Source organism: Callionymus lyra, chromosome 18 (assembly GCF_982586985.1).
Source record: "Callionymus lyra chromosome 18, fCalLyr1.hap1.1, whole genome shotgun sequence".
NCBI classification, from domain to species: domain Eukaryota; kingdom Metazoa; phylum Chordata; class Actinopteri; order Syngnathiformes; family Callionymidae; genus Callionymus; species Callionymus lyra.
In genome coordinates, this window is record NC_141835.1 from 17,179,734 (window position 1) to 17,323,912 (window position 144,179).

Below are 144,179 nucleotides of genomic sequence, written 5' to 3' on the forward strand. Positions count from 1 at the left end.
CACACTCAAACATGGCGACCTGTTTCGCCCGAAAACAGCTTTTTAAGAGGCAGCGTTTATTTGCTGTCGTTTTGTAACTGAGTCGGCTCAGACTCCGCAGGGAATCGTGAGCGGATCTCGGGAGCTGTGAGTCGTACGAGCGGCGGAAGGTAAACATTGTCACATCGTAGACGGATAATGAGTCGCGACTCGACGTGTGCGGATCAAAAAGAGCCTTGAGTCACAAGAGCATGAATGCAAACATGTTGAAAACATTATGTTACCTGGTGAGTTTGAGCCATGAGCCAGAACACCCGTGAGTCAAAAATACGCCTTTAATAAAAAAGAGTCGCAAAAGACTTGAATGATAGTGTACATTAATTGCAAGAGTCATGAGTCTTTTGACCTGTGAGTCAAAAGTACTTTTTTCAAAAGAATCGTGAGTTACAGAATCAGAAAATCTAGCAGCAGGAATAGTGAATCATAAGTGTCATGAATCACCATATCTGTCAATCAAAATCGCTGTGATCTGTGACTCACGGGGGTAAATATTGTCGTCCCTGATCCCCATCCATCTGATTCTGTTGTGTGTGTTGGAATTCGATGTGAAGCGACCTCACAAATATCAGTTGTGTAAATCGTTGTGGGTTTCTGTTAGTGTCGTTTCATTAAAAAATGTCAACTAATTGATTGACAGGTGAAGAGATCAACCTCCTAATTTGACTGGAGTACCTGGAGTAAACTTCAGGTGTTCTTGTGTGTCACTCGTGATCTGTCGAGCATATTTTCAGTCACACAGAGGATCAAGATTTACTATTCCTTTATTTAATAAAATCGAAAATGTCCTATTCAGTTTAAATCAATTTGGGAAATTTAACAATTTAAACAACTTCAATTTTGACCCTTCAAGGTGCCTGTTTTTGATGAACACAATGGAAAGTAAGATCTAAAGAATCTAATGGATCGGAAATTAACTTGACCATTGATGTTTCTTTGTTTAAAACGTCAATTTTATTTATTTATTTCAGGGACATTTTACTTTGACTGATCACAACCATCAAGTATTCAACCATTTTCTGATAGTTAACCCCTTAAATGCCAGTTTGGTGCAAACAATAGCAATTTAAGTGCTTGTGATTTAAAATAACTACATTTAAAGTGCTGCATTTCTTTGAGTCCTGTATAATCATGAAGCTTTAATTAGTAATAAAACTTCTTTAACACACTTTCATGGCTGACACACACTATAAAATGTGTTTATTTGACTGACGCCGGTCAATAAAAAACACAGAGCACACGTGCAGGCGAAGTCGGTTTATTCTCTCCAGTCATCGAAGTCGAACCTGCAGACGAGTCTCTCCACGAGGATCCAGACGTGGTGATGTTGGTTGAGAAGCGGCGTCGAGTGACCGGAATATCAAGCGCCCATCACGACGTGCGGCTGCAGCTGCGGCGACGGCCTCCCCGACTCACTTCTGCGACTCAAACATACACTTTTGGAGAGTATCCCAACTTTTTTTTCGAATCGACTCGGGAGGGACTTGACGCTGTGCAGCCACTTTTCTGTCTCATGTGACTTGAATGAGGTCAAAGCTGGTGATGACATCACTGGTCTCTGTGTCGTTTAAACACAACATGGTGAGTTGTGTCTCTGAAATACTTCATGCTGGTCTATATCTTTCGTGAACACGTCCAGAAGAAAGACACACTTTACAAGGAAGGACAAGTAGAGCTATGTTTATTTAGAAAAAACAACATTTATTCCCTTTTTAACACTTTTTTTCTGTGTGTGTCTCTCCATCATTCTTCCTCTCGACAACTGTGAACCTGTCACTGCAAACATTTTGCTTCACATTGTGTCTTCTGTTTAGAAATAAATCAAAATAAACCTGAGAATATTTGTGTGTATAAAAAGTCAAAACATTATAACATGTATGTACAAAACTGAATTAAACAAGAAAGTGATTTTTTAAAGTTTATATTTGTGTATTTTTCCCCAACATATTACCACAGGCAACAGCTCAAAGAAAAAACTAAAACTAAAAGGAAAATACAAGATTTAAAATGAACAACTTTCACATGTTTATTTAAGATAGAAACAGAGATCGTAATGTAATACATCATTTATAGAAACGTGATCAGTTTGTATAGTTTCTCTCTGATCTCATGCGGGGCCGCACCATCACAGCTAAAGGGTTACATGTGGCCCCCGGGCCACACTTTACCAGGTGTATGTTACAGCTCTTTGATATCTTGTGTTACACTGTAAATCAAACGTGGCCTACATGAAGTTGGAAGGAAATCAGATGTTCGGTAAAAGGCAGCAGAAAGTTTCTCACTGAAGGATCTTTTATGCCGAAAATAACCTTTCACAAAAATAATCTTCTTTTTAAGTGCTGTTTTTTTCTTCTTTTTTCTGTCATGTTTAATCTGAAATAAATGAATAAATGGAAGGGGATTCAAAACAGATGTTTGATTTAATTTATTGAATAATAAAAAAAATACATGTTGTCTTTTTTAAGTAAATACAAAGTAAACTTGGTCAAACACAAGCTTCATATTAATTTGTTGGACACAAAGTTACACAAAAAGAATTCCTCAGCGAACATTTGGAACTCAATGAATCATTTATCGTTGTTGTTGTTCAAATAAAATAAAATAAAATCATCTACTAATGCCAATTTCATTTAAGAAACTATTTAAAATCTCAATTTGGAGTCGATCAAGTCAAAATCAGTTTGAATTCACTGTCAGCACAAATAAAACAACCTTATTCAATGTTTTAACAGTTCAGTCGTCGTTGTGTTTTGGTTTGTTTTAGCAGATTTTAATCGCTATGACGTCATAGTGAATAAATTGAACCACATACGATCGAAGATTTAAACACAAAGTTAAACTTCTCAATGGTTTACGTGGCGATTAAACAATATTTAATATTAGTAAAGCTGATCGAAACATCTGAATTGAACGCACGGGAGCGTTTTAGCTCCTGTTATAAAACAATTAAACGTGTAATAATTTTATAGGCGTCGCTGGAGTGATGGACGCGCGGGCGTGCGTGTGTGTTGGTTCAGACCGTGTGAGGAGGTGGTCCTCGCTGCCTGTTTAAGCCCCTTAAGTCTGATAAATGATGAGCGACAGCGGGTCAGCGCCATTAACTCCTGCGCTTCCACTCCAACTTCTCCCAATTACACGTCAGCGGGATTCAAACCCTCGAAACAATTCAGACGGACCACGACAGAGGGATTTAAAAAAAAAAAAACACTCTCCGGGTACTCCGTGACGAACCAGACGTGGACCGAGAATCTCCCCGACACACACTGACTGTCAAAAACTCGCTTTTATCAACCGTAAAATTATTATTATTATTTTTTAAAGCAACTTTGGTTAAAGATTTATTTAAAAATAACCTTACGTGGTTTTTAATTTTATTTTAAGGTTCCACACGAATTTCGGCGTAAAAATAACTGCGTCAGAGAGTCTAATAAAAATCAAAAGGTGATAAAACACGACCTTTAAAAAACAAGTTGCATTGATTTAACATAAAAACGAACATAACATAAACACAGAAATAAAAAGGTGAATTTGAAACACACAAATATGCACTTAAATATACATTAAGCAAACAATATAGTATCATGTAAATATCATTATAACTGTTAAAATTACGCATTAATTAAAGGATTTTATGGTTTATGTATTGGACAGCTTTAAGTAATATTTGGAATTAACCAAATACTGTTTGTGTATTGTGTTTGTTTAACGCGCGTGTGTAAATACAAACATCTAAAATTTGAGATTAATTTATTTTCGTATTATTACGATTTAAGGGATTTATTCCACCGAGTTGTTTCTGGTTTGTTAACGTGATTTTTAAGATTTAAAAAAAAAAAGATAGAACCGGGCCTTTTCCTCGGCCGCGCCGTCTCCCGAGAGATATGCGTCCGCCAGGTGTCGCTCGAGGGCCGCACATTTCACTCTCACTCGCCGTGGAAAAGCAAAAGTGGAGGAAAAAAAAGAAAAAAGAGACGAGAGCCTCTGCAAACGTCTGACAGAGACGGAGGAGAAAAAAAAACGAGGCTGAAGAATTTACAGTGAGTCGCGAAACTTTTACAAGAATTTGTGTTCCGTGTGAAACCGGGTCCGGGGCCACATTTCAGGCCCGGGGTCAGCGAGAGTTCAGGGCCGGAGGTTAACACCGCATCGCCAGAGGTAGAAGAGTCGCGCACAAGTGCCACTGACACCAACAAAAATAATCCGAGAATTTAAAAAGCAAAAAACAAGTTGCGCTCGAGTCATATGTTTGTTTTCTGGAGCGCGTCTCTGATCCGGTCTGATCTGGATCACCGGCTCATTTGCATAATCTCAGCCAGTGAAGAGGCCAAGGAAAAAGAACAAAGTTACAAACCAGATTACGCAGAATTTATTTGTTCCGAGTGTTTAAGCGGATTTCCAGCTCGTTTCATATCGATGATCTTTTTTTTATTTTTATTGTGGAGCAAATGTAACCAACAATTGTGTTTAGGTAGAAGCTGCGGGTGAGGAAGGGGGGAGGAGGGGGGAGGAGGGGTGAGGAAATTCGGGGATTGTAAACAGCGGTTGTGCTCGACGGCACTGCGGCAGCACTGGAGCACCTTCAGGATGGATCTTTAGCCGCTGATTGTCCCACTAGTGTTTTCCTTGAAATGGATCCCCCCCTCTCACCCCTAACCCCCCCACCACCAGCACCACCTCTTGACAGAACCTAAACGCAGCTGGACCGCGTCCCACCCGGACACCGAGAGCTTTAACCCCGAACTGACCCGCATTTGACACCAGCAGATGAAATTTTAGTGACTCTTTTTTTTTTTTTTTTGAAGCATAAATTAACCTGAAATCAGGTGTTTATTATTCTTGTTGGAATAACAAAGTCAAGTTGTTACTTCTTTTAAAAAACATGGATTTTAATGAGGCGGTTATTAAATACATATTAGACCCTTAAAGCGGTGACTTAAACATGTATTTAAAGTGAGTAAATTATATATTTTTTCTATTTAAAATAAATACAAATATTTATAATTTTTAAAACAATTTTTCGCAGCAAATAATAAGCAAAATCAAAAGTCCAAAAGCAAAGCAGCGCTACTCACCCGGCTCGTCCACACCGTAAAAGAGAAAAAAACAAGTGTTTACGGAGCGAGTCGGTGGTCGTCTTGGCTCCGCGGCTCCTTCCCCGGGTCTGAAGTGTCCACGCAGCCGTTTGTCAAAAGACCCCTCAGCCCTCCCGCCCCCACTTTAACGCCAACAAACATCAGTGTTGACCCGCTTTATTAAATATTCCCTTCTTTTTTTTAAAACAACCTTCAGCTCCTGCTGGATATTTTTCTTTCTAGGAGTTTTTTAATGCGACCCTCTCCTGTGGACGACCCCTCCCCTCCTCTCATCAGCTCACATTAAAAATCTATCGATACGCGCACGCGGGGCGCCAGATAAGCACTTATGGAGCTAAATATTGGAGGAAAGGTGAATCTGTTTGGTGCGTAAAAAGAGCTAAAAACAGCGGGGAGGGTGGGGGTGCTGTGGCGAGAGGGTGGGGTGTGGGGGTGTGGGGTGTGGGGGGTCATTCACTGAGTGCAAATCGATGTCCGGAGAGTCGCTCCTCCTCTAAACTTCAATCTCCCTCATGATTGATGATCTCGTGGAGCTCTGGTAATTGACTCACCAAAAGCGCGCGTTTCTTTACCCCCCCCCTCGCGACCCCCCTCTTAAAAAATTCTGATCAAAAGTGTTTAATAAAACGTAAGAAAATCTGGTTAAATCTTATCAATTAGAAGCTGCAGGATGCAACAACAAAAAAGTTATTTTATTTTATAATAATAATAATTTGTATTTATTCGGTAAAAGACAGGAGTTTTGCTGGGGAAAATAAATAGTCGTGACTGAATAAAAAGCGTGAATAAGGAGCAGGAATCTGTGTGAGTTGCAGTTAAAAAAAAAAGGCTCAGAAAATGGCTGCTTGGCTTTATTCTGTCGTGCGTAAAAGCAATCTGCACTTTTTAAAGTTTGCAAGAAAAAGAAAAAAAAAACATCCTCTTTCTGTTTTTCGAGGTGGAACTCGGGGTGGGGAGGTTTTTTTGGGGGGGTTCTTGTGTGTGGAGCTGCATATCTCAGAGGTTTTTTTTTTTTTTTTTTTTTTTTGGTCTCTCCTCTCTGTTTGGTGGAGCTGCTGCAGGACTGGCTCTGGCCACCGCCACTTCCGGGATCCGTCATCTCATTCGCCCACCGCTCAGCGCCGCGATCTGCCTCTGTTTCTATAAGCAAGCTAGCAGCCAACCTGCCAACACTCGCTGACACTCACTCATCTCTGTCTCGCCCAGATAGACCAAATACCTACAGGGGGGGAAATCTCGGAACGGGAACCGGAGCGCCGAGATCCGAATCTTTTTCTCCACTTTTCCGACTTTTTTTTTTCCCCGGCTGCGCCGCGCGGCGACCATAATAAAAACAAAAGATAGCGATCTGGAAGCCTTGGCGGATCCGCGGCGGACTTTTGTTGCGGGGATGAAAACGGACTAAAACAGATTGAAGATCATCAGCGACCGTCATTCATTCATTACCTTGACAACCTCTGGCTATGATTGACAGCTGGAGTGGCAAAAAGCCATGAGAGACGACAGTTTAGTTACACGCAGGTTGTTGATGGGCCGATTGTAAACCTTCACTTTTTTTGGCGCAGTTTTTTTTTCTTTTTTGGTTTGTTTGTTTGTTTTTTTTTCCCCTCGACAACTCCGGGGGAACGACGGCTTCTTCTCGGAGAATTCTCAAAGTTGGGAAAAAAAAAGCGCGGAGGAATCTTAAAAAAAATCAGTAAAGCTGGGATTTTAAAAAACCCTTCGGCAGATCCAGGAGGTTATTGGAGCGCAGCCTCATGGCGCAAAGGGTAGGTTCTGTTTCCTCACTAACATCTTCATATGCAGCTTTTTTTTTTTCTTTTGGGGAGGTATCGATAATTTACAAACTATTGCGCTCAGTCTGCGTGTGTGTGCGACAGCAGCTGCGCCTCCACGACTTATCCTTCCAAAACTCCTCAAACTAAAAAATGTTTTTGGTAAATTTCCTCTCACACTTTATCTCTTTTTAACCACTTTCATTAAAAAAAAAAAGCAGAAACTCTTCAATCTTTTCTTCTTTTTTTGTGTTCCCCCCAGTACGATGAGCTGGCCCACTACGGTGGGATGGACGGTGTCTCGGCGTCCATGTACGGGGACCCGCACGCGCCCCGGCCGCTACCCCAGGTCCACCACCTCAACCACGGACCCCCGCTCCACGCCAGCCAGCACTACGGAGCCCACGCTCCGCACCCGAACGTCATGCCCACCAGCATGGGCTCCGCTGTCAACGACGTTTTAAAGAGGGATAAAGATCAAATTTATGGGTAAGTTCGGAACCGAGCCTCGTCCTCCGAACTCAAGTTTCCCTGGGTTTTTTTTTTTGTGAATGGAACTGCGAGGGGACAAAACTTTAACACAATTCAACGCAAACTATTAGGGAAATAAAAATAAATGATTACATTTAATTCAGTTGACGCACAGGTTAAGATAGAATAATTAAATAACCAAACACTTTTTAATTTATCACACAGTTGTCACTAAATTCTGTTTATTATTTAAGTCTTTTCCTTTTTTTTTAAACGCAACTACTTTACTGTATTTGTATTTTTGAAAATAATTTAAATATTAAAAACCGATTTATTAGGACATTAAATATAAATTAAGCGTTTTTAATTATTCTTAAACCGGAGGGGAATGTTTCAATATAAACGAATTACTTTTAATTTTTTTTAACAATTTTTTGGAGAACTTAACGCAGCGTTTATTGAGTTATTCAACACAATTGAAGGTAACTAACATTGCGCACAATTCGACTGCGCCTGGATCCCAAAGTTATACAAGAGAATAAACGCGATTTGACGCTACATTTTCTCTCCCACAGTCACCCACTCTTCCCACTGCTCGCCCTGGTTTTTGAGAAGTGCGAGTTGGCGACGTGCACGCCGAGGGAGCCCGGCGTGGCGGGCGGGGATGTCTGCTCCTCCGACTCCTTCAACGAGGACATCGCGGTGTTTGCCAAACAGGTCCAATTCACACACACTTCCACACACCGTTTGGATTCACGAGGCGCAAACACACACGCACGCCAACCAAAGTGTGTGTTCTGGTAAATGTCACTAAACTGATTTTTTTATGGATTCCAGGTTCGAGCGGAGAAACCTTTATTTTCATCAAACCCAGAGTTGGATAATTTGGTAGGTGTCACTTTTAAAATATATATTACAATAGTTTTCACCTACAAATCTAATTTAAAAAATACACTCACAATTTAAAACGTGTATTTTATCATTTAAAAAATGAGATGGCTGCTTGTTAATTAAATGAAAATGATTCTACACGCACGGGTTTAATTCGTACACGATAATCTCCATTAATCTAATTTGTAATAATCATGGTGCGCAAATGAATATGAAGACGTAAAAATAGCGCCGCTCTACAGAGTGCATTTGAATTGAAAAACAGAAATAAGTTTAAATATATTTAGTTGCATCGCGACAATAACACAAATATGAACCTGAGTTTAAATGAAAAAAAAACAAATATTTAACTATTTTATAATTGTTTTTTCGCAGATGATTCAAGCCATACAAGTATTACGGTTTCACCTCCTGGAATTAGAAAAGGTAACTATGATTTATTTCAGATGATTCCTCAGACTTGTTGCTCCTCCGAGAGCAGCTGGACACCCCATATCCTGGATTAACTAAAGTTTTTTTATTTTTTATTATTTTTTCGTCAAGGTCCACGAGCTGTGCGACAATTTTTGCCACCGGTACATCAGCTGTTTAAAAGGAAAAATGCCAATAGATCTAGTTATTGACGAGCGGGACGGCAGCTCCAAGTCGGATCACGAAGAACTTTCGGGATCATCGACGAACCTCGCAGACCACGTGAGTGCCCCCCAAAAAAACATTCATCTCTACATGTCTTTCCGCGCATGCGCCAGCTGGTTGATAAATGTGTTTTAATCGAGATCGCCTGAGGTTTAAAAAAACAAGCGCCGTTGACGTGGTGTTGTTGTGACGTCATAGTTGGGGCATAGTTGACCTCGGCCCACTGAGCATGCTCTGTTTTCGATCGATGTTAGAAGGTCAAAAGCTAAATGTGACACAAAAGACTCGGTTATTGTTTTAGTCTTTCAGATCAGGGTCAGTCATGTGTGTGTAACGCGTGTGTTAGTGTGTGTGTGTGACAGGGTGTGTGTGTGTGCGGCTGCGTTGTCTCTGAAAATGTTTTGGATACTTTCAAACATTTGTGGAGTAAATCAAAAAAAAAAAGTGGATTATCTACACACGCGATGACGACAAAATAAATGAGCCGTGACGTCACTGCTCCAAACTAACATTGTGGAATTCAACTTTAAAAATGTCTGCTGTCAATCACACTTATGACGTCCAAGTCGCTTTATGTCTTCGACAAAAAAACCACGAGACGTCTAGCGGTAACCAATAATGTGACCTAAATCATCCCGGGGGGATTATTGTAATCCATAATTGACATTAGCATTAGCTAAAGTGTTAGCACGGTTGTTATCCTCAAAGCTAACGCCTCTCACTAAATTATGTCAACACACTGGTGGTTAACTGTTTTTTTTTCCGGTAAATTAATAATATACATTGAAAATGATCACATTATAGTGTCCCAAAAAGTTTTTGCTAAAATAAAGAAACTAAAAATCAGATTGAATACCGTGTGTATTTCAACATATTAAAAATAAACAAGCAACATTTTTTTCTAAATGTTCTCTGATATTCACACTGGAATTGTAAACAGTTAATTTTATTTGTACTTGTTAAAAATAGTCCTTAATTTTGAATGAAGTATATTTTACTATTCTCCAGTGCTAGTAAATATCCACTCCATAAAGAAGAGAAACGTGTTGCAGCTGTGTGTGTTTCCTCTCATCCTTGCATTGTTGTGTGTTTCCCTGGAGAGATGTAACCAAGTTGTGTGTAAATGTGAGCAGCTGAAACATTAACGCACCAAGATCAACATGATTTTCAAAGTGGCTTTGGATGGATTTTTTAGCGGCGTCATGTTTGTTTTTATCGTCTATAGATTTTCCACTTTTTTTTTTTTCTCTCCATCTTCGCCGGGGATTATTTAATCCCGTGTTTTCCTCCGGGTAACGGCGAGATGTGGGTTAATTGATAACTTGTAATCGCCCACATTACCGTGGAGAAGATAAAGATGTTTAGTTATGTAGACTCAGATTATAGTCGTATCAGCAGTAATCTGTAGCTCTGGGCTAATATTTAAGAGTCTTTACATCTGCACACTTGTGTGTCGCCGAGGAGGAGGAGGAGGAGGAGGAGGAGATCCTGGAGTAGATCTGAACTTCAGCGTCTGTTGATGTTAATGTGTTTAATTGTTTGCCATTGATTGAAGCTGCAGTCGCTTTATGGCTCCAGGCTCCATAACGCTGAATTCAATTATATGCACCTGAAGTACAGTCGCTTTAAATCCCAGCATCGATCCTCTGCTCCAAACCCTGCCCCCCCCCCCCCCCATCCTAATAAACTCTTTGCAGTGTATCATTGATGTGAGTTATCGCCTGGTGACTCCATTTAATGCCAGAAATCAGCAGCAAAAGTTAGCGTCCGCGAGGCTGCCGGTGTCGCTGCTGCAGGCCCGGCCGACCGCTCCGGGGCTGAGGCAGCAGAAATGGGGCATGCTGTTGTTTACGCTGTGGAGATTAGATAAACTGGCTGTTTAGCTTCACGGCAGATGTTTGATACTCGAGACAGTAGTTACCAAAGTCCACACGTGACCCGGACATTTAAATAATTAGGAGAACTGGACGTTGCCAGCAGTGAACCAGGAGGGCACGTCGTTCATCATGCAGTCATTTGGACTGACCACCTCATTAGGTATTTCACTTTTTGAGGGATTTATTTCTGCTTTTATTGCACCTGATAGCAGGCGGAAGTTATTTTCCTTCTGTGTGTGCAGCTTGTGTGACTGAAGCAGCTGATCTTATCAACCTGAAGGCTAATGCTTTTAGCATTGTTAGTGTAACTCTGGCACAACTCAGAGGTCAACGACCCCTGAGACACCATGAGCTAAAACACTTATTTTAAAATAATGATTAAGATAATTTAACAAGAGTAACATAGACAATAACAAGCTTGTTTGATTGAATGACCTCGAACATAGAACTAGTTTTGTGCGTCTTCCAGGAAGTAGATTCAAAATATTTAAACTGTGCGACTACTTCCTGGATTGCCAGCTAAATATTGCATAGATTTCTGATTTTAATTTTGTTCAGTTTAGACTCTTCATCGCTCTTGGAATATTGTTTAAACATTCATTTCAATGTAAATATGGTTCATCCAATCCGACCCGACGCAAATACAAACATGGACTTCAAGTTTATGAGAAGGATCAGCTTCTGTTTGAAGATGTCTTTGTTTAAAAAGCTGTGTTTGAAAGTCTAGTCCTGCAGGCGAATAAATATTTAATTAAAGGTTGTGTTAGAAAAAGTTGTGATAAGTCATTACAGCATATTTCCTCATTAGTGACTCACTGAGTTAAAGCTATTAATTAACTTTTCTTTTTACCCTTTTTTAAAAAGTTGGGTGAAAAATAAAGAACCAGGCAAAACAACAACTTTAAACAAACGCAGAAATATTTTTGGGGCAAAAACAAGTTTTAAACTTAATATAAAAATAAAATAACTTCTCATTAACATAACATTAAAATAACATTTAAAAACTGGAATAAACAGGATAGAAAAGTGTAGCTGGTTCTGTGAGTTGTACTTTTAGGGTCAGGTTGTTGTGTTAGTGCAGTAAATGCTTGGAATATTTTCACCAAAATATATATATATTTTTTAAGTGAGTTTCCATAAAGATGTGAATCAAACTCTACAGGCAAAGAAAAAAAAAACTCATCAGGAGTTTGTCTCTGCTGTGTCGCGTGTAAACAGCATTAAGAGGAATATTCCAGCAGCGAATGCAAACAGTCATTACAGAGCTGGTATATGCAGCCTGTGTACATGTTCTCACACCGTCGTTCATTCACTCATTCCTCTGTTTCATTACTTCCTCCGTCCTGTAGTTAGAAATGCTAATCCAGGGCCGGTCAGAGTCTCTTACGTCCATTTTTTCTCAGCTTTGATATGCATTTTTTATGAAGGGCCCGAGGCTACATCTATTCTGGTGAAAGTTGGATTTTCTGGAGATGATGAGGCTCTTGGCGGTGGAAGGGGGGGGGAGGTTTTTTTCCTCCCTCACCCCTCTCCCCCCGCCTACCTGACAGTGCAGCATAATAAGCCCGGTTTTATTTACACTTGAATGCAGCATTGTCTTAGAGATGATTGGATTATGGTGGAGTGAGAATAGGGATGAGGCCTCGCTGACACTGTTGATATCCCTTATTGCTGCCGGTGACTGTCTCAACCAGGCAGGCCACCCAGAGCTCGTCCCCTCGCCCCCCCCCCCGACCCCCACCACGGCTAAAAGAAGAAGCAAATATGAATACGATGGCATGTCGGGAGCGTCGAGGAGGAGAAACAAATACAGGCGCTGATAGCTGATTTTCAAACCATTGGAATAGAACTTAATGAGTCAAAATACTTTTGTACATTGACTCTCTGTGTAATTATCTTAATAAAGTTAAAAACATTTTTCACTTTGAATTATTTCCAGAATAATAAAATATAATGTTTAAATATAATTTGTTTGAGTTTAACTTTTAGTCTTTTTTTTAATTTTAATTTTACATTTTATTGTAATTGTTTGTTATATGGGTCACAGAGAGTAGTAGAAAAATATGAAATGAAAAAATAAAATAAAATCAATAAAAAAAAAATATATATATATATATTTGAGCTTGAATTTTCACAAAAACTTTTCACCTAAACTATAACGTTTTTATTTCTTAAAAGTTGATTAAAAATGAACATATTTAATACTTTAAGAGAAATTATTAATATTTGTCTATAAATAAATGTATTACACACCCGTATTAATTATTTATTATTAACAATTATACTCAAAACTCAAACTCAAAGTCGTAATTAAAACTATATAGTAAAATTATAAAGCTTTAATTTGAGATATTTTTGACAATGTGGAGTAATTCATTAACTTAATTGGCTGTTGATTTAAAATACATGATTCAGGCTGTAAACACGTAGTTGTGTGAGGGGAGGTTGTGTGTGTGTGTGTGTGTGTGTGTGTGTCCTTGTCTTTTAATTAAAGAATAAAATGTCTCTGCTCAGTCCAATTAGAAGCCAAATAGAATTAGCCGAGTCTGAATATTATCTGTTGTAATGAATTAGCTTTTGTGTCTCGTCCTGCTTTTGTTGGCAGCTGATGAAGACTTTTCATGAATCTCGCAGCTCTAGATTAGTCGTTCGCTCGTCCTCGCCTTTGTTTTCCTCGGGGAGCGATAGCGGCGGCAACGTAGACGAGCTTATCTGGAGCTCGGAGGGAAGTGACCACAACCATCACGCGTGTTTGACCAGCTGACCCATGGTTTTATGGTTGTTTACACGCAGGTGGATGGAATGAATCACATCACAGAAGTACACAATCGTCCACTGATTAACGACCACTATAGAATCACAACAACACAACTATAAGTCAAGCACACAAATAATTGAACAGTGAAAATCACCTCACACAATCATCAATCAACTAGACATCTAATGTAAAACACAATAACAAACACAAAAACGTAGGTCTTGACACAATGTATTACTACACAACAACACACTAAATAGCTTGGAAACACAATTACAGATTGTCATAACGCAAATAAAGATTTAAAAAATGACACCAAAAATAATAAACTCAATACAAAATGTCTAAACACAAAACCAAATTACTAAACACAACACTGATGGACTAAACACAACACCAAAATAATTAAGTCACTACAAAATGTCTAAACACAAAACCTAATGACTGAACTCAACACTGAATGACTAAACACAACACGAAAAATAAATAAACGCAATACAAAATATCTAAACACAAAGCCAAATTACTAAACACAACACAGGGTGAATAAACACAACAACCAAAATAGTAAACTCAAGACAAAATGTCCAAATACAGCACCAAATGACGAAAAACAACACTAAAAGACCATACACAACAATGGATGACTAAGCATAGCAAGAAATAACTGGACACAAAAACAAACACTAGAGATAAATCAAATACACAACTAGTCATAAAACTGCATTTTTATCAACACAAGTGCACAAACATGAATGACACAAGTGAGATTTGTAGTTTAAAACTACAAATCTCACTATCACAATAAAACTAAAAACATTTTTGTGTTTTCAACCAAGTTAAGACTTTATATCTGGTTATTGTGTTTTGCTGCTAAGATGTTAGTTTAGACAGTAAAAGTCCTGGAAGTCTCGACATTTGCTGGTTCTGTTGAATATGTGTTCACGCACACGCTCACACACACACACACACACACACCCACACACACACACACAGAACCTGTGTCTGTCGGCCCTCCAGCCCTCGGGCCGACAGACCTGCTGAACCGTGGAATCTCTCCATTTCGGAGGTTTTTCCCACGTGACCCTGTGCGAGTCTCTCCTGCGAGTCGGCGTCAGCTCCACTTGGACAACTGTCGTGTGATGTTGGGATGTCTCGCCTTACGTTCCCTCCTCGACCAGAGCCCGGTCGGCAGCATATCTAATCGTAGCTACTGTGGCTCACTTGTTGCTCCTTCCCATGAAGAGCTCCTGTAAACGACGGCCATAAAAAACAGTTGCTACATGTAAATATCTGATTACACACGTGGAAGCAGGACATGTGTGTAATGACAGTGCAGCCGGTGTGTTTAAGCCCGTATTTGTCTGAGAGTGAAATTACCTCTAATGACTCGTCGCTTTTATTTGTAGCCGCGACGTGAGCGGATGTGAGACTGAACCCTCAAATCTTCTTTTACTGCCTCGACCTTGTGTTTGTGTGGAAAAAATGTCCACAAACACACAAATGCAGTCGTGCGTTCCTTCTGCTGTTCTTACGAAGTCAGGTCGCATGTGCGGTTTGAAGACAAATACGATACAACATACACCAATAAACACAATATAAACACCAATTATATTATGTGTTACTCAAAATAAAACACATTTTACGACAACAAAACTGTTAATACGACTTAAAATAAGGAATAATTATAAACACAACAAAGACGGCTTATCGCTAAACACCACAGGTCAACGAACTAAACAATAACACACACATAAACCTGTTTAAGAGATAACAAATCAGTCAACACAAGTGCAGCTTACGAGACAAAACTTGCTTCACACGTTAGATCACTGAGCACGACAACCAAGAACACAGCATATTAAATACACAACAACACTAAACTATAAGTAATAGAGTAAACACAACACCAAAAAGAATAAAATCAAACTATGTAACTAAACACAACACTGACTGACACAACAGCAAAAATAATACACTCGATACTAAATGTCTCGACACAAAATAATCAGTAACACACAAAAAAACATTTTAATAGGGACAACAAATCATTAAACACAAACTTGCTTCACACATTAGATCATGGAACACAACAACCAAAGACCACACAACATGTAAAATACACAACACAACACCAAACTCAAAGAGTAAACACAACAAAAATGATCAACTCAATGCAAAATGTCTCAATACGAAACCTATTGATTAAACACTGACTGACTTAACACAACACTGTCCGACTAAACACAACCCTAAAAGTAATAAAATCAATACAAACACACAAAAACGGTCCAAAAGAGACACTAATCAGTAAACACAAGCGCGACTTACCAAACAAAACTTACTACACACAATACATCACTGAACACACCAACAAGGACTTAACACAGCACATTAAATACACAACAACACCAAACTGTTTCTAAACAGTAAACAAGCAATGAAAATGACACAAAACACAAATTGTGTATCAGTGAATACAACAGTTCTTAGTCTTAACAGAAAAAAAGTTCAACTAATTGTAAATTTCTTAAAGTCACAAACACACACTGTCGTATAACTGAACATGACAACTTTATGTCGAACGGACACACGTGGCGACAAAAGAGCTACACAAACGTGGGTGAGTTATTAGCAGCCGAAGGAGTGTTTATGTTGTGGTGTAGTAAACACTCACCTACACTCTTCCACTGTGTGTAATTATTCCGTTGATTCCTCGACGTGCCTCCCGACGTCACTTGTGGTTTTGATTTACGGCCCTGAGTGTGTGTTTGTGGCGCGTCAGCGGTTCTGACTGTGTTTCACCAACATCGACCCGGGCGTGGGGGGGTGTTGGGGGGGGGGGGTCAATGATGCAGCTGAATCCATTTTTAGGATTCCAGGGTACGCCGGCAGACAGGTGTGATGAAGCTCCTCCTCGTCTTCCTCGCTCATCTTCTTCATTTTTAATTACCACTTGTACCATCCGTCGCAGGTTGCTCGCCCTCCAAACAGAAAAGCCCCCCGGAGACCTCACTTCCTTTGTGTCTTATTGTCTATGTGTGCGCGTCATTATTGTGGGTCTGCTCTTTTCTCCTTAACACAATTAAGGGAAGAGCACGGCGTGAACCAGGCCTGACTCCTAATTATATCCATCTTTGGGGAATAGTCACATGACCCCGTGGGCCTTTTCCCTCCGTTTCATCCTCAATTTTTCTTATTCCGCGGCGGATTGAAGACGACGGTTTTGACTTCTCGGCGTTTGTTTGAACTTTATCAGACCCACAGGGCTGGTGACAAAGTGTTTGTGTTGTTCAGCCATATCTGGCAGAGGCGGGCGATAAATAATTCATGGCGAGGAAGGAGGCTTTTGTCGCGGAAAGTTAACTCTTGTTGTGTTTGTCGTCTTTGTTTGCGGATCTCGGCAGACGCCGGGATGTTAAACACACACATGCATTCGCGCTGACTTTATGTGATCAGGCAGAGGGAAGAGAAACATCCACTTCCCAGAAGGCAAAAAAGTCATTCACTTAAGTCCTCTTTACTTTACTGCTCTGTCAGGACCAGTGTAGGCGCAAGATGTTCCGATGACTGATGACAGAGACAATAAAAAATACAAATAAAACATTTAAACATTTACACATAGTGTCTTCCTTTACGTTGATGTCTGCTAGAATATTAAACTATATTTAAAAAAAAAAAAAAAAATTATATATGTGTGTGTGTGTGTGTTTATATATATAAAAAAGCATCTAAATAAATCTAAATTCACAAGTTTAATATCTAAATAATTTAATTGTACATTATTTATTTTACAGGGCAAAAAAAGACGTCAGTATGATTTAAAGCCAGTTCATTTATGAATAACTTTTCAATGTGTTATTTTGAGAGACAATGAATAATCAGATAAAAAAAAAGTTAATAGCTAATAAAAGAGAAGAGAACTTAGAATTTAAATAGTTTTTTAGTTTAGTTTTAGTTTTTAGTTTTTGTCCCTACGAGCCAAACTTTTGCCCAGCTGACACACATAAGATCTTGTTATTTTTTAACTTGACATTTTTGTTTATCAGTCAAATGTTTCCAATGTAGAACAACAATACAGGACTTTTATTAATATTAAAAAACTAAAAACACATAGAATTCAAATGTGTGTTGATGGATAATTGAAAACAAAATAAAAAGATTACTTTATGTAATTAGTAGAGTCAAATGTCTACATTTATTTGTATTTTTATTGTCTGTTTGCGTCAACACTAGGATTCAGCTGAAGTTAAAGTTAAGATTTGTCATATTTTACAGTGATTTGTAAAGAAAAAATCCCAGTGTTGCGTCATCACCCTTGGAAACATCTACACCAGCCGCATTCTTCTACACATCATTCCTTTACGGGGAAAGTGCACCGTCATGAAAACCAAGCCCGAGCAGCATATTTAGGTCAACCTCTTTTTTCCTCCTCGTCCACTTGTGCGTTTTGATTGAGGCGCGTTACTCTATCGCTCAGGAACGGGCCAAGACTCGACCCCTGTGGCGCCCCGTCGACACGAAGAGGAAGCGATTCCTCACTCAGACATCGTTTATCTCTGATAGAATATTGTGTTTCATATTGTTTTTGCCCTCTAGGAAGCAAACTCTCCGCACACGAGCCCATTAAAGCCCGTCGGTTTAAATCACAGCCAAATATCATTCCCTTTAACGCCATTAACGGAGGTGTGTTTGAATTTAATTCAGTGCCAGAACCATTAAAAATGACACATTACTCTGCAATGATAGCTAAATTAAGTCCTATCGATTGAGCCGTTGCATTAAAACGGAGCTGTGGCTGCTGCCGGGGGGGAGAGAAAAGGGGGGAGGGAGGGAGAGCGAGGGAGTGAAGCAGCTCTTCAACGTCGTGCTGGTTCCTCCTTGTGAAAGGAAGTAGAAGCCGGTCATTTTCTGGGAACAATAACAGCCGTTTCGGAGTGAACTTAAGTACATTCTGAGTTTTTATTCCCCTCCTTGTTCATGTGGCCAAGATAGAATTTAAGTGTTTGGAGGAGGCTGGCCCACATCAGTCGTTTAGAGCAGCAGGCCGCGAGTGGAGAGGAACAGCACGTCGCTGTAACAACAGATCAGAGAAGAGTGGAGGACGACACCACGAGGGTCCATCCAGAACCTGATCCTTGAAGACAAACTAAAGAGTCAAAGATTCAAACTAAAGCATCAGTGACACAACAGCAGTGAAAATAACAACGTACACAATCTAAACACAATGATTAAACCCAACAAAAGGAACTAAACTCTACTAATAAAATAAACACACAACTAATTGTTAATTAAAACACACTATTAGCTCCAATAACAAATCTGACAAAAACAACAAATTGTTTAACTTGAATCCCAATGCTTCAACAGTCCATTGTCAAAAAAGTTTGATTGAATTCTTTGGGAAGGAAAAAAAAAAAGAAAGAAAAAGCGAGGTCTGCCAGACTTCTCTCCGGTGGTGAAAAGTTCAACGACACGCTGAGTTAAAAACACACTCGGTCTTTCTTGGAGTCGTCCACGACTTGTATGTTTTCCTGAAGTTTTCATATCTTCATATAATTTAGTGAAAGAGAGAAACCCAAAAGTAGGAACTGAGAAGTGGGTTGAGGTTTTTGCGGGTGAAGTCTGGGTGAAGGCCTGGCACGGGGTTCCGGGTGAGGAGGTTCTTCTCTCCGGGGACAGGAACAGTGCTGGACTTGATTTGTTTGTTTTACAAGCGAAAAAGAATCGACTGTGTTTAATGGACTTGGACACATTGTTGTGACGATCATGTCAGGGATTCACTGTCATTACCTGAGCCAGAGTGAAAATAATGTTGCACTTTACAAGTTTCCTTTGAGCTGGACGACCTTTATTTGAAATTGCTGTTTGTGATGCATGAAGAACCTCATTGAAAATGATAGCTTAGCGCCCAATATTTATCTTTTAAAATGGACGTTTTTAAGCAATATACACAAAAAAATTAGCAAATAACAAAGCGATTTTTGATGTAAAACACCAAATGCTTCCTTGTTTTTTCAGGTTAGACAACTCAACTTCTTGATTCTCACCAAAAAATAATTTCCACTCCACGTTCTTTTGGAGACGGCTGCACTAGAAACATATTTATTTCCTCTGGCAAAATATCACACCCCTTCTGACAGTGAAGTCCTGGACAATTCCATTCAAAGACGCTAAACCATTGGGGTTTGATGGAAATGAAATTCCGACCTTATATTCCGTGGTTATTTTGAGGCACCATCGAGCCAAAAGACTAATGATAATGAGGAAAATAAGATTAAAACCTTAAAAAAAAGACAATGTTAAAAAATGAAAAGGTTGTAAAATGAATCAAGTGTCAAAAGCCATGAAACAACAAACAAGCTGAAATGTTGAAAGTATATTTCTTACAGATATAAATAATATCCAGTGGACAACTATGGACAGAGCAAGTAATAAATACTAACAAACATTGTAAACTGTTAATAGTAGTTATAAGGCGAGCGTATAAATATATAATAATAAGTACAAAATAAAATTCTGTACTAGTCATCTCTAGGTGAATACTTCTATTGTTCCAGCTAAGCACTTTGGTTAACCAAAGTATTGTCTAAGTATTTGTTATTTAAAATATTGTGGTACTATTATCACAAAGTTCTCATCTGTCGTCGCCTCAGCCTTCTGTTTATATTCCAGCCTTATTCAAGCTTCCAGGCCTCGTCTGAAGGCACAGATTGTAGATCAAACAATCGACTGCATGTTCGGTTGTGTGATTGGTGCCGTGTGAGCCCAGTGTGTTGACTGAGTGTGTGTTTGTAGTAAGTGACGTGATCGCTCCATGAATGGCGAGGAAATGCCACCTCTCTCCTGCGTTCGTGTGCCACCGATAATGCCCTTCCTGTACCCTCCGAAAATCCCTGTTTCCCAGCAGAAAGAATGAGGAGGACGTCTGTGGACGACTTGAGTCCGTGTGTACATGAAAGTCTGTGTTTATGCTTGGTAGCTATTATGTCATTAGCATGTGTGTCTCTGTGGGCGTCGACACGTCTCTGGCAGATTAGCGGGAGAATCACTGTCATGTCTTGTTCTGCTCTCTGACAGTAGAGATGATTAATGGCGTCTGTGGTGTGTTTGGACTTCCACCTCCGCGCGTTCGACACCGGAAGTCTCAGCCGGGATGGTATAAACAAACTCGGGCGCCGCCATATGTGTTTGGACGATTACTCACACGAGCGGGAGGATCCGATGCAACATTAACGGCGCTTGCGATTTGCTCTCATGCATTAATAAAAACCTGTGATTGCTCTTGTTTTGACTTCTGGCCAGCTGCTGCCGTGCCTGTCCATCACCACTGTTGTCTCGTCCTCACGCTCTCCCTTTTCTCTCCTCTCTTTATCCTGCATATTGGATCTTGTCCACCTCAGAACCCGGCGTCCTGGAGAGACCACGACGACGCCGTCTCCACACACTCAGCAGGCACACCGGGGCCTTCCAGCGGCGGCCATGCCTCGCAGAGCGGGGACAACAGCAGCGAGCAAGGTGAGTCAGCGCAAGACATGGACTTGTCAATGGAAGTGTGAACACGTGCCTGGACTTGACGATACACAATGATCACGAAAATAACTGCAAACATCATCAAGAGAACCTCCTTATTCTGGTCATATTTAGCTTAAACTTAACTGGCGCTTTACCCTTGCTAGCTGGCATGAGGTTGGTATGATGCTACAGGAAGCCAAACCCTCTTCCCCCCCCCTCCAGAAAAATCATAAAACCAGGGTTATGACGCCAAAACACAGAGATTATTCATCAAGAGTTACACATGCTTTTGATAAAAATCACTGCAATGAACCATGAGTATGTTAAAAAACAACAAAAACGGTTTCCGAAAGCCGGTTTATGCAGGGTTAAAATCCACTATCCACACAGAGCTGCATGGATGCGTTCGCTGAGAGGGAGTGAGACAAAGAAAGTGTTCTAAATCGAGTGTTAATTGAGTAAGAAAGTGATTTAATTCGAGTTATAAGACTAGTTGTTCACTGTCGTTTGAGTCAAAACCATCACTAAGAAAGTTTTGATTTGTTTCAGTTCAGAAATGTTTCAGGTCTAGTTTGATCTCTAAACAGATATGAGTTGTTTTAGAGATCTTAATGTTATAAAGCTTAATAATGCATTTATATTTTTTAATGTTTTCTTCCATGATAATAACTAAATAATTTTGAAAATATTTTGGAAAAATGCACAAAAATTGAATGAAGCTAGTACACTCGTGTACATGTTAGCTGTGTTTGAAAGTTCTGGATGTTCTCTGGCGTGTTCTCGCCATCATTAGCATGCAGCTAAAACTTAAAGCAGCCTAACCGGAGATCTCAGTAAATGGAGCAGGTTCTATTTACGCCACCGTCCTCCTGGATTATCCTCTTTTTTGACATGCGTCCATGTAAACACACAGTCACGCCTAAAAATGAACACCCGTCTGGCTGCAGCTCACCACTGTTTCTATTTGAAGAGCGAGAACAAAAGCCGGTGATTAATACACACTCCTGCCAGTCCTCGGTGCAAAACCATATTAACTTTGCCGGCTTCTAATTATGCCGCGCCGTTATCTGGAGCTCAACCTGCCAAACCGCCATAAAGCATTTCAAAACAAACGCATTTGAATGTGTTACAGATAGTGTGCGCAAGTCACCGTCATCTGCCTCTTATTTTTGTCACGGTCGGCATCAATCCTGACACGTAAATTCATCATGTGCTGTCGGTGGAATCCGGTGACGAGGCCGGAGCGCCGACGCACCGCGAGGTTCAAATTGTTGATTAGAGACAGACTATTTCACTCTTGCCTCGGCTTGTTTTTCGAACGCACCGAGATCTGCTTTCACCCGCTCTGTTTGTGTGTGTGTGTGTGTGTGTGTGTGTGTGTGTGTGTGTGTGTGCCCTCTGGCAGTGTCCAGGGTTTTGCATGAAATTTCATCACACCGGCTTCCGACACGAGCGCTCGAACACTCACGGCAGCTGGATGGAGCTGCGTGTTGTGTCCGTCGATCGCTTTGCCAATAAGCGATCAGATGTATCGATGGACTGGCTGTGGTGGGAGTCGGTCAGACGACCACTGAGGTCTGTGGTGGAGCAGCTAGTGGTGACTGGGGTGGATCAGAGGTCATGTAGTTCAAGGAAGCTGTGGACACACACAAGTCATCTCCTGCTCTCACTGTATTTTCTTATTTTCAAATGATTGATTCATTTTGATGATAGTTTCAAAGTCATAAGTCAGTCCTAACTGAAGTGAAATCATGTTAATTAAAAATAGTTTTTATAGTAACATTTCATTTAATATGTATTGAATGGATTCTTGATTGAACGTTTTAGTAAACAATTGAACAGTATTTTCAATGATTCTTACTAAATACCTACAATAATGGTCTATGTATCTTTATATTTTAGTCAAGTTTTAAATAGTTTTTATATTTTTAAAGGTTAAATTCAATTAAATCATTTCTTTAATGTTTAGTTAAATTATTTTCTTGCTTTTTATTTTAATAAATATTTAAACCTTCAAAAATAACTGTAGATTCAACTGCAATTGTCTTCCTGTATGTGCTTTATGCAGTTGTTTTGGTTCCTTCCTGTCATATTCAGTTCTCTTTGAGGTTCAGTGTGTAGTTGGTGAAGGTGTTTGTTGTTTCTTTGCTGTTTGGAAAAAGAAACACTTGAGGGACTTTTCATTGCATTAATCTCTGCGATTGCTGCTGAACTGGAGATAAAGTCTCCAGGAACCTGAGATGGAAGGGCAGGGGGGGGAGGCGGAGGTAAGGGGGGAGGGAGGGTGAGAGAAAGAGAGAAAGAAATGCACTGCCTATTGATTATCTTACACACATAAGTACAAGTGACCTGTAATCCACAGAGCACTTATCGACTCCCCCACCGTATCCAGTAACAGCCGATCGATGCGGACCAAAGACAGTTACGGTACGGCCCTCTGCACTGGGCCAAGATGGACCTGGACTAGATCAGACTAGGGGGACCTGGTGTTGAAAGCACGAGAAGATGTGACAGTAAAGAGGAGGAAGAAAATGGTTTTGGAGAAGGAAAGGTGGAAGAGCACGGAGAGGGGAAAAGCAAACGAGAAGAGCGAGGGCAGCTGATTTAATGGTCTAATGAGGCCGTCCTCCAGCCAGTTGTTTTGTGTGAGGCATGCTTTGACCTTTCGCTTCGCTCGGGAGCCCCGCCGCCTCATTTTTCACATTCTTGCAATTACGTTAACGCTTGAAGCGCTCGCTGACTCCCGACTCTGGCCCTTCCACTCCGACAGAGCCTTCCCCAACCTTCTCTGCCTTCCCCTTCCACGCATGAACTCGCCTCCCATCTCAATACATTTCCACATAAAATTTGTACTCTACACTCCGGAGTCCGCTGAGAAAACGTGAAAGTGTGTTTCACTCCAGTAATGGGGTCTTTAACAACTTGGCCCCTGTTAAAAGGGGTGACGATGTGGATCAGTCGTGGGATAGATGAGAGAGGGAGACCTGGAGCACTCGCGCCGCTGCCAAGAAAAACATCAACTTTCCTCTGCCAGTTTCAATTTCTGACGCTGCGTCATGAGCGGATCGAGGCGACGCCGATGTCCTGGACGTCATAATCAAGTTCATCTTTAAGCCGGTGGAACCTCACATGCCTTTTCTGCTCGTACCTCGGCGTGAGCGTTTCTTTGAACGCGGGCCAACAACCTATTTAACAAGTGCACAAATATGTATTGCCCGTCTGTGGAATAATTTATTGTCGAGCAGTAAAGCAAGGTGAAGCTTGTAGCTGTCAGCACAGAGTGCAAGTGAAGGCTCTGGCAGTTAAGATAAGCAGTTCAAAACTCTTAAACCCATCTCAAAACTGAGCCGCCCCTCCCCCTTCTTTTCCCCCCAAAAAATATTTATCGTGACTCACGTCTGGCGAGTTTTTTTTTTTTTTCTCAGGTAAGACGGTTCACATGACGAACAATCCTGTCGGGCTGAGACATGGTTATGATTAACGTCCCTTTCTGGAACTTTCCCAAGCTTATGTAGCAACATCAGAGACATCAGAGGAGCCGCACGAACGAGCCTGTCTTCCAGTTGTCGCTCTTCTCCGAGCGACATGTTTGACATAGCATGGGTGGCAGATTGACAAGGATTGAAAAACCAAAGTTAGTATTACACAAGTGGCCGTAATGACTTTTTCTTGGCTCGATCATTCAGGATAGACTCAAAGTAGAACCTCCTTTTTATGGTGAGAAACCATTTGAGGTAGGTCAGGAGGACCTAGCATCTTGACCTCTTTTCCTGGGCTTTTGCCCCCACAAATTTATCAGGATGATACAAGAAAAAGTATTGGGTAAAACAGATAACCCTCATCCCATCAGTTTTTGGAATAGTATTGATACCATCATTTAGAGGATCGGTCGCCTGATGTAAAGGAACTATTCCCGAGGCTCACCGAGTAAAAACTCTGAACATCGACTGGATATTGGCGGCTGGAAAGCATTTAGTACATTCTCTGAGTGACTGAACATCCTGTCGCTCTGCGGATAGACCGGCTCCCCAGAGGGACGAGGTGGAGGGAAATGGGAGCAGCAGAGGAGGCTTCATTGATGGTGTTGTGGTACGTTTGTGTGAGCGAAAAAGAAGGGCGTGCGGTGAGCCCGCCCGGCCCTGACCGGGGGCCTCCGCTCGGCTCAGCCTTTTGTGGTCGAGCTCACGAGAGAACGGTCATTCTTGGTGGGGACACGACTTCTGCGTCTAACCAGAGTCATGAACATGTTATATCTGGCGCCTTCTGGACTTGTCTTTTTATAAAACGCTCCGACGGGAAGCGAAGAAAACAACTGGAGTATCCGCTCAAAAACACAAGATCTTGTTTCGTAGCCGGCTCTCAAGAACTCATCAGCACGTGCTAGCTAGCTACCCTCTAAGTGCCTGTTAGAGTTTAATTTAGTGTCGTAATTAAAGCCGAACACTGGCCCATAAACAACAGATAAACAATAAAGCAGACCCAAGCCCTGCTGTTTCATGGCTCTCCCTCCCAGCTGTTGCAGAACTGATCATTTCTTACACAGTTGCCGCCTCACTTGAGCAACGAGGCGCCTCCTAAGTTCCAGAGTGCTTTCCCGGGTTCTTCATCGAGCCTTGAAATCACTCTTAAAACCCTCGTTTGAAGAGCGCATCTGTTTCAGAGCGAAACGTCCCTCGTGTCGACCTCAAGCCCAGGGGCCTACGCTGACCGACAACTCATTTTTAGGAGGTCCGCCCAAGTTGATGATAGAATATATGAGTCTAAGAAGAAATGAGAGTCATTGTGAGTAATTAGTTGAAGAAAGGTTTTATGTTCGACACATGCTTTAGAAGTGTTAGTCCACCAACAGGTGACTCAGCAAGCAAGAAGACCAGTGACTGTTTACAGTCGTGGTAGGTGTGTCAAGAGCCGATGGTCCAAACAGGTGTTAATGCGTTGATGATTGAGAAGCGAACTCATGAAGCGGAGTAGGAAAAAGTCGCTGTCCACGATTAGGTTCGTCTCCTGCACCGGCTTTCGAAAAATCATCTCGGCAGCGATCGATTGGGCAACAAATCGAATCCCATCCAGTCAAGAGTGAACTTGTAGCTTTCAATATTCGCAGGGCAAAAAAACAACGAGGCCTTCTCCATAACACTGAAGCGGATTCCCAACGTGTCAGCCGCTTTTCAGCCGTGTCGCTACACGCCAGCCGAGGTCGGTTTGTTGGGAAGAGGCAGGGTTATTGTTAAAAGCTGGGAAGAGTTGCTCAGAGGGGCAGGAGGGGGGGGTGGAGGGGAGAGAAAACACCGTACAGAGGGGATACTTTCATGATCCCATTAGCATAAGAGAGGCTAAATTATTCATGTGGAGTGCTTAATCTATGGGGAAAAGTATAGTTAATGCACATAGTTTTAAAGCGGATCTCTGCTCCGACACCGGATTCTTGCTGGATTCAGCATTCGCAGGCAGTTACGGGAAGAGATGTCGCTCGGCACGCACACACACACACACACAAGGCACGTGTGGGCATTTCTGAACGCCGCTTAATCGCCACTGCACTTCGTTTGAACATTCTATTTCTCTCTGTAAATCCCTTTCTCATTCTCTCCCTCCCTCCTTCCATCTATTCCTCTCCAATCACTCACACACTCCTCTTCTCACTCGCCCCCTCTTCGTCTCGCTCGCGGTACCGCAGACTACCTGGCCCTCGTCCAAAATGTGATTAAAGAGAATGATCAGCTCATCCCCCCCACCACCACCCCTCCACCTCACTTTCCCGTCTTCTCCCTTCTTTTTTCACCCTCTTTATCTTGAAGCACGTTTGAAAGTCTGTCGTTCATGATAAACGCCAAGAGAAAGAAAGGTCGTCTCCGCTCGAGTCCATATGTCCGCTCTTGGTTTCTCTCTCCCGGCTTCAAGGCTGGTCCCTCTGGTCCGTAATCGCGAACAGACCTCTTGGTTGACCCGGCCCCAGCCCCAGCCCGGCCCGGGCCTGTGCTTGGCCGGGAGCTTGGTTTCTGTGCAGCAGGAAGGGCATATTAACTGGGTCAGTCTAATGTGCAAACTAGTGTTTGGAGAACACAGGAAAGAAATTACCCAGATTATTCTGACAGCAGCTGAGGAGAATTCTTGTTTTGGGCCATTAACGTGAGGCTTGAGGGAGATGTTATGAATTCAGGCCTTCTCAGATGAGACCCAGTTTATCTTGGAGCGAAGAGAGAAAGCTCTCGCTACACACAAACTCTTTTTTTCCCCCTTTTCTCCAGCGTACATTTCGACTGGTTGAGTGAAGATAAATGCTCTCCTGGTTTGTTGGTGTGGACAAACATTTGACATATGTCTGAGTCAAATGTCCCTTTACACCGGGACTATCTGACTTTTATTTTGTAAACAGGAAACTAAATCGGACTTATTAACTATCAACACAACAAAAAACATGTTAATTCTAAGATGAGACGAACATTTTGGAACACTTCAACACACACCCATCTTCAAATACGTCAAGCTAACTTCAGCATATTTCACAGTTAGCTGTTTAAAATGTGGTTAAATTGAACTGGATTCATTTCATTTGTCAATTTTTCCCGAAACACCAAAACAAAAAACATGTTATTTCTAAATCAATGTTCGTGGTCAACAGGTTGATTCAGTTTCCTGTTTTCAAAAAAAAAAGTAGCTGCCTTCTGCAGGGACTTAGTGGAAAAGATAGATAGCAAAGTGTTTCAATCGAAATGGTGTGTAATTCCAGAACACCTTTGTGCTTCCCACTCCAACCTTGTGTGTAATTTCACAATTAAACAAAAGAGAAGAAGAGTCTGAAACCGGGGATGGAGATGCTTGTTCATTGTGCTGTGGGTTTCCACACCCATGTTCCGCTGCTTACTCAAGTGCACGCTCTGATGATGTGGAGTGCACAGGGGTCTGATGTAATATGGCTAAAAGGGATTGGAGCGCATTCCCCGAGGGCATCATCTCACCCATTAATGCCGCCACCTCTTTACATTCAAGGGGATGACAGTGCGCCGCTTCTTCTCTGCGCAGGAAATTTTCTGTTTTGTTTCAGTGCCTTAAGGGGTCAGCCAAGAAGTCACCCTTTAAGAGGTGATAATCCAATTCCTCCAGTCCTCACCAGATTTGTTTCCCCCCTTGTCTGGCTGTGTGTGTGTGTGTGTGTGTTTACAGAGAGTGTAAGCATGCGTGTGTGAATGTAATGGACGGCGAATGGGAGGCAGAGGCAGTAAGATGCCACTGGTCTCTGCTGTGTCCAACCCTGGGCCCCATTCTAGATCACAGAGAGGTTACGGAGGCCAAGTCAGTCAAAGGCACACCTGCAGGGAAACTCCCCAAAAGCCTGACTTGCCAGCTTACACAGACCCGTTTAAGGTGTGCTTATTTGGAGTTTAACCCCGACTTCAAATGCCCTCTTCTCTCTCAGCCTTTGTGTTTGACCAATGGGCCTTGTGCTTTTTTACTTTCTTTCCTTTCTTGTGCCTCCCTTGGTTCTCTAATCTCTTCCACCTCCCCTACACCCTCCTCACGCTCCACCCACCGGAGTCTAAAACCTCACATCCTAGCAAAGGCCGGTCCCGAAAGGGAGGACTCTGTCAAGCAAAATGGCTCCAGCGTGGCTAGCTTACTCGCGTTCTGTGTGGTTTTGCTCTTGTGTGCGTCTACACACTGATTTGGAATGGAGCAGAGCTGCTATACCCTACAGGTAGTACTTGAACCGCGCCGCCACCATCCAAGCGAGTGGGAGGACGCTGAAGGAAGTGTGTTACGATCCCAGTTTTTTCCTCTCTTCTGCTAATTTTCACGCATACATCTTTCACATTTATGCAAAGCTTTAGGAGGGCATTATGCACGATAAGCTCATTTTCTCGTCTGATTCCCACTTCGGTACACGCTTTAATGACTCCTAAAGCCAATGCTGCTATTTTAGGAATAATAACCACTCGGCTGTCTCCACGTTTCCGTGTGGAAAGTTTTCTTTTTCCACACCTGAATAGTTTTGTTCACCCGTCTCACGGCTGTTGAGTCGCGGGCATAGGTGAGGTGCGGTGAGCACCCCAAGCAGCATAATGGAGGCGAGCATCTAATAATCTCCGATCACCCCAGAGGAGCGGTTCGCTGTGTAGTCAGCTAGGATAATTTCTTATTTACATGCCCCGAGCAGTGAGCACAGTGTAGCAAGACCGGGACTAAATGTGCAACAAAACAAATCAAACATGCCAAACGCGATGCTCCTTCCTGGTTAGCTTGGGGGGGCTGTAGCCAAGGAAACCTTCATTATGCATTTACCATAATTCACTTAGAGGGTTATCAATTTCCAGAAAGATGTTTGGAGGCCTCGTTTAAAATGAGGGGTGCAAAAAAAAAAAGAGGAGATATTCAAGGATTTCTGCACGCCGGGATTTCTGAAGACATTGTAGTAATTACACACTTCCTGTGCTCCTGGGCAGAACCTGCGCGTCAGAAGTCTTGATCTGCACCAGAGCCATTGCTGCTGTTGTTACCTTAATGCGTGTTGATCACAGCGCCGCACCATCACGGCCCATTGTGTCAAGATTAGATAATCATACAAATGGATGTTTTACTTATACCTTAACAAACACTACAACTTGGAACTGGACCGTTGCTGATGTACGGCAGACGCTTTACGGATTATTTCAAAAGAACTTTAAGTAAACATTGAGACGGAGTCGGTCGTGTCCACGCAAGTTCTGTGTCAGTCGGGTCTTTTGTCCACATGAATACTTTCTGTCCTTTTGAAACAATTTTTTAAAAACCCTGTTGATAGATTTGAACACTTGTATCATGTCCTTGTTTGACAAAAATGTCACTTTTACAGATTAATTCTAATGGGTTGAACTTGTAGTTGACTGAATGATATTAATAGTGTATTTTCTATAGACAACAATTGAAAGGAAAGCAATTGTATGGGAAAATATGCTTTTCCGTGTTCTGCACAACACGCAACAATCCCAACATTCAGGTCATCCCCTGAAACATCAGATGTCAAGCGTAATGTTACAACACAATGCAGCTCCTAGCACTGCTGTTAGCACACAGCGCTAAAACGGGTCCAATAGATTCAAAGTGAAACTCGAGTATCTGCGGCACATGGTCCACTAGTAACAGAAACAATTGAACGAGACATTGAGAATGTAGCCGTTAGCTACAGAGAAGGTCTTAGAGCTCAAATATTGTCTGTCTCTTCATTCAGGGTGGCTCTTTGTTTAGCTTCTGCCCTGCTTACTCAAGGGTTTCTAGTATCTTCCTGTGTACAGTCCTGGACTACATGTTTCCATTCGTTCCTCTCCTGGCAACACACACTGAGAGAAAAGACCTTTAAAAGCATCTTTTCCATCATTTGCCATCGGGCATAGATGACTAAGGCCCCATTAGAACAATTGAAGGAAACGCAGGGAGACGGGGAGTGTTTAACAGAAAGAAAGCAGCCAGAAAGCACAACTATCTTGTGATAACCAGGGCTTTATGTCATTATCTAAACAGGGAGCAACCCCACCTCGGAAAAAAAAAAGCTGCACTCTCTTTATAGCTTAATTTAAAAGGAGACAATGAAGCAGAAGAGAGGTGGAAAAGGCAAAAACAATAAAGAGAAAGAAAAAAAACACATTTAACATTTTCCAGAGTGAGGGGGGGAAACTGCATTGTTTAGTATGAATGCTTACTCCCAGGGATGCAGTGTTTAGACAACCAAGTGTCTGCAGGAGACATCTGTGAAGCCTGACCCTGTGACCCCGGAAAGAATGCTCTTAAGGTTGGGGAGGGGGGGCCACAATCCAGCCTAGCACCATGGCCTACAGGACGGCCCAGGAGCGGCGGCAGCACAACAAACACAACATGAGATATGAAAGAAAGAAGAAGAGAGAGATTATTCTAAAGTGAAGGAGTTTGATTGAAAAATATAGATGGCAAAAAGGCAGAATAGTACATGTGCCTTAAAGGCCTCGCTCTCGACTGAACCCCCCCCCCCCCCCCCCATGAGATCATTTTCATCCTTTATGAGTCAAAAGAAACTGCGGTTCAAAACCTGCGATTGCACAAACCAGAGCTCAAGACCCCTGAGTGGGAGAGCAGAGGATCCCCGCTGCAAGGGTCCCAGAGCCATTCAGAGCACCTGCCATTGTCTAGGTGCCCGTCCAGTCCTATTGTTGGCCCCGGCTGCAAAGGCATGCGGGCGGACCCCCTTGTTGTTTTGAGTTCAGATATGTTTCTGTGCGAGGCCGTGGTCAGCTTCACATCTGGCTGAAGCTCTTTGAGAAGATCCTCCTACATCTTCTTTTGTAGCATCCTTCCTCGTTTGGTGTTTATGCTTATTGTTCTTCGGAGCACCCTCATTACACTAATGGTTATATCTTAAAGGGGCTTTGATTTCGCTCTCGTGGGAAGTTGGGTGTAGTGCTGGTGGGTGCTTTAGGGCCTGCCCAGCAATCAGTGCTCCCCAGCCAGCGTCTCACAGAGTGGGCTCGGGGGTGTTGTTGGGCAGGGCCCTGGTACACATGCACCGCCACGATACAGCATAGGCTGGATGCAAGGGGAAGACTGCGAAGTCAATAATGGATGTAAAAAAAAAAGAAGAGAGAAGATAGGGCACAACAAAAGAAGACAGAGTGCTTCAAAAAGAGAGAAGTGCTAATTAGAGAATCAGAGGGTTTGTCTCGCTTCTGGAAGGGTAAGAAAGAAGATTAGTACTGGGCCGGTCTAGAGCTAACTTGAGGCCATTAACAAACAATCAAAGGCTGATGCTTCTTTGGTAGATTTTACCTCAGACACACATTTCTTTTTCCCACTGTTGACAGTAGCAGATACAGTAGAACCCCCCTTTGATCATTGTCATTACAAGTCTGTTACTAGAGGAAACACATAAGCTCTTCTTTGGGAATGTTTCCCAGAAAGAAGGATTTTGCAACATCTCATCAAAACAAACATTTCAGTTAATGGGGCACTTCAACTACATCATTATCTATATTTTGGGGACTCAAGTAGGGGTAGGTGTTAATATCTTTTAGACAACAATACAGCACATACTTCCTCCAAGAAGCTAATTTTATTTATTTAAAAAAACAACCAAAGAAACCTTCATAATTTATGAGGTTTAAATTATTGACCAAGAACGTGACCTCAAACCTTTCACCAAGTCTTACATTGAAACAGAAACAATCACTAGACAGTTCATTTAATTGTAGAATTGTATCTTCTTGCTCGTTCTCCATGAGGTTAGGCATGTGAGAAGATGAATAAGTCAATGATAATACCTTTCAAAACCCCTCTCAATCCAGGGCAAACTGCATAACACTATCAGAATCTCGTCACGTCCACAGTGGCTTATTTGGTTATCCTGTTTACAGACAATCACACTGTTGGAAAAAAAAAACTCTGCTAGTAACTAGGAAACAAATATTTTTCTCGTATATACGACCAATATTATAAATAATATTGAGCTTCTGCAACGAGAAATGATTGACACTCTGTTTCAGGCTAGGGCTAAAGCTCCAGCACAGCTTCAAAAATCTAACGCATGATTCTGGAGATTTGGAGAAATACACTTCTTTAGAAAATGTGTGCCAGGACCCAGCGGAGGACACCGGGGGCTGGTTATTGACTCGTAAAAGAGAGCGGGGTAGGTGAGGGGTCTCGACAAGACATGAGCGTCTGACTCTGTAGTAAAGCTGTATCTGATTTCTGTGCTAGTTGCCTCCCCAGAGAGCGCCACTCTGCACTCGGTTGATCAGAGTCTCGCTCACAGTCGTATGGAAAAACGCGGCGATAAAAAGAATGAAAGAGCAGTTTTGTGAAAGAGGATGCTCTTGTTCCGCATGCCGCCAATCCCCCCCCCCCCCCGTTCTGGTGAGAATGAGAGCAGGAGAAGAGGGAGAGGAGACGTCTGTAGCATGCTAGCTGGAAACAATTTAGAGCATTTGGACGAAAGACGTTCAGGTTGGATGTGCAAATACACATATGAAAGTGCAGCGAGCCTTCCAGAGTTGACTAATTTATGAGGTAAATGCACTGATGGAGGAGGAATGCAGGTGGAAAGAGGAAGTTTTCATTGACTCTCCAGAGCAGGCCTAGTGGGAACCCCCCGGGGGGGCTCCCTCTCAGTTTGAACTTTATCAGGGGCTACACTTAATCAATACGCTATCGGAAAAAGAATTAATTACTAAAGCAGAATAAAACAGCTGCATTTTAAACCAAGGATTCATCAATTCCGTAATCTCTTGGTTACAGCTCAGGTGTCGGGAGGATCATTTCAAGTCTATGTAATGAGGAACTGTGGGAGTTTACACCGACCGCTCCCCCCTCTTTCCTGCTTACACCTCCTCCAGAGCGCTTCCATTTATCTTCCCAATGCTGTTTGGGCTGCTTATTATTCACAATTCTTCCTTCCATTCCAACATTCCTTCACTGTTTAACGACTAAAATGAACCACATGGATGTTGAGGACACAAGCACGGGACAAGCCGAGGCAAAGTCGGTACCGTTCCACCGAAGAACACTATTTTGATGTGGTCATATTTTTGAAGTTCAATCTTGAGGTTTTCTACCAGATCTCGCCGTCTTTTCTTTTGTTTGCTTGTTTCAGATTATTTGACACAGAGTCACTATTTCAGGCTGTAATTTTTTTTTTTTAACTACAAGAGTCAAGTTGTTTGCCTAGCTGGACCTTTTGGATCGTGGATCCCCTGTCGATCCTTTGGCCACTGCCATCTACCCCTTGACCCCCGGCCCAAAAGCGCGTAAACGGACCGTCCTTGACGAGCCATAATGGGGGATTTCAAGGCAGGTTGAAAGGGGGTTATGTGTGATGAATTGGGTTTTTAGTGAGCTCATTAGGAAGCCAAACAGAGTTTAGACTGGCGGAGCGGGGCAACGGCGGAGTAATCAGTTCTGCTCGCTTTGTTCCCTGCCTCCAGGACATTCGTGTGAAAAAAAAAAAGAGCGAGGAGAAAAAACTTTGTGGCATTTGGTTGATGAGAGGGCTGCTGAGCAGAGGCTACAATCTGATGGTTGACTTGTTGATTTATAAACCTTTTAATCCATTTGCTCCTCGGCCCCCCCCAGCATCGCGCTCGCCCGGTGATAACTCCACTTTGATCCCCTTTGTCCATCAGGTGTTGGAAAAGATTTATGTAATTGATTCAAGTTGTCCTCTGCCCTCAGAACAACAACACTGTTCTTGTTTGTTTGGTTTGAAACTGTAATTGAGGGTAGAGGCTCTAATGCTGTTATCTTACTTCGCCTGAAAGAACGTTCTGAATCACAAAACCGCACAAACTGGCAAGCAGCGTTTCTCTCTGGTTTGATTAGGTAGAAGACTTTGATATACAATAGTTCCTAGCGGGGATTATAAATCCATTTCTTCTCTAGGAGATGAATGATCTGCATTCTCGCCTTCCTTCCCTCAACGTTTCATCTTTAAGCTCTGTTTTACCATATAATTCCAAAACCGTATTCCTTTTTTTGGGAATAAAGGTGTGGAAGCAGCTTGTTTTACTAATGATCCGGCTTGTTTCGTAACAACACGGCTCCATTTGCTATCGGGAAATACCTTTTCTTAAATATTTAATGCTGCTCCAAACCTTTGGGTTCGATTTTTCTTCCTTTATGGCAGCCGTTCCCTCTTTTATTGTTGTAGCCATTATGATTTATGGAGTGAGTGCAGCCAACAGCTTGTATTTACGCTTACAGTTAGCACTTGATGGTTTACTAGATGGACCACGATACAGAGAAGACTTTCTTTAATAATGTGCTCAGTCTTAAGCACTCACAGTTTGCTAATTTGGAAAATAGTTATATCCTCAGTTTAACCAAGATTGGAATTTTAAAACGTGTGTTAACACGTGTGCCTGACTAAAATAGGTCTTATATTTCTCTATCTATGTAATGGAGTCAACAGCTGGATATACCAAAAAGTACTAAACAACCGAACCAAAGATGAGCTTATAAATTATAGAAATGATAAGTCATATGTGCAGACACACACATACAGTATATACATTTATTTTAATTAATTTCCTTGTCTTTTTAGTTACATCAACATTACAAGACTATTGGATGGAGTTAGCTGTGTTGCTAATTAGCTTTACATCAATGTCAATAGCAAGCATTTGAGAGGAACTTATTGTTATTGAAGAGAGAGAAAAAAAGGATGCCAACAGTGAAGACAAGACAGGTTAACTATTAACTCTAGTTTTACCTGAGTTAGTCTTCCCTATCACAACGAAGAAACCAACATTTACCCAAAAAAATACAAGTTTAAAGTGGATTTCTCTTCTACTGTCCCCTGGATAGGGAGGTGGGGGGGGGGTGTTGTCATGGAAGCGAAGGGTGTGAAATGTGTGGTGGGCACCCAAAGCCCTTCATTAACCACTGATCCCTGTGAGGGGGCAGTCATGGGCATCACAACTCTCTTTCATTTGACAGAGGGTGGAGGGTAGCTCCCCATCCCCTCCAATGTAGCCCCTTTGGCATTCATGCAAATGAGGGTTTTGACACCTCCAACAGCTTTTGAACATCTTTATTTCCTCCAATGCTGAAACCAAACATCCCGAACCGAGTTGTATGAAACCAAGGGGGTAACCCCGTCCCCTCATTATTTCCAAAGAAAAGTGTTTTTATTATTTTCAAATTGCACCCATCTGGTCAAACCGCTCCTCCGCCGGCTCCGGTGGAGTGACTGGAGGGGCAAGCCACTTAAGTCAAGCCTGTACTTAAGGTTAAAAGGTAAAACAGCCCAGCTGACTCTTTCAAAACAAGTTTTACCTTCAACCCCTCTCCCCCCCGACCCTTTCTCTCTCTTCCGCTGGCTTTTAAATGATGCCTTTTTGGTAGGGATGTGCACTGTGGGGTCAACCCCAGGCCTAAGAGAGGCAAGAGGCCTTGTATCAGTGGAGAGGCGATACTTATCTCTAGCATTCCAGGGATGACAGAGAGATATCTGCCTGATGGCAGGGTTAGGGGCTTAGAGAAGGGGTGGAGAAGGGAGGGAGCAAGAGGAGGTGCAGGAGTTGTTGAGCAACTACCCCCGCCACCCTCCGTCCTCCCCTCCCCAGCCTTTTCTTACTGCCTGACTGCCTTCGTTCTCCACACGTAAACCCATCTAATTAGAAGCTCTTATTCCACTTCATTTAAGAGAACACTTAATGATGTGTTTTTTCGGGGAAGACAACTACACATTACTTCTCATGCAAAAAGAACCATTTGCTCGTAGCAGCTGTGTTTGAAAATGAAGGTTTGTCCCCTCACCTCGGGGGTGTCACGACCACCGAACACCGGGGTAAAGAAGTGGCGGTCGGTCTTCACCTGTGACCGATGTACTCCTGGGTTAGTGGGGGGGTGGTAATGAGAAGGCGGGTGGTGACATCTGAGTTTGGCAGCGGGACTTTCTGAAGGAGAGAGTTTGTTGTAATTGCCTTGACAGGTTTTAGGGCTGTTAATGACTTTGGCCTGAGTACTACCAATTTGTCAGCATGCTCGCTGTTTACTAAGCTGTTGTTTTATGGTCCAGTGCAAGAGGCTGCTGCTTGTTTAAGCACAGATCAGGAAATAATCAGTGTAAGGAAACACAGGCTGCAGTTGTGCCGCAACACCCCGACCCTCATCTACTGTATGGATCAGAACGAGCGCCATAAACCATCTGGTGTTTGGTCACACAAACAGAGTGATGAGTTTCACACTTATAGAAACTGGATGCCCCAGTGTGTGTTTGCTCATTAAGGGGATTAAATTCCACTCGTCTGAACTGTATATGGCATCGGTGTGAAGCATATTGGTAGCATGAGGTTATAGCGAAAGGTCCCTTTATCCCCCTGCAGAACAGAGGCGGTGTGAATAAATGTGTGTGCATCAAGACCATGTGGCCTCAGAGCCCGCTAAAAAAAAAAAAACCTTCGTCAATCCAGAGTAAATAAAAGGGGTATCCAGAAGGACAAAAGATGAGCCCCCACTGCTTTTCTCATTCGATGCCATTTGGAGCGGGGGCTGAACGGTGCTAAATGCTGCTTATCGTGACTGAAAAGTTTGAGAGCGAAGGACAAGGGAGACTCTAAATCCCCCTCTTCTTTTCTCTCCACTCTCTATGGCCAAGCTTGCCGGGCCAGAGGTGGTGTAATAGGGTGTAACTGGATGGCGGGCTGGAGGGCCCAGCCTAAACCCTGTTTACAAAGGCACTTAGCTTCTATCCTTCATCTACTCCCCGGACACTTGCTCATTGCTTTTGACTGAGGGATGGCATGGTCCTGGGACTTCCACCCGTCCACAGCAGGCTAGAAGTCACAGTGAAGTGCAGTGGCTTGTTAGCTGTGTTGTTTTCAGGCTGGAAAGGATGCAGTTTTTGAATTTATACTGGTTATATGTTAGTAACATTAGCCACATTAGCTTCTACTGACTCTACTGAAACACATCTGACACCAAATCTTGATTCTTAATTATTTTGACCAGGCTTTGCACTGGCTTACCGTGACCTGTGTTCCACATGATATGAAGCACACACTCTAGACGGGGTTAAGCTCCCTCGGATCTAGTTCACGCCCAGAAAAAGGCAGACCGACTTTGTGCAAAACTAATTCTCCGTGCAAGAAAAACCGCAAGCGACCAAACGCAGACGTTAGATAAGCAGAGTTGCCGTGTGTTTACAGTCCTCTGCAAACCCGTTAATGAGCTCAGCCGCGAGACCAATTTACTCACAGGGAGATATATCTGAATGCATTTTTAATAACCACCCACTGGTGATGGGAGAGCGAACGTATGTGAGCGTAATGTGCTCTTGGACTTGTTTGTTTGCGGCGCTCGCTCCACTTCTCTCCCTCATTGTTTGCGGTCATCGTTTCGAGGGGAGGAATGCTGCGAAGTTTCCTCAAAGTCGAGATATTGATAAGAGAGAACAAGGAAAGGAAGGAGTGCGGGAATAAGATGGTGGGAGAGGGGGGGGGGCTGCCTTTTTTTTTATGTCTCCAAGGGTGCTGCTGTTTCAACAGTGCCCGAGGCTAGACTCCAGCACCTCGGCTCCCCAAGGCCTTTTGGCTGCCTCCTAATAGCCATCCCCCATCTGTGTCACATGGCCAGATGATGGGATGTTTCCCCCTACACTGCCCTGCACTATTCTCCCATACCCCATTTTTTCCCCTCGCAGACCACATCTACACAGGTTAGAATGGCAGAGTTGCCAGGGAACAGTCAGAAGCCATTAGCGTTTGGGACAATTTGCCCTGCAGCGCTCCTTCTCTCACTCATAAGAAAGGAGTGGGGGTGGATGCAAAGCACCAGCTCTCCCTTAGATGTAATGAGGCTGTGTAACTTAGCTCTTCTTTATTCTAGTCCACTTTCTATTTCTCCTAGTCTTGCTTCATCATATTCCCTCTTTTCTCTTTGTCTCTCTACCCTCTTCACCCGTGGTATGATTTCCTGGCTCATCGGCATTGCTGTGTTAACTTCACGCTAAGACCTGAAGCCGCTTTAACGCCAAGAGATTGTGTGCAAAGTTGGCGCCTGTACCTCACTTGAGTAAATTATCTTTTGGACATTAGCCTCACTGTATGTCATGGTAACTGGAATTGTGTGGGGGAAAATATTAGAGCACCTTTTCCCTTAATTCCCCGTTCAATTAAATGTCAAACTCATGACCAAAAACCAAAAAATAATTTAAGATTAAGAATAAGAGCCAGACTCTTATTCTTAATCTTAAGTTATTTTTTTGGTGGCCAACCAGACGGTTTGCTCAAAATAATTGTACATTATTGCAGAAATAGAACAATAAAGATCCCACTGATTATATTATATTATATAACCTAAGGAACAGCGACAATGGATAAACAATTATTCGGCGACAATAATAAACAGACATATTAAGGGACACTTAATTTGACACATTATTTTTGTATTTAAGGACAGCTTGGAAAAAATCCCCCTTGCACTAAAGGTACATTTGATTCAACAAATATAAAGACAAGAAAAGCAACATGATGTGTTCAAATTATTTGTCCCATTTCTAAGAATTCCTTAAACTTGTTTAATAAATACATCCGCTTAAAAAATTGTTAATGTATAATAAAGACAAAAAAATTACGTGAATTAACAGTTGACTCTGATATACAGTGGCCATTTTATCTGATCTTCTAAAGTCTTCCAGGATCTTTTTGTTAGCTTTCAAATGTAAAATGTAATTAATTCATGCAGAAATATCAGGTGTTATACAATCTCAAAATTACATTTCTCCAATTTTTTCACCTCAAACTCAAGTCAAATTGTGACAAACTCAGATCGCTTGGTCAGTGTCTAGTCAAAGTAATTACTAAGTGTTCTTGTTCATCTACATCTGGACACCAAAGCGATGACGTACATCAAAGAAGCATTTAAAACACATGACATCGTCCCTTTAAATCAATGACTACTATTAATAGTGACCACAAAAATTCCTGCCACACGTCTGCTGTGCACACGGGAGCGTCCACGTGCATGCAAGAGAAAGACAGAGGAGCTGAAAGAGCCGGGGTCCGGTTTCACCCTTGCAGGCTGCTGCAGGAGGCAGCAAGCATGCTGGGTAATGAAGTGACAGGTCACTCTGTAAATACGCGCGGGTCGCTCCGGCTGGTGGGGGCGAGCGAGCTGGGATTCGGGGGTGGTGGGGGGGCGCTATCGTATTGCAGTGAAAATGGAAACGTCAATAAAATTAATCTGCCGGCCTTTTGGCCACGACGTGGTTCCACTGGATGAGCCGGCGCTCGCGCAGCAGGAGAGGGATTTGTAGCCTTGTTGGAAAATCAACAGAACCGGTCGCACAAAAACAAACAAACAGCATTATTGAGGAAAGCTGGAAGAGGGAAGAAAGAGGGAGGGTGACTAGAATTCACAGCTCACCAGTCGTGTTGTTGTTGGAGTTGGAGAGCAAACTGAGGGAGTTCGACTCCACTTCCGTCTGGGTCGCATTTCTCAGGAAACCCCTCGCAGTCGGAGTAGCAGCCAAAGTTTATTGTTTTAGGCTTTCCTGAACAAGGATTTGGACTTAGCATGGGATTTACGGCATTTGCCGCTAATGAATGCCCATTCTACAATTACAACAGTCCACGTCGCTGGTCCCAGACGTCCTTTAGAGGAGCTCTTCTTAACTTCACACAGTCCTAACACGGCTGTTTTCTCTCCCCGAGAACACTAATGATGAGGGAAAAAAACTGAGAAAAGACAGAAAGATGGACAAAGATAAAAACGAGGCAAGGAAATGAGCAACATAAAAGTTTGTTCCCCGCTGTCCTTGTAGTTTTCATGAATGTTGCATGTGATTATCCGGCAGTCCTCCCTCGTCTTAAGTTATTAGTTCAAATATTTATACCAGATTAGAGCTACTGAGGTGCCGGTGATTGACGCCTCCCCCAAAACAGGAGGACAAGTGAGTCTGAGTTTTGAGAATGTCGGGGTCCTTCTCTGAGTTTTTTCAGATACATAATTTAGATGCCCTCAAGGAAGGCTTTCAAGGCATTCGTGCCCGGGGGCGAGTAAAAATAACCATGACTGTTAAAAGTAAATCATTTTTGCTAATACACAATTAATGGTGTGGAAGGAGTGAACTCGGAGAAAAAGGGGGCCAGAGATGGTAACCTGGATATGGAACTTTAGCCGATGTGTGTGCGTTTCCCTCTTGGAATCAAACCGACGTTAATGCAGGCGAAGCCGCCATCGGGCCTGTCATGCTAATCTTGTGGACAAATGAGGCGGGGTTGCTGCGTGGGAAGAGGCGGGGAGGCGAGCTAAGAAAGTTGGGGTTAAGATGGAGGAAGGGAGGGGGTGGATGAGTCTATTATGTGCATCCAAGTGTAACACCCCAAATCACATCCATACTTGAGCGTGATTTTCACCTGGACGCCACTAGTCCTGGGAGTTGTGTTTGTGTGTATGCTAGCAACATCTGTGTCGCTCTGTAACCCCACACCCCCCCTTTCCTTCATCCCCGGAGCTCTTCAGTAGATGTGGAAATGCCTCACATGATGTCAAGCATGCTAATTTAATTGAATTAATGACCCTACTGTACTGGAAGACCTTTTTTTTTCATCAGCTCTACTCTTCTTCAATGGAATGTTACTCCGCGTTGAGGGGTACAGCCTTACACCCTTGCTTTGTAAATCCCCCCGGCTTCCATATCTTCAAATCATAACCCCGGCTTTAGTGTTCACTTCCGTCTTAGAGATGAAGTGAGGTATTTGTCCGCGCATCATCCCTCATAAGGCCCCGGACTTGACTTGTCTCAGCTCCTGATCTGGAGGTTGTACTGTGAGCCCCCCTTGCGCTGTGGTGTTATTTAACTCCGGGGTTTGTTTCCGTCCAGGAGATGGCCTAGACAACAGCGTGGCATCGCCCGGCACGGGGGACGACGACGACCCCGACAAGGACAAGAAGAGGCAGAAAAAACGAGGCATTTTCCCCAAAGTGGCCACCAACATCATGAGGGCGTGGCTCTTCCAGCATCTCACGGTAGGACACTCTCCTTCTCTCCGGCGAAACACGTCGCTCACCCACACAATGAACGGGTCACTCTAATCAGTTTAGACTGCTGAGGCTCAGCAGAGATGTCATTTCGGGGATTTGGACGAGTTGATCTGCAGATTCTTAGAAGAGCAGCCTGACGTACTCGAGTGCGACCTCAAATAACATCTTCTGTCACAATTCATCAGGGAGAGTTCTGTCTTTCGTTTACTTTGTGATTCCAAACTTTGTCGGGTCCAAAAACAACAAGCAATTCAAAACTGAATCGTGATATTGATCTGATTCAAGCCCAAAAAAAAAAAAGGCATCGACTGCTTTAATAGTTCTCCAAACGTTCTCCATGCTCAATGAAAGGTGACACAACAACGGTTTAACAGACTTGTGGCGGAACACGTGTCGTCTTCCTCTCGCTGATGTCAGAACATAATCAGAACATCAGCTCGTATTGATCACAGGTCAGGTTTCAGACCCCAGCGCACTGGGACACCAGAAGGCAGAGAAAGCAGTCTGGATGGACATTTAAGAGGGTCAGATGCCCCCCCTTCCCCTCAACCAACCCCCCCACCCCGCTACTCCCAGTACCCACTCCCTGCCCAAAGCCCCTCAGACCCTGATTACCTAACCAAAAGCTCCGTAATGAGTGGCCAGCAAATGCGGACTAATTGAAAGGGCTGTAAATCCATTACATATTGGTCAGGGATAATCAGGAGTGCTTTAATCACTTTTATCTATTCAGGGGCAGTCAAGCTGCAACAGCAAAGCCTCGCAGGCCTGAGCCGCTGCACCACGCCACTCTTATTATTCTCATCATTATCAAAATGACTTCACAGCTGTTCGGGCTCCGACTCGGCACCGACCGTGGAGACGCGTCTGAGCCTGGACCTCCACTCTTGCTCTTCCGCAAACTTCTCTACATAATTCCCGGAGTCGAGCAAGCCGGGCAGCTGCTGTCCGTCCCTTAACCAACACACACAAAAAAAGTACTTTCTTCTCCAGGCCCGGTTTTAATTGAAGGGTTTTCGGACGAGTTTTCATTCAGACGCTTCTTTCTCTCGCCGATGGTGGATGTTCTCTCCAATCTGTATTTGTTTCTTTTGTGTACAGAGCCATCCAGCCCTGTGCCAATAATAATCCCTTCCTTTTAACGTGGCTTCATTTCTTCACGGAGGAAGAGGACTAATTGAATTATCCCCCTTTTCTGTTCTCACCATCCAAGCTCTCCCACCCATAAACTCTCTCCATCTCTCTCTCTCACACGCTCCCATTAGCTGTTCTCTTTTCTTTTAATTTGTTAAGCAAATGTATTTGTCATTGCCGGGCTGCATTTGTGCGCCGCTGCATTCTGGGGGTCTCTGGACCTTGAATGGCCCATAGTGGCGTTCTGTCATTCACTCATTCATGATGAACTGAGGGGTGAGGAGTGAAAGGGAGCGGACTTGTATTTTCTCAAACGGCGGGGCCAGCGTGGCGCTGCTCTTCCATGAGCCACGGGGGTCTCTACATATGTTCTCAACATCCAGCCATTGTCACCTCCCATGAAAGGCTCAAAAGGACAGGACCCCCTCACCCCACCACCCCCCCTCCCCCTCTTGCCTCCTCCCTCCCATACGGGCAAACATTGGCCAATGGTAACAACTGTTGGCTTTTGGACTCTCTGTTACAATATGACCCGATGTCACTTTGGGGCGAGAGTCACGAGAAAACACCCTAAAACAAATTAACACACTTATAAACACACCTACATACATTTTTATTAAAATGATGCATTTTGTAATATGTCTAAAAATAGTTGATGATCTTTGTCAAAGTCTGTTGCATCCTCGTCTCGATCGGACCTGAGCTCGATCCTTCTTCCGACCGGTTTAGAAAAAATACACACAACGTCTGGAGCGTAATGCTGACGGTGGCTAGCAGATGCTGCCAAGTCAGCATTCATGAGCATCGGACTATCGGGTTCGATCTTCACCTGGCAGCACTTCGCCCGTGCTCATGATGGTCCTGAAGTGTTGATGAGGCTATTGATTGTTTGCCGTGTCTGAGCATGTGAGGTTTGGCAACCTTAGATGCCCTTATATATAATTGGCACCGCTGGACCGATCAGCTGGTGTTAGCAGGCGAAGGAGGGTCAGTGGTCTTTTTTTTCTTCCCTTCTCTCCCCCTACTCTAATACCCCCATCCCTCCCTTCCTGGTTTCCTCCCTCCCTGCCCGTTTTCTGGACTTCTTCCAGCCACATTAGGGGAAGGGAAATCCCAGACTGTTGGTATAAGCTTTTCAATACTGCAGGGAGATTATGTTATCAGAAAGGTAAACTTCAGTGTTCGGCGAAAATGTTCAAACGGTTTCGTATCCAGAGAGCGCCAGAGACAAGCAACGAGGAGTTAGTTCTGTATGTTGTTGTTATGGCGACGTCCTTATGCATCTTGACTGTGCACCGGGACCTTCCTTCACTCCTGACTCAACCCCCTGTAAAGACGAGGGTCGCCCCCGCACTGAAAACAGGAAGCACCAGGGTACATGGAAGCCACCTCAGACACGATGCTTGTAGGTGAAGTCGGGCCGGGGCGAGCGGTCAGTGGAGGCTACTGCCAGGCATCAAGCTTCTCAGGTTTTGTGCTCGGACACCCTTTGGCCCGGCTGTTTGGGGAAATGCTGTTAAGCTGCTAAGCCAGGTGTATTGGTCCCCTGGGCTCCCTGAAAGGGAAATGATACATCCCCCAGCCAAGTCCTCAAACTGTGAAGCGTGGACGGCGGAGCCCAGACCGACTCCTCAGCATCTTCTGCAGAACTTTTTTAGTGACCCCCGGTTTGTTCTAAAAACACAGGAAGTGGCTTGTTGTGTGACAAGAGGAGGACAATGTTATCAGGCCTCCTGTCCTTTTAGGGATTTTCCACACTCTTTCTCCAGGATTGCTTTTCTGAAGAAAACAAACAAGCGCATGTCGTCAACAACTTTTAGAGATTTTTTTAAACCTTTAACTTGTTCTCAACATCTGCAGTTACTCAGCGTGTCTCTACCAATACACAGATAACATGACAAACAAATCCACTCCACAACTTTGACAAACTCTAAACACAGACGTGACTGATCCATCCCAGCATTGAAATCCAAACCGAAGACAAACTTCTTGTCCTTGGGTGTTGACGAAGCGTCAGGAATCCCACATTGTGCTACAAACATCATTAGATACACCAGTGACAGTGCCCCCCCACCCCTTCCTAAACCCTTACTCCCACCAACATAGAATTAGTCTCCATGACGACAGGGTGTCATCGTCAGGTCGGGCCCTCCTGCAGGAGCTGCTCTCTCAACCGCCATTTATAGACGCACATAAGGGAGCCGGGCTCGGGTCATCCAGGAGACGAGGGTGAGGCGAGGCCTGGCAACGGATGTTTGTCCGGCCCGGTAAACAAGTGTACAAGTCGGGTGTTTGAAAAGAGAGGACGTGTTGTGGAAGCAGACTAAACAGTCCGCCTGGTGCCCGTTTGAGCCGCTCTGGTTTTCTAATCCTCACCGCGTTTGTCTCGCAGAGACGAACATCTGCAAACAGTTTCATCTTCCTTTTATATGAAACTTCTGAGCTCCATATTTGCTTTTGATGCTCGCTTCGGGGCCGCAAGAAACCATCGTGAATGGAGGCGGAGACAAAGGGATGGTTAAGAGCTGGGCAGGGAGTAAATGGGGGCTCCAGAGGGTCACAGAGGTGCAGGCCTGGAGGAGGCCCACACACTAATCTGTCATGTGATTGTTTGCCTCGCAGCCCAAAAGTCAGCTCTCCAGTCACCCGTAGCAACCCGGCGACGGTGCGGTGTGATGCCGCACCACGAGTGTGTAACCATCCGCCGCGAAAGAGAGTCGTCCAAGCTTTGTGTGTTTGTTTGCACAACAACACATTAGTGACAACCCGAATGAGGGGAGTTCAGCGCCGGAGTCATGAAGAATGTTGTGTAGTCGTGATCGTGTTTGTGTGTGCTACGGGGGCTGCTATTGTGTAGCCGCTGTGTTCTGATGTCGGCTGCTGGGCGACCCTGGACAACAGACATGAGCCACCTCAGTCTGCCATCTGTTCGTCCGCCGCTCTCGACAACACTTCGTATCACCTTCATGTTCACCGGCTTGAGCTCCTGTCACATGACTTCATAAACAATCGGAAAGTTTTACAAATAAATAGTTTTAAAATCAAACTTTTATCCTCTGCTAGGGTTTCACTGCAAGTTATTATTTTAGTGACTACAAGTTTAAAAAAAACATGGTTTAATTCTACTTTACAGGTGTTAATTAAAATTATATTAACTTAACCAAAAAGCAAAAATCCAAACAGTACATTTGAACAAAAGAAAAAGTAATAACACATAAAAGAATTCCAGCCACAGCAAGAGTTCAATCCTACACAGCGCCTGGCAAGTTGAAATAATAGCTGTGCTTCTGATTCAATAACATCCTGGAACAGAACGCGCCAGAGGAGCGTGTCTCTGCTGGGACTGAGCTTCGGCAGCTTCTCTCAGAGGTGACTACACACGCCGTGACCGAAGCCAGAAAGCCAAACAAAGTCTGTGCTTTGTAAACTCTCCGAACAGCACGAGATCCTTCCAGACGCACGCATCCGAGACACCGCCAGCTCCTCCGAGAGCAGCCGCTGACCTCGGTCTCAAAGCATGACCTGAACCCTCCAGACCCACGTTTAGTGGCGTCGTGGTGGAACTGGATCAGTGGTCAGAATAGACAAGATAGTTCGGTCATAAACACAGTTAAAAATAAGGTGTAGTCACGTGTCAATAAACACGTAAACATATAAAATATATAAATCAAATTACATTTATTTTGGCCACAGGCAGTAAAGCAGAATCACACACACGTATATATTTCAGTGTAGGTCATGATACTTGACTTTAGTGATCGTGCTCCTAAATATTCTTTATTTAAGTCTAGAAATAAACAACCCATAATTGTGCTTCTCAAATCAGCACATTTTAATAACCATTAAACTCTTTGGTAAAAATGATCTGCGACACCAGTCCTGCATCGATTTGCTAAAGACTATTAATCAGCGATAACGGTCCTAAAAAACCTGACGACAACTTTTTTTAAGTAGGTAGAAACGATCAATGATGTATGTGACAACCGTGACCCCAACACTCAGTTTAGCACCAGCTGCTATCACCTTTCACCACGTCAGGTTTCAGCAGTCGCGCACCAGTTTACCCGCTCGTGACCCGACCGGCGTGTCGTAGCCGCATAATTAAAAAAAGACGTTAAAACTATGTTTATGAAACAGAGGAAGATTTCGGTCCAAAAAATGGCCGCGGACTTGTGGTGTGAGCAGTAGGATCGTGTCTGATATACTCCCTGCTCCGGGCTTCCATCACGCTCCATTATTGCTTTGATATGCGTCTCGCAGCGAGAGGATTACATGCAGAGGTGGGAAGTTGCTGCGCTAGCGAGCGCGAAAATGGAAGCCAGAGCTCGAAATGTAAAACAGACGGCGGTGTTTGGTTTGTCATGGGACCTGCCGGCTCTTCCACGCTTTTTGTTTTAGTAAACACCGTGTCCAGAGGGTCCGGCACAGTGGGGTCCTGATAACTGGGAGACATTTTTTCTTGTTCTCACCTTTTCATATTTCCCTCTCTAATATCCGCGGTTCCTAACGGTGAACATATGGACCATTTTTTAAAAATCCTAGTCACATCAAAGGCTCGCTCATAGTGGGTCAATTTGTCTCTCCTTTTTTCACCTCCTTCTCTCGCTACCACATCACTGCTTCTAACTTATACACCCACACATTGTGTCCCACGACTCCCTCCTATACATATGCCCAGGAATCCCAGAATCTATCTTATTTGCTGTTATCACGTGGAAAGGTTATGTATGTCTGAGAAAAGGAAAAGCAAATCTGGTTGGCACAACACACAGCCCCTCCCCTCTTCGCAACATCGGACCGTGTCGAAACAGATGCTGCTGCTGCTCTGAGTCAGCAAAACGGCTCAGAAACTCGACACTAACCCTCGTCACGGATCCCGACTATATTTTTATGTTTCTGTGAAACTTGTGAACACTTGAGATACATACATAGCATCACCACCAACACGATCCATGTTTAAAAACACAGTTTGAGGGAAGGAGGAAAAAATGGATTCTCAGAAAATGTAAAGAAAAAGGTGACAAAACAAGGATTTATACATGTGTCCTTGAGTCCAAATGACAAAGCATCTTTTTCTACCGTGTCTGAAAAAGTATTCTGTAAAGATGAAGCCCTACCAGGCGTCCATACAAAACCACTACAATTAGAGTAGTTCACATCACAGTCCTGAGCTCGTACAATGTTCACACTCAACATGGTGAGAATAAAAGAAAATTATAGCGAGATGTTGAAGAAACAAATGACATGAGAGAGTGTTTATGAATGTCGTGGGTCTCATTCTGCTTTGACTAAGAAACCTCTGAGTGAAAGTCTGAAGAGACTTGTTGTGGTTCGGTCGTACAAACGAAGACGTCGAATTGTTCGTTTTTCACACCCAACCCTCTGGACCAGGTGTATATAAAATTCAACATTCAAAGACTGAAAAGGGTTTTTTTTTCTGACATGAAACTGCTGTTTTGTTGATCGGCTAGGATCAGTGTCATCGAGAATAGAACCACCACATGCTGGTTGAGGCTGCGAGAGCGCCGAAGGAATGAAATAATCAAACAAATAGAGGAAATAAATATATAATTCCAAATCTGCACCACGCAGGCCTTGGCTCCAGATGCGAATCTCTGTGAATATTGATCGCAGGGAAAGCTCGTCCTTATATCCTCGAGGCTGAAGGCGAGTGACACACAAAGCTCCTCTGTAAAGCCTGCAAAGCAGCTTGTACTATTATTTAGATAAAGACAGGCGACAACAGCGGTGCATGCCTGCTAACCCAGAACCTCCTCTCTGGCTTACATCCTCCTACTACACAAGTCCTGCTCCTCCCTGTCGCTCTTTCACTTTGAGTATGAAGAACCAAGAAATGAAAAGGGGGTGCAAATGTGTAATTAGCCACACGTTTTTGAATCCCCCTTAATGTTCATTACTGGATCCAGGGGCAATTACAAGTTCAAAGGGGGTTTAGGGCACCCACAGCCCGCATAATCAGTCACAAATTAAGCACTGCTCATTTGTCACAGCACAGTGTGCACACGCGTGTTCGCGGAAACACACATGCATGAATGCTGTCAGGGTTGAGTCATAGACGGGCTGACAGGCATCAATTTCCATACGCGCTCAAATCTGTGCTCGCCCCAAGGCGCTGGGTTCGGTCGCACAATCCTCTTATGGTGTCCATGTTTTCACTAGACAAACAGCACAGACACTCCTGACACCTTCACCTCGGTTTGCATGTCATTACACAACGCCCGGGCTTGTTGTCATCCTCTTATAGTTGTCCCGTTTTACGCTGTCCCAATCCCGGCCACCTGTCCACCGTTGTTTCCATTTTTTCAATCTTCCTTCTGTGTCTTCCCACCTGGCGCTGTCGGCGCAACACGTGACAGTGTGTGTTTCATGTTTGTCCCCGGTGGTGTAGCTCAGTTACCTTTGGGGCCGGGTCACAATGGCTAATCCTGTCTTCAGGTGGCTGTTTAGCACACTGAGAAGAGAGCTAGCAGAACCGGAGGTGAGCTCTTGTTACAGAACTCCCTGACCAGGGGTCACAGCCCGACACAAACATACACTCTTGCCACCGCTGCGAATACACACGTTTTTTTTTAAAGCAAGTCTGGAGAAGTTTTGACCCACACAAACACTTAATCTGTCCCAGGTGGCTCGGAGCTTGTATCTCTTACCCTCTTTGTAGCTCTTTATCTGTCTACTGTACGACTCCTCTTCTAGTCTTACTCTATCTTCTCTCGTTCCCAGATCACTCAGACTCTTGTTCACATTAGGATCCCCTGATAGGAATCTTCAACAGGACTTGCTCTAGTGGCCATGCGTTGCCAGTCCTGCCCCGCACCCTCATTGTCTAAGAGTCAGGTCTCTGGCGAATTGAATGGCTCTCCGTCACGTGCGAGGCTCTGCCTCAGCGAAGAGGCAGCGAGAAGCCATTTTTCACTCGGGGAACGACATCTATCTCTGCAGCCCAACGCTGCCTGTTTCATTAAGTAGCCCATCCATGCAGACAGATGTGTTCACCAGACAGCCATGTTTGCCTACGCGAGAGCGTGTATTAACCCACAATCCTTTGGGGGAGATTAATAGGCTAGCAGGCTCTTTCCATTGATTATCTTCATGCCGTTTTCCCCTCCTTCTCTTGGCTAGATATTAAAAACTAATGAAGCCTATTGAGAAGGGGAAACAGCGAGGCTCTTCACGGATCATTTTAAGTTATTTGGACTCAAACGGAGAAGGATCTCTTTAAGGCACAGTTTGAGGCGAATTAAGAAAATAAATGTATGCCGAGAAAAAGACAGAGAGGAGAGTGTGACTGTAAGGGAAGACAACTCTTCTCTGACACATGGAGCAGGGATGCGGCAGATGTTAGCAATTCCCGAGCATAGCAAAGCATTCCCAGTGTTGGAACCGCATCCTAATTGCCATAATGGAGGTGGTAAGCGCTGACAGTAATAGAGTCGTGGGGATCCATCCCCAACAACCTGAATTAGGGGCCACATGCTAGATTCACTTCAAGATGGCCCTCGTGTTTTTGTCGAAATGCCATTGTTTAGTAAGGGGCTCCGGGGGTGACGGTTTGATGTAGTGGGGATGAAGGGGGGCGGAGGAGGAGGGGGGGGGTGATGTGACGTCTGCAGAGATGGATGGGTTGGAAGGATCTTGGCGGCAAGTGAGCAAAGAGTTAAAAGGATCCATGTGATGGCCTCACCTCTGCACCAGGCCTGGTGAAAGGCGGCAGGGTGCTGTCGGGGAAAATGACTTCCTGAGACATTACCATCAATCACCAGACAGGTCAGGCCCCCAATCCCTCCGTCAGGACAGGGGAGAGAAGGGGGGATGGGGGATTAGAGGAGTGGTGAGGAAAAACGAAGTTGCTCGTTGCAGGAAAAAAAAGACAATCAAATGTGTTTTTCCTCCGTCGCTTTATGTCCCTCTGTGTTTTCACAGATAGCAACCACATACAGCTACACAAGCATTCAGGCTCGGCCCCCGCTGCTCGCGGTCCTCTCTCTGCTCAATTGCATCATTAATTATTCCACAGGCATTGGGCTCGAAGCAAATCTAAAGAGAGGAAGATAAATGGAAGAGGGGGCAACAGTTACACGGGGAGATGGGGGACAGCTGTCTAACACCCCCAGTTGGTTTTGCTCTAACTCTGTTTTCCTCGCTGTCTCTTTCTCTTTCTGTAAATGAAGGATATGTGAGGGGAGGCGCTTGGGTTACCTCAGTGAGTGGTTGTGTTACATTCCTTAGAAGGGAAGGGGTGAGGGGGGGGGGAGAGGGTGGTGGTTCAACGAGTTGTTGAAAAGAACACAGACGCTTGTCAACAGCCTCCGAGTCGGGAAGCCATCATGCCTTGCATTAGGCTCGGAGGTCAATGACCCTCTGTTGCACCCGGACGGAGCGAGGTGGAAGGAAGAGAACGTGCAACGACACTAAAACCAATAAGAAAAATCTCCTGCAGCTGAACGTGTCATTGCTTGTCTGTGGCAGAGGTCAGTGGAAAGCCTGAAAGATCTCTAAATCCCGCTGCGTTGTTGCCCTGACCTACCAAACACTGTATCCGAGTGCTGGTGGATTAACTAAGGTAGGGCAGACGGAGGGAGCTGCAGGCGCAGGCAGGCATGGCCGTTCTGGGCAAAATGGTCCATTAGATTTAAGGAGTAAAAGTTCATCAGCTTTATTAATGGGAAGGTGTATAAATGAAGCATGGATTACTTGACTTTTATGGAGTTGCGAGGGTGAACCGGGGTGTCGTTGTGCTATAATGTTGGAGTTGATGAGCGCTGCAGAGAGGAAGAGCGGGTAAAGATAGAGAGGGAAGTGTGCAGGGGTCCCCGGGGTCCAGCCGCTGGAAGCTCGCCTGATTGTTGCTAACATGCGTAGCTGATCGGGTTAGCTGAGAGACGGGGACGTTCGTAGCTCGCAGGCTTCTTCTTTTGCGGGTCATTAGAAGTTAAAGAAAAAAAGTCGAGAATCGTCGGACTAAAAAAAAAAGGTGCAGCCGTCTATGAATAAATGCATCTGCACAGAATGTAAACAGAGATGGAAGCACAAGGACACACACTCGCGCTCCCCACCATCCTGTAATAAGCGGTAAGCTGAGCTAGCTGATGGTCATCCTCCCATGGGGCTGCTGGGTGGCTGCCAACTTCCTGCTTGCTTTGTCAGTGGATAAAGCCCTTAACAAACGAGAGGGCTGTAGCCAGGCAGGCCAGCCGGGTCACAGGTCATCTCAGCCTCGAGGCAGGATTGAGCCCAAGAGCACAGCGAGAAAAAGAGAGCAAAACGCACTAAAAACATATCAACAAGCCTAAAAGCTACATTTATGGCTTTAACGTCTGCTGGTCTCTCCGCGAATTTCACATCCGTCACATGTCTGCACTTCTTTGGAAAATGTGAGAGACCCTGAGGGCATTTGTCAGTCCACACAGCCTCATGAAGCCAGCAGCCCGGGGTGTTGAGCAACGACAGGAGATATCTCCTTGACTCATACACCCCTTGATGAAAGGAGGGCTTGGAAGACACGCAAGGTAGAAAAAAACCCAAGGCAGTCGGAGCGAAGAGACACAACAGGTAGGGACAGCGTCCTGACTGATCAGGGCCCCGGCTGGCTTTGTTCCACGTAAGCGCTTGTGATCTCAGATGAATGCACCTATGCTAGCCGTCAACGGTGCTCCTCTGCTTCACTGACAGGGACGGGATCTGAGGAGTCCGTCTGTCATTGAGTCCGAGCCTGACAGGACAGAGGGAAAAAAAACAAAAACTGCAGCAAAGAAAGTCCTTTCCTTCCACCGCAGATGTCCATCCAGCAAGAGAGAAAATCTGACATGGTTGACTTGAGCACACTTAAAATCATTAGCAAACAGGAAGCGTCCCCTGCAGCTGTTTCAGTGGGGAGGCAAGGAGGAGGGGGGCGTCTTTTGCACTGTAACCAACAAATGTTAACCTCAGTGTTCTATGATTTTTGACCTGAAAACAGAAATTGACATCGCAAATGTTCCCTGATATCTTTAAATTGGCTTGACATTCCACAGACGGCCCCGGGGAGTTTCTTGTTTGTCCTCCATAAGTGGTTGCGCTCTTGTCGCCGTGTCCCGAGGCTCGCTATTAGAACGCGGCGGCCTTTCACTGGAGAATGCAGACTCTGAAAGCGACATGAGAGCGAGCTGAGAGAGGTTCGGCTTGTGTATTTGAATACTTATGCTCATTAAGTTAATGCACAATGAAAGGCAGACCCGTCAAGTGGAAACTCTCAGAAGCTTCTATTTGAGAAGGACCCCCCCCACCCCCTCTTCACCCCACAAATTAATCTGCTACAATTTCACTTGAAGATCAGCAGCACTTTACTTTGACTTAAGAACTTAAACAAAGACTCCAGAGCACAATGGAGGACAAACTTAAGGAGACCCTGTATGTTAATAATAAGTCCTTCTCCCAACAGACTTTATCAGCAAGTGTTTACTGTCTTTTCAGGGTCCCCGTGTGTGCTCTCACACTCCCTCTAGTGTCCGTGACACGCCGCACTCTCGTTTAAGCTCAGTTATGAAGAGAACCAGCACACCGGTGGAGCTGCCGAAGGTCTTCTCAGGCAGACACGGGCCGTCACCCTTTTGGCCCTGTTTAGAAAATCATTGCTCTTTTACAACGTGTGCTTACATCATTAAACGGCGACAATGTTTATTCAGAAGCTTAGTGTGTTCACTGCACTGTCGTTACAGCCTGAGGATTACTTTATGACAGGCAACAGCGACAAGCCGTGAGCACGTGAGACTTTCCTGGGTGGGTCCTCTTGAGACCCGCTTATAGTCCTGGACCTGATTCATACTGAGGGCCTAGTCCAAGAAAAGTGAAAAAGACAAAATATTTGTTTCTGAGGTTATTTTTCAACCACAATCTCAACGGGAATGTATTTTTTATACACATTTATTCAACTAATATCGTTGTGTCTGTGTGTGTGTGTGTGTGTCAACCCATTTACTTTGGTCACATCTTCACACAGATTGGAAACTTGTGTTGTTCAATTCTGTGTGGTTTTCATTATTTTACTAAAGTTTTAAATAGTAGATAGTGTTGTAGTCAACAAAAGATGTGACGAAATATTGTCTTAAATGAACCTTCATCATGTGAGATGTAAGGTTCATGCTGCTCATGTGACAATAATTTATTATTTTTTTAAGTCGTTCATTCATTTTCTGTGCTGCTTGTTCCTTCTTTTTTTTACATATATTATGGAACATCGTTGACGACGGAAAAACAAGGCTGAATGTGTCAAATCATTTAGGAATGGCTAACGTACAAAACAAAGATTTAATGAATGAAACACAAAAAGAAAATGAATGACAACAATAAAGGGAAACAATTTTAATGCTTCGAGATACAAACAGAGCTTTACTTTCTAGGCTACATTTTGAAAAATTAGGAATGGATGTAATTTGGAATAAAACTAAACAGAAATAACATTTCTGGAATTTTTACTTCCGTCTTTAATACCACAACTAATGATACGTTTTTTAAAATTTGAACATAATGGGAAACAAATATAATTTTAAATACAAATGTTCAGACTTTTATTCGACTGAATCCAAAACTAAAATAACAGCGTATTCAAACAGTAGCTGCAGGGAAGCTAGCATTAGCTAGCAACATGTGTCACTGCATAAGCTCTCGCTATAATGCAACATATCTCCTGTGTGCACGCACGTTCTCCACAACAAAAGAGAAATGTATTTATTTATCTCATGGTTTTCGTACAAATGAAACGCCCCCTCACATCAGTCTAGCGCAGCCCCCAATGAAAACCAGTGCCCACACGAATCTGAATAAACCTGCACGAGAAAAACCTACAACCTACAGTTCAGAGAGAAACAAAAACATACCAGTGGCTCACAGAAGCTTATTTTAGTTATTGTTTAATGTTTCCCTCTGAGCGCCAACTGGACGTTCTTCCTCTTCAGGTCACAAAGTTTGACTTGATCTGAAGAACACACACAAATATACACTATAAAATCAGTACATCGTCGACGTAAACACAAGCCCCGTCTCTACCTGACCACCCACGTTGAGCTTGAGAGCGAAAAAAAGTTTGGATTTTCACCACAATCTGCATTTTCGTTGAGTTACTGGTGGGGCGGCAGGAAGACTTCTTGAGAGTAAGTGAGCATGGCTGCGTGTTGACATCAGAGCCAAACAGAACCCAGAGCCTGGTGCCCCTGAGCAGCCAGTTACCACAACAAAGCTAACAGACTGGTCTGCAAAAAACCGGGCCAAATTCCTGCCCTCTAGTACCCGGCTTAAAGCTGCGACGGAAAAAACTTTGAAAGCAAAAGAAAAAGGGGGCGAAATACATAGATGAGGTTAGCGTTTAGCAAGAAAGCGATGGCTGCTGGGCCTGCAGACTGGTGGGAGAAGAGAGAGCGAGGCTGCCGAGAAGACCGAGCCCCCGCCGTAATGATACAAGGATCATGTTCCCCAGGTTCAAAGTGTGGTGGAAAGAGAAGCCATGAACTTGATCTTTTGATTAACGAGACACATCTTTATCGCCGCCAACCGCAGACGAGTGCGTGCAGACTAAGTGTTGATGTGAACACAAATAACATCATTTATCGGATGAAAGGAATGAATTATAATTTCGTAATAGCATTAAAAAAAAAAAAAACGCTCTCCTGAAAACTCCATGTGCTTAAGTCTCGAGGTGCTCCGGGAGTGTGTGGGAGTGATTGCTATTTAGCCTCACCGAGCTTCGGTGCAATCCGATGCCTCACATGTCCTCCAGGGCTCCGTCTCTGCCTCCCGTTCATCCCGACTCATCTCTGAAACCCCTAACCCACTTCACCGCTACTGTAGCTTGGCAGCGGAATGAAGCCTCCCCACAACCTCGCACCATCTCCAGTGAACATGAATTAATGGTGTAGAGCAAACAGGCTGCTGGCGCCGGTCCAGGAGCGGCTTCAGGACCCCAGCCAGCGATTGTTGTGGGGGTCCGTGGCAGCAGCGGCGGATCTGATGCCAGCCGAACAGTCAGCCAGTTCGTCGGAGAGTCAGACAGACAGACTCGGGGCTCTTTCGCTCTCTCTAATAGATGCCGCGGGCCTCGCTAGCGCCGCTTGCTGCTACAGCCGTAACGGTGGAACAGTCAGAGGGCGGCCGGCTCACGGCCCCGCTGGAAGTTCTGTTGGTACGTTCCGATCGGGCTGTGGATACGAGCGTTTTGCAAGGGGTCGGCACGCATGCATCCGTGTTCAGAAGCCGCGTCAGTGCCAAGCGCGAGGGTGGGTTTTTCGACTCCACTGCTCATGTGCCAATCTTTTCAGAAGGCAGAGAAGTTCCCATTAGAAGTCATGAAAGTCTGCGGCTCACGCCCACGTCGGAAGGAAAAGACGCTTCATAAGGCGAAGTTATTGAGATGCTTGGAAGAGGATGGAGTGTTACTTTCATCTTAAGGGAATCCGTAAACTGCATGAATAAGTTGGAGAAAGACAAAATAAGAAGAAACAAATAGCGTAAGTGGCTTAAGTAACCTTTCAAAAATAAACAGAAGATCTGAAGAGATAAAGTATCAGATAAAGTACTTTCAAATATGATAAACTAATCTAATGTAATTAAAACAAATACAATAGTAATTGGTTCCTAAAAACCCTCCCTGACGGGCGTCACTGATCGTCACCTGTCAGCGGCGATAATTAGCTGCGTCTCTTAGCTTTAAAAAAAAGGAAAAAAAAGGAAACTGGCGCATTACACATCATAAACAATTGTGACAGAACTTATTAGTCATATCTTTTTTTTTGATCTGCGGGTAACGCCGATATGGCCTCCGCCGATTGTAACGTTATTAACGGGCCTGGATATTTAGAATGTGCCAATCTCTGGCGTGTGGCATGCAGATTTCTATATTAAAATGTCATTTCTGATATTTGATTGCCTTCGTTTCTGACAGTTATCATCCAGCGTCTCTCGCTTTGATTCAGAAACAAACAATCAGCGAGTCTGAGCCAAGACACCGTCGCCATGGAAGACACCAACCACTAGGTCAAATATTAGAACTCCTACCCTTGTTTGTTATGACCAGTATCCTATTGTGTATTTTCTTGCACAGTTTTACTCATTATTCTGTCCGAAACTGAACGTTTCCTTCGTCACGTTATCTTTAGGTTTGGGCAAAACCCTGCTTTGCTGATCTTTAATCTAATCTACGACTGTTATCTGCTCTTCAACTTCCTCTTCATTCCCATGATGCTCCTGTTCAACTGGAAACCGAGCAGATTTTGTGTGTTACTCTTGCAATCAGACAATGAAAACATGCTACACATGTTGACCCCCTACCAACTCCCCAACCCCTGGCTCCGAAGCAATAACCAGCGAGGACACACCAATCATCATCAACAGCCCCCTCGCTGTTGCCATAGCAGCAGGATAAACAGCCAATGGCCTGTGATTTCCTGGGAGTCATTAGCATGGAATAGATTCGCGGAGCTCCTGCAACCTCGTGGCCCCAGCTCGATCGCTCATGTCACACACTGATGATGTCATTCATCAACGCGGGTCCACTGGCGGGCTGGAGCGAGTGGAGAGGAAGGGGCTGAGCAAAGGCAGGAAAGGTTGAATGGAGCGGCGGGATAATGATCCGTCTGTTGGTTCGGGAGGACGGTGGCGGCAAATGGCTGTTAGCGGAAATTGATATATCGCGCGGTGGATGTCGGAGGGAGTGAGCGGAAGAAGCGGTGGTTGAGCCGCGCATGTGGTTATTGTATACGTGGAAATGCCAGGCCGGGATGAGGGTGCGGGGGGGCGGGAAGGGATGGATGATGGAGCTAGCTCCGATTGTAATGCTCAGCAACCGCAGGGGCCATTACATCCAGCACCAGCCGAGAGCAGAGAGCACGGCTCACCCTGTAATTTAGCCGGCAGTCGATCCCCAACACACACCCGCTCTTAGAGTGTGATTCCACCTGCACCCGTGTTAATGTGTGTGTATGTCGAAACCAGACAACATGTGCGTGTGTGAGTGTGTGTGTGTGTGTACGCCCCGGCTATTAACAGGCTTTAGCATAATTACCAAAGCTGTTTCGATCAGAGCGCCGCTGCCGCGGCAACAAATTGAAGCCCTCGTTCCTGCCGCTAATTATTTATAGACAGACTCGGAGTCGATTCGCTTTTAAGGATATTGGTCTCGCTGCTGGTGCGTCGTCAGATCCAGAGACCTTTTAGTCCATCAATGCCGTAAGCGATCGTCTCAGAGGTTGGGCTGAAAACTTGAGGATGAAGGCGAACGTTCTGTAGAGGACGCCGCTCAGTTTTGGATCATGTCCGAAAAGTTTCACGGGTCTCTTATCTGTGTTTGTTCATGCTGTGTGATTTACGGACACACATGTTCTTACCGAGGCAATTAACAAGACGAGGTCCAAATACTCCTTCTCCGGTTTCACAGCGGCGGCGGCGGCGTCTTGCTAGCGCCTGGCCGCCCACCATGACGGCTCCACTCTAGCGCCAACCTTTGCGAGAACGATGTGTGTGTGTGTGTGTGCGCTTTTCACAGCTGATATGTCAGATATTTTTTTTTAGGAAAGCTGCTACAGCGTAAAGTGTGGGTGGCCCACAGTCCAAGTCATAAAAAGTGTCTGTGTGTGGAGGGTCAGCCACAGGCCAGCGAGAGAGTTGAGGGCAAAAGGAGGAGAAACTACAGACAGACTTAAATACAGAACTTTTGGTCTTTGGACATTTGCTCAAAGGTTGCGAGGGAGTCAGGGGGTGTGACTAGTGTGTTGTTGGTATTCCTGAGAACAGTCCGGCTGTTCCTGACTCATCGTTGCACCTTTTGCAGCCAGACGGGCCTCAAGGTTCTGGCCGGTATACTTGGATCTATAGTTTTAGGATGAGATGTGTAGTGACAGAAGGGAAAACAAAAGAGATTTTGTTTTAACACTGGCTTTTCTTTTTCCCGTCGCTCCGTGTCTCCGCGGTCAGACTAAATCTCCTTACTCAGGGATTTGCCGGGCACGGGGGGCTTTAACGTCCCCACTCTCCTTGATGAGACATCTTTCTTGCTTGTTGGAACCATTCATTACACGCTGGCGGCTGGACCGGCTCCGCCTCTGGCCGGTGTATCCATCACCGCGGCTCTCACAGCTCTCCCCGGCTGACAGTGTACGATTGATGACCGGGGCCGGACCCAAGAGGCCGAGGAGGCCTTAATGCAATGTAGATGACTGACTCGTACTAAACGAGGCTCTCGCAGCATACCCCCCCCCCCCCAGTCGAGCCGTGTGTTGGTCCCACACCTGAACTCTGAGCGTCAGCTTATGTGTGGTTAATTAACCTGGTGAAATCCAACGGTTACTGGTCCAGATGTTCGCGACCCATTGACTAAGTGACCAGTGGTTGCCCCATCATACCCTGAGATCCACAACAAATGAATGCTTGTTGCTGACACCCAAAGGTGGTGCTCTTTTTAAAGCTCCACTCTGAGTCTCAAATGCCTAAGCTCCAACCTCCTTCCATGGATGTGTTTAAATGCAAAATGTTCTTTAACCACTTTGCTATTTCAAAGTAGTGGCTCTGTTGCTTAACGGTATCATTCCAGATTCAGTCACCTAGGATTTGACTGTTTTACTCGCGAATATCTAGTTGCATTTGCACTTTATTTGAAACACGGCTCACCATTTTGTTACCCTGCATCAGGATGGTGACTTGTCTTTCGCCCCGTGTAGCTGGGACAGGCCTTCAACTCAAGACTCCATGAAAGAGACGGAAGTTATGACGAAATAACGTGTTTTACTCGTTTTATTTTGCTCGTTTCCTCATTCAAAACACACACAAAAATCCCGTCGTAACCCCCGGAGAGGATTCACTGCAGAGGAAGTTTGTCTCAATTAGTCGAATAAAAAACTCATTAATTAAAATTATTTCCTGGAATGTTATAATGGTTGCAATAGGCCGGTTGATAAGATTCCCCCAGAGACGACACAAACAAGTTGCTTCCTCGTTACGTCGTCTCGCAAACACTTTTTCCTCTGGAAAGCGTTCATCTGCCTGTGTACTCGCTCGCCAGCGACATGTCAACACTTGGAAATCAAATGTTTCATTTCCACGCCGCCGTCTTATCCCCGCTAATCATTTGAACATATCAGTTTGTCATCAGCGGAGCGCATTCCTCAACGTATTCTCCGAAATTAGCAAAACTTCAGCGTCGAAGCGATGGAAGGGAGAAAATCCGGGCGGACCTGTATTTGCTCTCCTGGTGTGTAGAGGAGGAGAGAAGCTGAAAAAAAAAGTGCGCTCGAAGCTTAAGTCGTGAGGCTGAAGGTGTTTTCTTTGAAGGGGAAGAATGTTAATGGAGCTTGAAAAGCACCTGAAAATAGAGGAGGATTTAAGTGTCATCTTTAAGAGGAATTTTCATCCGCTGTGATTTGCAGGTGTCATGTGTGTGAATATTTGCACGAGCCTTTGTGTTGCTCCTCTGTCGGCAGCATTTGTTTGCCCCCGACTCCTAATCTGGCCCTTAAAGACATCTGTCACCGGCGATCACAGTTGTTTTGTCATGCTTCGTGGTCGGCCCAGAGGGAGCGCGGCGGCCCGAGGTCTGCCATTTATACGTCACGCCGTGTTCTCCAGATCCGAGCCGACACAAATGTTGTCATTACGACCCCGGCACAGTCACAAATTTTACCCGCGGAGGCAAAGTCGGAAAAAAAAACAAAAAACGCAGCCGACTCCATCTTGCTGCTTTTACACCCAAACGGAATCTGCCTGTTCTCTCGGGGCGGGGCAGGAAGAGGTTATCGGGGTTGACGGTTCTGACAAACTCGTTCGTCCAGCTCCGACAAGTTTGGAACTTAGGTGTGAGTCGGTGGCTGCGCACGAGTGTGTTACTCTGCACTAGGGCGTGGCGAGGTTGCGCGCAGGTCACCGAAAGGTGCAGTTTTGTGTTGCACAACAAAACTTTTTGCGATTGTTCTCATTGTGTTTTTTTCCGCTTCCTTCCCACGCAGCACCCGTACCCCTCCGAGGAGCAGAAGAAGCAGCTAGCCCAGGACACCGGCCTCACCATCTTACAAGTAAACAACTGGTGAGTCCCCGTCTGGTGTCGCCGCGACAACGTCTCCGAGCAGGAGCGCTTCTAAGTACCAGGATGTTCCGGTTATCACCGATTTCGAGGATCATAAGCTGCACCTTCCCTCCCCCCACCCAGACACCCGAAAACACCTAGCTGTGCCACCGGTGCCCCCACAAAAAAAAGGCATCTTCCACCCCCTCCCTGTCTTAAAGCAGCAATACGGTGGATTAAGGTTTCGGTGGCCTGGCCAGCCGGGTCTTTGTAGATGGCTTAGCACATAACTGGGGGTGGTGGATTAAATAAAATGATCACAGGAGCAAAGAAATGATACAGGAATTACTTATCAAAATACGAGGCCTGGTTTTATCTGCGGCTTAATTTCCTCCAGTACATTCTCAGGGTGATGTTCAGATTAATTGAACTGACAGGTTCTTTTCACCATCCCGGGAAGGTATTTGCACGGATTTCAGGTCTTACACAAACTTAATTATATGGAACCCCATTTTATCATTCTAATTCCATGTAGCGGGGGGTTCTATTTACAAATGACAAGTCTGCTCCTTTTATTCACAGCTTTCCTTAATATATTTATCAAAGCGGGTTCATTTACAAAGTGCTCTATCAGTCGGGTACAGGCGGGCCGACATTAACGAAGCTTTTAGGTTTATCAGACGCGCAGCCTGACAAGCCACCCGAGGGTCAATTGATTTTTTTTTGCTCCTGTGATTCATTTTTTCCCTCATTTTTCTGGATCACAATGAGAAACATGCCTGGAGAATTAGCCTGGTTTGTCAGCCTTATCTATCAACCCTCCCCTCCTCGCCTCCCCCACCACCCTCTCTCTCTCTCTCTCTCTCTCTCCTGGTCTCCCTCGCCCTTCTGCCGCTCTATCCCTCCAAGCCAAAGGAAGTCAAGCTCCTTAAATTGGCCGCAGGAACCGCCGTTATCAGACTTTAATGCACCCTACAGTGTGGATAGCATTTCAATTACACCAGTAACCAAAGATTAGCCCCTGCTCGCCTGTTTTCATGCCCGCTGCCACCGTTTCGGGACACCTTACCTACAGGAGCAGAAAATTGAGTTGCCTTGCCTGTGTCATGGTGATTAATGTCGGAATAGTCGGCAGAACCCGGGAGGAGCGACTCGGGGTGGGGGGGGGAAGAGAGGTGTCTTTTCTGCGAGGCTATGAAATCCAAAACCTGGCACCTAAAATACCCAGAATTCACCAGGGGTTGTAAATCCAAGGGAATGTCTCAATGTTGACTGTGTTAACGTCGGAATCACATTTTCACACATAAAGTCATTAGAAGGCTGCGACTCTCGCAGCATGACCTGGAATGACACGGAGAGGTGGAGGGTAGGAAGGGGTACCAAAGCTGATGTAAAACGGTAGAAATAAGAGAGGATAAAAACAGATTTGGGCATTTTATTTTGGTCGGGACGATAAAAAAAAATTAAAAAGATGCTACTTTTTACTCTTATGTTTCTATCTTGTAACATATTCTGGAGCTGCTCAACTGTGACTTTCTCTGTGAGATGAATAAAAATAAATCTATCTATCTATCTATCTATCTATCTATCTATATACTTTAGCACCGGTTACTGAGAAAACTAATGAGAAATATAAGTGGTTGTTAGCTATAGGTGGACAAATACATAATGTTTTGTGACTGTAACAGGAAGGCAAAATATATGAGAGAAGAAATAAGTAAAGCAGCCTTGATATGACGTGATAACAAATACTTGATGAAAGTATGAATCATCTGCAGCATTATGAATATAAACTAAAAATATACATTTTTTACTTCATTGACATCTTTAAACGAATATTTATATTATATTCAGGAAAAATAACTTAATTAAACATCATATTGTTAATAGGATGGAATAAATGGAAAAGAGAAAAGAAGGAAAAATGTAAAAAAGAATGTAAATAAGACATTTAAAAGCAGCATAAACGTGATCAGTTTTATCATTTCACTCAGGCATCATAAGGGCCACATCCTTACAAGAATGTGAGTCTGACTAAAGAGTCCAAGAGTCTAAAGTGACTGAGGGTCCTGAGGAAGTCCTGATGCACACAAGAGTTAACTCCAGGTCGTACCTCCAAAAAACTTTCACATCAAGATTTTGTCGAAGGAAAAAGTCTCGACTGCGACATATTTCTCAGGCTGGACACTCGTTTTAAGTCACTCGTCCACTCCTTCATTTCTGCTGCACCTCCCGTCGGTCAGGACTGGAGTGGGTTTGTTGCATCGGTTGTTTGACTGTTGACTCTGCAGAAGCAGAAGAGATGGAGATGAAGAGACGGACAGAGGATGATTGCTGTGTGTGTGTGTGTGTGTGTGTGAGGGGGGAGTATATGAGGGGGAGGGGGGGGTCGTCTTTGGTTTCCATTGCTTTCCCTCGGGGAGAGGATGTGCTGAATCAGAGCTTTGTCCGCTGGCACAATTACAGCCCAGCAAGGGCACAAGGGCGCTCTGTACGTCCGTCAATAGAGATTCTCTCTTCTTCCTCCTGCTGCGCCATCATCCTCCTGCCGGCGACGCCCCGTTTTACCTGCCGCTCACCTGAGACTCTCAAGACCTCTTGTCCTTCAGACCAGCAGGAGTCCTGGTCACGTACGGTAGACAACATCCTCTAGAGGGCAGCGTGGAGATGAGCGGAAACACAGGGTCGGGGTGGGGGGTGACTTTAGAGGCCATTTACATTCTATTTTGAATCTGAAAAAAAAAGAAATATTGGATTTTTACTGATAGGAGTTTGGTCTGTGGAGTCGCTAGCGTCTGTTCAACACTTGTCTTATCAAAGAATGAAGATGTAATTTGTAATATTCCATGGGAAGTTTATTTCAATGTTTAACTTAAAAAGTTTAATACTTACGGTTCGCAGTTATGTGCATCCATCTGTTGTTAGTTAAAAAAAGAGTTAAGCCAAAAGGCAAAGCAACGACGACATCACAGTTCTATTCTTATTGCTAATGTTAGCTAGTATAGCATCTTACAACATGCGAAAGGCTACCTGATGAAACCGGGTCACGATTAGACAGAATAGAAAATAGTAATGGAATTTCATTTATTTGGGTTTTAAGTTAAAATTCAATTTGATTAAAATTGAGTAGGACTTTGTAACATTTCGTTTTTCGTTTTAAAGCAACATGGCCGACAGACTCAACCATGCTAGTCCAGTTTACACATATATTTGCTCCAAACCTTCTTAAAGGGACTTACATTTCCAACTGTAGTCATCCATCAGTACCGCTCTCTGTCACTTTGACGCAAGAAAAGTCTCAAACTAGCGTCGTCGGCCGTTCCTCCTAATGGACGGCGTGTGCACAGGGTTCCTGGCCGCCGCCGCTTCTCCCAGTGTGTACCGAGCGTACAGTGAACCATTAGTTGACCATTAGCCGCCGTGTTTGTTCTGCTGTGCGTCTGAGACAGCCGGCGTTCGCCCACAATAAATCCGCCCGTTATTAATTTGTTTGCGAGGAGATTGCAGGGAAAAGGTGAGGGTCGTGTCACGCGCCCAGGATAGTGGAGTGGGTGAAACGGCGAGCGCGTGGCGGCGAGCGGGCGTTTACAGTATCAGCCGTTAAGATATTTCCTGCCTCAGCAGCTCCTGGTGTCCCGCTATCAGTCGGAGCTAAATGGAGCCTGACCGAATCCTTTCATGTCTCAGCGTCATTCTCAGCACGATGTGGCCTTATTGACTGTCGTAAACACACACATCTATGCCTCCGTTATTTACTGCTGCACACACACACACACACACCCACACACACACCCACACACACACACACTGGTTGTTACACGGCCTGAGCGACGACACCGATGACAGATGAAAGAGAGAAACTGGAGCTAAAAAAAGGAAGGAAATCGTCCTTCATTATTCCCTCATCTCAACCAGTTGGTCATTTCCATAGAGTGTGTGTGTGTGTGTGTGTGTGTGTGTGTGTGTGTGTGTGTGTGTGTGTGTGTGTGTGTGTGTGTGTGTGTGTGTGTGTGTGTGTGTGTGTGAGGGAGAGAGAGGGATGGGGAACCAGAGAGGGAATATGTCAAGTCTTGGCATGGATGATGACTGACTGCTGTGCCAGAGGAGCACTAATAACAATAAAGAGGGCACTAAGCCACACTCTATTTTTACTTCTCTGCCTTCTCCTCACAACACACACACACACACACACACACACACACACACGGGCTGTAATTAGCGGCAGAAAGGAATACAATGAGTGAGTTATTAAGACACATGGGCGGATCTCGACCAACCTTTGCCCTGCGTTGGAGCACAGGTCACATGATAAGCGGAGGATATCCGCCAGACGACGGCGCCAGGCAGCCTGTGCCCACTGAACAGATGAACTAGGTCTCAATCTCTCTGCTCATACGGTCCAGGGTACACTGATTGTGCGTTTTATCTGGGAGGATTCCCCTCCGAGCCAGACGACCGGGCGCTCGCCCTATCGCCCGCTCGGATCACAATCAAAGGGGGTGCTGTGATAACTGCTAATAAAGTCTTTTGTTGTGCTACCGTGTCGATGGCTCTATCGACGATACGGTTCTTTCTATTTCAATAATGGTGAAGATAAGGATTGCCGAGGAACAGATTTTGATCAAGTCGTCATTTTAGCATCGAGATAAACGTGTTACACTCCAGCAGTAAGTACCTGAACCTGGGGAGGGATTTAAAAATATCGCTACTTCCTTTAACTTTAAAACCTCCCTCAATACAAATGAGACAATAGTCGCTCCCATTATTGACATTAACTAAAAATGTCAATTCTATACGTTCACTTTTGTGGAAGATATCTCCTGACAGAGGTTAATCTGTAACTGTAATAACGTTCATACTATGATCTGACACTTGAGGCTCTGTTTCTTAAATCAACATTGAGAGTTTTCGATAGCCTCGGTCCAGCCATGTTCTCCTCCCTAGCAAGCTGTGGTCAGGGTCACACTTGGACCTCCATTTTTGAGGGGTTGTTGACCTGGATGATGAAGTCCACCGAGATTTTCCAATCCTCCCGAACTGTCACTCTGGCAAAGTTGTGTTGACAGTTATCCATCTAACTTTGACCCAGATGAACATGTCAGGCCTGTTTTTCTCAGCATCCGACCGGGGACCTCCAGCGGTGGCTGGCTTCGGCCCCTGGCTTTCTAAATATACAGCTGGATCATTGCAGGCGAGGGTCTCTGAAGGGTATATGTGGAGATGGGGTGGGGGGGGGTGACCACTGGGAAGCTGCCAACACAGGCATCATGATCCCTCTCATTTAGGGGACCCTAATTGGCAGTTAATTAGCAGAATTGTCTCTGTTGTCAGATCCCGGGTGCCGGCCCCCCGTCACGTCACCGGGGTCCGAAGTCAATAATGGAGGGAGAGAATAATTCCACAGTAAATGAGAACAGAATCCCAGTTGTCGTCATTTAGTTTTTCAATTTTGTAGTTTCATCCAAATGCGTTTGTCGGGGTCCAGGAAACAGCTGATGTGCACAATATCACTTGAGTTCTATCATGCATCAGGGGGGCATCGTGGGTCACAGCGCCCGTGCTGGCAGTGCCCACTTTAGCGTGCCACCATTGATGGGGAACATGTGCCGTCAGTGATCGAACCTTGCACAAGACTCTCCGAGGTTGTGAAACTCTCTGAGCGCGCAAACCAGACGGAGGCGAAGAGCTGAAAGAGAGCGACGGGAGGAGGGAGGTCTTTGTACTTCTCTGCTCCTTTTGGCTCTTTTATTCCTCAACAGCTTGGTTTTATTGGTGGGTCGTTTAATAACAAGGGCTTGAAATGAAGCTGCGCTTGCGTGGGTGAGCCGCTTTTTATTTTAAGATGGTACTCTCTGTTACTGAGAGCCGGGGAGAGACTGAGAGCAAGAGGTTGCCGCAGACTTGAAGAGGGAAAGTAGGTTAATTTATTTCATTTGCCTGAGAAAGTCGCGATGGCGAGAGGTTTCCTGCTGTTTTCATGTACGAGGACCTCGACGCGAGCGGGCGGCGAGCCTCGCCAGGATCTCCCCGAGCCCGAGGCCATCTGTGAGCAGAATAGCAATTTTATTACTTTGTCATTAAACCAATTTCACAGCCGTATTGTTTGTTAATGAGCAGCCGCAAACGAGAGGAGATGTCAGTCACTAGAATAGCAGCCAGATTTGTGACCCCGCATCTCCGTCTTTCTTCCGTCCTCATTCTTATTCTCCTGCTCCTCTTTGTTAACGTCCCCAGCTCTCGTCCTCGCTCTCTCCCGGTCATGCCCGTCCCTGCCTCCCCCTCGTTACGGGGGTCCCAGCCTCGTAAAAAAAAAAAAAGGGAAAACTGCTGAGAGATAAAATGCAAAGTCTATACAGTCAAGTCTCTGTTTATGAGCTTCCATTTGCCTCCTCGCGCCTGAGATATCCTCTTTATTCAGTGGTAAAGCCAATCATTGGTGCCAGCAGAAGGTCTTGTTCCATAAACAAATTTAATTTCTTTTTTCAGTTTTTCCACGAGAAAAAAACCCAAACCTAAAACATTTAGCTGAACTATCTGCACCTAGGATCCCAGCAGTCCAGCTCTGCTGGCACAGTGTTGGTGTGTCAGGGACTTATGACACGCTGAGAACCACCAAGACGTCCAGAGATTTAAACCGAGGGAGGCCCCGGAGGATCAGACAACCTGACAGACTAGATTTGCAATAATTACTTTTATCTGCTGTGGGAGATAGCCACGGGAGCTACGTGTTAGCCACCGGCTTTGTGTGTGTTTTGTGGAGAAGGTGTGTGTGTTTGGATGCGGGGAGAGACTAAGGGGGATAAAGGTGACCAGGTGTAACAGAATGGCCTTAAGGGTGTGTGTCTGTGTGTGTCTCTGTGTGTGTGTGTGGACATGAGCTACATCTTAGCCTGAGCTCTTTCAACTCTCTGAACCTCCACAAGGTATTTTCTCTTTGTCCAGACTTGCTCTCTCCTTCTTCCTCTGTTTTCACACTCTGAATTCCTTCCATCAGTCTTTTTCAATTTCGATAATGTGCAATCAGGGACCAGGTTCTCACTCCTGCTCAGCCCCAATAACATACCTTCACCTGGCGCTAGATACTTTTTCTAATGCACCTCGTAACCAGAAGACCCGTTTGTTGGGTTTGTGTTTTTTCATCAGCAATTCAAGTGTGGAAAAGAGAAACAAAGAATATGCAGATGCATGGTTACGAATTAATAACCATTTCCAAGATTGGGGTCATCAGTATTTTCGGGGTCATCTGGAGGAGCCTTTGTGGACGAATCAATGCTGACAGATCAGAGACCGAGTTCAGCATCCGTGGCTGATTGAACGTGGCTTTTTGTGAGACGCGCCTTCAGTATTGTTTTAGCATTTAAAGGAGGCCAGTCGAGGCTGCGCACAGTCGGTGGTAAAGATGATCTGAGAGGCGGAGGGTTTGCTCCAGGCCACCGGGCACATCCGAATCCCCACGGTCTGCTCAGCCGTATCAGTGCTCCCTCTGCCAGCAGTCGCCTCCACAAGCCGGTTATTTTTACCACAGTGGGCTGCTGCTGGGCTTCCGGGGGCCACCAAACTCAGTTTGAGACCACAAAAGTTGATCTCTTATTCATGTCATGTTTGTTCGTGTGTTGGTTTTGTCGAAGCAGTTACGTGCAATTGAGACTGCGATCAATTATTCAGCGGGGGACAAGCTTGTGGTTGTTGAGACGTGTGAGATGCAAACTGACACAAAATATGAAAAACGGTCGTCGGCTGACCCTCAGACACCCTCCAGCTTCGGCACTTTAGCAATTAATTCCTCCGTTTAAAAAGTCAGTCGGAGCCTTCGCGTCTCCTCAGAGGTTTGATTGTAACCCTACAGGTGAACGGAGACGATATAATCCGTGTTAGCGTACAGCCTTCTCCTCCGAGTTGAACCCATTATCACGATGAGGGGAGTGAGAGTTGTTTGATACAGAGCAAGGAAATTGGCCTTATTTCCTGCCTGGCTGCGGCGCACTCGTGTTGCTACAGATGATTCCGGCGATTAACGCTCAACGTTGTTTGAAACATCACGCCTCTATCATGTCATTATCAGCCTCCCCTGGTAATCCACAAAGCCTCCCTTTTTGATATCCGACAATAAAAGGGGAGTCACAGAGAAGCGGAATCTCTCACTCAATTACCGTGGAGAAGACAGGGGAGAAGTGTAGGCTCGTGGAAGACGAATCAAAGAGTTTGAAGAATAAAAGAGGCTGGAAAAGTGAAGCGAAGAGGAGAGAGCATGATTACATACCTGGCCTCGCTGGAATGGGCAGCGTGGTTAGAGGCTCGTAGCAGGGGCACACCCTCGTCCAAGTAGGCCAGGCCTGGGATAATGATAGAGCAGGATCACTCTCTTTTTCTCCTCCTCTTGTGGACTTCGTCGATTTTGACGTGAGGGTACAACCTGCGAAACATCCGTTTAGTTTCCGACCTGAAGATGGTCTGGATGTTGGTGAAGAGAAAGAAAGGAAGGAGAAAGGAAATGAGTCATAGTGGAAGACGGTGGGGATCTGAAGGACCATGATTACAGCCTAGGACTGGTTGAACAAAGCAGGTCTTGTAAAGGGGGGAGGCTGATTTTGAGGAAGTTGGCAATGGAAACATGGTTTATACAACATGAAGTCTAACCCAGAGAGCTTCTGGAGTAGCCCATGGAGTCGAAAACCTGATGACAGAGTCAAGTCCTGCCTTAGGTGATCATTAAATTGGCCATTTTGGTTCAAAACAAATCACTATCCAGAATACAGGATGAATCGCCTTAATTGATATCTATCTTATCCAACAGAAAAGCAAAGATACTAAGTAAGTAAGTAAGTAAGTAAGTAATTTGTATTTATATAGCGCTTTTCCAGACCAGGGTCACAAAGTGCTTAAACAATCAAAACAATACTCAATAAAATATTTACTTTCAAGGTCAAGATAATACTGCAAACAACACAGGAGTTCCAGAAATTCAAGGAAAGATGGGCTTTACAGGCTGACAGCGGGTGTTCTTTAAAGGACAGGGCAGCTATTGTGTATGTGGTTATGTTCATGAGAGGCACAGGGTTGAACGTGCTAACAAGCTGGATCCGTGTCTGTCAGATATTCAAAACAACACTAAAAGCACTCGGGGTCAGAGGTGACAGCCTGTGAGGAGAGCAAGGTTAATTAAGGGAAATATTAGGGGAGAACCTGCCCCCCCCTTTTCTTCGCCAACATCAGACAGACGTGAGGCAGGTTAGCCGTGCTGTGTTGCTACAATAGAGCCTCTTTCATTCAGGTGTGTTGACGCCCCGGGCGCGCTTGGCCTCAGTCCATTCCATTCACCTTAGCTGATGTGAACAATAACTGTGATATCTCTTAAAAGAGAGGGAGGGAGATGCTCAGAAAAAGGATGCCTGAGAGCTGTGTCAGGGCCAAGAAAAACTCCGCCACTGTTGTCAGAGCTTGTTGATGTTGTAGGGAGGAGAGGGAGAAAAAAAAAACACTCCCTTCATGAGCCCACATATTTCCCTCCACTTTTGTCTCTCCCTCCATTTTTTGCAGGCGATTCTGTTTTTGCGCCGTAGGACAGAGTGTTGAGGAGGCAGAGGAACAAAGTGCTGCTGTGTGGAGCAGCAGCTGCTGCTCGCCGGATCAAAGGGGGCAACAAGCGTGGTCTTCCTGGCCCGACGCTGCTCTGGAGGTGTTTGACGGACAGTCAGCAGCTGGGTCTGCAACGGCTCGCCATGCAGGGGTCAGGCCGCTGGACTGCCGGGCCCAGGGGTGACATGCCCGGGCTAGAAAGGCAAGGGGAAGAGGGGAAGAAAGCGTTTGAAGGGAGGGCAAATAGTGAGAGATGTCTATGTTTGTCTGCTCTCTTGGTTTACTGCAGGTCCGTGTGTAAAGACTCTTTTTTTTTTCATCCGGGATTCCTCGTCCTGCATGCAAAGACGGGCGGGCTTTTAAGGCGAAAGACCGTCCGTCCACGCCGCAGTGTTCCACGACAGTAAATCAGACGGAGAAGCGAGCGCGAGCTCTGCCGCAGTGCTATTGATTTATTTTAATTAGCTGCTCGTTAAATCCCGTCAGTTCGCAACACAAATATATAATTCTTTGTCTGATTTTTTTCCACTCGGGTCTTAATGACTCGTGCACCCTGGGGTCCGGAGGGGAGCGACTCCTGTGACTGACGGAGTCATGCAAATGTTACTCATGTGGGGTGTACTGGGGAGGGGGGGGTGGCACAGAAAGGGCAATGAGTGGAGTAATAAAAAGGGGAAGAAAAACAGGTCAGTGAAAGTCCATGGACGAGAGGTGAAACAGTCCCCCTTTGAGAGGCAGACAAAAGAGTGGAGGGGGGTTCTGGAGGCAGCATAGATGAGAGAGGGAGAGAAGGAGGTAGAACTATGTAAACACAGTGGCTGCCCTCACCGGCGTTCCCAAAAAAAAAAAAGAAAATGCTCCCGCCTCGCTCTGCTTCACATCTGCAGCGAATCAAACGGCAGAGGTGACGTAATGCTGCTCCGTCTGTGGACTCCTAGCTGGAGCCGGTACCGGTCTCAGGACTACCTTCTGTGCTCCACACCTGCACCTCCACGGTCCAGCGAGGAGCGGGTCAGCTGACTCATCAGCGCTGTTTGCGCTACAGTAGATCAGCGTTGCAGGTCCAGCAGCTCCAGACGGAACCGACCGGCCCGTAATTAGAGTCTGCTTACACAAAACACAGGCTGATCTCCGGGGTTAATGTGGATGCACTTCCTGGTCGAAGGACATGCTGTGTTTTCCCGGTCAAACTTTTTGATTCGACCTAGTTGTGACTCGATCGCTGGAGGAGTTGCATCTCTATTTCTGTCCGCCGAGGAAGCATGGAAGCAATGAGTCCTAATGGGAACCAGAGCACCGTCATGTTCGCGGAACATTCTTGATCCGATCGTAGTCCAGTTGCTGAGACCCTTAGAACCCTGACATGTTGGTCAGCCTCAAAGACAACAACGAATGTTTCTCGGTGTTGTCTTTTCTGCCATGCAAACCAGTGTCGTCTCCTCTGATTGGCTACCTTCCACATCGATAGAGTCCCTCTCCTGGCACAGATGGAGTCCCAGCATCATCTAGATGAAGCTTCCTCGAGCCCATAAAGCAGACTCACTGTAAGCTAGCCCCCCCCCGCCGCCCTCCTACCCCTGCCTGCAAGAGCTGGCTTAAGTAGCCAGTGATGTTGTGTTGATTCAGAGACCTGCTGAAGTGGATTCCTGCTGCCCCGGCTCCATCACTCATATCTGTCGGTTATTTTCCGCGCACGAACAAGCCAAACATTCAGGAATCCCAGTCCAAGCCGTGTTGCACACACGCATCCCGCTGAGAGGAGCTCGACAGTCCGAGGTGGACCACTGTCTAAAGATAGTGTCGAGGAACATCTCCAGTGACAGCTAGCTCGATGACAGTATCCTTATGTCACCTAAAATCGACGCCATTTTTGACTATTTTTTACTTTAGACTGAGTGACCTCATCTGTGATGTCAATTAAAAAAACACTACATGAGTGTTGGTGGTAAATAAAGGTTTCTGACGCATTTAAAAACAATGTTTTCACAGTATTAAGAGCATCATTTTACTAAAGAAATGCTTCATTTTGAATGCACTCCAACGCCATTTTAGCTAGCGGTTTTCGTAGAAATGTCTCGGTGATTCTACCATAGGTTCGGTCCAGTTACACGAGAGCTTGAAGAATCCTTACATACCGCTGGTGTTCGTGAGGAAGTGAGAAGCACAGTTCGCACCAACGCTACAGTTGAAAAACTCAATAGAAAGACGACAAAAATTTGCCAGGCGTAGCCCCGCCCCCGTCCCCCCCCCGCCTTCTTGCTCTCTCCTTCGCTAATGTACACGCATTCTGCGGTGTATCCCAAGGAATGACCCCCACACGACCCTCTAACCTTGCCTTTAATTATTTGTTTGAAGACAGCATGGCGTTCCCATGCTGGGAGATGCTGTGTGTAGCAGTGTGTGTGTGTGTGTGTGTGTGTGTGTACGCAGAAAAACCGAGCAGAGGCAGTAATAAGCTCGACCACCAGATGTTGATAATAAAACTTTGGGTTGGAGGTTTTTCAGTCCCCACTGGAGGCTCCCGTGTTCTGGCTGTGCCTAAGGACACGCCAGCGGGGGCACGTGGTCAGGGCCGCGGCGATGATGTCTGGATTTACGGCATCGGTGTATATTTTAGCAAGTGTTGGGGATTTCTCACTCCCTGCGGTCGACCTCTGTCCCTCTTGCCGCCGCCGCCGCCCGTCCCGGCCGAGCGCGTCATCGCTGGAAGATTCCAGACTTGTTCTCCTGAGCACACACCATTAGCAGCTCACGCTTGGAGGGAAAACAGTGTTATCAGGGCCGAGCCTCGATAATCTCAATTGGCTTTACTCAGTCAGATAAAAGGTGCTCCGGGCCCGCGGTGGTGACCTGGTCACTCTTTCCACTGCACGCCATGTGTGAAGTGGAGGTGACGAACTTAAAAAAACTAAAAGTCAGCCAGGCCCCGAGTAGCTGGGACACTTGAGAGGAAGTTTTTCCTGCTCAGCTGGTTTTCATCATGAATTCTCTGGAACGCAGTTCTGATGACTTGTCCTCCATCGTCTCACTTTCTTTGACTCCCCTCGTTCAGTCGGGCTCCCCTGGGCCCGTGGGCACCCCTGCACTCTGGATGCCCCGCTGGCAAATGAGCGCCTCCCTTTTTCCCCCAACAGTGCATTTCAGGCGTGTCACTTTGAGCCGGCAGATTACAAACGTTTAAGTTCATTGGAGACGGTAAGGGCAGGTATCGGGGCTTCATGGGGGATTAGGACCCTAAATTGGTTCCAGCTCTCCCTCCTGTCTAATGACCAGTTGCCTGCCCGAGCTGATGGAGCTTGTGTTTTAGAGGGTGAGGCCTCCCTCTCTTCTCCAACATTGGACTTCAGACTGGACTCTCAGATCCCAAACTTTTTTTTGTCTAATGTCCACCACATGGTCAGGCCTGGAGTGGAGGTTCAGACCCCAGTACAGCGGCCTCAGGCTTGCCAAGTTGAAACGGTTGCCCCCCCTGGGCTGGCAGTCAACTCCAGATGACCCCCCTGGCTCAACGCAGGAGAAGCTGCCCGGGTGTAAAGCCGGCTGTGGTCTGTGGTGCTTGTTCTTATTTGCTGCTGTGATGGTGATAAAACTTCAGACGCCTAATTGATTGGCTCAGTGAAGAAACAACATCTTCTGAAACTGCCTGGTTCTGATTTCATGACAGCTGGACTGGCAGCAGAACCAGTCGAGGGTCCTGCCAGGGAGAAAAGTTTGCTCGAGCAGGACATTCTTTGCATGTTTTAACTGTTTCCACGGTGACTAAATCGCTATATTCTGACTCTTTTATATCAAATATAAATGTCACTATTACAGCAGAGAGTAGAAACCTTTCACTGAAAATGGTGGACATGAAAACACACTCCTAGCAGTGTGTTTGATATCGGAAAATTGCTGCAGTAGTGGATGTTGTCTAAAAAAAAAAAGACTATTTAAAAGTGAAAATTGTGCATAACAACAACCTGCTGCAGTGGTGGACAAATCAAGCCCCCCTCCACAGATATCTGCGCTGAACTATTGAGTGGGAAAAAGTGTAAAGTAAAATTGATAAATTGAAAGGATTTCTTTTTTCCATCTTCCTGGTGTTTCATCTTGAAATGAAGTCGTAGGGGTCAGAGGTCAGCAGCATGTAAGGCAGCGAGGCTAGCGTCTGTAGTTTCATCTTAAAAGCAATGCTTCGAGATTACGATCCGTCGAGGGAGCGCTCCGCTCCGAGTTACTTTCCAATATTGTCCTTTTCTCACTGCAGCGTCATAATAATGAGTCCGAAACCCCAACGAGTGCTAGAACCAACATGATTTTGCTAAAAGAGGCAAAGACTGCGAGGCTGCGGGAGCAAATAAGAGAAGCGAGGGGAGGCAGGGACGCCCGTGATGAAGGTTCTTCTGTGCCGGGGCTGCACTTAATACTTGAGGAATGTCTCCCCGGTGCCCATAGCAACCGAACGTAATCAAAAGCTTTATTAAAAGAGGGGGACTAGATCATAAGGAACATTAAAAGTATCCCTCGCTGGGTTCCCAAGTCGACACACAATTGCCCTTTTGTTTGTTGCTGTTTAGTTGCGAGCGCCTCTCCGGAGGGCCCGGCAGCTAATGTTTCCATAAAGTCCAGAAAAACTGTTTGTCTTTGTGGCGGCGGGTGATGGAGTGTGCGGAGGGATTTTAACCGACGTCTTCTTCTGCTTCTGTCTCTCCAGGTTCATTAACGCCAGGAGAAGAATAGTCCAGCCCATGATCGACCAGTCGAATCGAGCAGGTAATGAAAACGGCGGAAGCTTCCTCTCTCCGGCTTCTTCTGCTCAGAAATATTAAAAATAGTTATGGGGGGCTCAGAGTCCCCCCTCTATCCTCCCCTCTCTAATCCTCTCCCCCCGTCCTGTCCGTGCGTGAGTAGAGGTGCTGGCTGATGGACTCTAATTGAAGATTTCCCTCCATAAGTGAGCGGAGAGGAACATTAGTGCTCTCCGGGTCTCTAATTGGACACCAGAGTGCCAAAAATGCTGCCAGCTAAATCTGAGTTTTATTCTTCGTGGTTTCTCGTCTGATCGAGGGGTGCTACTCTTTCATGCCAATTTAGTTTTACTCCACGAAAACCCAGAGACAGTTTGGTCTTTTTCTTGGTCGACCTGGTTACATGACTGACAGTGGATTATATAATCCGTGTCAAAAATCAGCAGCAAATGTCGAAAAAGTCAAAACAAACTAAATATCTTGATGAAGTTTTGAACAATGGCAGTATTTTCCTCATTATTAATATATCAAAATCTTAATAACAAATCTATACTATGATTATATCTTAAAATAAAAATAATAAAACAATATTTAGACATTACTAATGCAGCTAAATGTAAGTTTTAAATCATATACAAATCTGAGTAAAACAATTTTATCCTAATAAAAGGTCACAACAACACACGCTCAGAAGCACCTTTACATCCAAACATCTTAATCTATAATCTCAAACAAACACGAGGATCCCTCCCTAATCTGTGGCACTTCCAGATTATCCCACCTAATTCTTTTGGGAATTTTTTTCCGTGGGGGGCTAAAAGCAATTAGCTAATGAAGGCTTTAGCATAGCGTAGGCTTTGCTGCATGTTCTCTTGCCAGAGCGATCTTTTGTGTTTTTTCCGGTTGTGTGCATGAGGACGTGAGGGTGCGCGTGCTAGCATGCCGCGCGTCACTCGACGACCGTCCGCAAAACACAATGTCTTACAGTCTTTTTGGGCTTCAGCTGGGACAATTGCTGATTGTCTGGTGTGTTCTCTCTTCCTCCCCCTTCCCTTCTTCCGTCTCCACGTTTTTGACTACAATCAGGTTTTCTTCTTGATCCTTCAGTGAGCCAAGGAGCAGCGTACAGTCCAGAGGGCCAGCCCATGGGCAGCTTTGTGCTGGACGGCCAGCAGCACATGGGGATCCGACCGGCTGGTGAGTTCCTCCTCCCGGGCATGAGGCTTCATAATCCTGCACGACTCACACCGGGAACCTTGAACTTGCTTGTTCACACCGTTGAGGCTCAACATGACTATAAAACCAGAGACACTTTTCTTTCCCAAAAGCTAAAAAGACATCACAACTTGTATTCTTAAAGGGCACCTAATGTGAAAACTCATTTATCACTACGTAGCTCAGTTTTTAAGTTATTAGTTAATAAAGTTTTCCCCATCTGAAATATCGCCAAACGAGATTACGGTTTAAATCAAACATTCTGGCATCACTCTGGTGGAGGTGTCCTCCCCTAGAAGCCCTAAATGAGTTAAGTACCTACATGTTAATTGTGAAACAAAATAAATATTTATACATATTTTAAACATGGTGAGAGTTACTTCTGCCTTTAGGTGTTTTTGTAATGTGTACATTAAGCAGCAAACCTTATTTTTATTATTCGTTTTTGATGTACAAAACGGGAGTTTCAGGGGTGGGTGTGAAATTTACGTGAGTCCTTGAATGCAACTTGTGTTTTTGTGACCAATCAGAGCAGAGTGGGCGTGGTTGCTTGGACGACACTTCTTCTCAGCCAAAACAGCGCATTTTAAGTGGGCGGGGCTTAAGCGTATTTTCTAATGTAAACATCTTTATAAAATGAGAGTTTTGTGCAAAAAGAAACATACTGATGAGTATAATAAAGGTGCTAGAATAATTTAAGAGACACTTAAATCAACACATTAGGTGCCCTTTAAAGATATTAGCATCTAGAGTTCAGAAAATGACGACCTTCCAGAACTTTCCAGTTGTAAAAATAATCAATAATAATCCAGATTAACATGGTTTAAGTAACTGTTCTGGAAGCTAACAGCTAACTTCTGCATTGTAGTTGGTTGAATCGCGGTAGAAAAACACCCGATTTGTCGTGTCGTCCGAAAATATAAATGTTTCCGAGAATTTTGCGCTCCTGCATCACATGACCAATCACGCTAAGCTTGATGACTACACACAAAATCCAGTCCACGACACTAACCTTTAACAACAATTTAAAAAAAATTGTATCAGCATGTTTGTTATTTCTTCTTTCCTCACTTCCTGTCTCTGGTCACTGCCGACCCATCTGAGTCTCTCACTGACGCTCCTGCTGGTGTTTCTCTCCTCTTCCAGGGCCTATGAGTGGAATGGGGATGAATATGGGCATGGATGGGCAGTGGCACTACATGTAACCTCCACTTTAACGCAGAGGGGGAAGTAAGTACTGGGCTCTCTTTACCTTCACACCTGTGGGCTCCGATTTGTTCTCGGTCTCTCCTCTTTCATCCGTCTGGGATTTTTGCTTCTACAAATCTGTTTGTAGAACGCCAGCGCTTGTGTCTACAGTAAAAAATGTATATTTGAGTGGCTTTAGTTTTGAGGCAAAACTGGAGGGCAATTAAACAAAACAAATAGGTCAAACGTTACATTTTAGTCTCGATGCTCCAGGTTCCAATTCAGTGTAGATTTATAGCAGCGTCGACGCCTACATGTCCCGGGAAACGTCCTCGCCGAGACCCTCCACGACCGGACTTGTGGCGCCAGACGACAACAACAAGCCGGCGCGTATTATTCAGGACAGCGGCGGGATGCAAATGTCGGACATTTAGGGGAAAAAATAACATCTCCTGGGGAATGGGCTGACGGGGAGGAATTAAGCAGGCTCCAGTGAAGCGATAAAGAAGGAGAAGTGAAACTGTCCTCCGAGTGGCATAAATCTGTCCCGGGCTCACGATTGATGCCCAAATTATCTTATATGCAAAGATGGAACACTGCAGTACATTACCGCGCCCCAGCCAGATATACGGGTCCCACTGACACGGACGATCCCTCACTGGGTTTTGGTCCATGCTGGTGTGTGTTGATGATGTTTTACTGGAGGGGGACGATTTACAGGGGGTCCCGGGGAAGAGCTGAATCCAGGCTGAGACTAGAGCAATCAAGTTTATAAGGCTGCGGTGTCTGAACCCAAGGAATCTGCACATTCTCTCCCGCCGCTAACGACGGTGACATTTGAGAGATTTTATTTAACACCCAAACCCCAATGAGCCGTGACGCGACAGCGCTTGATTAAACTGGCGGCTCTGTGTGGAGATTCCTGCGCCGGGGTCGGAGGTCGGTTAACCCTGAGGTTCCATCTTTTCTGTGGTTCTTCATTCTAATGGCGTTAGGCAATGTTCCCTAAAACAGCCGCGGAGACGACGCTCGCTCGCTCGGCTAATTCTTATGAATCGTTTTGAGATGTTTAATTACGTAACACAGTTTCCGCTTCATGACCAATTACGTTGATGGTTCCGACTCCGGCAATATTATTCTGCTGATTTGATTACAGCCGCTCACAATATGCTAGATTTGGTACTTAATTATGACCGGCCATTGAGCAGGACTGCTGTGCCAGAACTAAGAGATGGGGGGGTTGAGTGGTGGTGGTTGGGGGGGTGTCTCGGTCCAACCCGTGTTATTGTCTCCGGTTGATTTTACCACCCCTAGTAACCGCGAGGAGGGGACTCCTCTACTTACGGAGAGGACAGGATCTTACGGGACGGGGAGATTAGCCGCTTACAGTGTCGCAAACATCTGCCGGGCCTTTTAAGTGTCTGCAGGTTATGAGGAGGTGAAGGCTCTGGTCCAACCATGCCCCCCCCCCACACACCCCCCCTTCCCCGCTGGAGGAGCCACTTTATGACCTTGCTAGTGAGGTTTTAAGAGACCGCAGCTCACAAACATTTCACGAGGAGATGGCAGAGCGCTCCTTCTTCCAGGGCCGCTGTTGACCTCGTGCCTCCTCCTCCGGCGGCTCCTCGCACTCCCTGTCCCCTCGCCAGGGCCTTCCAGTGTAATTTCTTAATTGCAGTGTACCAAGGTGCAGGAATGCAGCGAGCATGCTCAGTGACCTGGCAGCGACCTCTCCCCTCCTGTTACTGCGTCTAATCCCCCCGGGGTTCACATTTCAGAGCAAGGCCCGGTCCAGAACCAGTCCCAGACTGAGGCGCCCCTTGACTCTGATGTAGAGACCCCCTGCTCTTGTGGTCGAAAGATCCAGAGCCTGTAGTACCGAACAATCTGGTCACCAATTCCTCTAAAATTCAGGGAACTCCAGTGGTGTTTTAACAAATTTAACAACAACAAAGACCCATAGAGGAATCTTAACCCTTGCGTTATCTCAGGGTCAAGGTGACCCGAAAGGCCCACAAAAAAAACAAAGTGTTTGAGGTATCCCTTGTGTTGTCTCTGGGTCAAGGTTGAACAGACCTCCACTTCTGCATATGTATTCATGGAAGCCAGGGAGGTCGTTCACCTTGACCCAGAGACAACACAAGGGTTAAATTACTAGTCACAGATAGCATTGCTAGCATCGCAACAGAACAACGACAACGTTAACACAAAGAGACAAATGAAAAATGTGTGAGAAGTAAAAAAAAAAAGCAAAAGAAAATAAAACGACAAAGACATAATAATAATCAAGAGAAGCTAACAGCTAACGGTTATCATCAGTAGCATGGTAATGCACTAGCAAGAAATTGAAGCTAATAACTAACAGCTAGTGGCACTATCATTGTAGGAGCTCACAAAAGTGATTTGTGTTTGTCTTCACGTCCAATTTGCTGACATCCACCATTTCCCTCGCAGGTCTGCCGGGCGACTACGTACCTCAGAGCGGTCCTATGGGCATGAGCATGGCCCCCAACCCCTACCCTCCCCACCAGATGACCTCTCACCCCTCCCAGCTGAGACACAGACCCCCGCTCCACGCCTACCTCCACAACCACGCCCACCACCCTCACCACGCCATGCTGATGCACAGCGGACCCTCGTCGCACCCGGGAATGACCGCTCAGAGACCCCCCTTACTGTCACCCCTGGACCCCGCCGCTGCAGGACCGGGCCTGGACATCCACGCCTGAAGGGAAAACGTCGGCTACCGCGGCCACCGCAGCTAACAACGACTATTTTTAAGAAGAAACTCTTTTGACCAGAATTTGACACGAAAATATTCCAAACTTTTCTTTTGTAAACTTTCTTACTTCGATCCGAAACGGAGGACCAAGAGGAAACTTTGTAGTCTTTTGGTGACGGATGTTTTTGTCGACAAAGGGACAGATGCACTCACACTTTCTCTCTGCAGACATCCGAACAATCACGTGTGAAGACTCCAAGAGTTGAACGACTACTGTAGTATAATCTAAGTTAAGAAGCGGTGCTGGCGTCGGCGGCGTGCTCAGATCGCAGCACGAAAAAACAATTTTTAAAGAAGAAGACGGATTCTCAAACAGCAGACGGCGCCCACGAGCAAGGCAGGACAGAACCGGTCACGCGTCTTCTCTTCTTTTTTGTGGCTCATGAATGATCTTTGTTTGCCCAAGCACTGGATTGTTGCTTTTCTACCTTTTTATTTGTGGTTTTCTACGCGGGACTCTGCGGAGCCGGCCGACGGAGGCGAAAAAAAAAAAAATCGGAATCTTTACGTGTTTTCTCTTCGATGACCCCGCGGCTCGGAAAAAAACCCTGGAGATGGAAAAAAAAAAGTTGAAAAAAAAAAGACACTTAAATTATGAACTGGAGAGAGTATTGTAAGAAAGTCGTACAGAGTCGAGTCTATTACTTGTTTCATGTTAGATATTCTGTGTTACCTCAATGAAGACGAATGTTTTGCTAGTTTCAGATCTGCTGTGGATTGATATTGTATGTCCATGATTCCTTCCTTTCTCAGCACGTGTTCCTCACTAGACGCCGTCTCCCTCGAGCTTTTGTCGAAACATTCAAATACTTGTATGAGGACGTGACGTGATGTTTCAAAGGTGTTCAGTCACAAATGCTGTAATAAATATTTCATTTTTGACTTTTTGGTAGATTTCTGTCTGATTGACTGTCTCTCTCACCTGCCGGGGGGCGCTAGAGTTCCCAGCCGTCAGCGACAGTTTGACGACCGTCGCGGAGGTCAACGACACCAGCTGTACTAGCAGAGAGAAACTTTGGCAGAACAAGTACGACACTAAGCATTTTTTGGGGCAGCAGCCGTTGTAGTACTCACTGTAGTTAATCACAACTACAGTACTTAAAGGCAGTGAGTAAAGTATCATGACGGATTGTTTTTGTGGTACAAATAGATTAGTCATGTACTTGTGACAACACTACTATCAATAGTGATAAAAGAAGCAGTTGTACTTCTAAAGAAATAAGAAGTAAAAAATACTATCAACAGTGTGATCAACCGTTGACTTATAAGTAGAGATACTTTAAGTATCATAAGTAGCAACAGAAGTAGTAGCAAGTATTGATGACGTATCACCATGTACACAACTAAAAGTTGGCAGAAGTAAAACAAATAAAATGGTTTCTCTGTAGTGGTAGTAGAAGCAATACTTGTGGCAGGAGAAGTTGTAGTTTAACTACAGTAACTGCAACAGTTGTGCAGAAGCAAAGTACTTGTATACAACAAAATATTGTTGGTCTGTATTTGGATAAAGGATAATACTAGTGAAGTACTAGAGAAGCATTACAAATAGGTTGGCCAATAGCTGTGGTACTACTAGAAGAAGTTTTTATTTCAGCATTGTTGTAATAGTATCATATGCAGTAGAGTCACAGGTGAAAGTGGTACTTCTCAGTAGTCTGCTGTAGTAGTATTACAACTCATAGTAACTGTACTCTCTGCAGCGGGGAGAGTACGGCGGAAGTATTCAGAAACAGCGTGGAGTTCAAGTACTTCGGCCCAAATGACGTCACTGATCAGCGGCTCACTAAATAACATTTGTTGTTTCTCTATTTGAAGCAGACCTCGAGCGTGCATGTGTGATGACGTCGCGGCCTCGCTTCAGCTCTTCTGACGTTCCACAGCGCCGCTCGTCGGCCTTGCGCGTCACTGCAGCGGAACATTTTCTTTTTTCCCCCCTTTTGGTTTGTTCATCGGATAAAATCGGAAAACAAATAGAACGTTTTTGTTTTCGTCACGCACTCGTAGTTTTTATTTATTTTAATTATGTCAGAAGTATTTTAATGGTTTCATTGTGTTTTAATCGAGTGTTTCGAAACAGAAATGATTTACTATTACTATATATTTCAATGAATGATAATGATTTGTGTTGAGAAGTGTTTGTAGAGTTTATAACATTTTAATATGTTTAGTTGTTATTACTACGGTACAAAAATAATATACATTTATTGACATCAAAACAAATTATTTGTTTTTCATTTCTTATTTTCAGGCCTCACGCTTCTTTAATATTTTGACGTCAAAAGCCTGGACCATCAATCGTCTCTACGTCATCAATTAATCTCTTAAATATTAACATTATCTCGTCGGGATGTTTGTTTTAATTCGAGGCAGGTTTTTACGCGTCACTTGTTTTAATCCGAGTGTTTAAATCCGGCTTGTTTGTTCAGGCTCCAGATTGTTTAGCCATTGTTGTCGCGCGGAAGTGAGAACTCGGTTTTGTTCCCAGATTATGTGAAGAGAAAAGACGCAGGATTAAACACAGAGAGGATTTTAATATTAATACCACCTCCTCCTTCTCCTCCTTCTCCTCCCCCCTTCCCTCGCGCTCCTCTGGCCGATGCCAGTGACAGCGATGATGGATGAAGCATCGAGCTAAACACCCTCCTCACCCTCCTCACCCCCCATCCACACTCGCTGCTTTAGAAAAAGAAAAAAATCACTTTCACACACAACAACAAACGTCTCTATGCGGTTGAACATTTTATTTTATTTTTATAAAACGAGTTATATCTATTTAAAATAAAACAAACTATCAAAAACGTTGTGCGGCCTGTGGATCTTTAACTGAGCCTTACATTTTATTAAAGTAAGAAGTAAGTTACATTTTATTAATACGGTTTGATCAATATTTTAAAATCCATGTTTTGATTTAACAGCCTCGACGTCAACAAATGACCTTTTATTGAAGGTAAAAATACATCTTTATTGATTCAAACACCATCACTCCCACGGATTAAATAATAATAATAATATATATGTACACAAACAATATAAATGATTATTAAAAAAACAACTCTAAATTATATGTTGTATCATTAATATTGTTATTGCATCGACTTGAATCGTAATTTGTATTTCAGAAATTGATTCCACCTTGTGTCATACATTTAGAAAATATATTATAAGTATAATAAAATCACTTAATCATTTTTCAAATGTCTAAATTATTATTTTTCTTTCTAAAATAGTGTCATGAAATTTTTTTTTTCCCTGTGTATTGATTTTTAACTGTTAAATGTGGCCTATTTTTAAGGGGGAGAAATAAAAGGATTTTTTTATTAGCAGATGTAGCGAGACCGTGGAAAATTAAAGTTGATGTTAAATCTATTTTACGTTTTCTTACTTTGAAGATAAAATCTAAAAGAATCAGAATCAAATAAGTCTTTCTTCCAAACGACTGTCGGTAAAGATTGTGAACTCACGCGGGGTTTATTTCCTTTACAAACAGGTTTGTTTATTTTTTTATTGACGACGTATAACACGAACGTGAATTTAAAAAATGTATTTATTGAATTTTACAAATAATAGTAACGTAATAATAATAATTTACGTTAGATTTCAAAGGTTTTCTTTAATTACTTTCGTATATTCCAAGTAACGTGACACACGACTTGAACAAAAATCCACACATTAAATATGAGATAGTTTTTTACTATATTTTAACGGAATTTATTTATTTGTTTAAATTCACAAATCCAAAGACTTGATCTTGATTAAATGTTGGAGCAAACTTCTTGAGATTATGAAGAACAGAAACAAGGTTCACTAGATTGTTTAAAACCCCTGATGTCACAGAAACACAGACGAATTGTATTATAATTTTCTACCAAATCACGGCAGTGAGTTTTTACTACACGTGTTTATATTTAACATTTGTCACGAAAACTAATGGACTTACATATAAATACTCTTTCGGTTTTCCTGGCGGCATTTTTATTTCAAACTTCTTACTCTTCAGGGAAATCATATTCTCTTCAAATGTCGTGACGTTGGCCCTAAACGTGTTTTTGTGATTCACTAAAAAACTGTTATTACATTTTCAGAAAGAGCGAGTCGTAACTTTTTGATTTAAAATAACTTTATTTAGTTTAAAAATAACATTTATTCTACAAATGGTGTTTCTATGACGACCTGTGTGTGTGTGATGTTGTGTTTATGTGTTTGTGTGTGTGTAGGGGGGGGGTTCTGTGAGAAAAAGGGGGTCTGCGGCGGGACGATCATTTATCAACGTCACACACACAATGATTCTCCTGCAGCTCCTCTATTGATGAGGATAATTAGATGACGTCAGAGCCGCTGATCAATAGAGAGCGAGAGACAGTTGGAGAGAAAGACAGGGAATGGAGGGGGGTGAAGCGAGAGAGAGAGAGAGACAGGAAGAGTGAGGCAGACAAGATGATGGATGAGAGGAGAAGAAAACGAGAGACAGGCAAAGTAAGAGAGACAGAACGAGGTAGGTGAGACAGACAGGATAGAGGGGTGAGGGAAAAAGAAGGGAGGGGGGGAGACGGACGGAGCTACATGGAGGACGTGAATGAAGACAGCGAGACAGAAATTGTTTGAGACAGGCGGGTGCGACAAAGAGTTAGAAAAAGAATCAAGTATTTCAATTTTAACTTAAAAATAAAACATGTATATATTTATATAAAGTTTTTTTTTTTATTGTACTTGGTTTACTTGGTCAAACGACACACTCGGGTGTGATGTGCAGACCAGGAGAAAATAAAACTATAGTTCGATCAAATAAAAATATACAATTCTTTTTACTCTAAATTTAGAATTATTTTATAAAAAAAAGAAGTATAAATCAATAGTATTAAAATAATGAACATCAATAAAGCAATTTTAGGGAATGAAATAAACAAATACAGTATATTTACAATCTATGTTATTTTGTTTCCGAGGATCTGTACAGAACAGCCTTTATAAAGTGCTACATTAATATCGTGTATAATTTACATTTTTTATTTGTAATAGAACAGTAGGAGATAAAATGTTACAACATTTAAAATGAGCTGTACCAGTTTAAACACTGACAATATTCATCATTGTTTACTATTAATAATACGTTTTCTTTAAAGTAAAAATATATAAATACATTTAGGTTGAAAATATTTGCGAAAAAGAGGAAGGGCGAGAATAAATCACGTGACCATGTGTCACTTGAAATACCGTCAGTGACACACACTGTACAATCGCGGGGATTCAAACTTTATTTCGTTCGTTCATTTCTCGCAGTTTAGATTTAATGAGACGAGCCCCCTCGTCAGGTGTGATAACGCCCCCCTCGGGGATTCGAACCAGCAACGCTGTGGTCACGTGACAGAGAGGCGCGAACTCACCGCGGGATTATCCCCTGCAACCCGAGAGATGCCCGCGAAGATATTAGTTTTAGATTATTTATTAATAACATAGATGTTGATTTATACGCTGTAATTCAGTCATAGCGACCTCTACTGGCGGCTCCGGTCAACGTTCACCGAGGAAATATTTCTTTGTAACACATTCAGAGTCTGGACTGATGGACGAGTGACGAGTGTGCGCGCGCATATTTACTCACAGGTATCGGTCTCTTATGCATGTTATTATTCTGCAGCGTTGATGGTTAAATCGATGATGATGGATCGTCGATCAATATTCTCTTGCAGACCTGTGTGTGTGTGTGTGTGTGCGCAAGAGAGGGAGTGTGTCGAATACATGTTCAAAATATTGGACCGTTGGTGTGTGTGTGTGTGTGTGTGTGTGTCATTAATCAGGAGCCACCTGAACATCAGGCCCCTGGACCATTATCGTCTCGGGTGGCGGCGAAACCGTCTCCGAAACGTGGAGACGTGGCAGCAGTCTGGAGGAAAGAGAAGCCGTGGAAATATAAAATGAAAAGATCACATGACTGCGTTGTCCTCACAAGGTCGACAACACACACGCGCACACACACCTTCAGAGAACCGTTGAGGTTCTACGACGAGAGCGTTGGAATTGAGTTGATCGGTCGAGCTAACGTTGTCACTCAGGAAAGCTAGCCGCCGTCGCTAGCTAGCCGCCGTCGCTAGCTAGCCGCCGTCGCTAGCTAGCCGCCGTCGCTAGCTAGCTTCACCTGCAAGTCTACTAGGTTTACGTCGACAGCAGGTTGACCGCAAAAGAAAGTGACACCCCTCAACCTTTGCTAGTTGGGCGCCCCAACGTTTCTGGGTCGAACCTGTCATCGTCCAAATGCCGCGGTGAGTGGGGGGGGGGGTTGACCTTTCCTCAGAGCAAAACCCCTCCCTCCGTCTTCTCCACCGCCAGAGCTGCAGCATCTTCTCACGTGAGGCAGGAACATCTCAGGAAGTGACCACAAGATTCCTACAAGCTTCATAGTAGAAGATGAGTTTCTTCACAGCTCACCTGGGAGGGAATCAAAGTCACCAGAGATAATCCGCACAGGTGAAGGTCAGATCCTACGTGAACAACCGTATGTCTCTGAGGAGGTTTGAGTGACAAGTGAAGTCACTTAAAAATATGTTTTCTCTTTTGTGCCCTTATTTTGAAAACCTCTGCTTCCCGTCTCTAAACATGGATTCACCTCGTTGTCCCGACTGTCAAAGTTCAACACGTAGTTTTCTACTGGTGAAGGTCCAGCCGATGAACCTCTGGAGGTCTGAGCGACGGTTGCTTTTCTAAGTCTGCTCCGGGGCAACCCCGGACCAGCGGCGCGTCGTTTGATCATTTTCATTGTTTGTGTCTTAATTTATGGACCTCCGGCAGCAAGAGTCGCCGTGGCAACAATGGCAGGAAGCTCAGAACTCCAGAGGAACTCATTTTGCTGTTTTTCATTCTCCTTTTCTTCTCGTTCGCCCACGTTCTTCCCCCTGACAGGATCCGCGAAGGTTCTGGACCTGGTTCTAAAGCGGGCGCGCGGTGACGGGTGACGGACAAGGAAGCCGCCGCCGCCAGGTGACCCCGCCGTGACCCGCCGGGGCCCAGAGGTCTAGTTGAGGGTAACAAATCAAGCGACACTTTGGAGGAATTCAACCAGCACACACGAGAAGAAACAAATATAGAAGAGGTTATTTTTAACCTGTGGCGTGCACAGAGACGTGGAGCTGCTGATGCTGGACTCTGACGTCTGAAGAACACATTTGTACACCGGTTTAAGCAACTTTTATTTACAAACGACTGTTGGACTCCGAAGACGAGGGTCACGAAGAAGGTGGCGGAGAGTTGGGGGGCTATCAGACGGTGAGAGCGAGGCCCTGAGGTGACGCAGGTGGGAGACAGACATCCAAACGGCTCCTGTGACCGCCCTCTTATCAGCTGTGGAGCGGAACAGGAAGGGGTGAGAAAGACCAGGACTCCCGGGCGATAAGAAGGCCCCGGTGTCCGGGGATGGGTTCTCGCAGGTACAGACTTCGTCGCAGCGACGGGAAGCCCCCCGAGAGTTCACAGCGGAGCAAGACAGCGGGTCAGACGCGGGTCAGCTCGAGAGTCCAGGAAGGACAAATTGCTTCCGGATCCATGTCCCTGCCCCGGTGTGGCCGTTCTTACCCTTCCTGACCGCTCTCCTCTTTCCTTCCCTGTGTTGTTGAGCCTTGAGGCGCCCGCGGGTCCCGCTCGCCGGAGCGACCCAGGGCGACGATGTCCTCCGGGAAGCCGTCCCGGAGCATGATGCCTCGGTCCCTCTGGCAGTCCAGCTCCCCGATGAAGCCGTGCCAGTAGATCACCAGACCCGGTCCGAACCTGCCGGACAGAATCAGAAGGCGTTTGTGAAAAAAAAGGCCGGGATGAGGATCAGCAACTCTCTATTCCCATCTTTGTCATGAGAAGTTCACTTTTATTTAAGTAACCTCAATTTTTTTTTGTTCTTTAAACAATACTTTTTTTAAGTAAGTAAGTCATTTTTATTTGTATAGCGCTTTTCCAGACCAGGGTCACAAAGCGCTTAAACAATCAAAACAATATTCAATAAAGTATATACTTTAAAGGGCAAGATAAGACTGATAACACAACAGGAGTTCCAGAAAATCAAGGAAAAGCCTGAACAAATGAAAACGTCTAAAGATGTTTCTTAAAGGAGTCAGTAGATCCATCAAGCGCAAAGAGAGAGGAAGATCGTTCCAAAGCTTAGGAGCAACAGCCTGGAAGGATTTCTCTCCTCTGGTCCTGAACCGTGTGCGAGGAACCATCAGTAGATTCTGATCCACAGACCTCAGAGCCCGAGCTGGGGTGTAAGGCTGGATCAGATCACTGATGTAAGGAGGAGCCTGACCATGAATAGATCTGAAAGTAAGAACCAGAATTTTAAAGTTGATCCTGAAAGAAACTGGAAGCCAGTGAAGAGTTAAAGTGATATATTTGCTATACAAGTTAGGAAAGTATGTTATTTTATTTTTTTAAATGTTTATATTGAGTGAAGCGTTCGCGTGTGAGTAGAAAAGAAGGAGTCGTCGTTAAAGACAGAAGGAATACGACAACAATAAACAATCGTTTCTAACTGGGTCAGGTGAGAAATGATGGGCTACGTCGTCGACGCTGACGCAACATTAGCCTCCCGCGCCGTGGAATTTGGCTGCAAAACAAAAGAGCGACGACGACGACGACGGGCTGAGAGACGGCAGAAGTTGAAGAGCGCGTGAGATCAGGTCTGCCTTCTTCTTTCATCAGCATCCAGGAGCGAGCGCCGAGCCGCAGGGGGAAGCGCTCTGACAGGATGTTCTGCACTTGATCACGTTACCGTTGGACGCGAAAACGACAATTAACAGGCGAAATAACAGAGCGTAGGCGCCGATCCGTCATCGCGAGGCCGCGCCGGCGTTCAGGAGCAGTCAAGAGTTCAAGACGCTTCGCCGACCGCTCACCTTATTAGGTTTTTTTTAAATTCAGATTTCCCTCGTACATCTGCCTCCTCTGATCACGTTTGATCTGCAGCTACCCGTCGCCGGTTCAAATGCACCTGAAGAAGGTGAAAAGGTGGAGGGAGAATCAAAGCGGAAGAAAGCTCCACGTTATTCACTCCCTCCAGTGCAGAATGCAGTAAATAATCTCCCCGGCCGTTTATTATGCCCCAAAGAGCCGCCGCCAGCCGCTCCTGGACCGGCCCTGCTCTTTGAACGCTCACCGTCATGCATAAAGACATGTCACAGTTGAACTCTGAACGCGGGGAGACCCCCTCTCTCTCCTGTGTGTGTGTGTGTGTGTGTGTGTGGGGGGGGGGTTCCAGACATCCAATCCTCAGACAGTCAACGCTGCTGTCAGGCCTCTGGGGAGGCAGACAGGAAGCCTGTGAGAGGAGAAGTTTCTGGCTCCGAGGTGGAGAGCGTAAAACGTTAACCTGTGACCGACGCGTTCTTCCCAGTTAACGGCGATCATGGGAATCCTGCTCGTCGTCGACATCCTTCATTCTCTTTTACACCCACGATAAAAACGGTTAAGGCTCCTCCTGTGCGAGGCTTGGATTGTGATTTCAAACATCTGCTTTAATGGCTCGTTGATGATATTCAGGAAGTAGCACTACGCTACAGGCCCACCTGGAGAATACCGAGACGTTCCCCTGCCGGCACGAGCAAGCGTTTCCACCTCCGTCAGCTCCTTTCATGAAACTACCGCTATGAGCTACATCTGTTCACCCCGGCTCGGATGATGAACATATTTCATCCGAAACATCTACCGAAATTCAAATGTGTCGATCAAGCGTTCTTACTGTAAGTTTAATATTCATTTTACTCTTCTTTAATTTTTTGATTAACTGAAAATATTGAAAGATTATCAAGAAAAAATGTCAAATCTAACATTTTTTTTATCGTCCATAATTCAAGCTTTAAATAAGTGAAAAAACATTTAGAAGTGAATTCAATTATGTGATGTCCTGAGAGACTTTTATGATTTTGTCAAGACATACATTTTTCTATCCATCGATGTCTTGGATACAGACCCTTTAAGCATGATCAGAATCAGAATTATTTTTAACCCCATTATTAGTGGGGCGGGGGAGATTTGTTTTGGTAGCGTTGTGCAACATTAAACATGAAATAAAATCTTAAAAATAAATAAAAATGGATTCAACATGAGAAGAGTTCTGAAGCAAGAGTTCCAGAAGTTTATTAAACCCAGGTTATTTCTGCAAAAATAACCTGACAGTAACCATGACAACACCTGATAAAGCACAATCAAAGTTCATCTACAGATTCAAGACCCTCGGTCGACAATTTGACTGCTGGACATCTACCCCCGTCCCACCAAACCTGTAGCTGGAGCAAACGATTCAAACGTTCCGCCGATAACAAAAGTGTGTGTCATACACACCAACCGATGTGCGACGTTGTGTCCACTTCTTTAACTGCATGAGTCCAACCCTCCCCCCCCCGCCCCCATGAAACGGGCAGGGATCAAGGACGAAGCTCTTAAGGGGTCTTGGACTGGACCGGGATCTCTCTTAGTAACACGACTATAGAAGCCTCCGTCCGGCTACACTTAACTGTGTGTGATTTACGGGGGTGCGTCTACGAAAAAACAGGCCAAAGCTAACAGCCCTGCAGAGAAAGCACACAGATGCTTACTTCAAGTTCACCGCAATGTCACACACACACACACACACAGACACACACACACACACACCTCTGCTTGTCTGCTGCTCAAAAGACTGGAACTCTCACCGTGTCCAGAGCTTAACGTGTCTGCGACTCTTAATATGGAAATGTTATGGAACCCGAACCTAAACATTTACATTAGATGACTTTGGGAAAAGGGGGCTATGGTCTTTTCCAGCGTCGCCCTCCGTCAGCGCGCCGCGGTGCATTTCCTGCTCCGGGCCGAGGGAGGCTGGAGGGAGGGAGCCGGGGAGGGGGAGGCCCTGGGCTCCACCGGAGAGGAGAGGCAACCTTCTGAAAAGGTTAAAACTGTACATCAACAGATAAGGCAGCGGCGCGCGATACATCATGTCCCGGCCTGTCAGGGGAGGCTGAGCACAAATTGAAACAAGCAAAATTATAAACACAGGGGAGCCGTGTCACCAAGGCCTCTCCGTACCGTAAAGAAAATAGATGGACTTAGAACGCTGCTCGGAATTAATACAGCCGACGCCGCCAGGACCTTGAGCAGCAGCAGAAAAACTGGGAATAGAAACAATAACATTGAGGGGGAGGAGCGGGTGAGGGGGTCAAGACCGGGCTGGTCGCTGGGATTTAGAAAAGTAAAACTAAAATAATATAGATTATAAAAAAAAAAAAGAGTCTCCAAGAACAAAACGTCACATTTACAAAAGTGATGATAGAGTCTGAGCTACAGGCGATAAAATGCGTGTTTCAGCACATGCTCCTGATAACACATTGATGTACGGGTGTGCGTCATATCTCTAGAACACAAGGTCGTTTCGGTCGGTTTTTGCAACAGACAGGGTTTTACCGGTCAGAGTAGTAGCTTCTGCAGGAGCTCAAACATAGACCAGAATCCACTGTACATGCGTCAAGTCTTACGCAGAAGTCTCACTATAAGTACTCCTAAAAAAAACGATTCTCAAGCATAAATGAGTTACTTCCAACAATGTGTCAAAAGCATTGGTGAGTTCACAGAGTTCAGTTTTGTATTTACATGTTTGAGTCAAAACCATCACAAAGAAATATTACTTCAACTTCAGACTCGTCAACAAGTAGATAATAAAAGTTCAAGAGTGAAAGTTGGTTGTAAATATCTTGGATCATTTGAAACCGTCACTTTGATTTTGTCGTTTTTTTTTGTTGTTTTTTTTACCATTTTGAGATATCAAAAAAAAAAAAAAGCCAAAGGTGATCTACAGGCATGAAATCAAAATAAACTCAGATCTTCATAAAACATGGATGACGGTTTGATTTTGATTACAGGAAGCATGATGAGAGCGAGCCGAGCTGTGCTCACATGAAAACTTGATTTCAATCTTTGGAGGTCTTCCAGGCGGCGTTCATCAAGTCTTTAAAGGAAGCCTCAGCAAAACGTTCAAACGTCATCCCTCCATGCAGTCGGGTTCACTCACGACACTTGGACTTTCATTTCTACAACCTCTGCGGATTAATGTGAAGCTTTAATTTCTGCCACATCGCCTCAGGTGCAACGGCTCAACCCACTTCAATTTGAGGTTCGGTGTAAGTCTCTTCTCGCCACTCCCATGTTTGTTATATTAAGTGTCAATCAACGAGTGTAAATCATGCGTATTAAAAGGCAGAAAAATGTGGAAAGAAATCAGTGAAGAACGTCACGTCATTACGAGCCTCTCCTGGACTCAAGAGGACAGAATCTGTTCAGAACAGTAATCGTGTGAACAAATTAACACCGGCTTAAGAAACCGGCGCACGGTTAGCCAGGGATCCTCTTGGACGCTCCGGCGAAGTTGTTTGTTGCCAAACGTCTGGCAAAGTGGGCCACTTGATGAGCCCGGGCTCCGTTAATGAGTCCAGGCGTTCGCTGCTAAGTAGCTTACCGTGGCAATTTAACCAGCGCGCCACTCCAGGACACAAAAGGAGAAGAGGCAGCGATATAATAATAAGTGTTCATGTAAGGGCCCGTCTGCCCACCGAGTGCACGAGCTAACATAGATGCAGCGCCAGCAGTTTTCCTGGTTTCCTCGTTAGTGGTCTTTAGTGGAGGTGCCGTTTAGAAAATAGATGCACTTAAACATCGATTTTTTTTTTTCCCACAAAAATGTACTATTATTTTATGAGTTATATTACACAAAAGTGATGATGAAATAAAAGGAACTCAATTCTTTACAATAATAATAAAATTATAATATTCATAGTGATATCCAATTGAACTTCTGCCCGCTACATGTCAGCATTCCTGCCTGCAGAAAAAGGGACAGTGAAATCCCGTCGATGACTGAGAACGAGAGGATACAGTCGACTCAAGTAGCTTTCAAAGCTGATGTTTGGAGATATTTTGGTTTCAAAACAAATGAAAGCAGTTACGACTGAGGACGAGAGGATACAGTCGACTCAAGTAGCTTTTAAAGCTGATGTTTGGACATATTCTTCGTAAAGATTCATGAGGTCTGTAATTCTGCAACACCAGAGTCAAGTACTCGACAATACTACAAGTATATCCTTGTTAATACAGTATCACAATATATTGTCTCGTTGCCCCTGTATCGTGATAAATATCGTATTGCCAGATTTGTTCCAACACACGTAGTGGTTGATATAAAACTATAGAAAATGAGCTTTCTAGCTTGAAGTTAGTCTGACACGTTGACACCTAAGGTCATGTCTTCATCAACACACTGAGCCCCATCTAGTGGTTGGTTATGTAGCTCCCAAGGTTCTTGCATCAAGGCAACATTAATGTGTTCCAGAGTAAGGTTCAACGTTGTGTTTTGATGCCTCACTTGTTTGACAAACGCAATGTTGACGTTTGTTAGCGTAAAAATATACATACAACAAATCCAAATTGTGTTTCAAGTGAGCAACTTTCTAACCGATGGACTCAGATTTCTCTTTAAGGCTCCAGAGCCGACGTTCACGTCCAAACACACAAACTTGACCTGGTAAATAAACCCGACTGGTCTGTGACGTTTTAACCGCTAATGATCCTTCTACATACATTTTCTCATGACGGCCGCACACAGAAACCTGATGCCTGCACCTCTGACCTCCCGCCTCCCTCAATGCGCTCTGTTTTTAAAGCAAAGCTTCCACCCCTCGATTCCTGCCTGCAGAAAAAAGCAAATGTTTGGCAGTCGCGGCGCTACCTTGTGACCTGATGTGTGGATGCCGAAGACAAAGAAGCCTTTGTGGGGAGACCTCAGAGACAGAGAGTTCACCTTCAGGTGGAGGCTTAGCTTGTCTAAATTATTGCCAAGGTATTTGTTTTAAATGGCTCGGAGTTTTTTTCTCCACTTGAGCGTAAATTCATCTCGAGTTTATTGATAATTCATCATGTGGAGTAATGCTTTCTGGCAGCTCCTACTTTTACTGTAGAACTTTCTCACCGTGCTCAGTGAATCACTGATGTGTGAGCCGAGTTGTCGAGCTAAACCGGGGACAAGCTGATGACCGGCGGACTTTCCAGGAAATTAATACACTTTTATCTTAATTCAACAGTCCGCGTCTGTAACCACACGGTGCGGACAAGCGTAGAAAGTATTTGGAGGCAGCAAATATGCTGCACATGCGGGAGAATGCTGCTCAGCAGCATCCAGGTAGAAAAGCAGGCGCCTTTTCTGATAATGAGGGTAATTACTGAGGAGTCGGCGCGTCAATCCGGCAGCACAATAGACAAAGGTGACAATAAATATGACAGAAACAATAATGAGAACAACAGCAGCGGCTGCCAGAGCAATGAATCATCAAGATCTTGACGGTACCGGCAGATCAAAACCAGACTGAAGTGAAATACGCCAGCGTGGTCAGTTTAGAACGGAGTTACAATCATTCTGAGCTACACACCCCAGGGGAACGTTTGATTTGTCAGTTTAATATTGTTGACTCTTCTCTGCCGTTTGACTTTACTTTCCGACTTGGTAATGATCAAATATATCTGTCATAGGCACAAAACTCTGGCATCGAACAATACCAGAAAAAACTGTATTTAATTTGACACAAATAAAGGATGAACATAAAATATTATTTTATTTTTCTTATATCAATCTTATCTTTTCAGTTAACATCTGCTAACAAATGTCTGTGGTATACCAGGATTCCCAAAGCATAAGGCAAGATTAGGTCTAAAAAGACTTAAATGCTATTTAAGACTAACTAAACAATCAACTTAAAATAGACGAGGTTTTTTTTTTTCCAAATCCGGTCGTGCAGATTTTGAGAATTTCCTGTTCCATGGTACCGCTTTCAGGCATGAGGAAGAATGTTGGTAGGACGGGCCGATTCTCATTGAATTAACACCTTCCCATGTTGCCCCGAGCAAACGGCTCTTTCTGAAGTCGCTACATGAACTGCGTTGAAGGAGAAGCGCAGCATGCATCGGCTCTCACACTCAACAATGTTTGGTTACTTCAGCTTTTGTGATTGCATGTCAGTTAGTTCATTTAAAAATAAGTTCAAATCTTACTTGTTCTCATTTTTTTTAGATTCATTAATATAATGCCTTTTTAAGAGTTTTTAAGATTCAGAATAATTTTAAACATCAAGATTACAGAAACTGAAGGAGAAGAACCATCTTTTTATTTCATTCCATTTTTTTCCCCAAAATAAATATTTGCATAAGCTTTAAATATGTTTTTGTTTGTGATGTCGATGTAGTTCTTTCTTTTTTTTTTTTAACTGCCGTTCGTGTTAGAATCAATGTTGTAGTAACTATCAGTTTTGTTTCTGGTGTAATGTACATTGATATTAATGTAAAACAATTTTATTTGTTACTTTAAATTCCTTTTTAATTTATTTATTTGTGTCTTTTTGTTTATTATAAACGAAAGCTTAAGAACACAAACCTAATTTGCAAGAAGTTCTTGAAGCAGCCCAACAAATACATGTATTTTTTCAAATACAGTCAGCAAGCATCGTTCACGCATTAAATTTACGTAAAAGTGTTTGATGACTTCCGGTTGTCACAGATGTTTTATCCACAGAGTCTACTTCAAAGCAAGAATCTAACCCTAGACAATCAATTTAAAAATTCAATTGTGATTTGCCTAAGATTTATTTTCTCATCATATGGTTGGATATTAAAGATAATCAGAATCTCAAAGGTAAGTCAACTCTGACAACGTCTTTTCTGAAATATTGCAACTGCTACAAGGTTTTTCGTATCTCGGCAAAAAAAACAAAAAACAACTGCGAGAGATTCCAACTATCTCGTCGACTAGAGGAATTCCACATCCACCCGTCTATAAATAAAACGAACCGAGGTCGCTCCTCATCATCAACGTTTAACTCGCCACTAGCATGTGATGCAGTCACACGTCGGACGGGTTCTCTAAATCAAAGCCATGTATAATTACGGAGGAGAGAAGTCGGTTAAGAGTGGGAGAGGCAGGTATAATTCACCGTGACACCTGGAGAACGTAGCATGACCCTGATGAGGTTCGTGATTCTTGTTTGTCTCTTAATGGCGGGCGAAAAAAGAAGAGGAAGGCCATGGTGAGTTAAACCCAGATTCCCGTTGATCGGTTCTTGCCCAAAAGGTCAGCGAGGAGAGGCCACGGCAGCCATCTTCACGAGGAGACACCTCTGGTCTGGATCACGTGGTGTGTATTGCGATGCTGAGGGGGGGGTTAACACGAGAGGTGTGATGTGTACGAATGAGGGAGTGGGAGGTCATGTGGAGGTGAGCGTCTTACACGAGAGCTCATTTACACTCACGCTAGATACCAGAACCCAGATGAGCAGATTATCACACATTATCTAGTAACCACAACGTGACCCCCACATCCGCTGATACCGAACCCGTTTTTATCAAACGGGCCGATGTGCCCATCTTCTGTCCCCCCCCCCCCCCCCATTTCACAGCGCGACAAACTCCCTCCACCCTGCCGTCTTTATCTCAAGATGACAAATTATCACGCTCTCCAGCTTCACTCCGGAGCGGCCTCCATCATTAACCTCAAATCTTATCTCGAACACTTGAGCCCGAAGAAACTCTCTTCAGCAGACCTCATCTCCGTCACAGATATCACAACATTCCCCCTTAAAAAAGTCTGTTTGTGCAGCGCTTCCACTGCCGAGCGGCAGAAAAGATGTCCCAGATGTGTTCCGAACCGAGCCTCCGGGACTCCAGCGGGGCGGAGTCTTAATCAGTATTTGGAAGTGGTTAAGTGGCTAAACTGAGCATGTCGCCGACCACATTAGCGATTTATATCTGATAGACAAGTGCGCTTTGTGTGTGCAAACGTGTGCTGGTCTCGGTCAGATCTGCGGCGTCACGGTCCGACGCGCTTTGACACGCTCTGGTCTGGTTTGGATGTGGAGCCTAACCAAACACAGTCTGGCTCTGACAACGTCTGCTTAGCTTTGGGTTTGCTGTGAACCAAACTACACATAACAAAGACCATTAAAGTTCTTGCGACCCAAAAAAGCAGCCCAAAAAGGTTGGAACTGGAATCCCGCTTGATCGCTGATCAAGCCTCCATTAGTCTGCTCGGGGGGTTAATGATGAGTTTCTAGAGATCTGGAAGGAACATAATGTTTTCAGACAGTCTGACTGACCAAGGCTAAGGTTGGTAAAAGGGCCACTAGAGAATGTTCAAATGATGTTTAAACGGTTTCAAGCAGCAGCGCGTTAGACTGGTGTTGTGAGCAGACAAATGTTGAGTGCGCAGCAGAGAAGTTGAGCGCATGTATGACAGCTAGAGCACGCGTGTATGACATGTTGAACGCACGTGTATGACTAGTCGAGCCCGCAGCAGAGTGATTTTGCGCAATTTTTTTTTGTGTACAACAACCAAGAAACACTCGCTCAAAACGGTGGCAGTAATCTTACTCCATAATCGCCCGCCATGATGTGATGTGTGTCGTGAATCCCACCCCGTGATGACGCAATGACGTAATTCCGCCGCGGCCTGTCGGCGCAGAGTCATGAAGTGTTTGTAAACAAGTCGCCCACCAGGTAATGTTCATATATACGGCGCTCCGGATTATAAGGCACACGTCGTTTTCGGATAAATTTAAAGGCTGTTAAGTGCGCCTTATAGTGCGGAAAATACGGTACATTTTGGGTGACACGCTGTCCCATGTTTTATTAAACACTATTTCGCTTCCATCTCAAGATATCCCAAGACGTTTAGAGAAATATAAAGAGGATACGATATGATTCACAGGTCATGTGACCCTTATCCGGCATGATACGGACCAGCTCCTGCGTAGAAGTCCACCGCCGCGGGAGTCGAATAATATCAGAGAAAATAAAAGGGGCCATCACTAACGACAGCAGCTTGTTAATTGTTCTCTGACCTCGGTTCCTCTCGCACCACTGCGGTGGACGTAATGGTCTCTCCCAGCGTGGGTCTCCGTCTGGAGGAGGATTAACATTTAGATGGTCAGAGCTCACCTGATCTCTTCACATGCGGCGACTCGGCGTCCTCGTAACGACCCTCTTCATCACGGAAACGGCCCGATCGCCTGCATTATGATACACTGAGTGGCTATTCATTAACATCTACCGCTGGTATTATGAAGTTTGATTATAAGAAGGATTTTCGTGTGGACCACATGCTGCTCCACCGTGATTCAGAGGAGTAATAAACTGGAGCATGTGAGTTTTGAACGAAGGTAGAGGGAAGGATGGGAGTTTGGTTCTTAATGCATGTCAACCCACAAACTTGCCCTTCGAACCCACGCAAAAAAGCAAGCAAAAACTAAAATAAGAGTAAAAAATGAACAGAAGGTCAGCAGGAGTCAGGAAGCTCCCTGTGTCGGAGAGAACTCCAGGTCCAGGTCTAACAGACACTGAGAGCTGTGGGCGTCAGGGGGATACATGCCCCTTTAACCTGTTGTTGTCTACTCCCAGCAGCCCTGGACGTAATTGCCGCCCCGTCTCTGGGGATCTCGCAGGGGGTGGGGGGGGAGCGGCCATTTTGTGCCTGACGTGCATCATATCTTTCGACCTCACGCGACTCCCGGGCACTAATCCTCGCTCCTAACCCCAGTTTAAGAAGATCCAACGCTGCAGCTGCAGCTCTAATGAACAACAGTTTGTTCTGAAACTCTATCTGACCCTGTGAGGGCGAGCCAGCGGCGCCAGCGACCCCGACGAGACCAACTGAGAGACCGGCTTCATCTCACCGCGATTGTTAGAATACAGTGTGTCAGACGTTTTTTGATTTCGGTTAAATTAAAGAGAACATTTAGAACACACAAACAAAATCACATATTTATATATTTATGTATATAATTATATATGTATTTGTTGGGGTGCGGTGGGTCATTCCAATATGCTGCTTCTAAAAAGAACAATGGTAATTAAAAGTGGTAAATTGTATAGCAGAGCCAAAAACTGGAATAATAGAACAAATAAAAACAGAATTTATTAATATAAAAGCAATGAAAAGATTTAAAAATATATATAAATGTAAGTATATTATGTTGAAAAAAAAAATAGATTTATGTGAATGTTGTTCCCCTAATATTGCAGAATTAGTCGACTTTAAATTACGAAAATTTAATCTGAAACAATTGTAAAGAATTAAAAAATAATAATTAACTTCCATCAAAATTCTTGTTAACCAAGAATCATTGATGGATTGTCATACTGTTGTGCGGCAACAAGATAATGAGAAATCCTTGTGTAAAAGAACAATACTATGTACAATTCAAGTACATAGACTCCGGCTGGTTGTGCGTACTTCAAGATGTTTAGAAGTTTTTTGACGTCAACGCTAAACGGGGCAGGAGTGTCGTGGCGAGACCGCCGGCCCTCAGGGCCCAAGACCTTGCCCCAAAATTAGAGCTCGGCCTGGGAGCCCGGAGAGACCGAGAGGCCTGGCTTTTGTCCAAGTCAGCACCTTTAGAAGCGAAGTTGTGTTCCCGCCACTAAATCAACATGTCAGCGCCGACCCAGCGGAGTCCTGCAGTGGCCTGGTCGCCTGGTGCAGCGCGGTCATGTCAGAACACAGAAAGACATGGTTGTCGGGAGCCATGTGGTGCCAACTCGAAAACCGACCTTAACCTTTTGGGTCCAAAATGGAACTTAAAGCTAGAGGGGCAAAGTTGGACTTGTTCGGGGGAATAGGGCGGGGGGGGGGCAGAGGTGCTTACTCGGCACTGTTTACATTCCTCGAGGTAATTTTAGCTCTTGGAGGCGGAGCGGTGGACTTGTCGTTGGGCCAGTCGCTGGTCAGCGAGGCTCAATGGTGGAACCTGGACATGTGGGTGGTACATTAACGCACAAGACCCCCCCCCCCACCCTACAGCAGACAAAACACAGCAACTGATCCGTCAGCTTGTTTGTCACCCAGTTATTTGCTAGTTTAGGTGCTAACGATATGACGGAGCTTGGTCTGGAGCCAGACTATGGTGGAGGAGGAGGAGGGGGGTGGGGGATGGTCTTGGTTAGGGGCCAACCGCTGGGGTCTATTAGCGTTGGATAACACAGTTGGCCCTTTTTTGTTTTCATTGATGATCTGGGGTGCAAATCTAATTCCAGTGTCGTTTTTAAACATTTTCTCTGCAAACAAAACAATGATCCCGGGCTCAGGACTCGGACGAGGGGGCTTCCGTGCGCCTGCTGGGATTTGTCTTTTTATTAGTCACAGACCCGGGTCACTGTTCTGGGGCCCGAGGAGCAACACGTCCGCATGTATTTGCCGTGGGTGTGACGGAGGAGAAGGAGGACGCGGCGAGAGAGCGAGCTTATCGAAACTAATTAGGCGAAGGATCAAGATGGAAGTTAAATACCGGCTACATGTAATGAAAGAAGCGGGGTGGGGGGGGCACGGAGGGGTCAAGCCCTCGCCAAACACCGCTCCTCAGGCAATCTGGTATTGATTTTCACTCGTTTGGGGACGAAGGTGGACTGAGAGTGTGTGTGGAGGGGGCGGGGGTGTGGGATGTCTAAGGGCCCCGCAGTTGTCAACTTGACAGTTTAACCCCGTTTGGAGCCGAACAAACAAACAGAAGGATCCAGAGCTGACAGCGTTGATCTGTCACAGCGATGACACCGCACACACACATGACCACACAGGAGACGTGTGTGTGTGTGTGTGTGTGTGTGTGTGTGTGTGACACAGATAGAGAGCGATACGCAGTCACACATTCCTTTAGTCTTTTAAGTTGGAACTTCAATGGGCTGTTATTTTGAAAATCAAAGATCTTCAAAAAAGCTCTTCTCACTCTACAGTCGCTCTGTATTTATTTTAGTCACATCAGTCTGTCTCTCCACGACAGATGAATTCAGAAAATAGACATGTTTGTGGAGAGCCTGCAGGTCATGGTTTGACCCCATTAAGGTGATATGTGAAAGACAATGAATGAATAAACAAAAACACTGTTAAAATGCTGGAGATCAAAACAATCATAATAAAACATTTGAGGAACTAAAAATGAGACACGAAATCCCACGGCAACACTTTTAAGTTTCTACAGTTGGTGCATTTTATTCGATCTAACCAGGCGGGAAACAGAAAATCTAAGCTCTCCTTTTTGGAAGAAATAACAATCAGAGAACCTTCAAAAAATTTGAATTATTTCAGAAATCTATAATATTTTAAACTGTTATTCATCAGAATCTGCAGAGACCAAATTAAGGACATGGAATGAAGACCTACCAGTGGAAGTGACTGATGAAAACTGTGAAAATATATGTAAAAGGGCCCATAAACTCTTACACTATTGAAATATCTTGAATACAAATGGATATTGAGAGTGTATATAACTCCGGAGAAAGTAAATAAATTCAACCTAAATATCCCAGACCTATGCAACAGATGCCAAGTAGAAACTTTTTTTTGTTATTGTGTATGGGAATGATGTGGTCTCTGAATTGGGGACAATGTTAAATATTAGCATTAAATGTGACCTTTCATTATTATATACTTGATATGTATCCAGAAAACCACAACTACACAAAGAGTGAAATTGTTATTATAGACCTTTGTATTTTACAAGCAAAAAAATGTATCGCTCTGACGTGGAAGAGAAACACTGGACCCAGTATTAGTTGCAAGGACTGTCTCATATGTTTCTGTATGAAAAAAATCACCTATTCATTTCATGACAAAGAAAAGCATTTTGGTACAAATTTGGCGACCTTTTCTGGAATATCTCAGAGAAAAAGACTAATCACATCTATTAGAGGTACTGAATTAAGGACAACAAAATGTACAAGTGCGTATACTTATTGTACTGAATGCAAAATGCAGTGCTTTTTGATTTATTTTACTTATTTATCGAATTTATTTTATTTGTATTTATTGTGTGTGTGTGTGTAGGAGGGGAGGGGTGGGGCCTGTTTATTATGGTATTTTTTATCACATTTGTTGTTTTAATGTTTTGATAATAACTAAAAAAAAACCAATAAAAAGATGTTTAAAACAAAGCCAGAGATCACAGTCCAATTTTTATGATTCTTCGACTAGGTCAGTGAACTTTGTCTGTCTGTTAAACAAACACAAAGATTACAAAAAATCTTTGTGTTTGTTACATTAACTAATTGATGGACAACATTTATGACACAAAGGAGATGGCTCCAAATGTACATTTATATTTCTATAATCATATTTCCCAGTGAAAAGTTTCCGTTTCTCCATCACCTCTCTGCATATGACTTTGAAGGGCAGCATCATTTGTCCAAATAAAACACACTCATTATATATTAATGGCCGCTTCATGAGCTTGTCAACAAATATTAGGTGGAATGCTGATGTGACCCGGGCCAGTGACACGTGACCGTCCTCAAGCACCTTCTTTCATGACAAACACTTCAGGTTTCCCCTCTCCGGGCCCGTTCCCTTTGTCCAGATCCCAAAAGCGCCCCCCCTGAACCCCACCACCCTCTGCTGCAGGCAACCGCACACACACACCCACATGCTGATGTGTCCACATCAAATTAGAGTGGCCCCTATTGTCCCCATTATCGCCCGGGACCGGTCCATCATGAAGGATGCTACGGGGTCCCTCACTTGTCAGGACTCGTCAGACGGATCGGGACTCCGGTCACACACGGCTGACAGGTAATCTTAATCTCTTCAATTAGCCCAATTAGGCCTGTCATAAACAATTCGGTAAGTGCTCGACCAACACAAACAGAGACGGGCACGCACAAGCGCACACAGACACACGGCGAGGGTCCGAGGGGGGCGTTAATGAGAAGGGTAATGGGTAAATCAGCGGCTCGTCTTCGCCGGCGCACTGCAGGCCGCTACCTGGTCACTTCCAATTGTACCTTCCGCTTTCATTAGCGCATCGCAGCCTGAGAATGTGAGCGACTGTGACAAAATTCATTTGAGGGGAGTGGGAGCAGATTGCCTGGAGCAGCTGCTATAAGGGAGATAAAACAAAAAGCAGAACCTTTTGTGGGGCGTCGTGTGCGATCGGACGTGCGAGTCCTCGCCGTGGGTGTGTGCGGGAGAGATTTTCTCTGGTCTTCACTTCCTGTTCTTCTCTCGGCTGCGGTAAATGTGTAATGACACACAAGTGCCTTTCAAAAAGGAGGAGAAGGCGGAGGAGAGCTGGTGAAATCTAAATATTGTCCCTGGCGTGACCAAACAGGCCAACACCTTCGTTCCAGCGAGGACGTGCGATAGCTTACGTTGTTTGATTTGCTCTTTCTTTCAGAGTCTTATCACCGAGCGGCGGCTCTATGACCTTCACTTTTGTCCTCCGAACATTTACCCATAGTCGTTATCGCTTTCTTCACTTCCAAAAGTGTTGAGGACACACAAGATTGCGGTTTGTCAACATGTCTTGAGGAAGTCATTATTGATACGTCAGTTCACAATCGTCTGTCAAAACACTCACAAATTCCTCACACGACATTCTACAATAACTGTAGTAACACTTAGAGAAACGTTTGTCTTCTACTTCCTCAAATACTGTTCATGTGTGACTGGAATATTGGACAATTTTTCAAAGAAAGGGAAACATTAGGAGACAGGTTCTAGTTGAATTCTGAAAGACAAGACTATGTCGACGAAAAAGCAAGATTTGGAATACCTCGTATAAAATATATGGTAGAGAACGTAGGCATCGTAAGATTAGGAAACTGTGGGAAAAGTTTGGAAGTCACACCTTTGCTCCATTGACGTTCATTTGACCGCAACAAAAATATTCAAACTTGTAGCATCAACTACATGTAAGCACACAGTGGTACTGATGAAAGTTCACAGTAATAAGTAATATGAACGCCTTTAGAGTATACAGGAGTTTAACTCTGTTAGAAAATTAGAATCTCTGCGAGCTAACTGGGAGAGTAGAACCCTCAGATGTCATTATGGCCTGGTAAATGTGAGGAATTATGATATAAAACACAGGGATAAATGGTCATGGTTTAGCTTGATGTGAGATTGTACTTTTGAAAACCACCATTGCTGAGAGTTCAGTACATTTACCCGACCTATATAAACTGGACCCGAGCAGCATTTGAAAAGCTCTGACTCGCCTCCTCCGCTCGCTGTTCAGTTAAATGTTTCTAAGAAATAAACAACAGTCGTGTCATAAGAATATCTTAATAATAAAAATGTGGCTAAGTGAGTCTACCCGAGGAGAAAAGGAGGACCCCAGACCCATGATTGACTTCTTTTTTTTTTTAACGATCTTCACCTTCAATGAGGAGGAAAAAACAAGGCGTCACTGAGACGCTGTAATAGGAAATTGCTCTTGGCAACTATTTGTTCAAGCACCAGATTCTTTTTTCGCCTTGATGCCAAACCGACGAGCCCCCTTTGGAAAACAGGGCAGGTAGCCCTAATGAGTAATCTATTTCAAAGCAGTCGTGTCTGGGCATGACAGTTTACTGAGAGGCTTGAAGAACTGGTAATTACCAGTGTTACGGGGCAATTAATGCATATTACACTGCGGCACTCATGGCGGTGACTGTCAGCTCCCCAATAAAAATGAGCACTCTTCAGCTGAGGGCTGACGTTAATTGGGCCCTTAATGACTATGCAGAGGAACCGAGCCAAACAGGAACAAAACAGGGGAATCTCTTCGACTCCTGCAGCGGCCTGGAAATTGGACTAGAAATGAGATTAATTGCTGTTTAGAAAAAAAAAAAAAGACGAAAAGAAAATGTGGCGAAGGGAAGGAGGCTGGAATTACAGGGTGCAAGAGCAGCGGCTGCTCAGAGATGACAATTCAATTAATTATTACACTCCCGCTCCAGCACCTTCAGGAGGGAAGTGAGGGCTGACGTAAAAAGACGCCGGGAAAACGAAATCTAAACAAATTGCAGGGAAATTATACTATAAATGAGAGTTTAGCTTTTTATTTATGAACCTAGGTTGGAATTTCACACCAGCTTTTGCAGCTTCAACAGTTCACAACAAATAGGAAAATCTAATTAAACATTTTACACAGCAAGTTATACTTAATATACTGAATATACGCGAAGAATTACTACCTCGTACATAAAGGTGTTAGTTCAGCAACTTGCGAAAATAAATCCTGCACATTAAATATAAGTTACTTCTCACATTGTCATCAAAACATTTTATTTGATTGAATCGTCAGAGACACAGAGAGTCATCGTATTCTAAAATATTTTATATATATATATATATAATATCAATATATCAATATTTACAATTTCTAGTTTACCATTTTTCAACCCTCTTTTAAAGAATGAATAATCGGATCTGTGTTTTTGGATTATTATAGTACATTATAATGATATATTAAATATAATAAATATAATATATGTTAAATATAATCAAAGGTGTGTTACTTACGTTCTGAAGCAATTAAAAAACTGCTAATCATGCAGTAGTTAACAGGTTCAAACACGTCTCTGGATAGAAGATATACATAATCAAGATTAAATGTTAAATTATTTTCTCCAGTAAATTGGCAAATGTTTAAACAAAGGTACCAAAAACACAACAATGCGAGAAAGACAAATTTATGAAGTGGTTTTAAGTACAAATCCTTGAGATTCAGAGCAGCACAAGTTAAATCTATTTTGGCTTTTCTACAAGTGAAATTGTGCATTTACACCCTAAACTCTGAAAAAGTTGCCGGAGAATATCAGAAGGTGTCAAACGGGTGACAAAGTTGTTTTGACACAAAGTATGTTTACCAAATCTCCCACACGGTGTCATCGTGGCTTCAGCGTAAAGTACCAAACTCTGGATCCGCCGAAGGAGCTCACAGAGCCGGGCTAATTGGGTCTTCCACAAAGAAGGGAAAGTGTTTCTAGGTTACACCGAACTCTGCAGCCTCGGGCCTTCGAGCTTGTCTCTCCACTTGAAACAGTCTATAAAAACATTAAGCAGGGCTTTGATTAAAAGTAAATCCGCTAAATTGCAGGCCTTCCACCCCCAGAAGTGTTTGTTTAGAAGATCAAGGATGTGGCGAAGACGTGAAGTAATTCTGATTAATGTTGCTGCAGCTGGAGGAGCCGACGCGGAGACCACCTGAATATTCAAGCTCCTAATCGGAAGGAAGAATATCAGCATGCAAAACATGCAGTCATTTGCATACATTTGCCGTTCTGGATCCCCGCTATTTAAATATGCAGTTAGAAATAGCCGGCTCTGCCTCTCGCGCTGTCACGCTGCACACTCACGCTGTCATTGGTCCTGATAGAACTCCGCCGCTTCAAAGGAGGCTTCGCGGCGCACAAGAGAAACCGGCAAATATTTGAATTGCAAAAACACATCATCTTCGGAAGGGGAGTGAATCCGAGACAACTTTTTAAGAGTTGAACACCCCCCCCCCCAATCCCCATACCCCTGGAAAGCACTCGGCGCAGGAGTCAACATGTTCTGCATGTAAGCTCTCTGCCGGCTAATTTACCATATTTGTGTAATGGGATGTGACACGTTTTAGAGCCTTCGCGGGGAGAAACTTTAATTTGAGGAGAGAAGCATAAAATGTTTAAGCCGGCCTCGTGTTTAACTGGAATCCGGCGCTCAAATCCAGACGCTCACACGACCCGACACGGGTTTGATTACAGATGAAGTGTAATTAGCTACTTAAAGTTGCAGCTCAGAGTTTAAGAGGTCGGCGTGCAGAGGTCTGCGAGTGTAGGATCACTGGAGGAGAACTTGAACATTCTGGCTTCGGATTTTAGTCAGGCTGCCATGTTTTCTGGAATATTGTCCATTCATTCAAAGCTATACTGATGTTACAATGGTATACTTTTCAATGATATGGTTTTCGTGTAGTCCTGATATTTACCCAAAAAAAGGGATTGAAAAAAGTGACTGTGGTGACATTACGTGTTTATGCTTGATGGTGTACGTGCAGTTTTGACAGTGTGGGAATATTAACAAAATGACATCACTCTCAGCCCGACATCCAGGAATTTCCCGCCAAAACTCTTAAACCCCAGAGGCGCAGATTTGATTCCATGTCTGACGTTTGCTGTGAGCCAACACAATTATTAAATCTTACGTCTTACGGTATGATCATTCCTCTCAAGATCACGTTTTTTGACCATAGATCTGTCTTCTTGCCATTCATTTCTTTTAATCGTGCAGATGTTTTCAAACTGTGATGAGTTATAAGAATTTACTTTTAATAAACGTTCTGGTCTTCATACCATCAAAGGTTGCAGGGGACAGCGGCCAAAGCAATGAGGCGTAGTCTTCTCTATCTTTAGAAACCTGCTTCAGCTCTGGGAAGTTCATGATCGGAGAAAAATATCACTTATAAACGCTATGCCTCGCGAAACTTGCATCGGGTTTCCTGCGAAACTGAGCGACACCAGAGAGGAGCCGCCGGCGCGTCGCGATATCACTAATAATAAATTTCAACTCCTTGTACACGCACACGTAACAGTTGATGTAAATGACCATACACTAACAAATTAGCTCATTAGCATACGGCTAACACGGACAGGTTTATAATTCTTTGGAAGTTCAGCGATCTTATTAGAAAACAAGTGAGACGAGATGAAAAGTACTAACAATATGTTGCTTTATCAAAGAGGGTTAAAGAAATGAGTGACTAGTTCACTCGTGTTTGAGTGGCTCATAAGTTAGTCTTACTTCCTTGTACAAGACGCGTCGCCATAGTAACCGAGTCTAGCAAGCTGCAACGCCCAGCTCACAGACAGACGTAAATAACAACGAGACATAGAAGTACAAATTGACAACTTGACAGAAGGTGACACTGATTGGTCGAAGTGCGCAGTCAAGGAATCCTTGATTTATACAAAAAAAAAAATCATAAATTATCGTAACTGTTTTCGATATGCATATCGTACGAGCCAATATCACGCCATCGATATTTTTTGGATATATCGTGCAGTCCTAGTCTCTATTGTAAGACAGAGCTTCTTTATTCATGTCCTGTTTAGGGAGTGAAATTCTTGCATTTGCAATCTTGTTCTTTCACTAAAGATCCACTGATAAATGTAGATCTTTGAATGTTATTCTTGCCAGGTTTTCCCTTTTCTTCTCATTCATTTTTGGCTCTAAAAAGCCGTTTTTCAGATGCCTCCCTGATTTTGTTTTATTCGACTTCCCAACAGATGTTTGGCATACAGGCAGCACCAGTTCTAGTCATGAGCCCGAAGAAAACAAGACGTCAAACGTTGGACTGTAATCTGGCAGTAGACCACTAGATGTCACTGGATATTACACACTGATGTATTTAGTTGTCTAGATCGCTGGCATCGATCCCGATCAAAAAAAGAAAAAAAGCATCTTAAAATACTTTGGATTCAGCACCGCTGGTTTACAACCGCTCACAGGCGTCCATTGCAGGACTGCAGGGTCGGGGCATGGAGCGAGGATAAATAACCTTCAGTGCGATCAATAACGGTGACTCATGACAGGTACATACAATCTCCCACACTTGAAGCCAAAATTGGATGTTTAAGCCAAAAGTTACAAGTATGGCCTTGAAGGAGGCTGAAACAACATGATAAGAGCGATAAATATCGGGCTTTGAACACGGAGGGAATGCTCCGATCCCTGAGCGAGGCCCTACTTATGGAGGTCAGACACACCTCCAGAGACCAGGAGAAAGTAATAATCTCTGGAACAGTTGGAAGAAACGTTAAAAGGGAAAATATACTTCAATGCTTTAAATAAACACATGTTTCTTGTTTGTTTTTGGCCATATTTAACAGCATTTTACTTTAAATAGCTGATAATGGTCTTTCTATTTTGGTAGTGCAATATTTTAGATACCACAACCAAACTCGGATCAAAAATAGTAATAAAATTAAAAAATGTTCTAAAATGTAGTATTTCCATTTCATTTTGACGAACAGTTTCCGACATTTCTCTCCGATATTGACTGTGACGGCAAGTTGTTAAAAATTTCTACTTTATTCATCACAACAAAGAGTTCCGCCCCGACTTGAACACAGTAACGTTGTTCTGCTCTCAACATCCAGGGTTTTCTCAAAAGTTAGTGGGAAAACTCTACCACAACACGCAGCGTTGTGACACTTCACTCTGAAGACAACCACTCTTAAGTGGAACTCTGAATTTCAGTTACATCAACAGTCGGGTTGCAACAACCGTTTCCAGAGTCCATGTGACACACAAGGTCATAAAAAAAGAGATCTGACAGAAGTGCATAAAGATGGTTGTAGCCAGAAAAAAAAAATCCCTCATCACTGACTTTAAGCAAGTTTAAGTGACACTTAAGATTTATGGATAGCAATAAGATCATTTGAAAAAAAACTCTCTTTGACAACTTTCTCAAACTTTTACTGGTGATGTAAAACTTCCTGCAAGAAAGTTTTTGTAGTCATTGGGTAAGAGCTACTCCTGCTGGCCTCCGCCCACGAACACACAACCTGAACAGGTCTGGGCAGAGACCTGGATGATGGATGGCCTCAGCGCACAATGACCTCTGTCACCAGGTTCTTGCCCTAAATCAATAGCGGTGATAAGAGTCCTGCGCCAGCGTTCACCTTGGTATGTTCCTTATCTACGATGGAGGAAGTATGAGTAATAACCAAAGACAAGCCACGACAAAAAAACTAACCCCAGCTTGTCAAACATAATTTACAACGTATATCCCCTCACCCTGCGTCCGCACTGTTAACACAGTAATCCTGACACAACGGCAGATTTTGGACTTCATGTTTTCAAGACCTTTTCACCCACAGAATGTTCAAAAGCGACACAACCTTCTACGAGTTTCAAATTCTGATACACCCACGAAGAAGAAGGTCATTATTCCATCGTTCCTGCGCTGCACTGTCCCTGATGTAAAGAACTTCAGGTCTCTTCAAGAGTCAGTAACAGCTCGGTTATTAAACATGTATATATTTGGCCCGGGGGAGGAAACTCTATCCACTCAGCTGAGAGCACACGGTTGTCTGGATAATACATTCACCGAATTAATAACATCCCAGGAGAAGCGGCTTTTAAACTTGATTACTTTTCAAATGGGACGTTTGAGTCGAAAATGATGACTAATGAGAAAAGTGGTAGAAAAACGGTGACACCACTCAGACATGTAATGGTAAGACTGATCGCTGCTCTCCAGTGAAGGACAGAAGCTAGGAGTAGATCTGAGGGAAAACCATGTTGCCAAGAAGGTGTTTTCGTTAACTTCAACCTCGATCTCAGCTGCAAGGATCAATTATTAAGGATTTTTGATGCACAATATTTGTCAATATGTTCCTCTTAGAGCTTTTCTGTTATTATCTCTGCATTGACAATTTACAAGAAATATAAAGCTATACTGAATTAGGAAGAATTCTGGCTTAAGATAATGGATTTAATTACAATGACCCCTGACCCCTGTAGCTTTAAAGCTGGCAACCAATAGTTTGCCTGTAATTGCACATACTTGTACTCCAATAAATATTATATATTTCTTGCATCTTTAACTTGTGTTTATTTACATTTCAACGTATAAGTTTGTTTCAGGACTCATAATAGTTCAATTGTTTCCCCATCTCTTTATTTCAAATTCAATATTAAGTCAAATTATACATTTGGATTGTTATTCATTTTTAATGGATATGTTTTTTTTAGGAGAAATGTCAATCAAACCATAAAAATAAAAACTTAAATACATCTTGTCAAACTCTATTTTACTTTACTCTTGTTTTCAGATTAAATAAAAATGAATTCCCAACAAGTGTGCATCATTTACTCAATCTACAGTGTTGTCACTTTCCACTGTGTTCCTGTAATGAAACGGCATTACCTTAAATGATTGAATCATCAAAAACTAGCCAATACTTTTGATTTGATAATCCAATGGAATTAATCTGTTCTCATGCATATTGATACTGAAATACCAAAACCTCCATCAGTAAGAAATCCTTCAAAAGAGCTCTATAGCCAGGTGCTAACTTGGAACATTACAGAAAATCTCATCATCAGTTTCCTTCCCATTATTGTTTATCAACGTCTCACAAAAGATGAATCTGTTGAAAAACTGAACACATTCACAGCTCTTATTATTCCTGGGAGGATGCATCGTTGGGAAGGTTAGAGGCTGAAGTTGAGCGCAGGGCCGACGGCGAGAGAAAACAAAGACTTGATGAAGACTGCAGTTCAGAGAACTTCGGGACCTCTCGCCGGTTTTTCCATGCAAGAGTGCATGATGGAGTGTGTGATTGTGACACGGACGGAGCGAACACGCTTCCAGGCAGTCGCGTCAGGCGGTCGACGGAGACCAAACATGACATCAAACGCTGCAATTAGCTGACCCCGTTCCCCCGCCATTGCAGTCGGAGAGCAGAGGCCTTTAAGAGCCTGATTAAAATATGTTTGGCTTCTTATTGGAGACGACACTTGACAAGGCCCGCAATATTTCAACTTACTGCGAAAACATTCTTTCGGCCGTTTCTTCCCAAAGCTATGAGGCAGCACAGGTAACCTCGCACAGTTTTCCCATGAACCCGTTTTGAAAACAGAAACCATGGAGGAGGGAAAGAGGAAAGTCCAGTTCAAAGTTTCTCTGCAGCATGTTTTGTTTCAGCCAGGCAGTTGGAGTTCAATGTTTTCTGATCATCATTCAGAGAATTTAGCCTGAATACTAGAAACCACTGTGGAGAGCTACGATTTCTACTACACGAGACGAAATGTAGTAACAATGAGTATGAAAATGGAGAAGCAAATGCATTTAAATTGGCAAAGGCAGCAAGAGAACCGTCACAATGAATCAAAGACACATCAGTCAACAGAATACATCCCCTAGAAATGCTAAAAATGTAGTTGGACCAAGACAACTTTGTGATAAAACCTCCAAAGTACTTCGATGGCCTATTTTAGCTCTAACCCGAGTGTCTCAGGCATGTCTCCATAGATGTGTTAATAGATCGTAGAAGGGAACGATTTTTCACTTACCTAGTGACGCCTTATTCCTAATTTAAGGTCCTGTTGTCAGCAGAAACACTATTTTTCTTTTATAATCCTTAAATATTCATAACATTAACAAAATAAATTGCAAAATTAAATGACAAAATATGTTCACAAAACGAGACGTGGATCTCAGGGCCTCGGCATGGGAAAACAATGCATTTACTTTTATTTAGAACCAACTTAAAATCTACATGCTGTTACATGGTGATCAGAAAATCAACTTTATTCTCTTTGTTTAGACTTAAAAACTTCCAAATAGGACGAAAGATCTTAGTAGTAAATATGTGGAACTTTATTATATTAAAACTCAGGTTTAATCACTTGTTTTATCCTTTAATATTTTTAAACTTCATTTTTCTTTCTTTCTTTTTTTTTATTTTTTAAATTGGGTCACTGTTTGGCAATGCAGGGAGACAGTGGGTCCGGAAGCCAGAACCACTGACGTAGGATAAACAAGGACGTTTTCCTGCTGCTACAGTCTAGAAAGATTCCACTGCGGAGACAAAAGTTTACATTTCACTTGTTCACTGCCTCTTATCTTGCGTCAGACCAAAGGAAAAGGATCGGGTGTCGGCTTTTTCAACTTCCCGCTCTTGATGAAATGTTACATCAACGTTGGCTGGAGTCAGAACTTGGATAGAAAAACCTTCCCCTTTGACTCTATAAGCTCTTGTCATCGGGGGGTTTCTTTACGACGTCCATAAAAATCCATAATGGGTAAGTAAATACAGGTTTTCGTTTTAAAAAGCGAGTGGGTCTGCAAGAGTCAGCCAAGTCAAATGCGCTTCCCCCAAAACACCTTAGACATTAACCCCGAGAATTGATGAGCAACGGTGGAGGGTCAGCGCCTGGACATGGGCTGCCTCTCATGTGTCTTTGATTACACACTCTCACCGAGGGATCATCAGGCAGGGATGTTTAAGCTATCAGGCAATCAGACCGCAGAAAGACGTGAAACTCAAACCAGGAGGGGACGACGCAGTGAGAGGAGGAAGAAAAGAAGGAGAAGATGGAGGATTTCGGCTCCCGAGAAGCCTTTAAAGCGTTGCCAGGCCGGTCAGGGAGACTCAGATGTGCCTCGTATCTCTTTTGGGGGGGTATCTGATGTGAATTAATACTCCAGTATCAAGCGAAGTTCAGAGAAACAAGCACCTCTCTGCCTGACCTTTCGAATCACAGATCAGCGGCACGTCAATCACACGGACAAGGGAAGGGTCAATTAGATAGAGGTCTGACATGAACGACTTCAGCCGTACACTGGTGTGTCTTTCAGGCGAGGTCATGTGGAGAAGGAAAAAAAAAATCTACATTTCTTTAATGAGAAATGAAGGCAGCAAATTTAAAACAGTATCTTAGCTTTGGAAAAGAGTTGGTGACATGATGCAGAGACCATTGAAAAACAACAGTTGAATGAATAAATGTTTTAGAGGAAACAACTAAGGTGACTTTAGATTAGCATAAAACTAACTTTAAATATAAATAGGGATTTTGTATCATTAAAAACCGAAATAAAACCAAATCTATGTAAAAGAAAACCAATACATGTACGGATGGAACTGGAAATATTGTCATGGATATATTGTGTAAATACACTTCTTTTATAAAAAAGATGATACATTGTTTCCAAATTGTTTACATGGCAAGCCACTTGGGAGTCAAACAACAAACTAGCACTTTAAAAGGACTCCAACAATGGCACCCGGGATAAAGGCAAGGTTACGTAAGGGGCAGCAGGCCTATAAAAAGAAGCCCAGAGTCTGGGTTATCTATAAGAAGCACTTATCGCCGGCCAGCAGGCCCGTGCGCTGACGGATGGGCCTCCACAGGCCGGCACGACCGACACATTATCTGCTGCACGCAGAGTTGCTCTATAAACACAACGACAGAAATATGAAGCATTGTTTCCTCGTCTGTCGTTCAGTAAAAATATCCGATTAGTCTGCACTGTTTTATATCCCCTAGATAAGATTTCAACACCTAAACTGAGGGTGTTCTCGTTGGAGGTCACTCTAGCAAATAGGTCTTATTCTCAAGGTTGGTGTCTCTTTATCTATCGCACACAATATGATCTAAAGTAGAATCTCAATCCTTTCCATAGAAGTGTGTTTGGCACCTGATCTTGACTGGTCAAAATCAATACGAGTTGGTTGTCATTTCACAGCTTTGGTCGGTAAAAACAGTAGACTTCCTGGGCAGAGGTGGCTACCCAAAAAGAACCCCTTTGAACAAGACTTTGGTTTCCCTCACCCCTCTGGTGCTCACAAAAGGGTTAAGACCCAATTAAGCCATTCATCCAAGAACCTGCAGCAGCTGTGGACGAGCATGAAATGAGGAGCTTAGACGTCTCTCACCACCCTGAAGTCCACTAAAGCATTAAATACTCCATCCCTGTGTGCTTTAAGATGAAACACCCAAATATGACCCCTTAAAAGAAACACGGGAGAGGATTTGTAAACCATGAATATAAAATGTGGCGACAGAATCAAGATTGTTTGAGAATAATTTCCACCCCTGAGCCAGAACGAGAAGCTCTTCATCATTTCAGATAAGTTTCCGTTCCACTCCTCATTATTCGTGAACTCTGCAACATCATTAGGGGAATAAGATCAGGGAACATTATCTGAGGAGAAAAGTTATAGGAGCTTAATCATCAGTCAGAGACGAAAGCAAGAGACTTCTCGTGGACACCCTTAAACGTAAATAGGATGCATTATTAAAAGTTTATTTTACACTATATTTCAAACTCTCATGGTCAAAGGTTATCACTAGTTATTTTTCAGCTCTACTTTTTAAAGATCTTCACACTTTTGTCCACAACTTGACCGAAGCCCGGAGGGCTCAGAGGAGGGAAGGAAAACATGACGATATTTACAGTGAAGGCTGACAAAAACATGGACGGATAAAATACCTCCACCACACGGACTTCGAGGTGTCTGCGCCTCATTTGACTGGAGGCGTCCGTCTGGATCTGCAAGGGGGCAGATACTGCTGAGGTGCCGCTATTTCTCGCTGCCCCTGGTTCGTATGGACGGCGAGCGTGTCAAAGCCACTCTCACACTCAGCGTTAAATGACAAATTTGGATAATGCACACGTATAAGTGCAATAAACCGCAGACATGGAGGCTTAAGCAGCTAAATCCTCGGGCAGCAGGAGACCCCAGAGTGAGGATTACACCCCAGACGCCTTAAACAATGCACCCAAACGTGCGTCCTTAAAAGCATGAAATCCTCGGAGCATCGGAGCTGACGTGTCATTTGCCATTAATATTCCAAGTGGCTCGTGCTTTGGGGGACAAGGGGGGGTTGGAATTACACTTGTGTGTGTGTGCAGAGGTGTTTTAAACAAACACTCACGGAGCCTAACAGGAAGCTTCGCGCTGGGATTGACTTTGTGTGGATGCCACAGGAGGATGTTGCGAGGGAGGAAACAATAAGATGCCACGTTCCAGCACTGCGGGAGGTTTACACGCTTTCCAGAGTCGGAAAGTTGGAGGATCAGCACATATTACCTAAAGCTCCAAGTTCGTTCTGCATTCTGTGACATTCCATGACCAATACAACTCTGGAGGTCATTTGGAAACAACTTCTAGCTCCCATTTGGTTCCCTACATGTCTACAATTTGAAAGTTGAATTGAAATGTTCAGCCTTAACTCCGCGTTCAAACTTCAGGTTCCAGTTGGCTTTACATTACGACAGCAATATGAGGTCAGACGAGGTGGGGAAACTGGACTCGTAGGTGTCGTGTTGTTACCTGGAGGCGGCGGCACATTTCCTGAGGGACCCACAGTCATGTCCACATTCATCGGATCAGCGGCGGGGGGCCGGGCCTCGGGGCACCCAGGTGACATCCAAAATCCAAATCCGGTTTTCTCAGTGAGACCATTTTTCAGTGCTCAAGTTTGATCGCGAAACATCCAAGAGACTCATTCATTATACATATTCAATTAATCAGACGGACGGACATCATGCTGGGACGGATGATGGACAGGTCCATTAAGAAAAACCAACACGACTGACCGAAAACTCATTTATATGACAGTTGTGGAACTTTGACGGAATTCAATTTAATAGCACAAAAGCAGATTTCCTAGATATAATTGGAAGAAAAATGTAACTGTGTCAACTCTGATGAAACATGAATCAATCTCTTCATTAGTCAACGTGTCAGCGATGCTGGTGTTCACTCATTAACTGTGGTTGTGTCTTTAATGAGGACAAATATTGAAGTGTGAGGAGCAATCCTGGAGGCGAGATGTCCAGCATCTCCTCTTCCAAGTATGTCACAGAATCCATAAAGAAAATATCTCTGGACATTCTGGTCAACATCATCCAACTGAACTATAAGCTCGACACCGACAACAACTTGTTCATCTAGACTTTCAAGAGGATACAAAAAGATACCACATACTTGAAGAAGAAGAAATGATAAGAAGACGGCCCACAAAGAGTACTCATTTACTACATTCTACAATAACTGAACTTTACACTCACAATCAGGAATAATGAGAGTATGAATCAAATGACAGAAACTTTCATCATCACTACGAGACAAATAAAACAAGCCTTGTGTGTTTGTCTGCACAAACATGCAAGCGTCCGGGACAGATGATGTACAACATTGAGCCTAAAAGTCCTGACCCCATCTCCGTCTGAGGGAGAAATGAGGCGTACTGTCCTATTATAACACGATAAATCATTTTTGGTGGACGGATGACAGCTTTTTATCAGATCTAACCTTTTCAAGCCGCCATTAGGAGAGCTAACATTTTCAACTCTGACGCATTCTCGCATCTCGGAATATCACAGCTGATTTACTCTGAAGGGGGGGGGGGGGTTGTGATAGTGGGTGGAGGGTGCCGAGGAGCAAAACAGGAATTTATGCAATTTTCGATCTTTTAACTCGCTGTGATGAGACAAATGTCGGAGAGACGGATCGGTCACCATTGTTGCAGCCGATGTTAGCGCCCACAACAGTCCCGGTAGGAAGTGTTCACTTTTCTCTTTTGTTTAACGCTCACAAATATAGCTTATACTGAGTCAGCAAAAACTAAGGTGCTCAAAAAGCGTCAGTGTTTCACTGCAACACCCGAGGAGCCTGAATCCTGAAGAGTCTAAAGGCTATCAAAGAGTTTCCAAATGTAACATTTCATTTGTTATTAAAACATTATATGGAGAAACCAAGCAAGAGTGAAGTCTGTGACATCACGGTGAGGCATCTTAAATGATAAGAAGCAATGTTCGGATTCCACTAAATGTTATTAATAATATTTACACCTGGACCGGTTTTTAGCATTTGGGATATCGTTGCTACCATTTATAGTCACAAATAAAGGAGCTCATTTAGATAGCAAGTCGCTTTCTAGAAGTTACAATACACACAGAAAACAGTGATGAATTTTTCAAACGATGTTATCAGATTTTGGTTACATTAACCAAATGTTTAAAATAAGTTTTAAATGATTTAAATAAGATAGTTTGTGTGCTTTTGTTGTCCGAAAAGCCAAAAATCACCAGCTCCTTGTGATAATTGTAGATCTTTCCATAAATACTGCACCCGTTTACTCCACTAACCTAACAGGAATAATAAGTCTGGTCCCTTGCATGTACAAGTTTCACACACTTGGACAATAGTGTTACACCCACTAGTGGTTCAGAGTTTTCTGCAGAGATTAACATGAACCTTTCATTAATGTTATTAATATACCAAACTTCAGGAGCCAACTCTGGAGGTATTTTTCATGTACTTGAGTGTGGAAGATTTTACTTAGCTTTGAAAAATCTTCTCAATAAGAGTTTGATATTGGGTGCGAGACAAACTAAAACTCTGTTGATGGAATTGTCAGTCACAAAGCGGTCTCACCTTGAAAGCAGCTAGATCGAGCTGACGGACTAAAATTTGTCCGAAACAATAAAAATGAAGACGCTGCTAAATAATGATGCTCATTAAAAGTGATGGAGTACAGAGGCGGCGATAAGCTAAGCTAATTAAACAAACACGGCGCCGTTACGTTGCTCGCTGCCAGCGGAGTAATGGCGGCGGGAACTTTGCCAATGATGATTGATTTAAGCACATCATAATCAGAGAGGGGCAGTTAAGGTGGCACCACGGCGGGCTCGATATTTCATTACATGCTGTGTTTAACCTCACACAGTCTTCCCAAAACACACAAGAGGCTCGTTATGTGTTTAATATTCAGCAGCAGGTGAATAATTTTTACTCCGATAGTGGGCGAGATGGATAACTCAATTACATGAACATCCGTCAGAGCAGAGGGCTCGCCGACTCAGCCAAGATGGATGGCTGGAAGACACCCGAGCTGCTGGGCCTGAGCCGGCAGACTCTGCTCCGCTAGCCTCTTTTTTTCTGGGAAGGTGAAGCGTCATTACCCCTCACTCCACTGAAGACGCTTCATTATGGGGTTAGTCTCTTGGCAACACCATTGTTGGGATGATAAATGCAGCATTGAAGGTTAGATTTCACTTTGAAAAACGTATCACTCACGCCGCTCTTTGGCGGCACAATTAGCACGAGTCAGCCGAGAAGAAGAAGTAAGCAAATCACAGAAAATGTCCGTCGGAGTCGTTAGTCACAGGAATCTTAACACGACCCCGAGCAGGCCTCGTCCAAACAAACAACATGCCAGACGGAGATGATGTCATCCAATCACGAAGGCGGCTCTCAGAAGTTGACGCATAAGGTCAAAAAAAAGAAGGATGCGAGCCACAGAAAATGTCAACTAAAAATTACGTCGGGGACCTTTTTTTTTCCGTGGGACAAACTTTTATCTCCCTTGATCAGTTTAGCTTGTGACGTCAACAACGCTACGTCCTCCTGAAGAGTCAGACAAGAGTCATTAAAAGAAAAAAAGTTTTAAAAAGTTGGTCATTCCACAAAACTTCACGTTAAAAAGTGAATTTAGTTCATTGTTTGGGGAATTTGTGAAACTTTCTTTAGTTTTGGGTTCAAATACAAATAATGAAGTTAAAATGAATCTGGGTTTCGGAATACAGGATATTTATGAACCTATACCTTGTGGTTTCTAAGCATAAAAATATATATTTTCTGTAAAGTATGTCCAACCTGTTGCAGTAGCTCCAGAACTGTTCGTCGAGATATGTGCTGTGACTCTGGTCGTTACCAAAGGAGGCTTTGCTCTCGATCCAGTGGACGATGTGGCCATCGACGGCTGTTGGAGGAACAAGTTAGACGAGTCTATCCAGTGAGTCCAGATGATCATTTTTAAACAGCAACCTACCGATGGGGATCTCCAAGATTATGTCGGGGGTTTTGTCGTAGCCCATTGTTCTCAACTGGTTCTCATCTGGAAGAGAATAATGAAGTTGAAGTTCGAGAAGGGAGAGTGCAATAACAGAGGTTTGAAAAAATGGAAAAATATAAAAACTAAAACCAAACTTTTGGCTTGACCATTTGTACTCAAACAGAGACGTCATACATTTTTCATTTCAGAACTTCTGTTCCAGCCACAAACTGATTAGACCCAGTCTAGAATCAGGATTCATTTTAAAACAGACCATCAGTCGATGGAGAGCATCTGTGAGAGTGAATTTCTCTCTGTATTTGTGTTATTATTGTCTGCGAGAGCCTCCAAACACACTTAAGGCTGCAGAAACTCGGTAAAACCATTAACTGCAGGTATCTGCTGTCTCGGCACAAAAGCCTATAAAGTGTTAGTTACTGAGCTGCTCTCGGCTTTGGCAGAGCTTCATAAAACACCCGGCGAGGGGACGAGCGGTCGGTGTTATAGCCCCTGGAAGCCTGACCCCTGCCTGCCAGGGCATCAGCCATTGTCCTTGACTTCTGGCGCGCTGCAGCCATTATCTCCACAACACCTGATTTCTCCATTAAATCCCAAGCTGACCAGGTCATTCCGTTCCGAGCGCCAGCCTCTTTGTCTCCAGCCAAGCTCGACTAATGGGGCGTGGAAGGGAATTGAAGTGGGATGGAGGGTGGCGGCGGCGAGGAGGAAGAGTCTGGTGGGGCAGCACTGGTGCACCTTGAGAGCAGCAAGAGGATGGTGGCCCTCTGATCAGCTGCCCACATCATCGGGAGCCTCTGATCGCCTTCCTGCATCAACTTTGATTAAAATTAATGGGCCGTCCCGGCTGTGGGGGGCTCTCTCCCGATCCATCTATCAGAGCGGGCAAAGACGGCGCCGTGGCCCGGGTTTTAGAACGGTCCATGTGTCGCCCTGGAGAAAGGTCAACACTGAAGGTCCAAATAAATGACACGCTCTTAACGACCGCAGAGATGACATTCACCGGTCATCACTCACCGGACCTGCAGAGGCAGATGATGATGGGGGATATATTTTTAACTGGGAAATCTTTGCTAAAAATGGTTGTTGCAAACCAAACTAAACCCATCATGATATCCAGTTGATGAAAGTTGGCTGAGAATACGATGAATCTGTTAATGGTTGGTTAAAACAATAGTACAGAAATGTGAGGAGAAAACAGGCATTTGTTTAATAAAGAGCTTTTAAAGAGACTTACCCAGGAAGGAAAGATTTCTCTCCTTAAGCTTGTCCCGCAGTAGAACCTCATGCTCCTGACCAATCGCACTGAGAGTCTCCAGTCAAGGAAAGTGTTTTCAACAGCTCAATGTTTATTCTCTATGACCGACTCCTCCACATTGTACTCCTGTCTATTTGTACACAAACTTATTTGTGATATCAAAGTGGGTTTTTTTATACTGTTGATGAAGTGTCCGCAGGTGGTGAACGTTAGATCAAGACTTTCTCTGGATCTTTACATGAAGACTGTAGGAATCCGATCTAGATAAATGAGTGTGAACCTTTCGGAAGTGCTTTGAAAATGGAAGGTTTTTAAAGCAGTGGACAGTCATTCCCCTCCATTAAATACTATGAATTAAGTGTACAGATATTAATGGGAAGTTTGATAAACAAAATGTGTTATAATAAACTTTTTCTTATTCTTTGACAATATCAAAATTTCTAAGTGGGTCTTTTTTTTTTATGGCCGTTTTTAAAACCGATCGTCCAGAGCTTAATCAGTTTTCGGGTCAACGCAGGGAGGAAATTAATCATCAACAGAAAAAAAGAAATGCAAACGTGGTCAAATTAGACTCAGAGATTCATAACTCAATAAATGTGGGGGAAGAAAAAAAACAGATCTATGTGGAGGAGATTGAGTTTCTGCATCTGAGCCAACAACTAAACGTCCTCAGCTATTCCATTAAATAATTCCCTCCACTTCCATAATCATCTCTTTTGATGGGATTTCTGTTCTTGCATTCTTTGGACTTGTTCGTTTTTCATGAAAACACAGATTGTGATTTAAACTTTTTTTCTCCATCTTAATAGAAAATACTTAAAATAAATAATGAAATTATTCCTTTTCATTTGCTTTCCGCACATTCAGTTGGAACCCACAACATTGCTATACAATACAATCCTGATTGACGTGTTGATGCAACTCGGTCTGAGCTCTCCGTGGTGCTGAACCGACATTGACCTCTGAAACTAACCTGCTGTAAAGATTAAATGAAACTGCGTGTTTGTGTGATTTAAAATACAGATTCAAGGCCTGCGTTGTGTTCTGTGGGGTGGCTCCCCTTTTACACCACTGTCAGCAGACACCCGCACACACACACTGATGCCTTTCAACAGCTTCTCGTCAATTTGGGGCTTAAAATTTTATGGCGGTGGATACTGTTTGATGCAGTCGACCAGCGGTCCATAACAGCAGTCGTTTATTGTGCACTGAAAAGAGAGGGAGGGAATGTTATAGTCTGTGAGCAGCATGGTGGAGGGAAGGAAAGGGGGAGGAGACAACAGGATGGTGCTTTATCACGTGACTTCATGGAGCTGCTGACGTGACAATACCTGGAGGAGATAAGAGTTAATGAGAAACAAACCTGAGAGATGTTACGAGCCAAGGTCTGGTCTGGAATCAGTGCTGGCTCCTTAAGCATGCCGTTGACGGTGGTCTTGGAAGCTACAGAGACACACACATACAGAAATGTTATGATAAATACTCAATAAAAGGAGCTAGACTTCCCTTCATGCTCATATCATGAATGCCGAAGGTTCTCAAAACAGAAATTCAAACTTTACAATTAATTATGACGAAAACAATTAACATTAAGTAAAAAACAAATTGATGGTTAATTTTTTACCACAAGAATATTCCAACCAATAGTACTAAGGTAAAGCAAAAAATTACAATTCACTCAGGGCTATGGACTGAATATGGTCTTGCTAACACCAAAAAAAGCAATATTATGCGGATAAAGGTGTTTTAATTGTACACTGTGCCAAAGCTTATTTAAATTCAACATAAAAAAGCGGTTATTTTTTCACTGCAAACTGTGATGGAGGATAACAGGCCTGTGGACTCTAAGTCGCAGTATATTCTATTACAAAAACCAAGATTACTTCCTTAACACTTCAATGTATAGCGGAGATGAAGTTAAATAAGTAATTAGTGAACGAATCAGTTTGATGTCTTGGTCGTGTAGAAGGAAGAAATGTCTTGTATCGAGTCAGAAATGAAAAGACATCCATCTGGAGTCGACTTGAATGAATGCGGAAGAACAAAGAGAATGACGACGTGTGCGTTAATGCAATAATTCACAACCTCACGAGATGACTTCCACACAGGTTCTTTATAGACAAATGTTTCAGTCCAGAGCGCCGCAGCTGCATATGGTTTATCTACAATCCAGCCGCTGCCTGTTCTGCATCTCTCATCCCTCGTCCGTCTCTACCAACAGTATTAATCAGCAGGTTGATCCTTCCAATACTGCTGCAGCAGAGAAACAAGGGGAACGTTTAAATCATTTCTTAAAAAGATCTAGATTAAATGGATTGTATCATTGTGTGACGAAATGGTCGGGCCGCCATTTTAGTGATATATATATATATATATATATATATATATATATATTATATATACACACACACACACACACACACACACAGGCACACGAGCGTGCTGCTGACACACGCTTTGGAGACAATACGAACGTTTATATCGACATGTCAAGCTTGAACGCTCGGAGAACACACGGCAGGGAAGAACGAGGTTTAAGAAATCAGACATCTACGTAGATTCACAAGCTGCTAACAATAATACAATCATGACTCTCAGACACTTCACTAACAAAACAACACACCATCACAGCCAGACAACACTCAACACGCATTTAAATGTGAATAGTTTTGCTGCACTTGCACTATATACATTAGCGATACATTTGTGTAATGATAAAAACTGATAATAGAATCAATAGAAAATACATCTAAAATAGTAAACCTGAAAAAATCTTGTTTGTTCAGGTGAAAACCTGTATCCCAACAAAAGGGTATACGCATCATATTGAGACCATTCTCTCAACAACAGTATGATTTTAGTGCCTCCGATTGCGAATAAAGTTTCCATCAGTGTAAACGTTTCACTTCATTAAAACATACTTGGATTTATCTAGTCAACTTCTTGTTCAAAGATCGTTTAAAGAGTTCATAACAATAATCGGAGAGAATCAAAAATTCTCAATCAGCATATGAACACAATTTGAAATGTGTAAACTGTAAAGTTATGATATCATAGTGGGTGAAGCTGTTGCCCTAAGAGTCTAAAGATAGTCACTTATTTTGCAATTTTATTCTACTTTTTTTTTATTATTAGTGTTGGTACAAAACTTTTTTTCAGCAAATAACATTAGGCTCTACGATGACCAGCCTCTCACCCGTTTAAAGCTCCACTAACACACCTATTCAGCCTCTTATTGAATCAATAACTGTTTTCTAGTGAAACAACTCAAGACTGCCGCCCACGTTTTCTACCTGCTCCTGTCCGCTGCCATGACTCCCTACAGCCCATAATTCTAGCTCTCAGTGCTGCGAGGCATGAGCTTGTGCTTTATTCCTTCCCTCATTTTTCTCGGAGATTGGTACCTTCAAACGCAGATCCATACCCTGCTAGTGCGGGGTGGTGGAGGGGGGGGGTTATATTTTCCCCTTGAGTTAGGACACCTCGTGACAAATGATAATGGATAATCAATAAAGCGGGAAATATGAGGCAGCAAACTTTATGAAGCCAGGAGACGTATTACTCCCCAACAACACTGGTTTCCCTTAACAAAGTCACCGGCAGACCGGGCCTGATGATCTGAAGGAAAATCAAAGGAGCCGCAACCACATCAGCAATATTGGCAACTTATTCCACTTTAATGGCATTTTGATTGATTTTTTTCCCTCCTCCTAATGGTCCTTTTATAGATTTGACGCTGCTTCTGCAAAACACTGGTGTGTATTAAACCTCCCCGAAGGCAAGCGGCGGCCATTAAAGCTCTTGTCTTACCAGAGACCATAATTGGAGGTTGACCACCACCACAATTTGGTCTCTCACATAACACACAAAAATACACACTTCAAGACTTCGCATCGCTCTTCTGCCGCTTTAATGGATTTTTGAAAAAACAAGTGCCCGTGCTAATTATTGTAAAACTGTGAGAGCACAGAAATACTGTGTTGAAAAATGACTTGTAATGAACTTTAAACATTATGATAACATTCCTTTGATGCTTTTAAATAATTCTATTAAGCAAAAATGTTCCATTAGTGACATTATTTGTTAAAATGAAACGGTAAATGTAGATGAATCACTTCTAAATATTTAATGTACTGGTGTAAAACCATTATAAAACTAGAAGAGCGATGACGGTGCATACTGCTGCAAAGGAGCTCATTTCAAATTGTTTTACATAAAGTATTTAATCAAATTAATAAGTCAAGAGGTGTGTTGTCTAATGGCTAAAAAACAAGTCCCCTCGCCTAGACTTAAACCTGCTCCTAGGGTGGTGAAAGTCGTACCATACAAGTGTATGATGACCCCTTTAAACCTTACTAGATCCAGATGGAACAATAGATTAGGAAAGACTGGGGATGAGCATGAAAAGCAAAAATGTCACTACTTTCGTGTTGATTTTGGCTTTAAAACATTCTCCTTGATTAACTCTTGTTTATTTTAAACCATCATGGTTTGCTGCAAATATCATGTGTACAGTGCTAGCTCCATAGGGTACCTCCTGTACTGTAGCTGACAAGGTTGTTGCCTTCAAAATGCTAAAGGTAACGCTGACAAACAGGGCCATGTAGGATCTTTGGCATCACTCAAAAATGGTGGCGTAGAATAAATAATCCAACATGGCGGCTCCGGTAGTTAACCTGATTGAGTCAGAATCTGGGTACGAGTGAATTTACGGTCAGACTTGTTTATTTCCGTTAAAAAACAGGCTGTAAAGAACTGATCTTGGTGATGACATTGTGGAGTTTTAGCCAAGCACTGACCAGATGAAACGGGAGGAGCTAATAAATCAGGATGCTTTTAAAATGAATTTAGCCTAATGCTCGTTCATCACAGGGCGGCGTTCCATTTGCGGTCCCAGGATCCGCCGCCGCGCACAAACATCGCAGTAAATAACAACATGCATCCCCTCGCATCGCTGCAGCCTACGACATCAGCATACATTTATTAAAGACGCCCCCGCCTTGCTCAGCAGCGCTCCTCACCGACACCCTCGGCTCTCCTCTCGTCGCTGTACACACACTTGAAACACACCGCAGACACACATACCTGCGCAGGCAAACAGAGAACAAAGCCCTGCAGCGGGACTTTGCACCTTGTAAACATTCTCCTAAATTTACTGTAATTGTGGCGTGTTGGTATAATTTCCGACTGAGGTGGCGAATCACAGCTCCGACTTCAGAACCTCAGGAACACGGAGATGTGAGAAGCTACGCCTCCATTGGGATTCGCTCCATAAAGGAGACAGCAGTGTAAACAAATCACAATTTTGTTTAAATACACAAACCCCCCCAAAAAAACACAACAGGCGGAGGAGAGGAGCCAAAATAACCCCTTTGTTTACTCCAGTCATTTGTAACCATTTTGTATCTGGTTCAACATGTTTTGTGTGTGACTTTGATGAAGCAGCTCAACATTCTCCATCTAGGTTTGATTTAAAGCCTGAATTCCTACAGGTCAGATAGTCTTTAACAAAGATCTCAACATGGACATTCATCTGGGCCTACATTAACATGTTAAGTGCAGTTTCATGGAAAAAGGGGGAAAAAGAAGAAGGGAGAAAAATTAAATGGAGTGTGAGGCCTATACAAAGGCTTCACTAGACTGTCTACACAAAATTCGGCCATCAATCAAATTTAGTCTGGATTTGTATTATTGTGCAAAGCCTTGCTATGAGAAAAAGAGTGCAGCTTCTAAAGAGGTCATGCATCTTGGTTTTCACAACTGGTGAAGACTATTTTTTAATGCCTATGAATAAAGAAAATAGGAATTAAAATATACAACAATAAAATATTGAAATAATCAAGACCATTTATTAAACTCAATTATATTTTGGAGTTTATAAATGTATTAAAAACATAGTTTAAAATTATAAGTATACATTTCAAATATAATAGAAGGTATAAATGTTAAATCTTATTTTAAACAATATTAAATATAAATCAGAGATTTGGAATCAGGACAAAGCCACGTTTCCGTTCATCATTTTTAATGTAGGCCGAAGATATTTATATTAACTTCCGAGAGTCACTTCATAAAACCCTCAACCCCCAACCCCTCTGCTGACTCATGTCATCTGTAGTGTCTCTTCCTTCCTCCCAGAAAAAGTCATTATCTCCGACATGCAAAAAATGTTGCGAAACCTCATTAGGGGGCGACATTTGTTGAGGGAGGACGGTGATAAACCATAACGGATGAGGATTGTTATTGCCCGTGACACTGATGAGCTCCTCTGCAAGTTTGTTTATTAATTAAAAACTGTTTTTTTTTTTTCATCAGGGACATAAAACTGATGGGGGGGTGGTCGTACATTTCCTACGTTCACCCCCCCCCTGTCTCCGTGCACAAGTCACTGAGCTGTGGAGGGGCAGTCGTTCATCAAACTTCGCCGTGCAGAGCAGAGACAGCTCCTGATAATGTGCGCCGCTAAAGCTGATTTTCCATGATGAATCTCGGAGCATATAAATTGGCTAATATCTGAAAACATTTACAGATACTCCAGGAATTGACTACTTGTGGGACATGATGGATGAGGCAGCGGGACGCCGGCCGACAGCTCTGCAAATCTCTGCGGCTGCCTAAAGCCCTCATTTGATTTTCCAATTTACTCCTTTTAAATTTATCCTCCCGTATTGGACTTAAAGAAAAAAAAAAAAAAGAAAAAGGAAGATGGGGAAGAGAAAAGAGAGTTGGTGGGGTGAGGACGGCGCTGGTGCTGATGATATGAGGTGGTTTCTCCCGCGCAGGAGGAGCTCGGTCCCTGAAGAGGTTACTGGGGCAGAACTGATCTGCTTCCACCTGATTCTCCCTGATAGCAGCGAGATGAGACTCTGCAATCGTTATAGTGTGTGTGTGTGTGTGTGTGTGTTGGTGTAATAGTAGAAGTGGTGCAGCTCCTACGAGGGGCTACCTGGGTCAGGCCATTAGACTGTAGAGGAGCTGACTAGAGCTCCTCGTCTGAAAAGGAGTAATTAGTAAACTTGTCAAGTGAAGTGCCACGTTGCTTCTTACCTCCTGCACACACACACACACACACACACACACACACACTCTTCACACACACACACACACACACACACCCTCCCTGCTAATGAAGAGCCCTTGCTCTCATTATTTAAGCTGCACATACAGTTCTGCTTTAATGGCGAGCTGAAAGGGAGAGACTCTCCAGTTCAACTGCTCGACACAATACTCCGTTATCGTCTGATCTCCGGTTTGGCGGAGGCCGTCGTGAATTTTGTCAAGGAAGCGCGGGATCACAGCAGACAAACATTCTGGCGGCATTAACATCAAACGCGGGACATTTATAACCTCGGCTTCTGTAAAGGAACGTGACGATAAATCTCGGAGGCGGCCGAATCGCTATAGTTAGAAAACACGCTGCAGCAATCTCATCTTAAGTCGGGCCTTGGGAAAATGGAAAAGGTCAAATAGCGCCGCAAAATTGCCTCCTCAAAAAAAAAGAAAAGAAAAAAAGAATGTCTAAATCGAGAGGCACATCAGCCGCTGTCAGAGGAGGAAGAGAAACAGAGATGAGGAGATAGAGGGAGGGAGGGAGAGTCCCCTCTTTCACGCTGCTCTTTAAAGCAAAAAAAAATCGGCCTAAAAACCTTTTTTATTTTTAAATAACAATTTGATTCAACTCGGGAGACAATCTGTTGTTTCCATGGTTACTACAACACATTAACAAAGGAAACACTACAGATAAAATTGTTTTTGTTCTGCCTTCGACCATCACAGAAGTAGAGAAATCAAGATCCGTAGATTCTAATTCCGTGACACAACATTAAGCCTCGAACAGAATCCACAACTATTTCAGATGAACAGGTTCTGTTCAGCGCGATGACCTTCCAAGTGTGAAGGTAATGAATGACCAGTGATGACCTTCCCTCTGCCACTGACCGGTGAGTCTTTCATGAGGCTCGGGCCATTATGTCACTGATATCATATTCAATAAGTGATAAAACTGCGCTCAAACTATTGATTTATTTACGAGCGCCACCAGATAGTCCTGCCGCGGCCTGACTGATGCTAATGCCGATACTGCTGGGGAGGAAAGGGAGGGCGAGTATGTAAGAGAGGAAAACAAAACAAGGAAGCCAGAGAAAACAATTTAAAAGAGAGTATTGATCGGTGATTGTACATATATTCCAGCGTCCCAGAGGCCTTGTTCCTGTGCCTCCTCAATGCAAAGAGAGAAGCAATGAGAAAAGATGGTGGGAGTCAAAGTTGGGGGTGATGTGCCCTATATAGAAGTGTATTGATCTGTGCAGAGCGCATGCACAGCCCTCTTTCCAGGGTCTGAGGCGGGTGAGGGGGGGTGTGATGAATACTTCTGCCAATATCGCGAGAGAAGCCTGTTAGCTAATAGCTAGCAAAGACAATTATCTCTGCATTGTTTGATAATGAAAAGCCATCACTGAGCAGGAACGTGCGGTTATTCGACATTGTCCTCACAGCGTTCCATTGCTCAAGTGGAGGCTGGCAGAAGGTCAAAGATATTACCGACGACGTTTCAGGAGACATATTTTTAGCCACCAATTATTCTGACAGTAGAAAGCCAAACCCTATCTTTGGTCAATCTATACGTGTAGTGGAGATAAACGAACTTCCTCTGTACTACGCTTGTTGCTTTGACAGGGCAGATTCTTGTGAGTGTGGCGAGTAACATCATACTCATAACATTGCAGTTGAAGTAGTACCGTAATTCTTTCCTCTACACCACCTATTTTTGTCACCAAAAGTACTACTGCCACACCATATCTTGGGTTGCAGTTGCGGTTGTCTACTTTTAGGCACTTTCGGTGTATACCAGGTCACACATCAGTCTTAGATCATTCGCTAACGGGTCATTCTACTAAACGGTTTCTTTCATTTTTAATTATATTATTTATTTCTATTTATACAAATCAAAGCCTACATTTCGTTCGGTGACAAAAGCAGCTGGCTTCAGTCAAACAAGTTGCAGGAGCCAAGGTCACAAACAGTTTGACATGATTAAATATACCCTTTCTCATAGTTAAATACTTTTAAGTTTAAGTCTCTTTCACCATCCTACCTTTGACACATTTAGTGGAGAGATAAGGTGACTTAAACTAACTATGCCAATATTAACAGATGTCATAAAGCTTGATATCTTGTTATAATGAATAACTATTTTAATGACTAGTTCCTACACATACAGGCAACAAAAATCTGCCAAGAAGGCAAAAGGTGTTGGTGATCTGGGCAAGTCTTAGGTCATAACGTGACGCACGATGAATGCAAAACGGCAGTAAAGCGTACTCGTGGAAGTTTCATCTCATATGAACCACTATAAGTAATAATTAAAGATGTTTCCAGCATGTGGAGACGGCACAACAGGAGTGTGTCATTATCCTCCTCCTGGATGAACGACCCGCTCTACAGTCTGCTCAGAGTAGTATTTTGACAGGCGCTGGATAACGGTGGGTCCAAAGCAATCACAGCGCTGACTTTGACAAATGGCTGTGCGCTGTGGCCAAGTTGAAAATAACACACATCCACTTTAATCTCTTTCTTGATTAAATTGAAGGCACGTCTCTTTGACATCACGCCTTTTTCTATCAAGACCTTGACATGGGTGCGCAGGAACCTTCGTCGTATCAAAACGATATTGAATCGTGTTTACATGCGATCGTACAAGTGACCGAGGGAGGCTGCGGGGTGAGGGCAGCGATGCTTTTGTGTGATTGAAACTATTTCATATGCAAATAGAAGCGGGACGCTGCTGCGGAGAAAGAGGAGGAGCCTTAAAACCTTTCTGCATGAAAAGAGAGGATGAGATTTAAACCCGACTAACTGGTACAGTAGAGACACCAAGCGCTTCAAAAATTCAAATGATGGCGTCTTCCTAAAATGTCCCACCATCTCGTGCACGCAGAACAATAGTCGGCTTTGGATTTTTTCGGCTCATCCCAGACTTTCGTAAACATGCTCCTCATTATCTGGTGTTGGTGAGCTGCACTACACTTCATATTTGACCAACTGTACAGAGGCCAGACTCACGTGCTTCGCCGTCAATATCCCGCAGGAATCTGTCCAGAATAATCCGAGCCATCAGGGCAGGAGACAGATCCACCTATGGAGACATAAATGAGGGACATTAGTGAAGCTGTAAAACAATGACTCGACAAAAGCCTGAATTACTGTTTTAGCTACAACTTATCATTTATTCTTACTTTTCCAATATTAGATTCAAAATACATTAATTAAATTGTATTTAAGACCTCATACTGGTTTTTCAAAGATTACCAATTTGCTTGAGGATCACCAAGAAGGTGAGGAGAGTTGATAGTATCACCACTTCACTTCCAGCTAATTTATCCAGCAGCTTCATTTTAGCCTTCCTTCATTCTTCCTATCTTTGCTCTCTGTGTTCATTATCCTCGGCTCCATTCACACCTCTGGATAACAAGGGACCGTCAGGCTCTTGGTAACCTGCGTCGGGCCTGACACATGAAAAATGGCAACATTACCAGCCTGAATAAAGACCACCTGATTAGTTCAGGTGCCTGCGTCTCCCTAATTTTCATATTAATCATCTCCAAGAAGGGATTCTGGGGTTAGACGTGTCAAGGAGTTCCAGTTCCTGCTCAGTAATAAAGTCCAGGATGAGAAGAAATCAGAAATCAAGTGATGCTTGATGGTACATGCCTGGAAATTGGTCTTTTAATAGTAGAATTAATCAAGGTTTGTTTGTACGCATGTATTTATGGATGTGTTATTGCTGCTGGACAAAATAATTTCTCCTCTGGGGGATCAATAAAGTATCTATCCATCCATCCATCCATCCATCCATCCATCCATCCATCCATCCACCTACCTACCCATCCATCTAAATAAGAGTGGTTTTATTTTAAATGTGTTTGACCATTTTGACCAGATCTGTAACAACCAAATATCAGAGTATTAATGAGTTAAAGACAACTAAACATTTTTCATTGAAATAAAAAAAACAGCCACTACTGCAATGCTGCTCTACCTACAGATATTTGTTCCAGATAAAGGGGAAAGTTTATATCTTTTCAATTAAAGTTTTTAGAAAACTGGAGTGCCTGTAGTAAACCCACACAAGCATATAACTCAAAAAACACACAAAGACCCTCCATACCACCACTAAGAACACGTCACAAGGTCAAATCCCAAGCAGTTAATGCTAGTAATTGAAATTGGTGTTGACAAAGTTCCAACAATTGTACCTTCAAACTTTGAATTTTACTTTTTAAAAACACAAATTACTTACCAATCGTTCAATACATAGGTTCAAGATGGCTGCCAAAAGCAATGCAGCAGATTTCTAAGCATCTGGATTGACAGAAACTAACATAGCAATTGTTGATTATTTTGATACTATTGTTTAGGACAATATAAACATGAAGTTTATCTCAGTTGAACTGATCATTTTGAAGCTGAGCTTTTGAACTAAACTTGGCAGACTGACTCTCCCCTATCAAGCCATGATATTCAGTCCATTGGGTACATTTCATCTCCATGCAGAACTGTACCCAATGGACTGAATATCATGGCTTGATGGAGCAACAAGCACCACATCATGAACAAAAGTTTTTTTTTGTCATTTAAGGCGCTGTAGCATTGGACACATTCTTCCACTACATTCTTTCAATCACAAACTGCCAATACGTGTTAGGCTTCTCCCTAGAATCTTGGGTGACCTTTGTCAAACAACCCGCTGCCCCTCCTACTCCCCGGGCGAAGAGGGTGTTAAATCTCAGCGCGTCTGAAGCACAGAACATGATTTCAGTCGGTAGAATATCATCACTGCTCATCGTTTCCTTCTGTTTCAAATATATTGTCTCACAGAGAAATGAAAGTGCGTCAATTAGCAGTCTGGGAGAGCCTGGAGAGCGCTTGGTTTAAATGTTAAGTAGCACATTAAAATGACAGTTAAACGGTTCACAGACTGTTATCTCCGAGTCCAACTGGAGTCTGGAGAGAGGCAGGGGGAAAATCTCTGTCAATTAAAAGGGGAATGAATAATGGCAGTTGGCTTTGAGCTTCGGCCGACGCGTGATGAATGTGATGCCTTCGTTTTGTGACACTCTTCCCACCGAGGAGCGGGAAAGACTCAACGTTCACAGGATTCTGAATTGGAGTTCTAGAAAGTCTTTGGATCGTAATGAGAGAAATAAAGAGGAGCGAATGACTTTTATCCCACGTTATCCGTCAGCGAGGACTGAAACATTAAGATGATGGCGTTGAATAAGTCGTCACGACTCAACCAAACTTTGCTTCTTGCCAGACTCAAGCACCACCAAGAGGCAAACTTTATTTGAATTACATTATATCATTTATTTTAGTTTATTTTCTTCCATCTTGGGTTGATTGTCCCAAGTTACCGATGATGGAAAATTAGTTCAGTTTGAATTCATTTGAATGCACATTGACTGACTGTCGAAGAAGAATAAAATATGAATATTGTACAACTAAATACAGAAGGTCTGGGTTTGTAGAAATAAATGGTCTATGAAGTAAAATGTAATTAAATATGATTGAAATTTCAACTGTGTAGTAACAGCTAAAATGGGCGAAAAAAACGATTTTCCAGATTTACAACACAGTATGAACGCTCAAATGATGAGATGAACTTAGATAAATAAAATTTAGCAAACTATAACTTTTACTTCTACATCTATTTGACTTAATCACCACACCAACCCCTATTATAATCGGAATATAAGGAATTTCCAAGCTAGAGTGAGCAAAGGCTTGAGTCTTCCAAACCTGCCAGTTTTACCACATAAATCTTAAAAGTCATAATTAAAACACCCGAGAAGGTCATAAAGAAAATTCCCATTAGCGTTTGAACTTTAATAATAAAAACCTGATTAAAACCATCATCACATGCCCTAAAAAGGAAACCAACAACTGCACGGATCTGGTTTCACAAACCCGGTTGATATTAAAAAGCCCAATAATCCAAATGGTGGGCGTTAATGACCACAATTTATAAGTCGTGTCATTTCAGCCGCGTTAGCTGATTTCTGTTCACGCCGCACAAACTGCAGATTGATCCTTCTCCGCGGCTAATGGAAATTATATTTACTGACTAGAAGCAAGTGGCCACAGAAAACATTAATAGTTGCTCATTTCAAATGCACAAACTCAAGTGGAATGCAGTTAAAGTGCTGAAAAACTAAATCCACAGCACAACTATATTAGAGTGACGATGCTGCACGTTTCGGCCTAAAATAAATTCTTCTCTGAGATTAGGCAGTTTTGTTTACTCAGGAAAATCGGACCACAAATGAATAAATGGAACAAGATTCTAATCATTTATACTAAAAGGTCTCTTTAAAAACTGCCCACGATAGTAGTATTTCTAAAACAACACTTTAAGGGTTGATACTTTTTAAGTTTCATCATGACTTTCTGGAGTTTTCTCCCGCTCAACTAGATCCCCTGAGCGAATATAAGATAAAAAGAACTTGAAATTAATTTATATAAACAAGATATTGTGTCAAATACATAGAAAATAAAAAAAATCATGTTGGAATGTACATTTACATACCACACACAGCCAGTCAGCAAGATAAGTCCAATGTAAACTACATTCCCTCCCCTGGTAAAAGTTAAGGAAATTAAGATATTGTATAGATTTCAGGGCTGTATTGATTACAATTGACCAGATACTGGTGCCAAGCCTGCTCGAGAAATCTATGTTAAATAACTTTTTTAAATTAAATTGTTTATTTTTTTAATGGTGTTGAGGTACAATTGTGCTTTGTACACATTTTGATTGCCACAGACTATGGTTTATGTAAGTAAGTATTAGTAGTTGTATTATTTTAGGTTTTGCTAGGCGAGTTCAGGTGCAGAGAGAAAATGGCAAGTTGTTTATTAGTCAAAACTAAAATGAAATCTGTTGGCGATTCCTATTTTAAAGTCTGAATAATGCACTTGTTAGAAGAGAGCAGGCAGACACGGCTGCAGCTCGCCCATTCATTTGTATAAACTTGACCCAAAGCAAACAAGAAAGGAGCCCCGCGGTGACCCCTCACCTGTCCACAAACTGAGGCCACTGTGTCTCAACTGCAATTTGGCAAATGACATGATAAAACACCAAAAGTATTTTCACATCTGCTTAATGGAGGCCGCAGTTAACGACATTAAATAATTGATAATGGAGCAGTTTACCAATTTTGATAATGGCTAACAGAGAAAGTCAAAAACTGCTGCCAACTTTCATTCATCAGAGCAGAGACACGGGAGGCAATGGAGGAGTTTGTCTGCTGGTTGCAGAGAAAAGAGGAGGGTTACCTCATTGGCCAGATCCAGCAGGACAGGAGCGTGGGGATGTGCCTCAGCTGCGCTCAGATACCTTCATGAAAGAAAGAACAACAAAGCAGTGAGACCAGCACAGACCTGCTATCGTCCCTGATGACTTTGACCTGGATGGCATATGGCTGGCTGTGGTTAAACCAGCACTGCAGCCACGGCTTCACATTTCCATCAGACCACAGACCATATGATAGTTAGTTAACCTCTGCCGCCAAAACAGGCTTTTTTCCCTCGCCTGCTCGCAGTGGGCTTTGTTTACATGCCAAAACCATCTCTGAGGTTTAAGTGGATTAGAAGGGAATCGATGTGCCTGATGACACAAATCAAACCCACTTCTGAACACAAAGCAGTGTTTTCCTACTCAAGGTTTATTCAATTACAACGACAATTAGGCTCATCAGCACCGATCTTTGAGGGACACGGGATGATATTCTCACAGAGACGTCTGAAGGAGAGCACAGATGTTACCGCAGAACTGTGTAGAGGGTTCGACACTGTTGGACCAGGATAGCATGTTTTTTTGCTTTAAAAAAAGGTCCCCAATATAGAGTAAGTCAAGTGGTTTATAGCTAGATTAAGCTAAGCTACCATAGTGAGCTTATAACGGATACTTTGAAAACTTCAACAGAGCAGCTTTGTAGTGTAATTTTGCTTGATAAACAAATACACATTCTCACAATAGTTCGTAAGTACCATCATGAGGAAGAAGCAGAGCAGGTGAAGGTACATGCCGTTTGTTTGTCTGAGATTCTATCTACAACTCTGGAGGGACATTGTTAAGTCTACCACAGAACCAGCGGAAAAGTGGGCGGGCTGGGGGGGGGAATACTTTGACAAAAACAAAAGGCAACTCATGAAAGAAGTGTGTAAACGTTTTAGGGAAGGTTATAAGCATCTCACCTCGAATAATGGTTCTCAACGACATCGTGGGCATGATGTCTGGAGATGGATCTTTTAGTCCGTTTCTAAGGAAACAAACATTTTTTATTAAAGAAAACAAAGAGAGTTTCAAGTTCCCAAAGAAAAACTGTGTTAAAGTAACATTGAATTGAAGGATATAAATTGAAGATGCAATCAATCATTTTTGGTGATCTCATTTTGTGTTGATCCAAGAAAGTCTAGATAGACCGATGGATGAACATGGACTTATTTTTGAACATCTTCGATTTATATAATTTTCCTGAATGTATTCTTATTTTACTGTTGACCGTGAAAATATAAGGTAACCGCTATTAAACAACGATAAATCATCATGCCGTGCTCCGTTATCACTAATCGAATGCTGACTGTGTTCAAATCTTTTTTTAAAAAGGTCATAGAAGGTGAAAGTTCAGTTCCCCACCCCCATCCTGCTCTGGTTCTTGTTTTCATTTCCTTTTCAATCAAACAACAAGTCGAGCACACATTCTACCGGACCACGCAAAGAATGGCCGTTTAAAAGAGGAAGTCACTTATTTAAGAACTATGTGGAGAGAAAAAAAACAACCTAAAATGGAATTCCAGTGGGGCCGGCGGCGTGAGCGACACCTGTCAGCCGGATGATAAATGACTCCATTTTCTGCCTGTGCTGCCTTCTGCCACCGGCGGCAGCGGCCATTTATCATCATCCGCTGTCAGCCGTGGAAAGCAGCAGTGACAGTGCGAGTCAGCAAACATTTAGCACACGCAGCCGCACTACACAGGGAAATTATTATTGTCAGAATAATAATGGTTTAGCATAATTTATTACAGGTCCACCAAATAAGCAGGGGCTAGATGTTATTAGACAGATGGATGGGAAGGCTTGGCAGACATCCACCGAGGCTCAGGGCCTTCAACGTGAACGTGGGGGGGGTTCAGAGAGTGTGTGTGTGTGTGTGTGTGTTGGGGAGGTGTACGTCGGGGGTTCCTCCAAACCAATCAGAGAGCTGGCAGTTCAATTACAAAGAAATAAAGGGACATTCATCATTCAATTAGGCACCTGTCAGGGCTCACAAAGGAAGAAAACTTCTAACCTGGTACTCCAGGGAGAAGATGCTCAGAAGAGTGGACTGCGAGTGACTGGAACAAATAAAAGAAGGACAAAGTTAATTACCAGAGTGCATTGCAGAGAGACAAAAGGAAGGAGGAGGAAGCTTCAAAGCGGCGGCCGGCTGCCCTGTAATCTAAAAGAACATGAAAACAAGTGTGGCAAAGTTGTTCCAGATGAACACCTCTGACAAAGGATTCCTGCCGTGACGCCGAGGGGAGGCGGGAGGTCATGGGAGCTAGATGAGAGAAATATTACCTCATGCATGCAAAACCATCTTGTATTGCATCGATAGAAGAGAAGAAAGCATTTCACTATTCATTCAGAAACAAGCGATTGGTCACAGTTGAAATGATACAAGTGGAAGAAGCCACGGTGCAATTAAATGTGAGATGAGGCAGAAGGGAGCAAAGTGTACGTTTCATTTTCTCATACAGGAAAGAGGCAGAGACGATAAAGACGATGGATATAAACCCGTGGCTCAGAGAGCTTTGGAGGAGATGTTAATCCAGGAATTGAGCTAGACTTTACCTGAAAGATGTTTGTTTTTTAACTAGTTGCAGAGTTATTATGGGAGTCCTTAATTCTTAATAAACCCCTTCAGTGACTCGGATTCAAGAGTCGTGTTTTCAGTAACTTACAGACTCCTTGATGCTCGAGTGGATTTAGTTCCAACCGAAAAGGATTTCAAAGCAATTTCTTTTTCTATATCCCAGTCTGGGAAATCCCAAATAAACGTTGCACAAGAAAACACGACTTGTTAAATGTCAAACAATCACACTGTGATGGTTTTTAGCCCAACTGGGATTTCTCATCAGAGCAACGGCGGATCTCTTGGAATCCGAAACACAGATGTAGCACTTTGTTAAAAGATGACTAAAGCGTGAGCTGTGTGTTCTGAAAGTCAGTTGACAGGCGGATGGACGTCTTCAAATTATTGATTAAATGTTGGAGTGCGGCATGAAAAAACGGGAGGGGATTTTTGATCTATGAACAAAGAGACACTTGGAAATATTTAGAAATTTAACAGTACCCGGGCGATGTTGATGGATGTGCCATGAAATAGGTTTTCCAGCTCTGCTTTAAAAAGACAATGACCCCCCCCCCTCTCGCTGGAGCTAAATTCTGTGCTAGAACAATGTGTACTGAAAAGTTTCCTGTATCACTGTCAGTGCCGGCATATGGACCATCGCGGCGTCCTCCCACTGCAACTGATGGGCTTTGAAAATGGAAACTCACTGCAGGAAACTCGGACTCCCGGGAGCACGTCAGTTCGATGGGTTGCCATAAGCTACATTCATCTCCAGCTCCAGTCAATGTCAAACACCTGGCAGAGCGGAGAACCAGGGAAAACGGCTCGTGCCGACAGGGACCCGTTGCTCTTCTTCCCCGCTCCTCCCCCAACACCCTCGTGCATTCATTGAGTTGATTATATTTAAAGTGGTGACAGGTATTATTCTAATTGGTTGGTACATGCCTCCACCCTTCATTAAAACTACACTACAAGGCAGGAAAACACACAATCAGTGCTTTTCAAAATGTGTGTGGTTCTCCAACTCCACTTGAAGAAATACTTGAACCAAGATTGAGTTAAGTAGAGAACAATACAAGCTGATTGTATACCCAAACTTCACTACAAGTATCTGTTTGTCAACAATAATGGCCGAAGTTATTACATTTCCCAACATTTCATGTTAGCGTGATACATCAATATCATGCAAAACTGACTTTCACCAGTATACAGGTTTTTAGTTTGTGTATTTGGTGCTTCAGTTAGCAAAAAATTAAACAATACTATCAATGTAGAGTTAGGTAAAGACTTTTAAAAGCACCCTAAACTTTTTTTTTTTTTAAATACTAAGCTGAAGTTTAATCGTCTTCTGTATACTATGATCTGTTACCATTTTAACAGACTCTCAGAGGATCTCCTAATAACACCTCAGCTCCAGATAAAAGTGAATCAGGTCTACACTTAAACATCATTGATCAATGTTGTGACATATTTTCCAACATCTGGCTTTATATTCATTCTCCGTTTGGAACCCACTCAAAGAAGACGCAACCAAACGATTTAGGCCAGAATTATAAATGTCAGACGAGGCGAAGTTTGAAGTCAACGATGAGAGGAGGGAAACTGGCCGCCACCTCAGCGTTAATTTCCACTGATGCTGGGGGACACGAGGGGCCGGTGCAATTAAAGGGGCCATTAAATGGTCAACTGTCAACATGTGGACACTTAGGGGATGAAGAAAAAAGATCGTCTACACATCAACCTTGCACCTGAGCATTTCAACAGCATTACAGACTCATTGTTGGCATGGGAGCGCTGGGATCTCGCCGCTGGAACGCACATCTGTTAGGTTTTAAATGGATTACTCTCTATAATGAGCGTGATTACTCCCTAATTGCTAAATCTTCAGCCTGTTAACTTTAAAAGGGACGTAAACTGCTCAAATATCTGGGAAAACATACCTGCTTGGAGAAAATACTCACAACTTTTCAAACCTTTGTTGTTTCTACTGACGTCAGCTGGTTTCTGCTGACATGGAAATGAACAAAGCCCCAGAGCTGCTGAAAATAGATCTGAAACATTGAAGAGATAACTGCTCATATCTGGATCCGGACCAAGATCTGTCCACGTTTATAGTACCGGTAGGTTTTTACATTGCGCTCGGATTGCACCTCCATCAATTTAACAGACATTAGTATTGAAGTTATTGCAGAAGTGTGGTCTCCTGGGCGCTGTATTCCCACCTCAAACTGAAATATAGAGCCAAGAGTTGTCCTGCAAGATCATCTGTCTGTAACAGCAGCATTATCACTCCAGCTTATTGTGCAGCCAGGATTTGAACTGTAATGGCTCCACGCATCATAAATTAATAAAATAGGTTGGACAATGTCATGTAAAATCATCTCTTAATGTATCAGATCATATAAAAGTTACTTGAACTGTAATAAATTTCATTTTTAAATCAGGCATATCAGGGGGATCATGGCACGGTAGAAGACGAGTGCGCAGAGATTTAGCAATTACTTTAGACATCGGATTTTTTCAGTTACAAAACTCCACTGAAATAATTTTCAGTTGAAAAATGTTGCTTTGTTTGTTGATTAAGGGACTATTTACAAACAAAATCTTAATTATCACTTGTGGGCAACAACAAAAAAGAAATAATTATATTTAAAAGTGTTCTTTCATTGTTTTAAAGGGATTTTAACTGACAAATGAATGATTTTCATTAATTAAAAAATAAATGTACTGTATATTGCAAATTATTTAAATTAAAAAAAGTCAAGTAGGTTCATACATCACTGCATAGCTTTTTGAAACCAAAGGTTAATTCAAGGGCACAGAGTGAAACAGACTTTGAATCCAACTGATTTTTCGAAGATACATAAAGAATAAACTTAAAATATAGTTTATTAAAAAACGCTAAATAAAACTCATTAAAGCCTACGTATGTTTGTATGTAATGTTTCTTTATAATAATGAACAATGATCGGACACATATAATACAAACATCATGAGAGGGTTGGTTCAAAACTACATGTTTTTAGAATATGCCCGCTGGCTACTCTTCTGGTCCCTGTAGGCACAATGGTGCCCACAGGCACTCGCATTGCAAAACCCCAGGAGCAGAGTTCACCGATTTGAATTTTTCAAAAAACATACATTTTACTCACAGATGAAAAACACAAATAACTATCAGCAAAAATGCTTTTTATTTTTTTAATCACTCAGGATGAGGAGAACTTTTCCGACTTGGAGCAGAACAGATCCGTTGTATTTAATTTCAAGTGGTTGCTGCACATTTTTTCTCCAAAGAGATAAACAAAAAGAAAAACAAACACTCCGGATTGCTTCTACTAGAACAGGGTTTGCCAACTAATGCAAACATCTGAAGCAAGTGAAATTGTTACACATTTAAGATCATTAAAAAGCCAACTCCTGGATATTATTTAGATTCGGGTGGAAACAGACGGTCGGGAGACACAAGAGTGGTTACGGAATCATTCACTCTCGACCTCATTATCCTCCCTTACAGCATAAGACGGGGCATTAATTTGCTCTGGCACCCAAAATATTCTGCCGGCAGATTAAATTAAAAACAATTAGGGACTTCCACTTCGTCACCAAGCTGGTATGCCTGTCTGGTCACTGCTTCAGGCTCTATTACGTTCAGCTTATGAATCTGACAAATCCAAGTTTGAGCGTGGAGCAGCATCAGTGTCTTGGAGGAAATAAAAACAGCAGTGAAACGACTCAAAATCCCCCATCAAGCTAATTAATAGGCGATGAGGGGAATTCAGGCGATCAATTAAATTCAGAATCTTCCTATTTACAAATAATTAATTATCAACAATAGCTGCAATTTAGGTAATGGAAGCCACCTGGCTAATGACATTGGTATCATATGCTGCGGCAGTACTTAGCATTTGGTGGATCTGCATGCAGCGAGTGTTGCCTGGTGCGACTCTTCGGGGCATGGATCCGGATAATTTAGGCACAGCACATATTTTTACTAATGGAGCTATATCAAGACGAGAGCGACAGGCATTTAATCACTCGCTGCGAGAGAGTGTGCGGATATTTAGCTTGATTCTAACACCCTATATCATCAAATGTTTTCCCTCAATCGCAGAAATTGATATAAAATCCACATTCATCACATGATACACAATTATTTCCCCATGTATCATTTGGGTGCTCCAGAGAAAAAACAGCTGAACGTGGGATAAAACACAGGGATATGCAAATGATGCTAATTACACACGCTGATAGGCAAAATGCTAGCATCTGTCTGCGCTAAGCCAACTGTCATTAGCCACAAAACAAATGTGTGGAATAATATCTTTGTGTTAATGTAGAAATGTGATGGATCCTGACAGGAGACGAAACAAACACAAAGTGTCGCACAGCTTTATACAAATACTTGTGCAGTTGGCAGGGAAATGTGCTGATGTTAGCAACAGCTTTAACTCTTATATTTTAATATGTAACTTTTATGATGACGCCATTTTCTTAGCCCATCTATGCTGACTGGAACACAACTGTGCAGAGGAGGGGGGGGGTTCAGTCAAGGTGTTTCTCTTCTCCAAGAGTTTTCTCTTTGAAAACACCAGAAACACCAGAAACTCAAGAAACTCGCTGCTTACTTGAGGGTTTTTAGCTCAATGAGCCGAAAAAGCGATGCAGGCTATCGAGCGTGTTGGACAACATGCCTGCGATATGAAGAGGAAGCAGCCGATTCTCGAGCTTCCTAATCAGGTAATTGATTGCATCTATTATTCATGAAGTCCTCGGGCTGACGTGAAGTTGTAAACTCAGCACAGCAGCTCCTCTTTCTACAGCTCTCTCTCTCAGCTCCGCTTACACTTCATTCATCCTTCACCCGGCCAACGCTCATCTAACCACATAAAGCCACGGAATTAGTTTGCCATCCTCTCAGTCTTGCGGGGCCGGACCCTGCAGCCCCTCGACTGCCAGTTTGTGTTTGGTTCAATGGCGGCAGCCAGAAGTGTGCGGCTGCCCTCGCTAGATCTGCACTCCATCAGCCTCTGGGTAATGTCATTGCCACTTCCCAGCGAGCAAACAGCCCAGGAGGTCTAACTTCACCGGAGCAGCAGCCCAGAAATTCAGCCGAATCTGCTGAGGAAATGGGGGAAAAAAAACCCTGATAAGTCTGAAAACAAGCCGACTGGGTCCGTTTTAAATCTTTCCAAACGCTAAGACGAAGACCATCTTAACACAGATTTTCTTCTGACTGTGACACTGGGGTAACCCACATACAACCTTAAGATGATATGAATAGGATGAGGATCAGCCCAAAATCTGAAGCCAGGGCAGGAATCAAGTGCAAAAGCAACTTTAATATATATCAACTCCAACAGCTTTTTAAAGTTATCACTTAAAGAGGCATGCATTTCAATGTCCAACGGTAGTTTCTAAAAATACCTGTTCAAAATGTAAATCTGGTTCATTTAAATTCTACTTGAACTAATGGATAATTAAGCATCATTTTTGTTGTAATGTTTTGGCATATCATTAAATAATCCCTCTGGAAAGCTAAATTCTAAAAGAGCCTATCAATGCAATTCCCTGAGCCGACCGAATTTGGGAGTTTAAGTGTTTGTTAAGAGGAAAAGAAACACTACAGGCCGATAAATAATCAATGAGTCGTTCCCTCTGCTTCACCCAGGCTCTTGATATTCCCGTCAAACCAAAGTGCCAAAAGAAAAGAGGGAGAAAATAAATCAGCATATCAATGGCGTATGCCACAACAACTCTGCCCTCTTCTTCTCTTCCGAGGATGGTGCCGGGTACAGGCGGAATAACAGAGAAATTAACAAATGCTTGACATTTGCTCAACATCCATTATTCTGACACGTCGTCACAGTATCAAAAGGCTGAACGCATGCTTAATCAACATTCATATTCCCCGAGCGAGACCCAGCACCATATTGCAGCCCGCCTCAGTGCCAAGGAAAACGGCACATTAGGGCCCCATTCGAAAAACGTTCAGGGTATCCTCACCAGGGAGCTATGTGTGTGCAAGAGAGAGTGTGTGTCCTACGAGGGGAGGAACACTTCACACTTTACTTTTTAAGTATTTTCCAAAACAGAGGCATCTGTCTGCCCCCTCCTTCCCTCCTCCAGCCATGAATGTGAAAGCCATATGAGGAGTGGAGCTGAATGGCATTTTGAAGAGGAGGGGTAATCATTACATAGCCATCCATTCATAATATACCACAGAAGGACACAGAGAGCTCACACTCCCACCCTCTTACGCTCTCAAGGGAGCAACGTGGACCCCTGTTGCCCCTCTGGACCAGGAGGAAGCCAGGCAAGACCTCAAGGAGCAGCCCATCATTTCCAATTCTAATAGGAGGCAGGAGAAGGTCCTAATGGGAGCAATGTCACACTCGTCCCCGTCAGGCCCTTGAACAGTCTGCCCTTCCCTGCTGCCAAGCCTCCGTCCAGATCCACGGGCAGGACTCCGGCGGAGGTTTTGGCAAGGGGGCCAGAGCTGGGGGGGGGTAGATATTTGCATGTGCATGCATTGTGCGTGGGGGTAAAAAGTGACAGCACCGTGTCCAATTCTTTTCCCTTCAGAGCGGCTCCAGTCAGCGAAGAGAGGCCGGGCCTGACAGATGACTCCCAACATCTGTGTTATGCAGCCGTTACAGATGAGGGAGTCCACATCACAAGCTCTCTCC

At 43.7% G+C, this 144,179-nt stretch overlaps 2 protein-coding genes across 9 annotated transcripts in view; one reads left to right on the plus strand and one right to left on the minus strand.

Moving 5' to 3' along the window:
• The first annotated feature begins 6,110 nt into the window (after positions 1 to 6,110).
• meis2a (Meis homeobox 2a) lies at positions 6,111 to 81,074 on the plus strand. Of its 8 annotated transcripts, none has more exons than XM_087780235.1 (13): positions 6,115 to 6,898; positions 7,167 to 7,393; positions 7,951 to 8,092; positions 8,213 to 8,263; positions 8,642 to 8,692; positions 8,810 to 8,959; positions 20,941 to 21,055; positions 41,373 to 41,518; positions 60,649 to 60,725; positions 74,974 to 75,032; positions 76,094 to 76,204; positions 77,369 to 77,452; positions 79,865 to 80,013. In XM_087780235.1, exons 1-12 carry the CDS (start codon positions 6,887 to 6,889, stop codon positions 77,425 to 77,427), a joined length of 1,200 nt encoding a protein of 399 aa, XP_087636361.1. In that variant the 5' UTR covers positions 6,115 to 6,886; the 3' UTR covers positions 77,428 to 77,452; positions 79,865 to 80,013. The 8 variants fall into 8 exon arrangements, with proteins under 8 accessions (XP_087636359.1, XP_087636357.1, XP_087636360.1 ...); XM_087780237.1 differs by having other exon boundaries at positions 6,117 to 6,898; positions 76,115 to 76,204; XM_087780236.1 differs by lacking the exon at positions 6,115 to 6,898 and adding an exon at positions 6,914 to 7,066.
• Positions 81,075 to 87,362: 6,288 nt separating this feature from the next.
• Positions 87,363 to 144,179, minus strand: part of cdin1 (CDAN1 interacting nuclease 1) — a 60,530-nt gene continuing 3,713 nt past the window's right edge. The window contains exons 3-12 of the mRNA XM_087779810.1: positions 136,948 to 136,993; positions 135,854 to 135,918; positions 134,933 to 134,993; positions 130,661 to 130,733; positions 121,962 to 122,041; positions 121,757 to 121,806; positions 120,578 to 120,645; positions 119,320 to 119,385; positions 119,145 to 119,250; positions 87,363 to 87,947 (exon numbers count right to left, since the gene is read on the minus strand). Coding sequence (XP_087635936.1) covers positions 87,752 to 87,947; positions 119,145 to 119,250; positions 119,320 to 119,385; positions 120,578 to 120,645; positions 121,757 to 121,806; positions 121,962 to 122,041; positions 130,661 to 130,733; positions 134,933 to 134,993; positions 135,854 to 135,918; positions 136,948 to 136,993 — 811 coding nt within the window. The 3' untranslated portion in view covers positions 87,363 to 87,751. The remainder of the gene's footprint in view (positions 87,948 to 119,144; positions 119,251 to 119,319; positions 119,386 to 120,577; positions 120,646 to 121,756; positions 121,807 to 121,961; positions 122,042 to 130,660; positions 130,734 to 134,932; positions 134,994 to 135,853; positions 135,919 to 136,947; positions 136,994 to 144,179) is intronic.

What these genes read in the sequence shown, in the direction of transcription:
- meis2a (XM_087780231.1), top strand. An exon ending in ACCCAGAGTTGGATAATTTG is followed by an intron (nt 8,264 to 8,641) that starts GTAGGTGTCACT and finishes GTTTTTTCGCAG; the next exon opens with ATGATTCAAGCCATACAAGT. An exon ending in ATCTTACAAGTAAACAACTG is followed by an intron (nt 60,726 to 74,973) that starts GTGAGTCCCCGT and finishes CTGTCTCTCCAG; the next exon opens with GTTCATTAACGCCAGGAGAA.